The sequence below is a fragment of the Herpailurus yagouaroundi genome, unplaced genomic scaffold (genome assembly GCF_014898765.1).
Source record: "Herpailurus yagouaroundi ecotype Mexico unplaced genomic scaffold, PumYag 186, whole genome shotgun sequence".
Classification (NCBI taxonomy): Eukaryota; Metazoa; Chordata; class Mammalia; order Carnivora; family Felidae; genus Herpailurus; species Herpailurus yagouaroundi.
The window spans coordinates 18811475-18955653 of NW_024412417.1; the positions used below are offsets into that span (position 1 = coordinate 18811475).

Consider the following 144179-nt stretch of genomic DNA (forward strand, 5'->3'; position numbering starts at 1 on the left):
TGCTGTTAATTTTTATCAGAAATTGTTGTTGAATTTTTTTCAAGTGCTTTTTCTGCATCTACTAAGAGGACTGTGTGGTTTTTCTTCTTCAATCTGTTAATATCATGAATTATATTGGTTGATTATTCCATGTTGACTTGCCTTACATTCCTGGGATAATTCCACTTGGTCATGATATATAATCCTTTTATACGTTGCTGAATTTAATTTGATAACATACTGTTGAGGATTTTTATGTTTGTGTTCATGAGATATATTGGTCTGTTGTGTTGTTTTCTTATATGCCTTTGTCCACTTTGGGTATCAGAATAATGCCAACCTCATAAAAAGAGTTAGGAAGTGTCTTTTCCTCTTCTATCTTCTGAAATAGTTTGTGTAGAATTCATATGACTTCCTCCTTAAGTGTTTTGGATAATTTGCCAGTGGAACCAGTTTGTTGTTGTTGTTGTCATTGTTGGAAGATAATTTAACATATAAATTTAATTTCTTTAATAGATATAGGGTAGTTCAGGCTATTTCTTTTTGAATGAGTTTTGGTGATTTGTGTTTTTTGAGTAATTTGTCAATTTAATCTGTTACAGAATTTATAAGCAGAGAGATATTCATAGTTTTTTTTTTTAATCTTTCTAATTTCTTTAGGGTCTCTAGAGGTACCTCTCCTTTCACTCCTAATATAGGCAATTTGGGTTTTCTCTCTTTTCTTGGTAAGTTTTGCTAAAGATTGTCAATTGGAATGATGAGATCAAACTGAATGCATTTAAAGCAAGAATCCCCAAAGTTTCTGATATTAATGATGCTACAGAAACCCCACTGTATGGCATACAAGACACTATCAGTAAAACTTAGCAAATTCAAAGTAATATTTATGTTTGAATAGAGGTCTTGTGATTTTCTTAACTCTAACCTGTCTCATCATGTCTCACATCATTTCACTATGTTAATTTAAAAATCATGTAATTATTAGAACAAACTTTATCTGGAAAACTCAACAACCATTTCAAATGAGTAAATGGTAGGTTTTCATTTCCCCAAACAAATATTTCCAAATGTCTCTTTATATTTCAAATAGTTATTGACATTTTTAGAGTAACATATTAAATATCTTAATTATTAATTTTTCTTAATCAAAAGAAGTTACTATGCTTCATGTGATCCTGAGTTTAAAATAAAATTATTTCAGGAGATAACAGATGCTTTCCAGATGTCCTCTAAAATTTCTGATTGATTTATATACTCATGTTGACTTACAAAAAAACAAAATAGGGCTTAAGAAATGATTCAACCATCTAACCTATTAACATTTAGATGCCTAGATAAATGAGTTGAAAATGTACAATGCCCATCTTCTTTCTGGAGATCCCAAAATTTAGGACTAAGTTATTTCTATAAGTCTAGAACCAATTAGTGCTGTTTCCATAATGTTTAAAGCAATTCTTCCACTGTACTGGATTCAAGTGGATTAATCTGTATTTTAAGCTATGGCTATAATTATCAAAATCTGACTTAATAAAATAGAGATGGTGGAATAAAAGAGACTTTATGAATATTTGTTAATTTTCTACTTTTTTAAAATAATATTTTTTCACAAATAGAAATTTACCTTGAGGTCCTCTAAAATCAGATTAATTTTTCTATCCTCTAATCCCATTTCAAATATCCTCAAAGTACCTATATGCTGTCCTGTAAAACTACTTCTTTAATACACTAAATAAAGTTAGGGTAATCATATATTCCATCTTAGATAATAAATTATAATGTTACCCTACCTAAAATGAGTTTGAATCAAAGCTATCAATATAAAATGAAACATTCATTAGAGCAAGTACTAACTGATCAACACTAAATGCATAGCAATTTAAAGATAAAAAGAATTAATGCCTTCTGCTTTTAATGAAACAACACACTATAATTTGGTGTATATAAGTACTAAGTATTAAATAACAAGATAGAGTTTTTTAAAGTACAATTACTAATATGCTTAAAAGAGTATATCTGAAGGAAGAATATTGAGTATAAGCTAGACTCAGCAGCATAAGAACCAGAAGCACGTCTGTTTGGACCCCTACTCTATTCTTGGCACCTAGCACCATACCCATAATAACTTTTGTCTGCTGACTGTAAGTCTAGTGGTTAAGTACATGGGTTTGGAGGTCAGACAGATATAAGTCGAAATCCTACTTTATCTAGGCAGATATATATTAAAACTTTCATTAAAAACAATATTATCCAGTTTATTTTTCTAAATCATGAGATATGAATTTTAAAAAACCTAGTTCTAAGAATCAAATCTGTTCTCAAAAGTTAGGATTACCACATGAAAATCACTAAAAAGTTACGCTTTAGGCTTTGAAGGCAACTCATAAAGAGGAGTTTCAGAATTTGTAGCATGTTACATAAGCAATTATCTGTGCAGAATGTCCACTTTAAGGGGGATGATACTTTGGGATATATAAGCTTTCATATATTTGTTTAAATTCAATCTCAGATATTGATGGCAGAATAAATTTAATAAAAAGTGGAATTACATATTATTATAACTGTTTGTATATTTTGACTCATTAATTCTACTTTGAGAATCTACCATAAATCAAAATACAGAGTACTTCATTGAAACATTACTTGAAACAATTACAACAAAAGGAACAACCTAATACCCAACAATGGAAAAATAGAACCAACATCAACTATGAGAAGATTTTTGACAAGGAATCTTTTGCCACATTGCAAAATCAGAAGTGCATAAAAAAAATTATGTATGTAGCATGCATTCAACTACATAAAAATATACATAGAACTAGCACTAAAACTATCTCAATTTAAAGATAAAGAGTGTCAAAAATAAAAATAAAGATAAAGAGTGTCAGATCAGGTTAAAATAAAAGGCAAATATCTCAGATAAGAGGAGCAACTGAAAAATAACAGACTGGTTTAAAAGTAAAAGATACCATAGGCAACACAAATAGAACTGGGGTCAAACATTAATTTCATAAAAATGACAACTCAAAGAACAAAGCATTAAGTGGAATAAAAGATACACATACATGTGTATAATAATACGTTCTAAAAATGCATAATAACTATATAAAAACCTATGTATCAAATTACACAGCACCAAAATATAAAAAGAGTCATTAGAGTATATGTGAAATATTTAGAAATACACTTTACACAGAAAATTTTAACATGCTACTATAAATTTTGTCATATCAGATAGAAAAAAACAAGGGGCACCTGGGTGGTTCAGTAGGTTAAACGTCCACCTCTTTGTTTCGGTTCAGGTCATGGTCTCACAGTTTTGGGGTTCAAGCCCCATGTCGAGCTCTGCATTGGCAATGTAGAGCCTGCTTGGGATTCTTTCCCTCTCCCTCTCTCGCTCTCTCTCAAAATAAATAAATAAACATTTTAAAAAACAATTTTAAAAAGATAGAAAAAAACAGATAAGGACAGAGAGTTGAATAATTAATAAAATTAGTAATGCATATTGCAAATACTTCATATAATTTGAAAAGCACCTAAGTAAAATTAACATATTAACCTCCACTAAGCCAAATATATATATATAAATAAGTTCTATAAAAATAAATTATAACAGGCTAATTTTAAATTGCAAAGCAATAAATTTATAAAATAATGGAAATTTAAACAAAAACATCTCAACTACTTCAAAAATAACAGTTTCTCCTATTATATCAGTTTGTGGAATACAGTCAAAGTTGTCCAAACCTTTATTAATTTTTTTAAAACAAACAATGAATAGAGATAAATGAACTAAAATTTAATTTAAGAGGCTATAAAAATAATATGTTTCATCTTTACCTATTAAATTTTGGAGATTTCCAGGGCTAGACTCTGTTCTCATTCTGTTGCAAGGCAATTTCATCCATTCTTACAGTTTCATCTATCATTTATTTGGCAGTCAAGATAATTTAAAAAAAAAACAGAAGAATAGAAATTAACCCTCAAAAAGAAAGGCAAAGCAAAGCATAAAAGAAAATATTAGAAAGAAAAAAAACCTACAAAGTGATAAAAGGCATCCGAATTGGCAAGGAGGAAGTAAAACTTTCACTCTTCACAGACAACATGATACTCCATATGGAAAACCCAAAAGATTCCACCAAACAACTGCTAGACTGATCCATGATTTTGGCAAAGTTGCAGGATATAAAATCAATGTACAGAAATCGGTTGAATTTCTATACACCAACAATGAAGCAACAGAAAGAGAAATCAAGGAATTGATCCCATTTACAATTGCACAAAAACCATAAAACACCTAGGAATAAATCTAACCAAAATGGGGAAAAATCTATACACTGAAAACTATAGAAAGCTTATGACACAAATTGAAGAAGACCCCCCCCCAAAAAAAATGGAAAAAGATTCCATGCTCCTGGATAGGAGGAACAAATATTGTTAAAATGTCGATACTACCCAAAGCAATCTACACATTCAATGCAATCCCTATCAAAAAACACCAGCATTCTTCACGGAGCTAGAACAAACAATCCTAAAATCTGTATGGAACCAGAAAGGACCCCTAATAGCCAAAGCAATCCTGAAAAAGAAAAGTAAAGCTGGAGGCATCACAATCCCAGACTTCAAACTATATTACAAAGCTGTAATCATCAAGACAGTACGGTACTGGCACGAATGCAGACACTTAGATCAGTGGAACAGAATAGAGAACCAAGAAATGGACCCACAAACATATGACCAACTAATGTTTGACAAATCAGGAAAGAATATCCAAAGGAATAATGACAGTCTCTTCAGCAAATGGTGTTGGGAAAACTGGACAGAGACATGCAGAAGAATGAGCCTGGACCACTTTCTTACACCATACACAAAAATAAACTCAAAATGGATGAAAGGCCTAAATGTAAGACAGGAAGCCATCAAAATACTTGAGGAGAAGGCAGGCAAAAAACCTCTTTGACATCAGCTGCAGCATCTTCTTACTCAACACATCTATGGAGGCAAGGGAAACAAAAGCAAAAATGAACTATTTGGACCTCATCAAGACAAAAAGCTTCTGCAGAGCAAAGGAAACAATCAGCAAAACTAAAGGGCAACCAACAGAATGGGAGAAGATATTTGCAAATGACATATCAAATAAAGGGTTAGTATCCAAAATCTATAAAGAACTTATCAAACTCAACACCCAAAAAGCAAATAATTCAGTGAAGTGGGCAAAAGACATGAATAGACACTTTTCCAAAGAATACTGATGGAAATAGACCGATGGAAATAGCCAGATGGCTAATAGACACATGAGAAAATACTCAACATCATTCATCATCATGGAAATATAAATTAAAACTACAACTCACACAAACCAAAATGGCTAAAATCAACAATTCAGGCAACAACAGATGTTGGTGAGGATGCAGAGAAAGAGGATCTCTTTTGCACTGTGGGTGGGAATCCAAACTGGTGCAGCCACTCTGGAAAACAGTATGGAGGTTCCTCAAAAAGTTAAAAATAGAACTACCCTATGATCCACCAATTGCACTACTAGGTACATATCCAAGGGATACAGGTGTGCTGTTTTGAAGGGGCACATGCACCCAAATGTTTATAGCAGCACTATTGACAATAGCCAAAGTATGGAAAGAGCCCAAATGTCCATCTATGGATGAATGGATAAAGAAGATGTGAGATATATATATATATATATATATATATAGATATAGATATAGATATAGATATATATATATATATATATATATATATATATATATATATGAGTGGAGATAGGTAGGCTAAAATGTTACTGACAGTTCTCTGCTTTGTGGAGTTTGACTTTCCTTGTCTTGTTTTCTGCTTAAAAATTATTTTTCTATAATGAACATATATTAATTAAAATAACAAAGATAAACATTAATTTAGATAAAATGGTAGAGTAAAAAAAGAAAGGAAGAAACTATCAACAACTTGCTCAGAGGGAAAAGAAAAAGGTAAGAAAATTTACTACAGTTATGAAACAATTATTATATGCTACTAAAAATGATAAAGGAAAATAAGAAGAGATCTTAAAATCTAAAACAGAATGGATAGAATAAAAATTCCAAACAATAGTTTAAAAGACAAAGTCAGCACTTGCAGTTTCTGCTCTGACATGAAAAGAGCTTGAAAGTCATGTCTCCCTCCTTCATAAGAAGAAAAAATCTGAACAATGCCATGCCATGAGGACACACTCAAGTGGCCCTGTGGAGTAATCCATGTAGAGAAGAACTAAGTCTCCTAGCCTACAGTCAGCACCAATTTGCCACCCTCAAAATATATTTTCCAGCCCCCCTCAAGCTTTCAGATAACTATAGTCTCAACCGACATAAAACTTTAATATCATGAATGACCCTGAATAAGAACTAAGCCCTGAATGTGACCTACAGAGACTATGTGACAATAAATGATTATTGTTGTTTTAAGCAAAACAAATTTGTTTTAAGCAAAACAAAACAAAATTTTGGGCTGATTTATTATGCAGCATTAGGTTATTAATGCACTATTTTGATAGGCATGTGACAGAAATGTAGGAACACTTGGAAAAAAAAATCACATTAAGTATAGAGAAAAACAGAGATAATGGCAGAGAATTTTTCCAAAACTGATGAATGTCATCTTCTATTATCTTCTGGCTCAAATAGTTCAGTGACTTCTAAGTAAGATTAAAAGAAAAAAAATCACAACTAGACATCATAACAACACTACAGAACATCAAAGATAAAGAGATCTTAAGGGAAGCCTAACAGAAAAAGATAAAGGATCTTCAAAGGATCAAAACCTAGATGACAGCAGACTTTTTCATAGCAACAATGGAACCCAGAAGTCTGTGAAAAGATGTGTTCAATTTTGCCAAGGGAAGGGAACTATCAGAATTCTATACCCAGAAAGACTATACCCAAAAAGTCATTAAAAATGGAGATGCAATTAAAATGTCTTCAGAGAAGAAAAAACAGTGAGTTTGCTACCAATATAATATTACTAACTGGCACAAAAATAGGCACATAAAGTAGCCCAGAAATAAACCCATACTTAAATCATTGATTAATCTATGATAAAGAAGACAAGAATATTCAATGGGAAAATGACAGTCTCTTTAACGAATGGTGGTATTAAAACTGAACAGCTACATGTAAAAGAATGAAACTGGACTGTTTTTTTCACAGAATCACAAAAATAAACTCAAAATGGATTAAAGCCATAAATATGACCTGAAACCGTAAAACTACAAGAAAACATAGGCAGTAATTTATTTGACATCGGCCATCACAATAGTTTTCAAGCTATGTCTCTGCAGGCAAAGAAAACAAAAGTAAAAATAAACTATTGGGACTACACTAAAATAAAACAGCTTTTGTACAGTGAAGGAAACCATCAACAAGACAACCTACTGAATGGGAAAAGATATTTGCAAGTGATATACCCAATAGGGGGTTAATATCAAAAATATTTAAAGAATTTATAGAACTCAACACACACACACACACACAGAGAAACAAATAATCCAATTAAACATTTAAACAATAATCCAATTAATGTACAGAGGATATGAATAGACATTTTTCTAAATATGGCATACAGATGGTCAATAGACACATGAAAAAATGCTCAACATCTTTCATTATCAGGGAAATGCAAATCAAAACCACAATGAGATATCACACATGTCAGATTAACTAAAATCAGAGGTGCTTGTGTGACTCAGTCAGTTGAGCATCCAGCTTTTGATTTCAGCTTAGGTCATGATTCCAAGGCTGTGGGATCAAGCCCTGCTTCGGGTTCCATTCTGAGTGTAGAGCCTGCTTGGGATTCTCTATTTCCCTCTGCCCCTCTCCACTGCTTCTCTCTCTCTCTCTCTCTCTCTCTCTCTGTCTCTCTCAATTTAAAAAAAAAACTGAAATCAAAAACAAAAAAATAAGTGTTGGTGAGGATATAAAGAAGGAACCCTTGTGCACTGTTGATGCAAATTTATGCAGCCACTCTGGAAAACTGTATGGAGGTTCCTCGAAATATGAGAAATAGAATTACCATATGATCCAGTAACTCCACTATGGAGTAGTTGCCCAAAGAATTCAAAAACACTAATTCAAAAAGATATATGCACCCCTATGTTTATTGCAACATTATTTACAATAGCCAAGATATGGAAGCAACCCAAGTGTTCACCCACATACGAATGAATGAATGAATAGATGTGTGTGTGTGTGTGTGTGTGTGTGTGTGTGTGTGTGTGTGTGTGTATTTGGTGTGGTGTGTGTGATGGAATATTACTCAGCCATAAAAAAAGAATGAAATCTTGCTATTTGCAACAACATGGATAGACCTAGAAGGTATTATGCTAAATAAAATAAGAGAAAAACAAGTACCATTTTTTTCACTCATATTTGGAATTCAAGAAACAAAACACATGAACAAAGAAAAAAAGTGACAAGCCAAAACAAAAACCACTCTTTAAAAAAAAAGTATGTTTATTTATTTTAGAAAGAGAGAGACAGAGTGCAGACAGGGAGGGGCAGAGAGAAAGGGAAACACAGAATCTGAAGCAGGCTCCAGCCTCTGAGCTGTCAGCAAAGAGCCCAACATGGGGCTTGAACTTGTGAACTGGAAGATCATGACCTGAGCCAAAGTTGGACATTCAGCTGACTGAGCCATCCAGGCACCCGAAAACAGACTCTTAAATACAGAGGAGAGGTGGGCAGAAGGACACTTATCATGATGGGCAACAAGAAATGTATAGAATTGTTAAATCATTATATTGAACACCTGAAGCTAATGTAACACTGTATGTCAATTATAATTCACTAGAAAAAATATTACTAAGGAAATTCCAAAATATGTCTTTTTGTCACATGGAATGGGAGCTGTGGTGGAAAGTACAAGAGGAAAGGGTTTTATGGACAAATTTGATGAAATCTTGATGGTATAAAACAACAAAACTAATGTCTTTCTGGATTGAAATAAAAACAAAAATAAGTTAGGATTAAAATACATGACAATAAAAGGATACAAATGAGGAGCAGGTGACTGGAATCAATTGTGCTAAGGTTTCAGGAGGGGAGTAAAGATTTTTTATTAAATTTAGATCTTGATAATGCACATTCATGCTACAATTTCTAAGAAAATCCTGAGAATAAAATCTCTTTTATTACTTGATAGATACGACAGCTACCAGTGAGACTAATCCAAAATAACAGAGAAAAATACCATTTGGAAAATAAAAGCCCAAGAAAAGAGAGAGAGAAATATAGAAAAAATAGAATAATGAGGAAAAACAAAATAAATGTTAGAAAAAAATATCCAAATATGTGTGTGTAGTAATTTAGAATATATATATTTTTATGAACAGATATTTATATATAAAACATATATTTATATATCATATATATTTATACACACATATATATGGTAATTATATCTACATATAGTAATTTTTTTTTAAATCAGGTACACATGAAGCATTTACCAAAGGTGACCACATACATAAAACAATTCTCAACCAACTTGAAAGGACTGTACTCAAAGACCTTCTTCTCTGACTATAATATGATTAAGTCAGAAATCAATACTAGAATGATAAGAGAATAAAGACCTTAGAAACAAATACTCTCCTATGGTCATTTGCTATATGATAAGGGTAGTGTTGCAGAGCATTTATTCCTCACATCATACACAAAACTCATCCCAGGTGGATTTACAGCCACATGTGAAAAGCAACACTATTCTTCTATACTATTTTCTATAAAATTTTTAGAAAACAGTATAGAAGAATATTTTATGATCTCAAAGCACAAAAGGATCCTTTCTTTCTCTTTCTTTCTTTCTTTCTTTCTTTCTTTCTTTCTTTCTTTCTTTCTTTCTGAGAGAGAGTGAGCATGAGTGGGGGAGGGGCAGAGGGAGAGACAGAATCTTAAGCAGGCTCCATCCCCAGTGCAGAGCCTCACGCAGGGCTCGATACTGTGACCGTGAGATCAAGACCTGAGCTGAAATCAAGAGTTGGTCACTCAACCAACTAAGCCACCCAGGCACTCAAAAGAATTTCTTAAACAAAACACAGAGAGCACAAACCAGAGGAACAGATTAATTAATATGACTGTTAAAATTAAGAACTTGTGTATCAAAAGACTCCATATATTAAGTGAAAGTAGATATCTGCAAAATATATAACCAACAAAGGGTAATATATCAATAATATATAAAGAATATTGTACTTCAATTTTAAAATGAACCTAGTAGAAAAATGGAGGGAAAAAATGAATTCCATAGGCGCAGAAATGAAAATACACATACAACAAAAGATATCAATCTATTGATAAATCAGGAAAATGCAAACTAAAATCACACTGAGGTACTGTTGATACCCACTAGACTGGTACAAATTTAAATTTCTGACAATACCAAGTGCTAATGAGAATGTAGAACAAAAACAACTTTCATCTAATGCTGGTAGAATTAAAAATTAATACAATCACTTAGGAAAATTATGTTATAAATGAGAACATACACAGACTATAAGCCCACTGGATGCTTTATACAGTGCACCAGAAGACATGCATAAAAACATTTATAATGACATTGTAGTAATAAAAACTTGAAAATGATTTAAATGTCTATCATTGTTGAAATAAATAAGTTGTGATCATGATGGAGCATGGAATGAGTTAGGTAAAGCTAAGTGTATCCACATGGACAAATCTCAACAATATAGTGTTGAGAAACAGGAAAGCAGTCATAGAAAAATATATATAGTATGATTCATTCATATTAATTTCACCAAAGAGCACAACCTAACAATGTATTCTTTAGTGGTCCATATACTGGTGTAAAAACATTAAAGAAATCCAAAGGGATGTGGTTAATACAAATGTCTGAATAAGGAGAGGTGCAGACAGCCAGGAACATGGAAAGCATCTGTTCTATTTCTTAGCCTGGGTGATGAGCACATAGAAATCTGTTTTATTATTGTTCTAAATCTGCACACATGCAATTTTTTATCCTTTTTCTTGGTTGGATATTCACTATATTTTACAAAACACACACCATGAAATCCTTCTTTCTTTTCTTTTCTTTCTTTCTTTCTTTCTTTCTTTCTTTCTTTCTTTCTTTCCTTTCTTTCTTTTCCTTCCTTCTCTTCTCTTCTCTTCCTAAAAAACAAAAACCCTGAATAAACTAATGTACCTTTTGTTTGTAGATGCAAATAAAAAATTCACTCCAAAGAGCTCAAGCAAAAATTAATTTGTAAATTATATTATGTGGTCACTGAATTTCTTATATGAGCAACCACCCCAATTTGGAGACTATGCAGACAAATGATGCTTCTGTTACTCTGCTAAATGGTTCTTGTGGAGCTGCTACTTCAGCAGCCACAGAACAGGGTAGACACTATAACTGGTCAGACTGGGCAGTGGACATTGTCACAATATTCTGTCTCTGGAGGTTTGACAGTTCTGTTCCCAAGAGCATTGGAATAGATTTCTGGAACACCTGCTTCTGTGTGACAGTAGTTTCAAAGTGACAGGAAATAATGAACCTAAGTCATATGCTAGAGAAATTGAACACAGCAAAACTCTGCAAGGAATCATTCTCATCAGAGTTGATGTGAATGCCATCTTCCAAAGTTGTACAACATAACTGTAGGCATCTGCAGAAGCCCTGGAACATGTTTGAAAGTGAGTTTCTGGATTCTAGCTTTTAAAAGTGTGGACACCTAAAGTACAAAATTCTCCAAATACAAGAAAGGTGTTAGAAATTGTCAGATGGCTGCCTGGGACTGGATGGTAGTCTCCACAAAATTCTATGTTTAAGTCTTAACCCCAACCAAGTACTTCAGAATATGACTGTATTAACAGATACAGTCTTTAAAGAGGTAATCAAGTTAAAATAAAGCCCTTGGGGTGGGCCCTAATCCGATCTGACTTGTGTCCTTATAAGAAGAAGAAATTTGGACACACAAAGAGACATCAGGGATGTGTACCCATAGAGGAAAGATCATGTGAAGACATAGTGAGAAGGCAGCCACTTCAAGCAAAGGAAAGAAGCCTTTGAAGGAACTAAACCTGCCTATGTCTTGATTCCAGCCTCCGGAGTGGTGAGAAAATAAATTTCTGTTGCTTAAGCCACCCAGTCTGTGGTATTTTGTTATGGCAGCCTTAGAAAACTAATACAAAAAGAAGGACAAGTGTTTGCTGAGACTACTCCCAAGAGAAAAAAAAGGAAATAAAAATTATTTTCAAGGCAGAATAGTGATTAGCTTTGAAGGGGTTTTCACTGAGATGTTGGAAATATTTATATTTTGATTTGGGTAGTGGTTACAGAGATATGTATGTGTGTGTCTGTATATGTATAAAATTTCAGTGGGCTATACATTTTAGGTCTGTGCATTTTACCAAATGTATAATTTACCTCAAATAAAATGTTCATTTTTTACAAACTACCACAAAAATGCTTGGCACCAGTTTTACTGGTAGGTCTTTCATAGTTTTTAAAACTATGTATTTCTTAGGCTATAAAAACTGTCGCAGAATTTGTAAGCAAATAATTGAATTAATTTCATAAAATTAGCATAGCTCTGAAACTGACACCAAATAAAAAACTGGGTCAATTTTATATAGAAATGAAAATTTTTTAAAATAATAAATTATTAGTAATACATTCATCAGTACATTAAAAAGTAAATCCTTTACAGGGACAATGTGGAATTTATTCATTGCAGATATTTCACTTTTGAGAAATTTATTAATATATTCTACCACATGTCAATAGAGGTCAAATGACATTCCACACAAATTCCTGATTTTATTTTCATTTATTTTTTTTTAATGTTTATTTATATTTGAGAGAGAAGCAGAGACACAGAATCTGAAGCAGGCTCCAGGCTCTGAGCTGTCAGCACAGAGCCCAACACAGGGCTCAAACCAACAAGCTGTGACATCATGACCTGAGCCAAAGTCGGATGCTCAACTGGCTGAGCCACCCAGGCACCCCACAAATTCCTGATTTTAGAAATGAAGAAATCAGCAAAAATAGAAGTAGTTGTTCAAGATTAAAAATATACGTGGTGAAATTAGGAAACTAAAAGAATACTCACCATCAATCAGGGATTCCAGAACAATAAGAAGGCAAATAAAAATTGAGTTAGCATTGGTAAATGTTATTGTTTGTAGATAATACAATTATATGCTTAGAAAACTGGTGAATATCAACTTTACAAAGTTCCAAAATTAGTAGGCTTTCAGCAAAGCATGAGAAAATATAAATATGCTAAAATCATTTTCTTTTAAATTAGCTGAAAAGATAATTGAAAAGATTCCATTTGCTCTAGAAATGAGAAACATAAAATAATTCTACTAGAAATTACCTAGGGCTCACATGACAAAATTATAGCACTTGCAATACATAAAATCAGATTTAAATGTAGAAATATACCATGATCCTGAATGGACAGGCTAAATTTTGCAAAGGTATCATTTCTTCCCAAGTTAACTTATACTGGGAAAAAATATTGGTGTGTGGCAGTTTTGTAATGTGCCAACTTTCCTTTCTATTTCTCACAGAAGTGGACAAGAGAGATTCTTTCAGGACATTTGGAGAGTAGACATGAAGCAGCAGCCATTTTGTAGCTTCGACACATTGTCACTGATCCAGTTTCATCTCTGGGTGTGATGAGTGGCTGGGCAGACATTACTCAGCCTTCCCCTGTATCCTCCTTCAACTGCTCTGACTCCTGGGACAGATGTGTGTTTGGCCTCATGACCAAAGGCAGATACTCACACCATACCACCAAGGGCAGAGGCAGTATGAACAGGCACTGGTATCACTCCATCCTCCAGGGGCTTAGCTCCTGTGATTGCGGCTGCACACTGTCTTTGCTCTTTCCATTGTACCCCCATCTTGCCTTCCCACTTGGCTTGCCCTGTGGACTTCAAGCTCCAGGATCAGACACGAAGACAGCAGCCTTATAGACCACTGCTTACCAACTCTTACAATCACATAAGATCATATCTGCATGTGTATACCTCCTAATGCTTTTGCTTCACAAAAACTGAAAAGTATGATTACGCACAAATTAAAACTTCAGAATGTTAAAAATAAATACATTAAAGGCAAAACAAAAATCATAAGAAAGGTTTTAAGTCTTTAATACATAGTTTCCTATGAGTCAATTAATAAAATACTAACTATACATCTGAAAAATGAGAGAAAAGAGAAATAGGTATCTTAAAGAAATATTGTATTTGGCCATTAGACATATAAAATCAATATGAAATATCAATTGTATTTAAAGAAATACAAATTGAAATAAAAACTGCCATCATAACTACCAACTATAATTCACTAAACTGTTAAAAATGCAAGTTTAATCTCACTAATAATCAGAAAGTAAATTGACATAAGGTTTTCAGAGGTCAGTTTGGTTTGTTCTATCAAGAGCTTTGGGGCGATTCTTTTTTTTTTTTTTTCAACGTTTATTTATTTTTGGGACAGAGAGAGACAGAGCATGAACGGGCGAGGGGCAGAGAAAGAGGGAGACACAGAATCGGAAACAGGCTCCAGGCTCTGAGCCATCAGCCCAGAGCCCGACGCGGGGCTCGAACTCACGGACCGCGAGATCATGACCTGGCTGAAGTCGGACGCTTAACCGACTGCGCCACCCAGGCGCCCCTTTGGGGCAATTCTTAATTCCACCTCTAGAAATCTAACCTAAGAACACAATTAGCATTTGAATAACTAATAATACACAAAGATGTTCACTGCAGTGTTATGCTAACAAACTGCATACAAAATTATTTATAAATAGGAAACTGGCTAAATATATCATGGTACACTCATAAGATGGAGCCATAGTCCTCATTAAAAACTTGTACTTGAAATATTAAAATAATAGTATAATGTCCATATATAAGGTTATGTGAAAAGAATGGCCTTTACAAAACTTTGTACAGTATAAGTTTTGTTACAAATTATAAATTAAATTAGATATAAAAATAGTAAAAGTAAAGAACTAAATGAAAAATATATCAAAATGGAAGTGGTGATTATGTGGAAAATTAAGGAATTTTTTTAACTTTTGTCTCTTACTTTTCTGATACTTTTCTCTTTATACTTTGCTGTATTTACACCTTTTATAATCATAAAAAATAGATGTTACTAATATATCAAATTATTGTCCTTGGATGGTGGGATTAGGAGCAGCTTTCTGGTTTTATGGAGTCCCATTTTTTTATGATTAAGTTTATAACCTGACTTTTTAGAAAAATCATCCTTTTCACATCAACTCAGGGGCCAAGTGAGCACAACTGAAGGTCTCAGATATCAGTTTTTGCAAAAAAAAAAAAAAAAAAAAAAAAAAAAAGCAGCTACCTTCCCTTTCCCTGAAAGTGTGAGATCTCTGAGCTAGAGTTAGGTAAGTACAAATAGTTAAATCGTGATTGGTGAAGGTCTTGCCATTATTTTTCAGAACGTGATTTTCCATGGTGCAACAGTTCTAATTGTTAGAAAGCTCTCATCTAACTGAGTCCAACAAATGGTTTTAACTCTATCCTCTTGGGCACAGAGTATATCTAATCCTTCCTTCACATACAAGCCCTCCAAATATTTGAAAAGTTTTCATTCCCCGCCCCCCTCCCCCCAGGTCTTCTCAAGGCTAAATATCTCCAGATCCTTCAGCTATTTTTCATAGGGTCATGATTTTGTCTCTTCAGTTCACATGTCATCCTTCAGACACATTTCCTTTTTTCAGACAATTAACAAATGAGAAAACCTTATTGACTAGCCACAAAAAAAGATGAAAAGTCAATGGTAAGATTTATTTTCAGACTTAGTTTTCAGTACTTATTAGAAAATAATTTACTTTTCCTTTTAAAAGGTGAATTTCCAGAAATTGTTCTTCATTTTAACTCAAGTGCTCAGAAAATTCTAAGTAAAGGACACACTTGGCTAAATTATTTAATTATTCCTAGAAGCAGGGGGGCAGTATAAACTAGTGTTTAGGAGCACAGTCTTTGGAATCAGACCATCTAGGTTCAAAGTCTTCTCTACTATTTATAGCTGTATGACCTTGAGCATAACTCTCGGTTTGATTTCTTCTTTGTAAAATAGGTGGTAATAATATTAAACATCTCATAGGTTACTGAGAATTAAATAGGATAATGTATGCAAAGCACTTAAGTCATATTGCCTGGTACATAGTAGTCTTCTTAAGCAAAACAGTCTATATATGTTCTCAAAGTAATTTTAAAATCTTCAAAACAAGTCTATATGAAGACAGTGACTATAGGAAGCATCTATATGAAGACAAATACAATCAGAAAGCAAAAGCATAATAGTTACTAACAGTGGTTTTTACAATATTTCACTTTCTAATCCTAAATACATGATTTGATTTAAAAACTATACTTTCACAAATTCAAATTAAAGATATACAACTTTTCTGTGAAGGATATATAAATAGGGAATGAGGGCAAATGAACTAAATTCAGTTTTCCAGGGGAGAAATGATGAAGGCTTGATTCATGGAGACAACAATGAAGACTATCATTTTATTGAGTGCTTACCCTGTGCTAAGCATTCACTCAAAGAGGAGGAAGAAAGGCAGAGGGATGTAGGGAAGCAGAAGAAAGGAGGATGGGGAGAGGAGGCAAGGGAGGGTAAGGAAAGGAAGGGACAAGAGGGGAAGAGTAGGGGGTGGCTGGGTGGCTCAGTTGGTTAAACCTCCAACTTTTTATTTTGACTCAGGTCATGATCACAGGGCAGAACCTGCTTGAGATTCTCTCTTTCCCTCTCTGCCCCTCCTGTGCATTCTTGCATGCTGTCTCAAAATAACAAATAATTAATTAACTAATTTTTTAAAAAGAGGGGAAGAGTGAGTGGTAGCTAACACGTATTGAGTGCAGGCACTGTGTTGTTTACATGAATTTGTTTCATTTAATCCCATAAACCTACAAAATAAGTACTAAAAAAAGTCTTTAGAGAGGTTAAGTAACTTGCCCAAGGCCACAAAAATTTATTAACTGGCAAAGGACTCAAACCTAGTGCTTAACCACTAAGTTATTATTAAGAGGGAAATTGTTTCGATTAGGGGAGCAAAAGGACAGGGAAGAAAATATGAAGGTTTGGGGCCTAAGTTACAGAATCAGTAGTGATAAGAAGTATGGATTTGAGTGGGGATGGGAGGTGGAATAAACAGGACAGTAATTCTTTGATTTTTGCATTTCTGAAGGCAATATCCAAGACACTCTAAGTAAAGAAAATTGGAACATTTCAATTACACTAAATCAATTTCACATGATAAAGGAATTGAACACTAAGGTCAATAACAACATTTCAAAGACTAGCCAACATTCTCAATCATTCCTTTTATTTAAATCTGATTTCTGTTTCATTTTACTTAAAAATGCAACATGAAAGAGAAAAAAAAAACCTTCCTTGTTTTCCATCAAGGTGATTTTTTTAATTTGGTAACTTTAGAAAGGTCCATATTTTCCTCAATTTGATAACATAAAGTTTAGCAATGGGGAATGGCTTTAACCAATACCTTCTTAAATATATATACCAAAGGAAGCCTTTCAGGACTCAGCAGAATGTTTTAGTCTTGCCATGTTCACCTTAGAGAGCTGTGGAGAGTCTGGCTGGTGATATTGCTATGCCGATGCTTTCTTCTAGACACACACCTGATTAAAGCCTGCAGGATCAAAGAGTAAACCACTTACAGCAAAGTGCTACAGACCCAAAAGCTCATCTGTGATTGGAATCACTTAAAACTATTTTAAAGGGTCATCACAAAGAGGGTGCTTATTTTTAGAAATGAGTTTTCTTTTGATACAAAGAAAAATGTTGGCCATTTCCCTTATGTTTATAACAACATTCCAATTTAATCTTCAGTTTAAAAATTCTCTAATTATTGCACAACAGTGTTTTGTTGATTGCATAACATTCACATCTATTTGATACTAAAATCTAGGCTTCCTCTATGTGTGTGTGTGTGTGTGTGTGTGTGAGCATGCACATTCTTTTCCTTTATGGTAATGATATATGCTAAAACTATGGTTTATAGGTTTAAGTCCACTCTCAGGAGCAAGCTATAAACATGAATGATGGGAAAAAAATCTGTTATAAAAACATTATATTTTTACTTATTTCATTCTTACTTTACCCAAATTTTTTTTCTGTTAGCAGCCATGGAGCTGGAAAAAAGCATTATATTATGCGGGTATCTGTTCCAAAAGTTTATTCCTCTGAATTCCACATCCCTATTCTCCACCACTTAAAGCTACTGACATATGGGGTGCCTGGGTGGTTCAGCTGGGTAAGCGTCTGACTCATGATTTCTGCTCAGGTCATGATTCACGGTTCCTGGGATTGAGCTCCTTGTTGGGCTCCGCACTGACAGTGTGGAGCCTGCTTGGTATTCTCTCTCTGGCCCCCCCTCAAAAAAAAAAAACTTAAAAAAAATAAAGTCATTGATATGTATATATACATAAGGTCTTCAAGTAAAAGTAACCAATAGGTGTTGGAATTATTCTTTGGTGATGATTAGAATATTGTACAGAGAAAGAACTTTCAAAGTAAATTCTCTTTGTTGGTTATCATGTCAATCACTGAAAAAGCTGGAAGAACATATGCCAAAACACACAACCACATGTTTTTTTTTTTTTTCTGTCCAGTCATACATCAGAATCCAGCATAATTATTCTTGAATTAAAATCAAAAGCAAGTTTGTAAGAAGAGATCTATGTTCTTTTAAATGCCAAGATTTCATCTGGTATTCAGTTGATAACAACCATTGTATTTACTTCACTTTTGTTTATAGTGAAATTAAAAGTTGAAAGGCAAAAAAAAAAAAAAGTCCTACCAATTTAAATAAATTATGTGAAAGAAAACACTGCATATCACATACACCTTTATGAGCCTTTGGCATTTCTATGTTGAGCAAAATATATTGTTCTAATGTAGTATAACTTTTTAATTGTCCTTGTCTTATACTGTTCTATAAAATTGAAGTGACCTTTTAAAAACAAACAAGCAAACAAACAAAAAAACAAAAGAAGTTTGTCTGCTCCTAGAAGACAGAACCAAAAAAACATTGGACAAATTTAAACACACACACACATAGTTTTGCTTCTCTACAATTTAGTCATTATAGTAGAATATAAGTTTCAAACACACAAAACCTCGAGTCTCCTGGTGCATCTTGTGTTACCATCTCTTATTCCACTGGCATTCCTATGTTGGAGCAGAGTGTTCTTAGGATAATTTAGCTTAAAAAAAAAAAAACAAAACAAAACTACAGTTCTTCCTTGTTGTCTGTTCAAATATCCAGAGATGTCAAAGAGAGTTCTTTCACTTTTATTTTCTTTCGATGCTCTCAAAGTGAACAAACTATTTCAGTAATTTTTTAAAATTTTGGTGAATGATATTTCACCTAAAAGTTGATTGTTTCCTAATAAGAGAATGTAGCATCTTATAAAAGTGATAATTTTGTCAGTATGGGATTATACTTTTTTTAGTCAATTTTTTATAGTAAACTATTCTTCCCTGAGTTCCATCAGTCACTAATGTCAGACAAGAAGAGTTTGCCAGGTGATCAGATGGTAAACCTGAAGAATAATGTTTAACTTACAAGGTTGTTTTGAGACTCACTTGAAACAATGTGCATGATTGTTAAGTAAAAGCAAAAATATGAAGCAAATAAGGACATTTTTGTTGATTATAGGTGAAACCTCATTTGAGTTCACAGATCTTCAAAGAACAAGGCCCCAAGCCCAGCGGCAAGGGAGTTATTACTAGATAACCAAGAATGTTGTCGAATCACGTCATCTATGAAATCATGAGGCATACTGGTCATGTAGAGCTCTGGGCAATTTCTGAACCAATGAGACCATCCACATTCTGCCCAATATTTTCTAGGACTAGTTATAGTAACTTGCAGCAGAAATTCAATTTTTTAAATAAAAAAGGATTATAAAAGTTCTAATACTTTTTTGTCACAGCTTCTTAAATTTTGTCCCTATCATGTAGTGTTTACACTGCAGCACATACGGCAGCTGACCTTTGAATATACCAAGACAAAACTTCTCGTCTACCATTATGGGATTCATGCTTCGTGCTTTGTTTTGTTTTTAAAAGCTGTGATGATTTTAAGCTGATCTATCTGTATTCTTTTCAGGTCCCCCTCACATCCAATGGCATGCACTTAGGAAACAGCTGGCAAAGGTTCAAGGTGCAATCTGTGGCTAAGAACAGAGAAACACTAACTGGCTTATGCACAGATGGACCAACAGCTCTGGCCCGATTAGCTAACTGAACAAAGATACAAAGCTAATCATGTGCTTCCTCTCTATGCAGACCATTTGTCTTTAAAATGAAGTGAAAAGCTGCATAGTCCCTAAGTATAGCAACCAGAGAGACTCAGAGCAATGCCCCCTCGGCTAGACTGCTGCTTCAGTATTTCCTAAACATCACCTGTGTACCTGAATGAATGAATGGGTAGTGAAGGAATAAATCTCTACAGTATTATCATGCCTACTGTTTGGGGAATACAAAGATGAACATATATCATGGTTATTATGCTTAAAGGGCAATGTAGAAGGCAAGAAAAAATGCCCACAAATAAGTGTAATCCAATAGTATTTTATTCCCCTAGGAGAACTGCCAGATTTCAAGTCCTGTTTAAATAAGAATGTCTTTCTGTGATCCAATTTTCCTTCCATGCCACTCTGAATAAACCATGCCTCTGGTCCTCAAACAGCTGCAGTCTAGCACTGATCAATATGGAATCTTAGATGTATACCTTTAGGCAATCAGGCTTACATATAGGCACACTTAGTTTATTCACCTGGAGTTGTGCATAAGTGCCCAAGCTGCTTCCCAGTTCAAAATAGTAACTTCTCCTTACCCCTCAATTGTCCTCACAACACTTAAAAACAAATGGATCAGTCTGACATTGTTCTCCCAATCCCAACAGACTAAATGACTAAAAGTCAGAGTTTCAGAACCAAAATAGGAGATGCCTTAGGTTAATGTTATTTCTTGCAGATTCTAAGAGTCAAACAGTTTATTAAATACATGAGATGAAAAATTAACAAAACATAACAGTGTTTGTGCTACCTCTCCAGAAAATTAACACTTTTCCAGAGAATGGCTTGATCTCTAAGATAATTTAAAATGCATGGGAGTAAATTATTCATGGAAGACACACAAAAGTTTCAAAGCAGGCTATTTTCTAAGAATCTAATTAAAGTCTCATTGAAAGTTTTAAACATTTCACTCTAGCAGATTGTTTGGCTCTGGCCTTGATTACTTTTCTTACTGATGGTCATTATGCTTAGTATTTTACTTCTGACCTTTTTACTGCAGAGGTGAATCCGATTTGGGATTGCTCCTGTGTTAGCAGTGGTACTGGAAGCAGATTTACTTCCCACATGACCTCTTTAGGATACTCGAAAGATACCTGTACCTCTTCCTTTGTCCACACATCTACCAGCTAGAAAAGAAAACAGGGGTCATATATGAAGATCAACAATAGGCTGGCAAACAACATGAGTTCACAATATTGTGAATTTGGAAATCAACAGTTTTATATGCTGTCCAGCTATTTTCCTAACCAATGGGTAGTAGAGAGGAAGCAAAACATCTGAGATCATTAGTATATCTCTCTCTCTTTTTATTTCCATCATTGCCAAGAAAGAGCCAAGACCAAGAGAAAGATAAGTTTTGAAACATTTCAGAAATTGTAGTTAATGGTGACTTTTACAAGTCTTCAGTTGACCTTAACCATTTAAAAAAGTATCTTATAGCCATACTTCCTGAGTGTAACCTGTTTTCACACACAACTGCACTTACCATATAGTATTATGTTTGTGTGTCTGTCTCAGACATCAACTGTATATTCATGTAAAAAAAAAAAAAAAAAAAAAAGGATGTGGGAGTCTTTTTATCTCCAGTAACCAGCCACACAAAGCAGCTAATATTGCCATTAGAACGACTAGGAAATCAGTGAATAAGAAATCCATGATTTTGTTTAAGCTCACCCAATAGAATGAAAATTAAAGATTTTTGATAGGTATGTTTATTTTTAAGTCCACATTATTTTTTTCCATTATGCCATTCCAAACACGATTCATTCATTCATTTGTTCCATTTATTCAATAACTTATCAAAGGTTTAACATGAGCCAGGCATTGGGGATTCAGTAATGAGTAAGACAGATATCATCCATAAACAAATGAAAATGACAGTCTAAGACTATTAATCAACTAATTATAAAATTTATAAAGTAATAACAGTGTAATTTCAAGTCGGATAACTATCTAGCCTAGTCTAGGGGTAAGAAAAAGTTTCCTACAGAAAAGAAATGTCAAGTTTTCCTTGATATTTGAGTTCTGGAGGATAAATAAAATACAAACTAGAAATAACATGTGTGCATGGGAAGTGGGGGTTAGAGGAAGAGAAAATTCATTCCCAGGCAGAGAGAACAATATTACAAAAGTCAAACCATAGGAAGGATTTTTTGCTCTTTAGAGCAGTATTCTTCAAATGTCCATAATCCAACTGGTAGATAATGAAATTAATTTATGGGACATAGTAACTATTACAAAAACAATAAAAAAATAGAGATCATTACATATACTAAGGATGGGTATTGTTTATAAAACTTCCATCAGTCAAATGTATGTATTATTTTTATAGTAAAGAATCATGATGTAAAGTATTTTTCTTATTCTGCAGTAGTCAAAATAGCTTGAAGGCCTGAGAGGCCAGTGTAGCTGGAGGGTGGCATAACATGAGGTTGATACAAGAAGAAGATAGCAGATAATTACAGCCATGTTAAGAATTCAGTCTTTACTCTAAGAACAATAGGGAGCCATGGACAGGTTTTAAGTAGGGGAGAAAAATGATCAGATTTCAACTTGAAAAGATTTCTCTGTAATTTGGAAAACAGGTGGGAATGTGGGTCAAGCATAGTTATAGGGAGAATAATTCAGAAGATACTATATTCACTAAATGATGGATACTAACCTGGGCAAGAATGGTGGTGGCACAGAAGTAGATGGATTCAAAATAGAATATAAAATAAGTTTAAAGAATACAAGTTGGCATTGAAAAATGGTAAAAGAAAAATAAACCATCAAAGATGAAAAGAAAAATAATTGAAAGAAGAAACTCAATGGAGGTTTAAGAGCAAATTAGACACAGTTGACCAGATCATTAACAAACTGGAAGAAAGATCTGAGGAAATTAGGCAAAATGCAATGCAGCACAGGTGGCAGAGATCAAAACTATGAAAGGGAGGGAGGTTTTCTTGGGAAACTAAAAAAAAAAAAAAAAAAAAAAAAAAACACAAAAAACCAACCAACAACAACCAATGAACCAGGAAGAATTATCCAAAAAGATAATTTTCTAGAACTAATGCAAGACAAAAGCCATTTCAGAATCAGAAGGCCAATGAATCTCAACCAGTATAAATAAAATTCACACTTAGACACATCATAGTGAAACTGTAGAACACTAATGAAAGATCCTAAAAGCAACCTGATGAAAGTCTCATTACAAAAGGAATGAACAAGAAAAAGGGCATTATTGTATAAAATAATGTCTGATTTGTAAAGTACAATAAAAAGAACAGAATATGGGCAAAGGTAAGTGGGGAGGAAGATCACTGGCATAATATCTTCCTTATATTGTTGGGGAGGAACAGAGATAATTTTAGGACATAAGTTAAAAAACATGGGGAGCCTGGGTGGCTCAGTCGGTTGGGCGTCCGACTTTGGCTCAGGTCGTATCTCACAGTACGTGAGTTCGAGCCCCATGTCGGGCTCTGTGCCGACGGCTCAGAGCCTGGAGACTGCTTCGGATTCTGTGTCTCTTCTCTCTGACCCTTCCATGCTCATGCTGTGTCTCTCTCTGTCTCTCAATAATAAATAAACATTTTAAAAAATTAAAAGAAAAAAGATGGTAGCAATAAACCCACATAGATTAGTAATCATAACAAAAGGAAATGGATTTAACTCACCAGTTAAAAGACACAATTTTCAGACTGGTTCTGAATACTCTAGCTAAAACAAGAACCTGGAAATGCAATGTGTTCAACACTGGGATGAATTAAATATGGTATATTCGACAATAGAATACTATAAAGCAGTGACAAAGAATGAATTATAGCTGAATACACCAACGTGAATATATCCACATAGATGAATTTCAGTGCTGGGAAAAGCAAGCAATAGATTATGAAGTATGATTTCAATTAAGTACATGTCAAAAACATGCAAAAACATTTTGTTAGGAATGTGTGTGTGTGTGTCTGTGTGTGTATGATAAAACCATGCAGAAAAACAAAGGAATTATTAACACAAAAGTCATGGTAGTGGTTGCTTCTCCAGGGCAAAGAGGAAAATACAATTAATGAGGGGCCCACAAGCTCTTCAAAGTTACTAGGACCGTTCTATTTTTTAAGCTGAGTACCAAGTAGGAGGTATTGTGTAAATGAGCATTGATTTTATTTTTTTTAGCTTCTATATATATATTTTAAAAACCATAAACACATATGCTTGTGAATACATAGAAACTTTAAAAAAAAATACACAAGCAACTACTTACTTAATATAAGCTTCATGAACTCTTGTTCTTTAATGTGTTCCCAGTACCTGTAAAAGTTGCTGACACATAGGAAGGTCTACTAAGTGGAAACAAATGAAAGTACAGGGCACAAAAAAGAAAGTTAATCAGTACATTATTTGTGCTCACCATCTTTACTGGTACAGTTTACCTGTTATTAAACGTTAAGGTTAAATCCAGAACCAGGTAAGTTTTTTATGCAAGCTTCAAAAATGCATTTTAACAATGAACAAATGTTGGTAATGTGTAAAAATGGCCATTACAGGTTTTTTTTTTTTTTCCGATACTAGTAATCTATAGTGGCATCATCTTTCAAGTTCAAAGGGCAGCAATATGTGAAAAGCAAAAAGTGATAGGAAAAGTGAACATTAATTATTCATATAATGGATAACCTTGAAGGAGCAAACCATAAATAGAAAAAAATCAAAGGGATGTTCATCATCTGTCTGTTCATCACTTGTCTATTAGAAATAGATTTTTTTTGTGGGGTCACTAGAATTCAATGATTATACTGGTAGAAAAATAGAATATCCTTTGCTTTCATTTGAAGGTAATGGTGCCAAGAGACTTGAACAGTTTTGTGGGTCAAGATCCTCCTTTGCAACCTACTGAACATATACCCCTTAACCCTTTATAAATTTAAGGCAATAATGATATAAGAAAGGGCACTGGGGTATAACTGAAAAAGCTTTTCAATTAGTTGCTTTAACATTTAATAGGTGTGACTTTGAGTAACCATCTGTTTCCTCATCAATAATATACAAATATTAGCACCAAAATTTCAGTGTTTCCAGGCATTGTGAGGCACTCAAATGTTAGCTTTGCTTCTCTACATATGTGTGAAAATGCCTGATACATAGCAAAAAGCTTCCCATCTTTCCTCCCTGTGTTACTGGTCCACTAAAGCACATTAAACAACTTGCTTTTAGCTGCTAGGTAATCACCTAGAAATCCTTGCCATTAATCTGGTTTGGTTGAGCTATAGTCTTAAGATAAAAAGTCGTTAATGATATTTCTTTTTGCCCTTGAGTCACTTGTGAAGAGGGAAAGTCATCTTAACATCTAACTTGAGTAACATATGTAATTTTACATAGTTTTGTGTAACTATCTCTGGTTTTTAGCGATCTGTACTTCTGATTCATGGAATTAGCTCCTACACACAAGGTAAGGACCTGTTTCAATCTAGTTCCTGAAATGCCACTTTTTGGTACTTTATGAACTTTGCCCAGTTTGTACTAGAGATGATCCTTTAAAGTTGGCATTTTCAGAACACTAGCAAAAGATGAATAAAAAATTAGTATTAGTATTTGGGCTATCCTAACCAGCAATCCTCCCCCTCTCTTGAGCACCTTTGGGCTACAGTTTAGAAGAACCAATACCATAAACCTGAGGTCTAAACAATAGCACATGGGTCAAATCTGGCCCATATTCTTTAAACTTAACTGCAGGCTGAGGGTGACCTGATCAGAAGCCAAATAAAAAGCCAATATGCACGTATCTTTTATCCTTGTGTATGTTGAAGAACTCCATTTCTAGAATATTCTCATAATGATAAAATAACAGAGATGGAGGACAGATTAGTGGTTTCTAAGGGTAGAGCTGGCGGAGGTAGGTATAAACATGAAGGGAATAGCATGAGGGAGAAGTTCATGATGATAGTTCTTTATATTTTGTTTTTGTCTTTTTTTTTTTTTTTTCATATAAAAGAGTTCTCACCAACCCAGTGGTGCAAAAGCCTAGTAACAGAAAAATCATTTCCCCAATAAAGCATATCTATTGTTCAGGTAATAGTGATGTTTACAGAGTGATAGGATACAAGCACATGACCTTCATGCAGCATAAATATGTGTGCCATCCCATATACAATCCCTTATAGACCCAGCCTGGTTCTTCTCCAATGCCGCCTGTTGGGAGTTGTGCCTGATTTTATTACTAGTTTCCATCTGAATCCATTTGGGAATGGGGTGATTCTGCTTTTGTTTCTTAGCCAGGAACAGTCAACCCAACATACTATGATGGCAGAGAAAAGAAGATAGTACTTTATCTTGACTGCACTGAAGGCTATACAAATCTACAGAAGTGATGAAATGGCATAGAGCTATTTACACACATTGTACCTATGTCTATATCCTGGTTGCGGTAATGCATCATAGCAACATAAATGAAAAAATTGGGGTGAACTAGGTTTAGGCTACAAGAAACCTCTCTGTACTATTTTCACAATTTTCTGTGAATCTATAATTATTCCAAAATGAAAAGTTAAAAAAATACACACATCTATACACAAGGAAATTCACAAGATAAAATGAAACACAGCCAATTTTATTCAAATTCCCCCAAATTTATACACAATGTTGTTTCTAAAATGCATGTCATCCTTTTATATAATGATTTTATTATTTCACTTTTATAGTTTTTTCATCTTGTCTTTATACACTTCTTCAGTAGAAGCCAGAGTCCTGAGTTGCCCAGTTAGGAGCCTAAAACATGCAAAGGGAAATTGACAGAGTTAGAAGAAAGTACTTTCTGAAAAAGCTAACTTACAAAGTGATACTAGCATTTCCTTTCAGTACTCCTGCCCAAACCCCTCTCTAAGATTTTAATGACCTCTGCAATTTCTAAATTATGCCACTTACAACAATAAAAAACAAGTCAAAATATCATCTGAAACAGTTTTTGACCAATTATAAAGTATAACAATGACAGTATCACCAACATTATAACAAAAGTCAATACAAATTGATCTTTAAGCATACAGAAAATAACATCATATAAAAGTTATCTTTTTAGGTTGAGTTATTCTAGACGTGGCTGGAACAGTCATGAACAATAATTTCCCAATTCTTCCTTCTCTTCTTTGAAAAACTACTCAAAGGACACAAACCTCTGTTAAAATTTCAATCACATGAGGTCTCTGAATGTTCCATCTATTTTAGGAAGCAGTTGTACTTCCTAAAAATAATAACTTCCTACCCTTCAGTTACACATAATCGTAATAGCTAAGAAGCATTAAAGCTGGTTTGGGATTCCAAAATTACATGGCTGTTCAAGTTTAGTATCTAATATATAGGATCTTTACCAAAAGAAGGGATATATATATTTTTTGACATAGTTAAATGACAGATAAAATCAATTTTTTAAAGATCAATACTAAACCACACATGTAAGATGTAATAATGATGTTATATTCTTGCTAAATTCGAGACTGAATAGAAAATATGTGGTTCTTACCTCAGACCTACTATTCTGATTAAGTTTCTTCTCAATATTCATGGCCAACATCTGGCTTCTAAATGAAAGGCTTTTGGTCTTTTCAATCACTTGCTGATAGGGTGAGACTGCATTGTTACCCATAACCACATGACCCTAAAATAAGACAGAGGGAAATTGATCCTGTAATATTACAACCAAGTTTCCCAGTAAGTCATGAGCATGACATCACAACACTACCTGACTGTTGCACACATTTTTATGCACTGTACAGAGATGACAATATAACTCCAACAACAAAAAAAACAGGTGGTTGCTGTTGCCTTAAAACAAAGCAAAAATTCTAACAGAATAGAACAAAATGTCCTTAATGAAAAATTCCCAAAAAAGCATAAAATAATCAGCAACTTATATCAAGATGTAGCATAGCTAACATAATACTCACTAATTTAGAATCAATCTTGGCATCCAGTCTTGCATTTCTAATCAAATTTACAATCCACCTTTCAGCTTCTTCTGGAGTCATGTTCAGTTTGTCTGCCAACATGCTAAGGAAAAAAGTAAAAACAATGTTAATGGAGTCTAAAACCTTGGTTTCATGTCCATAGTCTTTGAACCACACTCTGCATAGAGACTTTCAGGTATTTATGGATCACCTCTCTTAAATACTGTGAGTTAATAACTGCACTATTCCAAGTTTGTGCAATTATCTAATACTGTGCATGACCTATCCCCATTCCACCAACCAGACTGTTAAGATCCTTGAGGGGAGAGGACCACATTTCACATTTATAGAAATCTTTCTGGCTTCTAGAATAGTACCTTAAACTTAGCAAGTGCTCAATTAATAATGCTCTAAGAGAGGAAAAGGTTTTATAATGTATAATGATTATACGAATTAAACCTACTACAAGGAACATCAGTGATAAGTATAATATAATGAAGTAACTAAAACTCAGGTCTGGTGTATATGTTTGCATTAAACTCCGAGGGCACTCTGGGAATTGTACACTATACAACCTAAATGTTAGCCAATGAATTTCAAAGGAAGGAGAAAGATACACATACATAAAATACGAGGAGGGTGGAGGAGGGAGGAAGACAAAGAGGAGAAAGAGGGAGGGAGGGAGGGAGGGAGGGAGAGAGAGAGACAGAGAGAGAGAGAGAGAGAGAGAGAGAGAGAGAGAGAAAGAGAGAAGGGAGCTAGGGAGATGACTGGGGTAAAAAAGATACCATTATAGAGATCAATTTATCAGGACTAATAAAAGCACCCCTTGGCAGTACATAAGTAAACCACTCAGCTGATGGAATAGTATGCATATATAGTATTAAAGAGTACAGAGTATAAATGTATTCACATATGCATGTTTAAACATTAACTGTTCTCTTTTCATCAGTCTTCATTGAAGACATTACACACTTGCCAGGCCCTCTAATGTTATCACTGGTTTGATGAAAAGAACTAGAGTACCAATAATACAATCTTTCCTTAGAATATTATAAACTAAAATTCCTGATCCGATGTCAAGACACTGACAATCATATCATTATGTAATTCCAGACTTTCCAACACAAATAACCTAATTTATAAAAATACCCTTATGAGAATAATATTATCTATGCTATCCCCATGTTACACATTTATTGAAAAAGAGTTAACAGAAGTTCGTTCAAAATGTAAAAATTAATGTGGCGCCTGGGTGGCTCAATGGGTTAAGCGTCCAACTTCAGCTCAGGTCACAATCTCGCTGTTCTGAGTTCAAGCTGACAGTTCAGAGCTTGGAGCTTGTTTCAGACTGTGTCTCCCCCTCTATCTGCCCCATCCCTGCCTGCGCGCGCTCTCTCTCTCTCTCTCTCTCTCTAAAAATTAACATAAAAAAAATCTTTAATGAAAAATTTAAGTTAGGTTATCAATAAAATAAGTACAAACTAAATCTATGCAGATATACAATTAAAATTTATCCATAAAGGTGAGCCTGGATACCTCCATCGGTTAAGCATCTCTTGGTTTCGGCTCAGGCCATGATCTCACAGTTTGGGAGTCTGAGCCTCGTGTAGGGCTCTGTGCTAACAGTGCAGAGTCTACTTGGGACTCTCTCTCTCCCTCCCTCTCTCTCCGTGTCCCTCCTCAGCTCGTTCTGTCTCTCTCAAAATAAATAAACTTAAAAAAAAAAAAAAAAAAACTTATCCTTAAAATATGCTTGGAGCTAATAACATCTTGATGAATACAAGCAAAAACACCACCATAAAACTCCCTGGATTTATGTGTCAAAATTTTGTTCTCTGTCTTTCTGTGATCGATTTTGCTCTAAATACAACATTCTCAGCAAGCAGAAAGAACAATTAATCCATGACTATTAATTCAATTTCATGGACTTCATTTTATTCTCTTTATCACTGTTCTCTAATAACCCTAATTTTATTTAAGCTACTAAAAATAGGGAACTACATCAACTTACTTAAACAAGCAGGTGTGTTTTTGACTAGTAAAAATTCCTGCAACTGGTGTTTCCTGTGGTTTCCCATAAACTCCTGTGTTTCCTGCTGGTGCTTGACTTATTTTAGAAATGTGTAAATTTCATTGTCTCTACACTTCTATAGTAAGCAAATGTCTGCTACTCTTACCTAAAACTCAACTCTAAATGTAAAGAACAGATTTTCCAAAACATACTGATTATTTTATCACCTCCTACAGCAATTTATCTTTCGTATGCCTCCTGCATCCCCCCAAATATAACTCATTAAAGTGAGGCCAAAGCATTTTACTCTGAAAAGCACAAAAGAAACTGTACTAAATATATTAAATTCCAATGTTTAAGATCACTATATTCTATTTTATTTTATTATTTTTTTTTTTAATTTTTTTTTTTTCAACGTTTATTTATTTTTGGGACAGAGAGAGACAGAGCATGAATGGGGGAAGGGCAGAGAGAGAAGGAGACACAGAATCGGAAACAGGCTCCAGGCTCTGAGCCATCAGCCCAGAGCCTGACGCGGGGCTCGAACTCACAGACCGCGAGATCGTGACCTGGCTGAAGTCGGACGCTTAACCGACTGCACCACCCAGGTGCCCCTATTTTATTTTTTTTAATATGAAATTTATTGTCAAATTGGTCCATACAACACCCAGTGCTCATCCCAGCAGGTGCCCTCCTCAATGACCATCACCCACCCTCCCCGAGCTCCCACCCCCCATCAACCTTCAGTTTATTCTGTTTTTAAGAGTCTCTTACGGTTTGGCCAAACCACTATATTCTATTTTAAAGAGCAGAAAAATTATTCTCAGTAAGCTATGAATTATGTAGAGTTGGTAGTGTAAAGATGCTTTAAAATTATAATATATAACCTATTTATGAGGCTGTTTAAATAACTAAAATTATAATGAAACATGGTCTTGAAGCCTAGGTTATCTATTAGATTCCTCTAGATGCTGTCACATCTAACTGAGAAGACCTAGAATTCTCTCTTTAACCACTGTCTTTTATCTAACCACTCTACTGTCATCTTGAAAGACTTTCCTCTCCACCCACCATACTAAACCTCTCTATTCATTACACTTGCCAGGTTTTTAATCACTTCAGGACCTTTGCATATACTGTGCCTTCTGCTTAAAAGGGTCATCCATCATCTTCACTTAACTGTTACACATGTCTCAGCTAAAACAGTAGCCTCATAAGCCTTCCACGACACCTCTGTAAACTGTAATATATCTTTGATTTCATAGCCCCTCTATATTCTTTGGAGCAGATATAATAGGTGTAACTTTCTGTTGTTGAGTATCTGCTTTCATGATACACTGTATATGGAGCCAAAGAGAATGTACCAAAGTTTCTTTGTTCACTGTTATCTACCTAGCAATTAGCACAATGCCCAGTTTACAGGAGACAATTAATAAAAATTTACTGTCTGACTCCTATACTAGTCACTTCCCTAGTTCAGGCTCTATTAGTGTTTCCTAGTTTTTTGTTTTTTTTTTTAATTTTTTTTTCAACGTTTATTTATTTTGGGGACAGAGAGAGACAGAGCATGAACGGGGGAGGGGCAGAGAGAGAGGGAGACACAGAATCGGAAACAGGCTCCAGGCTCTGAGCCATCAGCCCAGAACCCGACGCGGGGCTTGAACTCACGGACCGCGAGATCGTGACCTGGCTGAAGTCGGACGCTTAACCGACTGCGCCACCCAGGCGCCCCCTAGTTTTTTTTAACTCATCTACCTCTCCAGTCTCTCAATCTATTTTATATAATTGCTAACTAACCAGTTTTTTCCCAAATTCCTTTCAAAACTTTAACACAGTCCTTTTACCGAAACAATAAAATCCAAACTTCTAAATATCTCATTCATGGTTCTATACAATTCGGCTACAACCTCACTTTCAAATTCCCATTATTCTCTCCCATGAACACTACATGCCAGCCAAACCAAACCAATTATCTTTCTTCCTTGGCATTCACTCAACAAAATATGAACTGTTAGATGCTAACAAGAAAATACAGTCTGTTCCTCACTTTTATAAAGTTTAAGCCAGGGGTTGGGGAGTAGAGGACAATAACTTCATCCCCAAAATATATAAACTATTTTAAGTGTAAAGATGAATAAAGTAGAAAGAGCTATGTGAGATGCACAAGAGTTTACTATTCTAGTCTGGAGGTTTGGGGACTTCTTATTTAAGGAAATATTTAAGGTCAGATTTTAACATAAAAGACAGAAAAGTCTACTCTGTATAACTCCATAGAGAATTCTTCATCCTTTCTTTCTTTACATCCATATTCTATCTCATATTCCAACATGGCTGGGACAATATGGCAACATGCATCAAAACCCACAAATATCTGCAAAAGCTGACCCATAATCCTACGCTGGGGATTTACTGCTTTGCATTGTGCTTGTTGATCCTTTATGTATTAAATCAAGTCAAAGAAAAACCTGAATAATGTCCAAGAAGTATTAATAAATTATTGATGGCATCTCAGGTTATCTATGCTACCAATCACTCTGAGAGTGAATTAAAGAATGTGGCAACAGTCCAGTATCTTTTAAGTAACAGGAAAATATACAGGGTAAAAGAAATTAAATGACTGATAGAAAGAAATCCTCAAAACTTGACAATACTCTTATAGTCCAGTGATTTTATACAAAAATAGTTAAGTTTTAAAAATAAAACTATAAATCCTATTAAAGCTTAAAAAACAAAACGTTGGCTTAAGCTATCCTATACCATGCCTACCTTGTGTTATTTAAATTAACTCAGTTTATCAATACACTAAAAGACAAAATGTATCGAAATGCAGAATTTCTGAGAAAAGTATCTATTTGATCTGGATTTTAAACACAAAAATAATTTCCAGATTATTCAGATTTTATAAACTCTCAACCTCATCTGGCAGCTTAAAGCTGACATCTAAATATTTGTGTAAATGTCCCTTATATATATCTTTAAGTTGACTAGCACACCTTTCTCAAGTAATGCAACAACATATTGAATATGTTAAATGAGAAATACATATGGAACCACAAAAGACCCTAAGTAGCCAAAGTGATCTTGAGCAAGAATTACAAAGCTGGAAGCATAACACTTCCTAATTTCAAACTATTGTTACAAAGCTTTGCATAGATGTTCAACTAATTTATGACAAAGGAACTAAGAATATACAATGGAGAATTATATATTGTTTGATTATATATTCTTCAATAAATGATGCTGGGGAAAATGGACAACCACATGCAGATTGAAAATGGACCACCATCTTACACCATAAACAAAATTAACTCAAAATATATTAAAGACTGAATAAAGACCTGAACCTAAGACCTGAAACTATAAACTCCTCTAAGAACACACAGGTGGTAAGCTCCTTGACATCAGCCTTGGCAATGATCTTTTTTTTTTTTTTATGTTTATTTTTGAGACAGAGAGAGATACAGCATGAACGGGGGAGGGGCAGAGAGAGAGGGAGACACAGAATCGGAAGCAGGCTCCAGGCTCTGAGCCATCAGCCCAGAGCCCAACGCGGGGCTCAGATTCATGCACCGTGAGATCGTGACCTGAGCTGAAGTCGGACGCTTAACCGACTGAGCCACCCAGGCGCCCCGGCAATGATTTTTTGATCTGACACCAAAAGTAAAGACAACAGAAGCAAAAATAAACAAGTGGGACTATATCAAACTAAAAAGTCTGCATAGCAAAAGAACCCATCTACAAAATGCAAGAATAAGCTACCAAATGGTAGAAGATATTGCAAATGACATATCTATGGGGTTAATATCCAAAATATATAAGGAATTACTACCACTGAATAGCAAAAAACAAAAACAAACAAAAAACCAAATAATTTAACTAAAAAATGGGCAGAGGACCTAAATAGACATTTTCCCAAAGAAGACATACAGATGGCCAACAGGTACATGACATGCAAATCAAACCTACAATGAGATATCACCTCACACTTAGAATGGCTATTATCAAAGACAAGAAATAACAAGTGTTGGCAAGGATGTGGAAAAAAGAGAAGACTTGTACATTGTTGGTGGAAATGTAAACTGATACATCCTGGATGGAAAACAGCATAGACTTCTCAAACAATTAAAAATACAACTACCATATGAGCCAGTAATTCCACTTCTGGGTTTTAACAAAAGGAAACAAAACACTAACTCAAAAAGATTTATGTACACCCATGTTCACTACAGCTAATTTACAATAGCCAAGATATGGAAGCAAATTAAGTATCCATTGATGGGTGAGTGGATAAAGAAAGTGGGAGATATTATATGAATATTAGCCATAAAAAAGAATAAAATCTTGCCACTTGCAACAGCATGTATGACCTTGAGGGCATTATGCTAAGTGAAATAAGACAGAGAAAGACAAATACTATATGATCTCACTTTATATGTGGATTCCATATGTGGAAATTCTTTCTTTTCATTTATAATTTTTTTAACATAGAGAGAGAGAGAGAGAGAGAGAGAGAGAGAGAGAAAGATTGCAAACTGGGGAGAGAGGCAGAAGGAGAGAGAATCTTAAGCAGGCTCCACACTCAGCATGGAGCCCAATGCGGGGCTCAATCCCACAACCCTGGGAAGATGACCTGTGCCAAAATCAGGAGTCAGATGCTCAACTGACGGAGCTACCCAGGCACCCCTGGAATCTTAAACAAAACAAAACAAAACAAAGCAAAACAAAAACTAAAAAAACAGGCCTTGATACAGAGAACAGATTGGTGGTTGCCAGAGGTGGTGATGGGTGGAGGGACAGGTGAATTGGTTAAAGGGGTCAAATGGCACGAACTTCTAATAATAAAATAATTCACGAGATGTAATGTATAGCACAGTGATTACTGTTAATAATATTGTACTGTATATTTGAAAGTTTCCAAGAGAGCAAACCTTAAAAGTTCCCATCACCAAAAAAGATCTTTGCAACTATGAGTGGTGATGGATGGTAACTAGACTTACTGTGGTGACCATTTCACATCAAATCCTTATGTTATACATTATGTTGTCCATGATGTTGAAACTAATATGTTATATGTATCAATTATAGCTCAATAAAAACACTAAAATAAAAGGCTAGCAATATCCTTTGAAAAATTACAAACTGTTGTGATACTGCATCCATAAAATAAGAACTGAAAGATGTGACATCATGGATTTGTTTTTACCTACAGAAGGTTTGGAAAAAATGTTGAGAAAATCTCCCCAGAGTGTAGAACATAAAGACAAAGATATGGAAATTGGAGAGAAAAGGTAAAAAAATTAGAAGTCTAGTCCAGGAGATCCACTATCCAAACAACAGTAGTTTCAGAAAGAACAAACAGTGAAAATAAAAGAAAATAAATCATTGAAGAAATAATGCAAAAAAAAAAAAAAAAAAAAAGTTTCCCAGAACTGGGGCATGAGTTCCCAAATTAAAAGGGTCCAGTATGAAGAATTAAAATAAACCTACACTAAGATATATCACCGTGAAATTTCAGAGCAATGGGAGCAAAGAAAAATAATCCTTCAAATTGTTAGAGAGGGAAACAAAACACCTATATGTAAAAGATCAGAGATAAAAATAGCTTCTGACTTCTAGAGCAGAAAGCTTCTCGAAAGCGACAGAACAAAGTCTTCAAAATTCTGGAATAAAGTAGTTTTCTACCTAGAATACCATGCCTAATACCATTATTCAAATATGAGAGTAAAATGGACATTTTCAGATATGACTATTTTACCTCTAAACAACCTTCCTTATAAAGCTATTGAAGGACATGCTTTACCAAAATATGATAGTAAATCAAGAAAAAAAGGAATACAATAAAACTGGAGCTCTATTACAGGAGACAGACTAAAGGAATCCTTAGAACAAAGGACAAAGGGAGACAAATGTGCAACAGGCATAGAAAGCAACAAGTCCAGATCTTTTTCCCATGGATATAACTGATAGAGTAATTAGTCTTGAGAAGAGATTTATAAACTGGCAAGCAGTCTGAAGTGTAATTAGTGATAAAGACACTAAGAAAAACAACTAAGCAAATGGGAGGAAAATGGCAATTATCAACTCCACAGAGTATAGTGAATACTAAAACACATTACAAATCTTGTTTGAAACAACTTGGTGCTTGTTCAGGAACCCAGAGATAATTACAACAGATTAAAGCATTCAGAAAAAGTCCCATATACAAATGACAATTTAAAATGTGATATGGGTGTCATTTCAAATTAGTGAGAGAAAAGATAATTTTTCAATAAATCATGTTGACTGGCCATTTAGGGAAAAAAAAAGGTAGTGTCTTCCTAATTCTCTATTCCCAAGTATAAATCCTAGGTGAATTTAAATAGAAAAAATACAGCCATAAAAGTCCTAGGAAAAAACATAAATAGCATATAAACCTATTGTGAGAAAGAATTTAAAATAAAATACAAAATCCAGTATGACAAATTATTAGTAGTAACTCTGACTACAGCAAAATGTTAATAATTTTTCAGTGACCAAAAAAAAAAAGGAAATATATAGGATCCTAAGTGCTATTTCAAAAAGACAAAGTGAAAGTAAGTATTTCACCCTCAGTTCTGTTTCATTAAACACGTTCATGCCTCTAGCACAAAACCAGATACTTTCCTTGTTTCTGGGCAGTAATTAAGACCAGTGGTCCTATCTAGGAACATCAGTCTAAATCTAGAGAACCAATTAGGATTCCACCAACTCTAGGTCAATTTTCTTTCAGGTTTTTAATTACTAATTTTATGTATTTCAAAAACTATGAACTTAAGCATTTACCTATGGGGTCCTCTTGCCTGCTTTTCACTGAGGCCAACTATTTAGCATATCCAAAGTACTCCAGTCTTTTACAAAGGTAGGACAACTAATTTAAGAATGAGTATTAAGAATAAACTGCTGAACTGTAAAACTGGAAGGAAATAGGAGAAAGAAAAAAGGAGAAAACTGAGAAATGCTTAATGCTGTGTGACAACTAAAGATTCTCACTGAATTTTCCAATATCTCCTTAGTCAAAAATAAGAATATAGGCATACCTCTAATTGAATTTCATTTTAATGAGCTTCACAGGTACTACATTTTTTTAAAAATTGAAGGTCTGTGGCAACCCTGCAAAGAGCAAGTCTACTAGTTCCATTGTTCCAACAGTATTTGCTTTCTTCATGTCTTTGTGTCACATTTTGGTGCTTCTCACAGGATTTCAAACTTTTTCACTATTGTTATATTTGCTACGGTGATCTGTAATCAGTGATAATTGGTGTTACTACTGTTAACAGTTTTGAAGTACCATGAAACTCACGTAAGACAGCAAACTTAACCCATAAATGTGTGTGTTCTGACTGCTCTAGTGATGGCTGTTCCCCATTTCTCACTCCTTAGGCCTCCCTATTCCCTGAGACACAACAATACAGAAATTAGGCCAATTAATAACCCTACAATGGCCTCTAAGTGTTCAAGCGAAAGGAGGAGTCGCATGTCTCTTAGTTCAAATCAAAAGCTAGAAATGATTAAGTTTAGTGGGGACGGCATGTCAAAAGCTGACACAGCCTGAAAGGTAGGCCTCTTATGCCAGTTAGCCAAGTTGTGACTGCAAAGGGAAAAGTTCTTGCAGGACATTAAAAGTGCTACTCCAGTGAATACACGAATGATAAGAAGTCAACAGCCTTACTGCTGATAGAAAGTTTTAGTGGTCTGGAAAAAAGACCAAAACAGGCACAACATTCCCTGTCAGTTCTATGAAGGCTGAGAGAAGTAAGGCCAAGGAAAAAAAAATTGAAGTTCCTGGAGGCTGGCCATGAAATTTAAGAAAGGAAGCTATCTCCAGAACATAAAAGTACCCAAGGTGAAGCAGCAAGTTATCCAGAAGATCTAGCTAAGATAATTAATGAACGTGGCTACACCAAACAATAGATTTTCAATGTAGACCAAACAGCCTTATATTGGAAGAAGATGCCACCTTGGACTTACACAACTAGAGAGGAGGAGTCAATGCTTGGATTCAAAGCCTCAAAGGACAGACAGACTGACCCTCTTGTTAGGGGCTAATGCAGCTGGTGACTTTAAGTTGAAACCAATGGTTCATTTACCATCCCCCAAATCCTAGGGCTCTTAAGAATTATGCTAAATCTACTCTGCCTATGATCTGTAAATGAACAACAAAGCCTGGATGATAGCACATCTGTTTACAAAATAGTTTACTGAATATTTTAAACACACTGTTGAGATCTACTGCTCAGGAAAAAAAATTCCTTTCAAAATATTACTGCCCACTGACAATGCACCTCATCACCCCAAGAGCTCTGATGGAGACGTACAATGAGATTAATGTTGTTGTCGTGCCTGCTAATACATCATTCGTTCTGAAGCCCACGGATCAAGGAGTAATTTCAAGTGTTATTATTTAAGAAATTCCTAGGGCTATAACTGCCATACACAGTGATTCTTCTGTTGAATCTGGACAAAGTAAATTGAAAACCTCCTAAAGATTCACCATTAAGATGCCATTAACAGAGGCGCCTGGATGGCCTAGTCAGTTGAGCGTCTGACTTCAGCTAGTCAGTTGAGCGTCTGACTTCAGCTCAGGTTATGACCTCTCAGTTTGAGTTCAAGCCCTGCGTTAGGCTCTGTGCTGACAGCTCAGAGCCTGGAGCCTGCTTCGGATTTTGTGTCTCCCTCTCTCTGACCCTCCCCAGCTTCTGCTCTCTCTCTCTCTGCCTCTCAAAAATAAACAAACATTAAAACAATTAAAAAAAAAAGATGCCATTAAGATTATTTGTGATTCATGGGAAGAGGTCGAAATATCAACATTAACAGGGGTTTGGAAGAAGTTAATTCCAAGCCTCAGATGATTTTTAAAAATTCCAGACTTCAGTGAGGAAGTAACTGCAGATGTGGTAGAAATAGGAAGAGAACGAGAATGAGACGTGGAACTTGAGGATGTGACTGAATTGCTATACTTTCACGGTAAAACTTTAACAGATAAGGAGTTGCTTCTGATGCATGAGCAGAGAAAGTGGTTTCTTGAGATGGAATCTACTCTTGGTGAAGATTATTGAAAATGACAACAAAGGATTTAGAATATTACATAAACTTAGTTGATAGAGCAGGGACAGGGTATGAGAGAACAGACTCCCCATTTGGAAAGAAGTTCTACTGTGGGTAAAATACTATCAAACAGCATCACATGCTACAGAGAAATTGTTTGTGAAAGGAAGAGTCAGTATTATGTGGGAAACTTCATGGTCTTATTTTAAGAAATTGCAGCAGCTACCCCAATCTTCAGCAACCACCACCCTGTTCAGTCAGGGGCAATTAAAATCGAGGCAAGACCCTTCATTAGCAAAAAGATTATGATTCACTAAAAGCTCAGATGATGGTTAGCATTTTTTAGTAATATTTTTTAAAAATGTTTATTATTCATTCTGAGAGAGAGCGAGCATACATGTGAGCCAAGAAAGGGGCAGAGAGAGAGAGAGAGAGAGAGAGAGAGAAATCAAGAGTCGGACACTCAACTGACTGAGCCACCCAGGTGCTCCATTAGTAATATTTTTAAATTAAGGTATGTACCTTCTTTAGACATAATGCTACATTGCACACTTAACAGACTACAGACTATATATACTGGGAAACAAAAAAATTCATTCAACTAGCTTTTATCCCAAGTAAGCTCCACACTCAGTGATGAGCCTGACATAGGGCTTGATCTCATGACTCTGAGATCATGACCTAAGTCGGTATCAAGAGTCAGATGCTTAACCAACTGAGCCACCCAGATGCCCCCATTTGAACAGCTTTATTGTGATATTCACTTTATTACAGTGGCCTGGAACCAAACCCGCAGTATCTCCAAGGTATGTCATATATTACTTAACAGTTAACACAGAAATACAAAAATATTTTTGAAACGAGTTTATCTCCATCTGGAAATACACCTTTCTATATTTTTCTTTAATATCAGGAAATAAAATTATGAATAGTAACTGTAAGAAAGTTAATAAGAACTTTAAGAAAAATATTAAGATCTAAAATGTTATTTAACAAAGTAGAATGGCTTTAAGAGTAGTTGGCAAATATCTTCTTTTGTGAAAAGTCAAACTAACTCTCTAAAGGAAAATTACATTAATGTATGCTCCAACATGTTTATCACACACATTCAAAGTATTACTTCCATACTTTATTTTTATCTACAATTGAAAACTGGTCCAAGAATTACTCTAGAACAGCTTTTAAACTTCAGACAGACACCATATCTCATAAACTGTTCAACTATACTAAATTAAATCCCACCACAGTAATCTTTTATGACAGATGTTGCATACTTTATAGTAAACAGATTGGTAACTTATCCTACAAATCTATAAGGTTGTATGTAAACTGATAAAAACATTCTTTTTTTTTTTAATGTTTTTATTCATTTTTGAGAGAGAGAGAGAGAGAGAGAGAGAATGAGTGGGGGAGAGGCAGAGAGAGAGGGAGACAGAATCCAAAGCAGGCTAGAAGCTCTGAGCTGTCAGCACAGAGCCCAGTGCAGGGCTTGAACTCGTGAACCAGGAGATCATGACCTGAGCTGAAGTCAGACACTCAACCAACTGAGCCACCCAGGCACCCCTAAAAACATTCTTTATAAAGATATGCATTTTTATAAAGATATGACTATCACATGTGTTTAGTCAAGAAACCTATCAACTGAGAATGTTCCAAATCACTAATGGAAAAAGTTGTTTAATAAACAACCATTGGTTCTAGAATATGTACTATTCTCTTGAGCATTTAAAATGTGTCCACTTTTGGACAGAAAGGAGGCTGGAGACCAATCCTTCCCCTGGTCCCCCCAAAAAGGACAGAATATTAAATAATTTTAGATTAATTAGAAGCAGAGAAATAGGTCAGCACAAACTTGTGAATGGAATACTGTGTCATAATTAGTATTCAGTGGGGAAAAAAGTCTACTTTTCAGCTTAAACATATTCCATTTGCAGAGTTAACAGGGTTCACTAAAGCTTTAATCTAAATTACTTTGGGATTTTCCAACACACAATTTATAAATTATGTCCATGTCATTCTCATTACTCTATTTTTCTTCAAAACACCTATCATAAGTTATAATTTTGTCTTTATTTAATTTGCTTCTTCCTCTGGATTTAAAGTTCTGAGGGTGTGCTCACTACCTTCTAACCAGTGCTTGGCCACAAGAGGCACTCATTCACATCTGCAGTATTTTCTTCTTTGAAGACCTATACTAGTTATACTGCTGCTAATTACATCATAATCATGACACCTAGTGTGTCTATCCTCTCTGGAAAGTTGAACATTACCTTTTAAAAAAGTTTTTGCATATTCTTCAAGTAACAAAATTATAGAAATGGTTAACAGATGAGAATGTATCAATATCAATAACTGGTTGTAATATTTTACTACAGTTTGTGAGATATTATTGCGAGATGTTATCACTGGAAATGTGAACTGTGTAAATGGGAAACTGTGAAGAACAAAGGGGATTTATTATTTCCTACAACCTCATGTGAATCTATAATCATCACAAAATAAAAAGTGTAATTAAAAACGGGTTTTACATCAGAATTACTTAGAGAAGCTTTAAAAAAACATAGTCCTTCTTTATTTTTGTTTATTTCTTTTTAAAAGCTTCCCACTTGATGCTAATATGCTGTCAGGACTACAAATCACTAATTCAGAGCAATGTTTCCACCAAAGGCTGAGTGCACCTGGGAAGCTTTAAACCCAGATTCCCAAGCCTTGATCCCAGAGATTCGGAAATCTATACTTTTTAAAATTTAAGTTAATGTTGTTTTAAGTTCTCCAGATGATTTTGATGTACACCTGGGTTAAAAACCTGTATTACAGGGACATCTGAGTTGCTCAGTCGGTTAAGCATCTGACTTTGGCTCAGGGCATAACCTCCTGGTTCCTGAGTTTGAGCCCCACATCAGATGAGCTTGAGTCCAGCTTCAGGCTCTGCACTTTCTCCCCCTCTCTCATGGGATTCTCTCTCCCTCCCTCTCTCCCTCTGTCCCTTGCTCACTCACATACTGTGTGTGTCTCTTTCTATCTTAAACAAATAGAAACAGAAACATCTGGATTACAGAACAATGAGTTTTTTCTATGTACAATTTAAAGGTAAACATTAAGCTCTGTTGGTCATTACCATGGATTTCAAATCCTTAGAGTCTGCATTTTGATGTTTTCTGTATTTATAAAAGCCCAACTTAAATGTTTAACATTATTTTAAACCATATTCCAAACCCATTAAAGCAGCTTTAAAAAATGAAAAACCTAACCCCTAGACTAAGTCCTACTGTACACACCCTCCACCCTGCCAATGAACCTTACAGAGATCTCGTTGTTGCTATAAGACAACTATTTCTTTTTCACCCATAGCTATACTTTCTGCTCTGCCCCTATCTTAATTCCTTATATACTAAAAATACTAAATCACTGATTTTTCACTCCATTACTTTAACAGGATGTAAATGTGTGCCTAAAAAACTGGCAACTTGATGCAGTGGTTCTCAATCCTGGATGTGCTTTGGTGAATAACCACTTTGAAGGTATAGGGTAGTAGCTCTGTTAGACATCACAGCAGAACATATCCAGAAAATCTGATCCAAAAACTTTGAAATGGCTTCAGGAAATCTGTATTTGCAAAATAAAATAAAACTCTATAATGATTCTGAGACACAAAGTTAAATAGTGACTTACGGTTTCCATCTTTATCCTCTGGCTTTTAGTGAAAAGACTAATGATAAATTAGTCTTAATCTGATATTTCTAAAAATTTCAACTGTGCACAATGAAAAAAAAGAATTTATAGTGAGGTATAATACAATGAATGTCAGAGATCTATTAGTTCAGGCTCCGTCATTAAGTAAGAACTACACAGCTCAATGTCTCTGAGCATTAAGTTTCCTAGCTATAAATAAGGGGCTACAAAACCACTAGAAAACAAAGGAGTTGTACTGGATCTGGTTTTTTGTTTTTTGTGGGGTTTTTTGGTAAAACTGTGTTTCCAGAAGTCTTAGCGTCCACCAAAGTGCTTCGGTAGTCAGGAGGAAAGCTGAACAGAGGTACAAGCTAAGCAAGCATAAAGGGACTATAAATTTGACTTATATATACACAGAAATATATATATAATGTCACATTTGAAAACAAGTTCTAACACACACACACACACACACACACACACACACACACACACACACACACAGGATTTAAACCATGGTTCTATAATTTGAAACCTGAGCCACATGTAAAGTGTTCAAAAGCCACAAATGGGGATGCCTGGGTGGCTAAGTGATTTTGGCTCAGGTCATGATCTCAGAGTTGTGAAAACAAGCCCCACCATCAGCTCCGTGCTGGACGTGGAACCTGCTTGAGATTCTCTCTACCTTCTGCCCCTTCTCTGCTCTCTTAAAAAAAAAAAAAAAAAAAAGCCACAAATGGACTATTGGCTACTATACTAAACAATATAGATACATAACATTTCCATCAGTGCAGAAAAAAGCCCTACTGTTGATGATTCAGTAACTGCACTGTTGGATCAGAAGCTCCCCAAGATTTCTTCCAACTCTAAAATTCCTTAATAATTGAAGAAAATGCATTATAATGTAAGTATCCAAAATCACCTGAGTTATAGAACATTCCACACACAGCCAAAAGCATTTAAACAACTGAAATACAAAGGAAATACTATCATTATAAAAGAGAAAAGATTTCTGGACTTTAGAAAGCCACTAGAACTTTAGTCTGAACTACTGGGATCAAAGAGCTACAGCATTCAAAGAAAAACATCAAAACTACACTGATACCAACTTTAAAAAATTATTAGGTAATGATAAAGTCACATAAAAGCTTATAGATGATGTATTTCCACTATATTATATCCTCTGAGCTGCACTTTTCTCTTGAGTACAAAGGACAAATACTTTATTTCACTGTTAAGCATGGTAAACCAAATCTCAAAAAAGGAAAATAATGAATACAAAGTCCTCAAGTTAATAAAGGGAAGAAGCTAGAGCTGGAACAAACTTTACTCATGGTACCTCAGTGAAAAAGCATTATTGTGGACAAAAACACAAATTCGCTAATGCAAAGAAATCTATTCATTTAACAAGTATTTACTGAGCATCTCTAATGTACAGAGTCACCATACTAGGTACTAAAGATATAAAAAGGAGAATTTGCTTTCAAAAGGCTGATAACAAGGATAAATATAGTCCCAGACAAAGCAAAACACCCAAGTGACCATATTCTAATAAGAAATGGGGGAAAGTCTGCAAGAAAAAACAAAATATTAGCATCCCTCTTCATAAGACTGAATTATAAATCTCTAAAAAAAGAAAAAAAAGGGCATTGCAAGAATTGTTACCTATTGTAACTGCATCCCACATATGATTCATCTCTTTATTTCACAACCAATAACCAATAACATATTAGGAATATGCAAGTATTCTTCAAGAGAATTAGATATTTTAATGTCTGCTAGCTATAGTAAAGTACTAATAAAACTGGTCAAGGCTTTAATTCCCATAGGAGAAGCACCATGATTATATCATACTTCAAACTGAAAAACCACTTCAATAACCACCCAGTAAAATTAGGCAAACAAGTACGGATGCCTCAGCAAAAACAAATGGCACTAAAGAAAAACTTTGGTCTACACACAATTCCAAAGAGGCAAACATTAAAGTAATTTTTTAAACATTTATGGAACATATTTACTGTTTGACTTCATCTGTGGCCAAACAGCACTAGTTATTTTTCAAATTCTAATATGTACAATTAGTTTCTAATAGGTTATACAAGTTTCACAATTTTTCCCCCAATAATTTTCTCACACAACAAAGGAAATGTGAACTGAAATTCACCATACTTTCCATGTTTCAACATTTTAGGAGGTCATAGCTTACTATATGAGAATTCAAATATATAATTAAATAAAACAAACTCAATCAACTGAAATGATTACCAAATGTAGTCTTTCAACAGTATTTCTGAATCACTAAGGGCTAATCTCTTCCTTATTTGAACTCCTGTTGAAACCATTCTAAAATGTTATTTTCTCTTTTCTCCCTATATAAGAGTATAACAGTACTTTTTAAAAAGGTACCCAAAAATCAGAATACTGCCATGAAGATACCATTTTCAAAAATCATACTATGCCACACACATAGAAGCCAAAGAAGGTATTTCTGAATCTGTACCATCCCATAATAAAAACAAAAGTTAGGATTTTTAATAAATCACTATCAGACTGTTTTCTTTCTCTTCTAAAGCAAAGGGAAATAAAACAAAAATCCAATTAACTGGAATCCTATTAAGTATAATTTTACAGTAAATGGAAATTTCCAGGAATTTAAAAGTACAAAATACAAATCAAATCAGGGTGTTCTTACTTAATGCTGATACACTGGTGGATGCGACAGAAAGTCTCAAATATGAAGAGACGAGCATTTTCAATGAAATCCTCAAGACAAGCCACCAAGAAGAAGTCATTCACAAGTACCTATGTGTGTAAAGTGTAACAAAAAAAATTAACAGCACTGACAAGCAATTTTCAAAAATGTGACCCAAAATACTTCCCGTGTGCTTTACTGCAATTCTCTCACCTTATATCACAAGTTATATACCACAGCACTTTCTAGAATACTATGCACAAGCCTCTAACAATTTAACTAGAAGTAAATGAATGTTATATGAAAAAAAAAAAAAACAACCTAATTTAAGCACTGCAGTGTTTCCTTGTTCTATTGATGACTTTAGCAACCTTTTGACAAAGTAGTTTTGCCCTGCCCGTTATCCGAAATAAATGCTGTGTAGATAACATATCTCTTCTAGGTACTCAAAATCATTATGAACAGACTAAATATATGCATATTTGTGAAGTAAACAGACTTGGAAATCTACAAAGGAGAAAAATTCAAGGGGTGGCTCCTATTCCACAGAAGGTATCATAATTAGAAGAGGGTATTTTAACTTCACAGTAATAACCAAGTGCCCCTTGGCCTCAGCCAGGCCTAACCAGCTACTTAGTGTATTGGCATATACCAACACATAATACATAATAACACTACATATGACTACATGAATACAAATTATCACACTCGAGTCTATTTTATTTTGTCCAATGTGTGAAAATCACCCCTGAAGTTGTATTTACATGATAATTTTCTTGTCCTTAGGGAAATAAGATCTTAATCCTTCAACAAACTCTTTATATTTTGTGTTAACATTTGGGTTCAAAAATAAAACTGACAACTGATAACTTATGGATTTGGTAAATGCATTTAACAGGTAAGTTCTTAATTTCTTAAAACTCTACAAACTAACATTTAAAAAAGCTGATAAATCTAACTCAGCTGCTTGAAGGTACTTTAGTTTCTACCAATCAACAGAAGACATTGTGATAAAATTCACGCCCTTATAGCTTGACTGGTTTATAGTAAATGTTCAGTACAATCATGTGAAAAATTCTAAAGACAGGCCCACTTATGAAACAAATTTAGAATCTCAGAATGTGCAGTTCTATACAATCTTATACACACACAGGAAATACTTCACATATTCACTAATATAGAATAAGATATGGAATCATGGGCATACGTATGAATTTCTAATGCCACCAATGTTTTAACAAACTGTACTAACAAAAGCAAACACATATGGCAATATTAAAAATGTCTACACCTCGCACATTTCTAAAACATCAGTCATTTTAAGATTAATATATATTTCTGATATAATTACTTTAATAAAACACTGCAAAGTTAACTTTTACAATAACCAAACATTAAATATTAATTTATAAGTAAAAATTCATACTTACTGATTCACATTCCCTCAGCTTTTTCTGAGCCCCATCAAAGTCAAAGTTAACATATAAGCACTCAACAAATTCCGTGATTGGGTCTTTGTATGTGTAAGACTCCTGTAAAATTATGTCAAAGGTCAAGTTGGATTTGATTCAACACTGTTTGGTTGTAGACTGACCCTAGAATATCCCAATATTCCTGGTTTCTCCTCCTTTGTTATTAATTTCTAGCAAATTACCTAGTGTCATCGTCTCAAAGCAATTGCTCATATCCTGATTCTAGGCCCAACCGTAAGCATATAATGTCTTCCAGGCTGAGTTCTCTATATATTCTCATCCTAAAACCATTCCAAATGGTTTCAAGTTCCTCTATTGCCAAAAGTCTTCCTTACTCAATAACATCCCCAAGTATAAGGGCATTCATTCATAACCTGCTGAATTTGTCTCTTGGTATTTAATTTATCCTTAGGTCAAAACAGCATTTAAGTTCTTTTTCTAACCCATAGTGATTACTGAGAAACTCACTAAAAATCAACCAGTAGGGCTGCAGCTTTTGTACAACTTGGGGACTATTAATACCATATTCTATGTAGAGATCACTACTCTGCAATTAGGTAGGTAAGAGATCTCCCAGAAATGCCAGGCTTCAAATCTCCTTCACTCTGCAATAAAGGCAATGCTAATACACAATATATATTAAGTATCCACCTAGCAGAGAGCAGTATTCATTCCATACTACATCTGGCATAAGTATATACTGGAATTAAAGATAGTAAATGCCCATTTGAGTATCCTAGGTTCCTCTCTATGTATACTTCATGTAACTTTTCTCCTATTTTTAAAACATTTTACCTTAAGAACTAAGGGTCCTACTTTAGAAACAGATGTTAGATCTAGTTTAGAGTTTTAAAAGTTAATAAAGATTTTAGTTTTGGGGGACACCTGGGTGGCTCAGTCAGTTAAGTGTCTGACTCTTGATTTTGGCTAAAGTCATGAGCTCAGGTTGCGAGATCTAGCTCCACATTAGGCTCAGCAATGGGCATAAAGCCTGCTGGGGATTTTCTCCCCCAACTCCCTGCCCTTCCCCTGCTCGTGTGCGCACACACATGCATGGTCTCTTTTTTTCTCTTAAGATAAATAAACATTTTTTAAAAAAGATTTTAGTTTTTACCTGTTGGATAACTTTAACCAGATCTTTTAGTACCTGTCGGCGTTTTCGAACATCTTTGTTTGTTATGACGGCAGTAGTCAAATAGCGCAGAATATGTGGACACATTGTCTGTATTGCATTAAGATACCTAAGGTAAAAATATAAATAAATAACTTTAATATTTTTAAGAGTTAATTATTAATAACTTACCCAGTTTCTCTAGACCTAATTTACCATGTGATTAAAAAAAAACCACACACTTGAGCAGCCCATTGGATTGTGCTGTTTCAATAACCTAAGAATGTGACCAATTAACAATGATTATTATAAAGACCATCTCCTCCAAGAAATAAAAAAAAAAAAAAAAAGCCTGAGGAGAACACCAGCTTGTATTCCCTAGTTTGAAGGGAAACAGAAGACTCAATTCAGAGGTAAATAATCCTATTACTGTTGTTGAGTAAAAGGATTTTGGAAGCCCCCTATATACACTGTAAGTCTGTTTCAAAGATTGCTAAGCTATGACTCGCATTCACCTTTAAAAAAAAATGTATGAAAACTTTGTATGTTCAAATAAGTCCTCATAATCAGAAAATGAGGCACTTAAACAAATTAAAGATTCAAAGGATGAAAGTCTATAAACTACAGGGAGAAGGAAACTGTTATAGTATTATAAGGCTTTGGTTAAATTGGTAGCACTGGGAATTAGAAAGGAAGGATTAGATGTCAGACAAATGTCAGCAGGGCCTTGGCTAATATTTAACAAATCCTGCTATTCTGATGATCAGCAGCTGGCCACCCTCTGTCATTTGGCGTTTATCCTGTATTCCTCCTGCTCAATTTCCTTAAATAGCTCCCTAATTTTTACTCAAGAAGTACCTCTAAGTGTCAGGCACTATGCCAGGTTTGGAAATATTTGTCAATAAAGTCCATTCCTCTTGGCTATATATAAACCCCAAAGTACCCATCCAGCTCCACCTCCCACCAGACCATCATTGACCACTTCCTGGTTTTCTCACTTCTTAAAGTTCACTCCACATGGATTGCTCCCCCAAACACATCCCTCTGAAATCCTCAACTCTGGTGTCCTTCAAGATTCAGCTCAGATACCTTATCTTCCAAATTCTTCCAGACTATATTAATAAATCTTTGTATTTCACCACATTGTAGATTCTCCACAAAATGTTGTTTGAACTCCTTAGACGCCTCTAGAATCTGATAATAATAACCTAACAATAATATTTAGTCCCTTCTTATATTCCCTCAAGGTATAAAAACAATCAACACTCAAGAATAAAACAATTTCTAGGAAAAGATAACTAACATCAGTTAAAAGTTTCATCACCTGAAAAATTAAGCCTGAATTTTAGGCAGAAACTTTTTACATTGCAATCTGTTCAGAACAATTGTTTGTCTCAATACTCTCCTGCCAGAGATCTCATGCACAAGCACAAGGATGACTGTTTATCTCAGTATCAGTTTTGAAGTAAATAATTGTAGTAGACATTTCTGGAACTCACTCATAAACTTATCCATACAGCTTAAAAAACTGTAAGTTTATTGTCTAAGATGTTAAACATATTTATTTTTACCTATCCTAACTTTATATCACTGCACCATGTATATCTTCATTGTTTTTAATGAAGGGTAACTTCTTAGGAAATTGTATCTCACTTTTTTTGAGATGGTAGGGGCTAGCAAAACTTTTGTAAAAGTTTTGTAAAATATTTTAGGTTTTGCAGGCCAGGAGGCACAACTGAGAATACTGTACAGGTTCTTACATGAAAAGAAAACAAACTTCCAAAATATGTTAGTCAAAATATTAATTGTTGAGTATAATTTTTGTAATTCATCTACTCATGAGAACAGAAATTATCTATTGGGGATAATTTTGTTTAATTGCATTCAAAGTTACAAATCCCTAACATTAAAATTAGTTGCAAATGTGTATCTGTAACTGTTGTTCTGTAATGAAATTTTACATACTCAGTCTTTATAAATGTTTTTCATGAATCTAGTACTACCAAATGCTGGTATCAACTGACAGAAATGATTTTAATTTAGCATATTTATCACCTGAAAGGCATTATGGAATTCTGTTAAATTCTTCTTATGATATTGCCCTTTAGTGTATCATTACACTGCAGATAAATCATCTCCAATTCAATAGCACAGCCAAATGAATTTTGAAATGGAAATTTCCTCTGTACTTACAGTGAGGCCTAAAAGTCCATGGAATTGCAATTTGAGCTTGAAAAATATATCTGCTGCAAATTTGTGTGGGAATGAAGGTTTCCCTTCTTGTTTTAACATGTGAAAGAAAGGCAAACAGATAAAGCCACTGGACATTACCTTTTTTAAAATTTTGGACATTACTTGTTATTCATGCTATGTTAGTTGTCATCATTGTGACAATATACTGCAATATAGTTTTTCAAATAAATACTATATTTATAATATTTATAATATTTTATATTTTTATAATATATTATAAATAATATAATATTTACTATATAATATTTTAGGGTGAATTAAGAAACAATAACAAATTACAGTAAAAGTTACTTTCCAGAGCCACCCAAGGCTTGATAATAAAGATTGAGGGCAATTTTTCTTATTCAGAAAAATTTCAATCTTGCCCTGAGCAGGGGGAAAAAAAAAAAAAAAAATCACATTAAAACTTTGCCATTACTAAGCTATCTAAAGGTTAAGTAGAGAAAGTCAGGATATTCTGTTTCTGACAAAAGTTCATGGACTGATCACAGTTAAGTCCACATGAACAAATGAAGTTCACAGTTGACTAAAATGGCTCAAAATTACACCACAGATTCAACTATTTTCCACAAAGTATCTAGAGACGAACAATGTACTGAATAACCGTATTTTGAACACTTCCCTTTTTTCCCTCCACATATATTTGCAGATTCCACTTCAGGTTGTAATAAATTAGTGTTTTACCAACTTTGAAAATATTTTCACCTGTAGTTATCCACAGACGATTCATAAAGGCGTGTTCTTCAGTCACTTCAAATCCAGCAATGATTCTTCAAACCATACTGATAACATCTATTAACCCATCAAGAGCCAAGGAAAATCACTAAAAATCATATGCCTTGTTTTTTTAATTGATTATTGATGTTGCTCCAAATATCTTCAACTCGACTAACTGTTCTCACCAAAAAGCTAATATTTTTAGGGGCGCCTGGGTGGCGCAGTCGGTTAAGCGTCTGACTTCAGCCAGGTCACGATCTCGCGGTCCGGGAGTTCGAGCCCCGCATCGGGTTCTGGGCTGATGGCTCAGAGCCTGGAGCCTGTTTCCGATTCTGTGTCTCCCTCTCTCTGCCCCTCCCCCGTTCATGCTCTGTCTCTCTCTGTCGCAAAAATAAATAAACATTGAAAAAAAAAAAGCTAATATTTTTAAACACGTCTATTTTTTCTGGACATTATTTCTTTGGATGATGCAACTGAACATGATTTAGAATCACCACTGGTAAAATGGCTTTCCCTGCATGGCCATTCAGAAACTTACTTTGCTTGAAGCCTCATTTTCATTAATTGTGAGGAAATTCTACTATGAGGAGATTTCTGCTTTAAATTTCCTAATTAGTCTGATAGTTGCTTTGCTGTCAGTTGGAATGTCTTGCAATGTGAATTAAAATATATTCTTTCAGCATACCTATAGCGTCAGTTTAATGCTTTGCTTTCTAATTCAATACAAAGTAATCCCACTCCACTATGCCTTAAGAGTACCTCTGAAGTTGACTTTTCTTGTTTTGACATGAGTATGCATTGGGAATAAAATGTTGCAGTATGACAATATTCAGGGCCCTTGAAACACTGGCCAAGTGTAACTGCAGCATCATGGGGATTCATTGTGTACTGAGTAGCTGTGTGAGGCACCAAGAATGCAACAATGCACGATCTCTGTCACAATTCTCAACTCCCCCTTATAGTTCAAAAGCAGCCAAAGATGCTATGTATATCTATGAACCCAGCTATGTTCCAATAAAAATTTATGATGGACACTAAAACTGTAGTGTCATATAACTTGCAGGTCATAAAATATTCTTTTTTCAATCATTTAAAATGTAAAAGCCATTCTTAGATCACAGGCCATAAGGAAAAAAGCAATGGGCCAGATTTGGTCCATAGTCCAGACTTCCAGTATATAGCACTACCGTGGCTCTGGACTTCCCAACATAGCAGGGACTCCCTATCTTCTAGAACTGAAGCGATCCTTCCTATGTATGTATGTATGTATATGAATCTACACACATCAATACATAAAAAAGGGGAGTGCAGATTAAGAGAGTAACTCTTATGAAGTTAGTTTACCATCTTAAAAATTTGCAATCCTGTTGAATCAATGATGATATATTTTAGTTTAAATACAAGCAAAACCACAGATGTGGTTAACAGTCTACACATGACCACTGTGCTCTTTTGTTCTGTTTCTTTTTTTTTTTTTTTCAACGTTTTATTTTTATTTTTGGGACAGAGAAAGACAGAGCATGAACGGGGGAGGGGCAGAGAGAGAGGGAGACACAGAATCGGAAACAGGCTCCAGGCTCTGAGCCATCAGCCCAGAGCCTGACGCGGGGCTCGAACTCCCGGACCGCGAGATCGTGACCTGGCTGAAGTCGGACGCTTAACCAACTGCGCCACCCAGGCGCCCCTGTTCTGTTTCTTTTTACTATCTCCTTTTCTGTCAACTGAAATTTAAGGGTCAATTTTCATCTTCACCGCACTCTTCTAACTTTTCCAGATCTCACTGATAGCTGTGATACCTACAGTGTATTTATAATGCACAATACATCTGTACTTAGTTAAATGTTAAGCTGTTACTTATTATTATTTGTTTGGATTATAAACTATTTAAGAACAGAGGCTGTAACTCCATTATTTCTGAAATTTAACTTTATTATTTTTTAAAAATAAGAGCATCAATATTTATTGTGTTCTGAAGTATAATTTCATAATAGGTAATTAAAGATATTTTTGTATATTTTTTTCTCTAGTACAACCCTGTTCCAATTGTACAATTTTATGAAAGTTTTTTTAGTGTTTTCTAACTGCAAATTAGATCATTTAGTAATCAAAAGAAAAATTTCCCAAAATAAAAAAAAATTAAATATCTATCATGTGCCCATGCTACAAGAAATAAAGAATAAAAATTCTGCCCTCAAATATGCTTATACTATAGTAGGAAAATTAAAGCAATTATAAATTGTTTATTTTACAGGTATTAAATAATTAAACACCAAACATAGACACTATATACAGGACTTAATTAACGAAATAAAGCTGAGCTGGATTTTGAAAAAAGGCAGGCTTGAATACTTACAAACAAGAGAAGAAGGGCATTTCTGGAAAGACAGCAAGACAAAACAAAACAAAACAAAACAAAACAAAACAAAACAAAACAAAACAAAACAAACAAAACAGAACATGAAAAAAACAAGGCAGGGCACTTACTAGAACCTCAAAGGATGAAATTTTACGTTTGCTTTTTTATTTTTTAGATGGACACCTTAAAAGGTCATTATCCTGAGCTAGAATAGGTAAAATACCTACATGAAAAAGTGCTTTCTTAGCAGGAATGACTAGAAGTTGACAACTTCTGAATACCACCCAGTTGACTATAAAAGTAAACTTGCAATTTCTTAGGGTATTTATGTTATTTTTATGTTATATTTATTATGTTATTTCATGTTACTATTTTATATTTATTTTATTGAGTGTTAAACATTCAGAGGAGTGTTTAATTCAAACTGAACTTTGAATCTTTCTTTTTACAACTGGAGAGTAATAACTAGAGCATTGTATTACAAAAACATTCTTTAATAGCATCTACATTTGGTGGCAAAGCCTCATCTCTAATAGCCTATGAACACTTCTCTATCTTAAACCAGATACCTTATCTTATATATAATGTTACATTTAAAAGTTCAACATTTTTCAAATGTGTAAATCATCTCCATTATAGATTCAGAATAAATTATGCCAGAAATGGAAATATATATAATGCAAGATACTTTATTTAACCTGCACTGGCATCTAAACTTTCACTTCAAGAACAAATGTATTAATTATCAACAAAGTACTTTTATATTTTAAAAAAAGCCTAAAGTCCACAATCTATAAAAACTATCAATCTAACACAATTTTATCAATTAATATATCCAGCAAAACACAATGAGTTGTTATTACTGTGCTACTAGAAATGAAAAACAGGAATATACCTTCTCCACTAATTTCTATTTATCAAAGACAACTGAAAAGCACATTGAATATAGACATACAAATGACAGTAACACACTACTTACTAGCAGCTGTTCTACTTAAAGAATATAAAATCCAGAAAAATAACTGAACAATGAATGATCTGTCAAGCCAACTGAGTATATTCTCATTTGAAAAAAGTGAGAATCAAGTAAAACTCAAAACAAGCCAGGAAGACATTACTAATGAGGGAGAAAATATGATGATAACCTGATCTAATGGCAAGTGAAAAGAATAAGCACAGTATTTTAGTAAAAAAAAGAAAGTTGTAATATTACTGAAGTAGTTTATTTTCCACATTTTGCTAACAGGCTGTTTCTGTTTAAAAAAAAAAGTTTCACAGTCAGGAAGGTCTTACTGGGGAGTTGAAACTGTTCAAAAACTGATTAACAGTGACAGCTGCAACACTTGGTAAAGTCACTAAAATTCACTGAATTGGAAACAAACAAATAAATGAAATCTTTTTTGAGTATCTTAGGACAAATCAAGATAGTGGCATCATTCTATACCAGTAATCACTTTTTTTTCACTACCAGACTCTTACAGTTAAAAAACAAAAACAAAAAAGCCAGTTTCAACTATGTCCTTAATCACGTAGTACAGATTGTTAATTTAAAAAAATTCAATCCCTGTGTACTAATCTTCATAATATTCTGTATGACAAAAGGAAGTATGTGTAATGCTCGTCTGCTGCATACTGTAGTTGTCACAGTTATCTTAAGGACAACTATATGATTGAGCTGTATGCTTAACTGTGTTCCTCACAGAATACTATTTTTACTTGAAACAAAGAATGACAGGGGCGCCTGGGTGGCGCAGTCGGTTAAGCGTCCGACTTCAGCCAGGTCACGATCTCGCGGTCCGTGAGTTCGAGCCCCGCGTCAGGCTCTGGGCTGATGGCTCAGAGCCTGGAGCCTGTTTCCGATTCTGAGTCTCCCTCTCTCTGACCCTCTCCCGTTCATGCTCTGTCTCTCTCTGTCCCAAAAATAAATAAAAACGTTGAAAAAAAAAAAACTTTAAAAAAAAGAAAAAAAAGAAACAAAGAATGACAGATAAACCAAAGCTATTCAGAATTGGGTATTTGGTAGACATTTTCTAGAAAATAAAGTGAGCCTAAACTTTCAGAAAAATCAAAGATAAAATTAGAGCTTTCCCAAAAAGGTGGAATTTTGGAAAATACCTGTCACAAAGAGCTTGACTACTTTGCAATACTTTAAACCTTTTCTAATAGGTTTAGTGGTGATATTAATGAGTGATTTTTTTTTTTTTTTGGTATTGTATGTCAACATATCTGGAATACCTGCATAACTCAATGATCCAAGATTTCCCAAACAACCAATGCATGATGTTATAAAGTCAAGCATGAGTACAAGACCCATTAAAGAGCAAGATGGGCCACTAGAATTTAGAATACCAGTATAGTTTAGAATCCAAAAAACTGAGTAAGGTTTCGGATTCCACATTATAATAAACTTTAAAATATTACTACTTGTTGAGTTTTGTTAGATTAGCAAAAAAGAATATTCACAATTATCTGAAAAGGTTATTAAAACAGCTCTTGTCCAACTACATATATGTGACTCTAGATTTTCTTAACAAAATAACATCAAGGATTAAAGTAGATAGGAAAATCTAACATGCCAGCAAGTGAAAAGCCTGCAGAAATGTAAAACCGTGACATTCACAGTTCTCATTAAATTGTTTTTAAGTTATTTTTCAAAAAAAAAAATCAGTCAACCATAATCAATTTACTACTTGTCAATTATAAAATATATTTTTTAATTTCTCAGTTTTACGATCTCATACGGTATAGATATACATCAATACATTTAGCCAATAAAGACAAAATTACATTCAACAATTCTTCATGAAAAGGTTTCAAGACCAAAAAGTGTGTGATTCACTTGTAGTAATAACATTCCAAAGACAATTCTAATGTCAACTTTAAAAAAAAAATTTTTTTTTTACTATTTATTTTTAAGAGAGAGGGACAGAGAGAGGCAGAGTGCGAGTGGGGGAGGGACAGAGAGAGAGGGAGACACAGAATCCGAAGCAGGCTCCAGGCTCTAAGCTGTCAGCACAGAGCCTGATGCAGGGCTCAAACTCACGAGCTGTGATATCATAACCTGAGCTAAAGTAGAACACTTAACCGACTGAGCCACCCAGGTGCCCTGTCAACTTTCTTTTTTAATTAACATTGAATAGCTCCTCTGTATTTACATTAATTTGACTCTTTGAGGGGGGGTTGAAGCTCTTACTAGATATTCCAACAGAGTCCTATTTGCCTTACAAAGATAGATAACTATCTCCTTATATACACATACACTTTAAAATGTACCCAAATGGCCAATAATCCATCACAACCCACAGTCCTTTAGTACAATCACTGAAAGACAAAACAAAGCAAAACCACCTCAAAATTCCATCCTCATTTAACGGATGTGATAAGGTGTGTCACCTGGAGCATTTCAGGTTTTGGAAAGTATTGTGCAAGTATATATAGTATTCCTTATAATTTTTATTATATCATTTGACATACAAACCCATTTTCATTGCTAACTCTTTATTCTTGAAATGAAATTATCAGTTTTAACATTAATATAATAATAATTTCAACATTATATATTTGGTAATTTTATTTTCATCACCTTTATTGTGTTTTTCTGTACTTTCAATCAAGGTTTTAAAAGCTGAGTAAGTAATCAAAGCTATGAATTAATCTAAGTGTTTCTTTGACAGAGTTTCAGGATTAACATTTATTCTCTTCTTTGATTGTTATTTTTACAACTTGGAATAATTTCTAGTTTCACTGTATTCTGCCCAGAAACTACAATCTATAAAATGTATACTTTTTTAACCTTATTACATCTTAAATGGCAAAATGTATTCTTTTTTATATATGAAATATGGAAATATAAACGAAGAATTAAAACTATTTATCTAGAATAGCTTAAGGGTTTCTATAAACATGAACCTCTCTACCGTATCTTAAAATTTTTTACAAATCTACTTTTTTTTAGTGCTCGCTTTGGCAGCACTATACGGATCTACTTTTTAGGAGGGGTTCTGGGGAATTCCTACTCCTTTGGGAGTAGGAACATCCCAAGCTCACCTCATCCTACAGATACAACTAAGTAATACCCAAAACAGTGTATATAACCCAGAAAATGACCTAAGGACTGGCAGAACAGACTCTCCACAGCTCAATGTAGAAAAGAAGCCTCATCGAAATGGGTAAAAAAAAAAGCAGAGACGTGGGTGGGAGCTAAAGGGACCTAAGGGACTGTCCATAAAATGGAGGGATACCTTGGGCATGAAGAATGGAGAGAAAAGGACCCTCACACAAAGCACTCCAGGCACAGAAGCGTGAACAGGCAGGACAAACTCCCATAACATTTGGTTTTGAAAAACAGAAGCGTGGAATTTCATGAGCTGTTACACTGGCTCAACACCTGAAATTTTAAAATGCAGTGGTGTGGCTCTAGGAGAGCCAGAGGAGAGGGGAATCAGAGTCCCCACCCTTAAAAGACACCATAACAAACAGCTCCTAGGAGATACAGCATAAAAGCAGCAGTTTGAAAAACACCTGGGGTATGCAGGAGGAAGATTTGTTTACTAATCTCAGGGCCTATGCTGGAGGGCAGGGATCATGGGAGAATTCTCTAGGAACAAAGGAGCTGGCAGGGGCCATTTCCCTCCCTTGCCTCCCAGCCTAGGTACCTGGACACCTGCAAGGAACCAGTGCCGCTAACACTCTCCACCTAGCTGGCTAACATGGTGCCAAGCCCAGACATTCTCCTGTGGACACACCCTCTCCAGCCAGGTCCGGTCTCCTCCCACAGCAGATAATGCACAATGCTTCCTGACACTTGCATCCTCACCCATTCCACCCTCTTCTGAAAACCCACCTCCTCCAGCTCTGCCAGTCTCCCTCCCAGGAGGCTGTAGACCACCTCCCACAGCAGACCAGCTAGGACCTTGCAAGCAAGGAGTGCTTACTCCCTCCAGCAGGAGTTTTCTCAAGTGGCTGTAGGCTCCCACAAGAGACCCATGCAAACCTTATCAACTACCAGCACTGAAAATGAATCAGTAACCAAAAACTTCCCAACAATCAAAAATCCTAGAAGGCTGCATAGGTGAAAATTTTACCACATTTAAACAAGCTAATACCTATTTTTCTCAAATTATTCCAAAAAATACAACAGGAAGGACAGCTTCCAAATACATCCTTCGAGGCCAGCATTATCCTGATACCAAAATCAGATAAAGGCACTACTAAAAAAGAGAACTACTGGGGCGCCTGGGTGGCGCAGTCGGTTAAGTGTCCGACTTCAGCCAGGTCACGATCTCGCGGTCCGTGAGTTCGAGCCCCGCGTCAGGCTCTGGGCTGATGGCTCAGAGCCTGGAGCCTGTTTCGGATTCTGTGTCTCCCTCTCTCTCTGCCCCTCCCCCGTTCATGCTCTGTCTCTCTCTGTCCCAAAAATAAATAAAACGCTGAAAAAAAAAATTTAAAAAGAGAACTACAGGCCAAGTTCTGTGATGAAAATAGATGCAAAAATCCTCAACAAAATATTATCAAACCAAATCCAACAGTACAAAAAAATTACTCACCACAATCAAGTGGGTATTCCTGGAGGCAAGGGTGATTCAATATTTGCAAATAAATCAACATGATACATTACATCAATGAGAAAGGATAAAAACCATAATGATCATTTAAATACATGCAGGGAAAGCATCTGACAAAGTACAACATCCATTCACGTTGAAAACCCTCAACAAAATAGGTTTAGAGGAAATGTATCTCAACATAATAAAGACTATATATGAAAAACTCAAGGATAACATGAACATTACACTCATAGGTGAAAAACTGAAAGCTTTCCTCCTAAAGTCAAGGAATAAGACAAGGATTTCCATTCTCACTGCTTGTATTCAACACTGTACTAGAAGTTCTAGCCACAGCAATCAGACAAGAAAAAGAAATAAGACATACAAATTGGTAAGAAAGAAATAAAACTTTCACTATTTGCAGATGACATGATACTATATATAAAGTTTGAAAGACTCACCAAAACTACTAGAACTGATAAATGAATTCTATAAGGCCATAGGATACAAAAGCAATATACAGAAGTCCACTGCATTTGTATATATATTAATAATAAACTAGTAGAAAGAGAAATTAAAACAATCTCAGTTACATGTGCACCGAAAATAATAAAATACCTAGGAATAAACTTAACCAAAGAGGTGAAAGATCTGTACTCTGAAAACTGAAAAACACTGATGAAATTAAAGAAACTAATAAAAGATATTCCATACTCATGGACTAGGAGAACAAATATTGTTAAAATGTGCTCACTACCAAAGCAATCTGCAGATTTAATGTAATCCCTGTCCAAATACCACTAGCATTTTTCACAGAATTCTATATGGATCTATATGGATCTATATGGAACCACAAAAGATCCCAAATAGCCAAATCAATTTTGAAAAAGAACATAGCTAGAGATATCACAATCCCAGATATCAAGATATACTACAAAGCTTTAGTGATCAAAACAGTATGGTACTGGCACAAACACACACACAAAGATCAATGGAACATAACAGAGAGCCCAGAAAGAAACCCACGACTATACGGTCAAATTAACTTCAACTAAGGAGACAAGGATATGCAATGGGAAAAAGATGGTCTCTTTCAACAAGCAGTATTGGGAAAAACTGGCAAGCATGTGCAAAAAAAGGAAACTGAGCCACTCTCTTATACCATACACAAAAATAAACTCAAAATGGATTAAGGACCTAAATATGAGACCTGAAACCATAAAAATCCTGGAAGACAGCACAGGCAGTAATTTCTCTGACATCATCCATAGTAAAATTTTTCTAGATAGGTCCCTGAAGCAAGGGAAACAAAAGCAAAAGTAAACTATTGGCACTACATTGAAATAAAAAGCTTCTGAAGCAAAGAAAGCAATCAGAGAAGCTGAAAGACAACCTAGTGACTAGGAGAAGACATCTGAACAATGATATATCTGATAAAGGTCTTAGTATACAAAATCTACCAAAAATTTCTCAAACTCAAGACCAAATAGTAGTAGCAGTAGTAGTAATAATAATAGTAATAATTTTTAAACGGGTAAAAGATGGGCACCTGGGTGGCTCAGTTGGTTAAGCACCTGACTCTTGGTTTCAGCTCAGGTCATAATCTGCTTTGGGATCAAGTGCTGAGTGTGGAGCCTGCTTGGGATTGTCTCTCCCTCTCAGCCCCTCCCCCACCAGCGCAGCACGTAGGTGTGCACACACACTCTCAAAATAAATAAGTAAACATTAAAAAATAAGTAAAAATAAAATACAGATGGCCAACAGAACATGAAATGATGCTTAACATCTCTCATCAAGAAAAATGCAAATAAACAAAAGTAGGTATCACCTCACACCTGTCAGAATGGCTAAAATAAAAAACACAATAAACAACAGGCGTTTGCGAGGATGTAAGAACTATGCATTACTGATGGCAATACAAACTGCTGTAGCCACTCTGGAAAACAGTATGATGATTCCTCAAAAATTAAAAATATAATCACCATTTGATCCAATAATTTACCCAAATATTAAAAAGCTAATTTGAAAAAATATATGCACTCCTTGTTTACTGCAGCATTATTAACAATACCCAAGTTATGGAAACAGCCTAAGTTAAGTAGATAAAGAAAAAATATAGTACACACACACACACACACACACACACACACACACACACACACTGGAATATTACTCAGCCATAAAAAAGGACATCTTGGGGCGCCTGGGTGGCGCAGTCGGTTAAGCGTCCGACTTCAGCCAGGTCACGATCTCGCGGTCCGTGAGTTCGAGCCCCGCGTCGGGCTCTGGGCTGATGGCTCTGAGCCTGGAGCCTGTTTCCGATTCTGTGTCTCCCTCTCTCTCTGCCCCTCCCCCGTTCATGCTCGGTCTCTCTCTGTCCCAAAAATAAATAAACATTGAAAAAAAAAAAAAAAAGGACATCTTGCCATTTGCAACATAACAGTAAGTGAAGTAAATCATTCAGAGAAAGGAAATACCATGATTTCACTCGTGGAATTTGAGAAAAACAAAGAAAAAAGAGATAAACCAAAAAACAGACTCTTAACTATACAGAAGTGGTGGCTACCAGAGAGGTGGGTGGGGAGATGGGTGAAATGGGTGAATGGGATTAAGAGTACACTTATTGTGATGGGCACTTAGAAATGTATAGAATTGTTGAGTCAATATATTGTACACCTGAAATTAAAATAACCTTGTATGTTAACTACACTGGAGTTTTTTTAAATAATCTACATTTTTGCATTATTTGCCTTTTGAAAAGTTTGATTTTTATCTTAACACTTTCTGTAATCTCAACTGAACTACCTTTGTATTTCTAGTATCCATAACAAACGGTTCTACTAATGAATTAAACATATGCTTTTAAAATTTCATATGAGCCATAAAATTGTCAGGAATTAATCTGTATTGTTTCCCTCTTGTTTGTATTACATAATTTTCACAGTGGGTTTGAATACTTTTATTTTTCTTTTTTTTTTTTTAAGAATACTTTTTTTAATGTTTATTTTTGAGAGACAGAGAGAGAGAGAGAGAGAAAGAGAACAAGCGGGAGAGGGGAAGAGACAGAGGGACACACAGAATCTGAAGCAGGCGCCAGGCTCTGAGCTATTAGCAAAGAGCCTGATGCAGGGCTTGAACTCACGAACTGTGAGATCATGACCTGAGACAAAGTCAGACACTTAACCAACTGAGCCACCCAGGCGCCCCTGAATACTTTCATTTTTCTTGTTTGCATGCTTTTCATTACTTGGAAATATTCAAAAAGCCTACCTATTTAATATAATGTTCCTTTCTAAATACAGATGTAACTGCAAAAAACACAGAAGAGTGGGTCTACTAATAAGCAGTACCCTAGAAAGCCAATTCCTAATGATTCCAATGGCTTAATTCAGGAAGAGCTGCCCTTATCCTTAACCCATCCCCTAGGTGTCAGGATTATAGCCACATATTACAGGCCAAAGTGTGGGTTAAATTTGCTCTTCATGGCAGGTTCATCCGAGCACACCTGGTTTTGGGGATACCAATCAACTCTTAAGACAATCTTACAGGTTTTATTAATCAGGAAAGAGACAAAATATTAATGTTTGTGTTATTTTTAATCTCTTCTCATTTGAATGCATGTTTGCTTAAATCTCCATAAATAACGAGAAATATATCCTTAATTCTTGTGTGAAATTCTCAGAAAACATCTTTTCTAAAAGATGCATAGTTTAACATTAAAAACAGATATGTAGCTATTTTACCAATCAACATTCCCAAATTTCTTGCAATGATTTACTAGTCATTTTTCTGGATACTCCAGATTTGTCCACTATTGTTGTGTCTCAATCACTGCATGAGATAGATTGTAATTGTCAGTATCACAAATAAATAAGCCTTTTCTAAAATGTAATGATTGCACAAAAGTACTTCCCAAAAGGTACCTCTCAAGAATCACTGCCCTGAGAGGATTAAATAAACAATTCACCACAGCAGAGGGAGATTAATCAGTTTAATCTCTGGTTAAGAGAAAGCTACCAAATAAAACTTGAGAAGAACTTGATAAAAGACATTAACACACTTAAATCAGAATGGGGGGTGGGGGTAGGAGCACAGTGGGAAGTACTGATCTGAAATGGAATCAAGAAAAGAGAAATAAGGGGCGCCTGGGTGGCGCAGTCCGTTGGGCGTCCGACTTCAGCCAGGTCACGATCTCACGGTCCGTGAGTTCGAGCCCCGCGTCAGGCTCTGGGCTGATGGCTCAGAGCCTGGAGCCTGTTTCCGATTCTGTGTCTCCCCCTCTCTCTGCCCCTCCCCCGTTCATGCTCTGTCTCTCTCTGTCCCAAAAATAAAAAAAAAAAAAAAAGTTGAAAAAAAAATTAAAAAAAAAAGAAAAGAGAAATAAAAAAGCAAATCTAGGAAATGTCCATCCAAATGTTGAGAGTAACATATGTCAAAAATGTTCATGATCTGGTCCCAGTGCAATAGTCCTATTGTGAAGATAGATATACTAGGCCAGCTTAACCTGATGGTGCCATTAACAGTCCACCCACATAATTAAACTTTGCATTCTGATTCTAAGTACTCATAAAGCAATCTTATGTTTATTACACAGCTTCCTATGTGTTAAATCTATAGGGTGAGAACTCTTACCACTTACACTTCTCATTATAAATTACTGATGGTATTCTGGTTTTACACATCAGTCTTTCTGAGGATGGTTCAGCTTCTATCTTCATAAATCTACCTTTAAGACACTACCAAGTAAAGCTGCTGAGCTTTCTATGCTAAAAGCCAGAACAAGTATTACACCCTTGTAGAATCTTATTTTAGTTTACAGTTATTTTGGGCTTTGTCTTTTTAATCTTTTGCATTAGTCTTTTACTTAATTCAACATACAGACTATGATTTATATAACTTTCCAGATTATAAACAATTTATCAAGGCATCTAACAAACAGCAAATAATACTCAAATACAATTATAATTTTAAAACTATATATATAATGTTAATAATGAATTTCCCACAAATATGATTTCTTTAAGGTATAACAGCTAAGAATGAGGCTATTATGAACACATTAGTGAATAACGTGTATCTAGAAGGCATGCTTAAATACTATAAAATACTATAAAATATCTCAAATAGAAAAATAAATACAATGTTATAAAAAATAAATTTTCACCTCTTGTCATTTATATTTAAAATGGGATGCAGGCAAAGATCAAAAATTGTTTTTTACCTAATGCCATGTAGGTTTTTTTTTTTTCTTTTTTTCAAGGAAAGAAAAACATAATTTCCTGTTTCAAAAACTCCTCTGCCCATGTTTAAGTTTTAACATACTGGGTCACCATGTCATTTATACTGACTAAATACATTAAATTCAATTTACATTGCAATGCAAAATAAAACAGGTCTATTTCTGTTAAAAGTACTTTTTAAACCAAATCCAGGGGAACATTTAGCATCTAATGCAGAGAATAGAATATACACCATTTAAAATTGGCTTCCTAATTTTCCATAAAAATAATTACTGGCATTTCTCAGTTCGCTGAATATTATTTATCTGTATTACCATTAACAACTTAATTTCTCTTAAACTCAAAGTGCTACTGATTACGGTAACAATTTCACTGAGGGGGTCAAATATATTAGTCTGAAAAATCTTACTAAAATGAGTATTTGAAGTATACTTATTAATTAAAGTCACATTTATTAATGGGACTCAGTTTAGATTATCTTATCAATTTATCCAAATATATTGCCACAGATATTATTTTCAAGACTGAAAATTACAAAAATTAAAAAAGGGTTGCTCAATCTTCACTGATGTTTTGTATCAGAAGGGTATTACACCAACTATTTCTAAGGTATACTTTTATAAATTAAAATAAATATGCATTTTAGAGAAAAATGTTAAAATCTGATAATTTGACAGACAATAATGAACAAAAATCAAGTGAAATAGAACTACATCTTCATTTAGGGTAAGATATAACAAAACCTATGGCTCAAGTGTTTATATCAAGTTTAGCTAACAAGATAGTCAATATATGGCATACCATGAAACAAATGCTAAAGTGTTATTGCAATCTTGGGCTATATTTATATAAGCACATGTATAGGTCAAGAAGCTAATATTGCCCCAGTAACCTATAAAATTTAAGTAACAAACCTAGAATTCTGAAGATTCATATTTTAAGAAGGCTATGGATAAACTGGCATTGTTATCTAAGAAAGGCAACCAAAATACTAAAGAGTCTGAAAAATTAAATATTGATAAAACCATAGATATTTAGCCTGAAAGAAGAGATAAGGAAAAATTATCTTCAAATATCTGAAGTGTTTTCACAAAGCAGTCTTGTTTTCCGGTGTTCTAAGCAAATAAGAAGATTCAAAGGCACCTAAGCTCAAATGTAAAACTAAATTTAAAAAAATGATATAGCTAACAATGTTCATAAAGCAGTAAATTTCTCATCACCAAAAGCTGGATAATGGAGCAATAATGATATAAAGGATTCTAGGATGTATATATTTCTTCTAGTAATTTGGCATGGAGCCCTAATTCTAAAACTTTAATTAATATATTAATTACCTGGGATCTTGTTAAGATGCAGATTCTGATTTAGTTTTTCTGGGGTGAGGCCTAAGATTCTACATGATGCCTATGCTGCTGGCCCAGGAAGCACACTAAATAGCACTTCAATGATCTTAAAATATACTTTTTTCAAAAAATTTAGAGGTACGTGTAAACTTTAACAATAAGCAAATCTACCACATGAAGGGAAAAAAGGTTGACAACAAATTCAAATGTAGAAGTACATTTTTAAGTTTAAAAAAAAATCCATATTCTTTCCTATGACTAAAACTAAATTATATAGTAAAATAACTTACTGTGGCTGGTAAAGGAAGAGATCAATAATATTATCACGCCCTTTGGGGTGGTTGAAGAAAACAAAAAGAGACCAGTGGATGAGCCATGTTCGCTGCTGAAGAGACTGAAGTGGGGAACTCACAGACTATAGAGTTAAAAAATAAGTACATAGGAAATATTAATATGAGAAAGAAGCAAGAGAATAAAAGAATAAACACTGATCTCGGAATTTTAGTTAAAAATGAGAACCTTCTGAGGCATACCCTAGAGCCCTTATGATCAAAGTCCTAACCCCTGGACCCTCTACTATCTGCACAAATCTCGACATTAGAAATTATCTCCCTGTTCTGAGAGATAAATTCAATAATTCTGCTAAGCCAGAAGCTGTAAATTATACCCATTTCAGAAAACATTTTAAAAGCAGACTGAACTAAATACTCCATAATAAGTGCTTTTATCAGAAATAATTATAGATGAAAACTGTCTTATTGAGGACTTATTACTGAGGTGGCACTAATAGCATTACACCATTTTCACTGTACAAATAAAAAAGGCACAGTAGCTGTAAGAGAAATGAAAACAGTTCTTTTCTCTAAGAGCCAAAAGAAGTTTGATAGTTTCTCTCAAGGAGATTCAGTGAAACTAGTCAATCCACTAACCCACTGTGATTTGTATGTCAAGTCAAAAAAAGCTAATCTGAAAAGTTTCCTTCCTCTCCCCACCCTTCTGTTTTTTAAAGTACACAGTGTTTTCCTCATCAGAAAGTATGAAGGTCACACAGAAATTTCAGAGAATCACCATGGAAAAATGTAACTCACATTATTATCTATGGTCTCTTTTAACCGTGTAAGGTCTTCCATAGCTGCATCCCAGTTCTGCATTAAGATCTCAGAGGCCAGTTTCCCCCAGAGTGAACTCAAAGCGTTTCTATCGGTTGCTGGAACCTGTTTAGGCAATCATAATTAATTATATTCTGAATACTCTGGAAAAAAAAGATGCTGTACATTTTATACTTTACATATCTATCTTGCCTACTAAAAGACCTGTAGCTTTCTACCCCAAACTGTAATTATCTAAGTTCTTATTGGTTCACATTGGCTACACTGATTCAAACAGCTTCCATTTAACTTAATTTACAAAAAAACCTCAGCCATTTGATATTCAGTCTAAATCAGAAAGAGTGATTTAAAACTAGGGGGCACCTGGGTGGCGCAGTCGGTTAAGCGTCCGACTTCAGCCAGGTCACGATCTCGCGGTCCGTGAGTTCGAGCCCCGCGTCGGGCTCTGGGCTGATGGCTCAGAGCCTGGAGCCTGTTTCCGATTCTGTGTCTCCCTCTCTCTCTGCCCCTCCCCCGTTCATGCTCTGTCTCTCTCTGTCCCAAAAATAAATAAACGTTGAAAAAAAAAAATTTTTAAACTAGGACACAGCACCAGTGTTTTAGTTTAACCCATTTTTGGTAATTTATACACTAATCAAATTTTAGGCACCTAAAACTTTGGAAACCAGTTAGATTCAAAGGATATCTGTTGTTAAAATCACTGGAATAAATGTGTGGCAAATCCAGACTTGTGAATTTTATTCACAATTTAGAAAAATTATTTTTAGAGAAAAATATCCAAATTATGACACAAATGAAAAGGGTCAGAAAGAGACAGAGGGAAAAGCAGGTCTACTGGATAATAATAATAATAATAATAATAATCAAAGGTATACATACTAAGCAATAAATGTTAATTTTCATATATAATCCTAATAAAAACACTATAAAGGTTAATATTTTCCATTTTAATTAAAGAGGGGAACCTGACACATGGGAGACCGTAATTCCCCCAAAATTAAACTTTTTTTTTAAGTTTATCTGAGAGAGAGAGTGTGGACGCAAGCAGGGAGGAGCAGAGAGGGAGAGACAGAATCCCAAGCAGGCTCTATGCTGGTAAGTGCGGAGGCAGGCGCGGGTTCTATCTCACAAACTGCAAGATCATGACTTGAGCCGAAACCAAGAGCCTGAAGCTTAACCGACTAAACCACCTAGGCATCCCCAAAGTTATACTTCTAATCATGAAAGATATAAATTTATACCACAATCTAAACCTACAAAAAGGGTAGAGCACCCTACCTCTTCTTGTCACCGATGGAAAAGAGTCACAAGGCCAAAACACCTATTAAGGACTTTGACAGCAGTAATTAACTCAAATATACTGAATAACATTCAGCAAACTCTAATAACAGACACTAAATTCATAAATTAAAATTTGAAACATACCATGAAACCACTGATTCTTCTTATCATTAGAATATAGGTCCACAAAAAAACATACCACATGTACTTGAATATTCATGGCAATTTTATTTTTAAGATAACTGGAAGTAATCCAAATGATCATCAACAAATAAATTCTAGTATAGTCATAGAATGGAATACTATGCACCAATAAAAAGAATCAAACTTTTTTTTATTATTTATTTACTTATTTTTAGACAGAGAGACAAAGAGACACAGAGAGAGAGAGAGCACGTGCGTGTGAGTTGGGGAGAGAAGCAGATGGAAAAAAATCTTAAGTAGGCACCACACCCACCACAGAACCCAATGTGTGGCTAGATCCTGGGAAAATAACATGAGCTGAAATCAAGAGTCAGATGCTCAACTGACTGAGCCTCCCAGGCGCATCAAGAATCAACTCTGATGCACACAGTAACAGAAATGAAACTTAAAAACTTGCTGGTCAAAGCGAGCCAGGCACAAGCTTACATATTTCATCCCACTTATATACAATTCTAGAACAAACAAAACTAATCTATAGGGATGGACAACAGATCAGTGGATAAAATCAGGGTGAGGTGTGACTACAAGGGGGATAATGGGTCTTTCTGCATTAACAGAAATATTCTTTATCTTGATACGGTGATAGTTGTACAAGTATATGCATTTGTCAAAGCTCAGTGAAATTTAAAAATTGATTTACAGAAATCCATAAAATCACTGTTCAAATTATAAAGGATGAAATGTTTGATCCTTACTTTAAAATCTGAGGAATGTTTTATCAAATTTAAGACGCCATCAATCTTAAGATACACTATTATTTATGTTTCCAAAACACAACCAATTTAAGACACAACCCAGTTTGGTATTAAAATGTGATAATCTATGTATCTGCAAATCAATATGAAACAGATAACTTTTTAAAAAATGTTTATTTTTGAGAGACAGAGACCATGCAAGGGAGCAGGGGAGGGGCAGAAAGAGAAGGAGACTGAGAATCCTAAGCAGATTCCATGCTGTCAGTGCAGAGCCTGACACTGGGCTGAAACTCATGAACTAAAAACTGAGATCATGACCTGAGCCGAAATCAAGAGTCAGACACTTAACCAACCGAGCCACCCAGGTGCCCCAAACATCTTTTACACCAACATTATCAAACAGAGCACATCAGACCCAAAACATCACCTAAGATCCTAAAGCTTCTAAAAGTCATCATTACTTAAGCTTTCTTAAGTCAAGGAAAAGTACCTTTAAACCAAATGGCATGTACTTACAGGAGATAAATTTAAAATTCTGAGTGAAAACAACAAAAAACCATGCTAGTAAAACATGATCACAAATAGTTCTAGCATCTTAAAATCACTTTTATTTCAAATAGGTGCTGGATGAAGGGAGGGTTATATTTTAGAGTCAGAGGCCACAGAGAAGGCAGATTTTCACAAAATAATTAAAATACAGTGTTAATACCTTTTATTAATTTTTTAAAATAACTTTTAAAACAAAAACGTTCAAAAATTCCTACTAAATCTGCTCTACCATTTCATTCCAAATTAATGCATTTCTCAGAGTACAACCATATAGGGTGCATGTAAACACTGCTTGATGTATTCTAAAAACCATGAAACTTTTTAAAAATAAAGGTAGATTCCGAGGTCACACTGCTTTAATTTACACAACACTGACCTACAATAGGTCACCTGGAGAGTCAAATTCTAATCTCAGATCATAGTTACAATGGTTCTTTCATATCTTATGTTTCCCTAACTATAGATTTAAAAGAATACCCAACCACCAGACAAGAATTTAGAAATGAAAAAAAGAAGGCTATTACAAAAAAATAAAAGTAAATAACTAACATGTAAAACACTGACATTATTCATCCCAAATCAAAACCAGGATTTTTAATCTTTGCTATTAACAAGATTTCACATATACATAGATTTTATAGTAATGCCTATCCAAACAAAAGAAAAGGAGAAGTAAAATTATCCATTTTTTAAAACTTAGCTTTGTTAGCCTCTATCAATATGCCAACAGAAAGTAACCAACTCCCAGCTACTCAAATGTCTTGTCACACAGATGGGACATGAATTTAAAAATAAATTTCACCTAATTCCTAAGCACTATCTAATCACTCTAGTTTAACTGCTCTTAACGTAAAACATTGATTTTGTGCTCAAATCATGGTAATCAATCACCTAACAAATGTCATTTGAGTTCCAACACAAGACCTGTTAGGTAATGCAAAGGTTTAAAATTGAGGATTTTTTTAAGTTAGGAAACTAACTTAGATCTTCACATTTAAAAAAAAAAAAAGTAAGTATAAAAACTTCACGAGCATTTGTAGAAATTGTCAGACTAATTACAAAATATTACTACATATAATATACTATTAAGACTAGAATGTTATATTTGTTAGGATAAAAGCTTTTTGTAACAGCATAGAAAGTTTTTTAATCCCCCAAAGATTCATGCGTACTACTCTGGCTCAAGTCCATGTCATTACAGTTGGCTCTTCATACCGACCTGCTTTCAAGGATGGATATGCTAGAAGAGTTTCAATATCTGGATTTCCAGCAGTTACCTTAAGTTTCCATGTCTTAGCAAAATGGCACATTCACTCACTGACCAGCAACAATAAATTTACTGTGCTAGAACTCTAACATGACACTAAATCTTCATTCTCAAAATTCACTCCCAGCATTAACAAATGATATGAATAACCAACTCTTTTCATGTACCTGTAATCATATCAGGCTTCTGATTTTACAATCCTGGTCTAAGCTGTTTACATTTCCAAAGTAATCAACTTTTGCTCTCCTAAATCCTTCATAATATTCAAAGTAAAACTGATGGAATTTTCTGATAAGCCACTACAAGTTTAGCATCACTGATTACCTTCAATGCACTTGCAAGCTAACCACAGCTAATCTGCAAATTAAGAATATTCACAAACGGGAGCAAGAGAAAAATAATTTTTTTTCAAATCAAACTTGGAAATAAACTGAAAATCTTTATTTCTTTGAAAGATAGACGGTAGTTTTAAAAAATGAAGTTCTCTAAGTACTTTTTTAAGTGTAGGAATTATTTGAATTAATAACATATCAATCTCTTCCCTTTCCCTGCTCCCCCCCAAAAGAAAATTTAATTTCCTGGAAAACAACCAAAGATAGCAGCCCTACATCTTTTCTTTGTGACATATGAGGCTAAAAAAAAAAAAGAAAGGCACCAGAAAACAGAGACAGAAGAAACAGACTCTTCCAAGGTTAGAAAACAGTCAAGTCCCTGTCTTAAGAGATCATTTCCCAACATCTAGGATTAACTAGAGAAATCAGAGACTTAGGTACTTGCTTATTAACCCAGGGTGAGTAACAAATTGTAATTCTTCAAATGAGAAGTTAGTTAAAACAAGAGCATTTTGATAACTCCACAAGGCATTTATTAATACAATTACCTACACAGAAGGCAAAATGAGAAAGAGATCTTTTCATTTCAAATGCTGATTTTTTTCTGTGGCTTCATGGAACTCTCCTTCCTCCCAAATAAAAGCCCTAAATCTAGGGGCACCTGGGTGGCTCAGTTGGTTAAGAGTCCAACTCTTGATTTCAGCTCAGGTAATGGTCTCATGGTTCCTCAAGTCTCATGTTCCATGAGAGCATGGAGCATGCGTGGGAACATGCGTGGGATTCTCTCTCGCTCTGCCCCTCCCCGATCCCTCTCTCAAAATAAACATTGAAAAATTTTTAAAAAGGCAGTAATCTAGGAACATGTCAAATAGCCAAATGAAAATAACAAACAGGATTCTTTATGGTTAGAAATTTGCTCTAATAATACCATTTAAACTCACCTACCTCCTACATTAAACACTCTCTCTCTCTCTCTCTCTCTCTCTCTCTCTCACACACACACACACACACATACACACACACACACACACACACACACACACACACACACACACACAGTTTCATATTCTAAACTCAGCTGAGTACAGAAGTAAATGGAAAAAAGTTACTATTAAGGTGTAATTTTTTTTTCAAATATCCTAAGAATTCCATAGTGTTTAAAACAAACTCAAGGGAGATATACAGCATAAAATAATGAATTAAAGTTAGGAATAATGGATTTATGCAATAAATATTTATTAAGTACCCACAATGTGCTGCTCACTGTGCTGCACAGTAACATAACAAATTGATTATAAGATAGAATTTTGCTAATGTTAAAATCATACAATTATACACAAAATAACAAATTAGTGGCTCCTACTTTTGGATTTCAAGGACAAGTTAAATCTTTCTTCAAGTTTTGAGGTCCTGATATAAGCTTTCCTATTTCTATTTGTTCTTTGTTAGGAAAAGTTTTATTTTTTCCTTTCCCCAAGAATTCTTGAAAAGTTAATGTACAGACTCAAATCTATAGACATGTTTTGACAAAGCAAGTAAAACCTACAAAATCTGAAAGAAAAAAAAATTACTTACCAACACTCTAAAGAAGTAAAGATATTCTGCTGCTCCAGAGTAATTCCCACATTCATACTGGAATTTTGCATACCTGTAGAGTGTATCTAAATATTCCTGCCTAAACTAAAAAAAGAAAAGAAAAGAAAAAGCATCAGTTCTATTTCTAACTTTGAGTTTTAAAATTCAAACCATTCACTCCTTTAAATGTCCCTAGAAGTCAATTCTCTGTATGCCAAGTGTCACAAAAAACAAAAACAAAATCCATGATCAGAAATACATATGACTCTTAAAACATATGTTAGGAATTGGTGGATTTAGCATTCACAATTCTGGTCTCAAAGAGTTACAAATTCTACAATACCTAATTTGTTGCAATCCAAATCTGAATTGCAGTGGGAAGGTCTCCCAGCTGGTTAATGAGCTTAGATAACTACCAAATATATGCATCCCTATACAGTCTTGTGATTCTGTACAAATAATATGTACAGTAAACTTCAATTCTCTGTGAAAACTGGCCTCCAAATGACATGAAACATTAACATTAGCAATGCAAGCAAAGTGAAAGTGAAGAAATCTAAGAGAAGGACTCTGAACTAGAACATTATCAAATACACCAAACATTCTATATGGAAACCAGAAAGAATAATTTGCACAGTGGTCAGCATACCTCCTGCTAAAGTAATTGTTAAATGAGAGATAAAACTTGAACGCAAGTTAAAGAATTAATTATATGTAAATCCTTATGGTTTGAGTTAACACAAGGGAAGGGAGACTGGGAGATGACTAGAAAAGCCTACAATAAAATTCCCTTATTGGGTATTTATGAAGACCTTGATAATGTCAAGAGCTACTATATTCCACAAGGCAGCCAAAGTATTACTTAATTCTACTGCTCAAAAAAGCATTTCTAATTCAAATTTAGTTCTATCTTTATTTGTTAATCCATCAAAAATAAATGGTACCTATTACTTGAGTATTCTAGGAAAAATAAAAAGTTTTGAGAATTTCTATGATTTAAGGTAAGTTTAAGTGGGGCGCCTGGGTAGCTCAGTCAGTTAAGCATCTGACCCTTAATTCCTGATATTGGCTCAGGTCATGATCTCAGGGTCATGAGTTCCAGCCCCATGTTGGGCTCCATGATGACCTGGGTGTGGTATCTGCTTAGGATTCTCTCTCCTTACCTCTCTGCCCCACCTCACTCACACGCACACTTGCGCTCACACTCTCACTCAAAATAGTATTTATAAAAAAATAAAGGTAAGTATAAGCATCTCATTTTCTTATCAGCACCAATTTTAAAAACTGATGTTTTGAAAACATATATTTAATAAGTCAATCTGGAAATTGCATTCTTGTTAAGCCACAAACCTGTCTTTACAACACTATTCTTTAATTAACCTTATTGAAACAGGACAACTAAAGAAATTTTTTTTAAGTGTTATTTATTTATTTATTTTGAGAGAGAGAGAGAGAGAGAGAAAGAATCCCAAGTAGGCTCCCCCTTGTCAGCAGGGAGTCCGACACAGGGCTCAAACCCCCGAACCACTGAGATCATGACCTGAGCTGAAACCAAGAGTTGGACACTTAACCGACTAAACCACCCAGGTGCCCTAAAGAAATTTTTTTTTTAAAGATAATAAAGAGCCCCTTTATTGACCAATATATCACTTAAATATGTTTTGTCAGATTTGTGGAATCATTGCCAACATGAATACAACTGCCATCAAATGCATTCTTAATAATGATTTAAAGTAGAATGAATTATAAATGGGAAAATTAGAAAATTTTTAAAATACCACTTACACCATGCTTGTCCGCTAGGTAGTCAAACAGCATCCGACCATCTCTAAATTAGAAACAAAAATTACTGATTTGATAGGCCACAGAAAACAAAATGAGCATATCCAAACATTCCTATTACCCACATAAAGCCATCTAAATATCTTAATACTTAAACACTAGAAACAAAGTAAGTCTTCCAGAATCAAATAAACAGAACATTACAAGATTAATCAATTATGCTTAACTTATATATCTATGCTACAAACCCTGTATAATTATTATCCAACTAGTGTCAATCCAATCTAACTTTTCTTAAATTAGCTTTGCATAACTAAGATGTTGCCAGGCGGGTAAAAGACAAAATGATGACAAAGACACCAAGGAACAAGTGATAGATGGCACAGTGACCCACTTTCTGCGCATTTTCAAAAAAGGAAACATTTTCTTATGCTTACCATAAGAGGGAATGCTGTGGAATGCTTTTCTGGAATATAATTTTACTTGAGATTTAATGGGGAAGGAATATAATATCATCACCAAAATCAACATGGGTATATTATAATACTGAATATGAAACATGTATAACTTTTTAACATAAGATTTCAAAAAAAGCTTAACATTTCTTGTGGATCATAGTGAATAACTTGTGTTATACTCCTTGTACCTTTTAGTATGTAATCACTGTCCTTTGGTTGATTGGGTATTTCTGGGAAAGTATGAGAAATACAATATGTTGAACAAAATTTAAAAACAAATTGGCAGGAAGAGGTTATTACTTTGAAAATAAGTAGTTTAATCACAAGTTTTTAAAACAATTCCATTCTTTCATTTATCTCAATGCCATGCCTATTAAACTGCAAGGAGTGCTCTCTAATATTTGGTGAATAAATCTATATTCATCTTATTCAACCCAAATCTCATTACTTCCTCATATTTAAGTGACTAGAATAAATTCAGAATTTAAATTCTAAATTTTTGATTGTCTCCTAACAGCTGGATTATTTCAGCTGTTCCTTTGTGGGCATTTACATGTGACCTGAAGGTCTAAATCATTATAAGTGTATACATGTAGTGTGTGTGTGTGTATATATACATACATATATATACATACGTGTATGTGTATATATATATACACATGTGTATATATATACATATATACACACACAGATGGCTTTATCTTACTAAGCAATCATATATATCTTATGTACAGCTATCTGTGTGTGTATATAATCTGTGTACATATATGTAGTATAACACAGTGTATGTTAGTAATATAGCAGGCTACACTGTAATATGGTATATGGGCTCCTGGGTGATGTGCCAATTCTTGATTTCGGCTCAGGTCATGATCTCACCATGCGTGAGTTTGAGCTTCCGCGTCAGGCCCTGCGCTGACAGCTCAGAGCCCACTTGGGATTCTCTCTCCCTCACTCTCTGCCCCTCCCCAGCTTGAATGCACACACGTAGACGTGTGCTCTCTCTCTCAAAATAAATAAACTTGTAAGATGGGGTGCCTGGGTGGCTCAGTCAGTTGGGCGTCTGACTTCGGCTCAGGTCATGATCTCAAGGTTCATGAGTTCCAGCCCCACATTGGGCTCTGTGCTGACAGCTCTGAGCCCAGAGCCTGCTTCGGATTCTAGATCTCCCTCTCTCTCTCTGCCCCTCCTACGCTCACACTCTGTCTCTCTCTCTCAAAAATTAATAAATATTTAAAAAAAATTTTTAGTAAAAATAAAATTAAAAAATAAACTTAAAAGATAGTATAATAATCATGTAGTATTTGCTGTCTTGTTAAAAATTATCTAGTAACACTTCCCCAGATCACAAATGACAACTTAGAATTAATCTCTCTTAATATTTGGTTTGGCCATATATTGTATAAACTGAAGATACAACATGGCAAAATCTTCAGCAATTCTTCTAGTAAATATGTTGGTAGCTAAGATTTACCACAATGGCAATATTCAATTTTAGTAGGAGATTTTATTTTAAAAAGTTTCTAATAACTCAAAGGGCTTCAATTAATGATATATATTAAGACAGAGTAAGGCAATATACATTCTTTGGAAACCAAGCACTATGTTTATTTCTAATTAAGGAGAAGTTAAGAATAAAATAACTTCATTAGCTCCACACCACCCTCCCTCCGTGGGCTGGGCAATGAGGTTGGAAGGATATGAGAGAATGTAGCCAAATGATAAAGTGAGCTCAGGTTTCCCTCTAGGTATTGCCCAGGCACAGGTATGTCAACCTGAGTACTACTGACATTTTGGGGATGGATAATTCTTTATTGGAGGGTAGGGTACTGTCTAATGCATTGTAGGATATTTAGCAGCATTCCTGGCCTCTCCTTGCTAGGTGCCAGTAGCACCCCTCCAATTGTGACAATGAAAGATGTCACCAGACATTGCCAAATGTCCCCTAGGAAGAGGGGAGGAAGGGAGAACTGCTGTAGCATGATCAGATTTGGGGAACTGGTAAAGAAGTTAAAAAAAAATTAGTATTAATATTAATTAAGGAATTCCTGGTCCATACACAATAAGGATAAATGAAAATGAACAGATAAAGTTATCAATTAAACCCTGAACTTTTATGATGGGATATTAAATAAAATTTGAATTAACATTTGTATTAATCCAGAAAAGAATTTTTAGAATTCAAATTAAGGGAGGTTACCTGGTTGACTGCATCTGCCTTGTAGTTTCTGGATCTTCAAACATCTTCACAATTGGTTCCGTTTCTGCCTGAAGCTGTTTAAGTTGTGCAACAACTGTGGTTCTTTTTTCTCTCAAAGCTAATTAAAAATGCAAAGGAGTACTATAATGCTCAACTATACTGCTCACCATGAGAATATCTCTGGAAAAATTTCAATTTATTTCAGTTGTACATAGATTTATTTGCCCCTAGTATATTCACATGCCAGGAACCACCAACCCGGTAAGTCTCACAAATCCATTTTTTTTCTTTCTAGCAATGCAGAAGCACATAAAGAAGTCCTCTTCTTATTCTTAAGGAAAACTGAGGAATATACAAATACAGCTGGGGGAGGGGGGTGGCTGCTGAGAAATTATCTAATTCCACATTTCAAATACTTTACTCCTAGTGTTTCATTTGTTCTCAATGAATTTTCTCAGATGAGTATTATCCCGGAGTTCCTGAACAGAGACTCAGAGTGGTTTACACATTACTATAGGTTTTCAATTAGGTTGAATGGATTTTAAATCCAACCAATAATCTCTCTTTTCACTATAAACCTACTTTTGTAATCTATCAAACCCAATTCTAGTTTCTTTTTACTGCATTATGAAGAGCCACAGAAAACTTGAACATAACCTACCCTGCAGGCATGCTTTAAACTTTTACTCTGAAATAGTGAACTTTTGGGGCGCCTGGGTGGCTTCGGCTCAGCTCAGATTATGATTTTGCAGTTTGTGGGTTAGAGCCCCACTTCGAGCTCTGTGCTGGAAGCTCGGAGCCTGGAGCCTGCTTCGGGATTGTGTCTCCCTCTCTCTCTGCCCCTCCCCCGCGCGTGCACTTTCTCTCTCTCTCTCTAAAATAAATATTAAAAAAATTTTTTTAAAAAGTTAACTTTTTCATCACAAACTAAAATTTAAAGAGCTACTGTCATTTACTGTAATATAAGTAAAAAATGTGATTATGTTTAGTATAATAATTTCTGTGTTACACATTAAAAAGTATTACTAGAACAATGTTTCTCAAACATAGAAGGGGATATGTGCTTAAATTATGGAAAATGTCAATTTAAACTAAATAAATTTTATTTATGTACTGAAAGCATTCTTAGAATCTTTTAAAATACCATGCTCACAGAAGAAATAATACAGCATTTTTCAAACTTACGGGGAAACTTTTTTTTTTTAAAGGAACATCTATTACCATAGGAAACATGTGGAAAACACCATACCACAGCAGTTCTCCAATTTGAGTGCTGGGCCTCAGCCAACACTTTGTGATTAAGTAGATCTGGGGTATGACCTCAAAATTTGCATTTCTAACAAGCTCTCCCAGGTGAACTGACGATGCTGGGACTGGGGACATTATTTATGAGAACCGTGACTATACCCAGATGCCTCAAGATGGAAAAAAAAAAAAAAATCTCTAAGGCACACAGATGCTAACTGAAAAAGTTACTAGCAAACCAAAAACAGCCACATTCTCAGATAATTCCAAGGAGACAATTCATTCATAAGCACAATTTTGATGATACATACTATAAACTGAAAATATTTAAAGACCATGTTTTAAAGTAGTCTCACACTTCTTGTGGTGAGAAAATAATATACTTTAGATGACACGTAACCTTCACATTACCTTTCATCCAAAGAACTTTTAAACCATAATAACCTCAAATAGCATTAAAGGCTCTTGGCTAAAAGCTCTTTTATAAATCACAAAACTTTAACACACATATCCTCAGTTCACAAGACAAGCTGTAGTTCCAAATGACAAAACTTACCATGTGGAATATCATCAGAATAAAGATTTTTGTATACATCCATAGCAAAGTCTACCATGTTGGTATCACTAAGAAGATCCAATTTCCCTTGTAATAATTCTTTTTCATTATAGATCTGCAAGAGAAAATTGCTTTCTAATGACTATGTTTAAGTTCCCACAAATAAACTAATAAATATCCACACCAACTCTACTGATAAGCATATATAGTGGTTTCCTTGCCACACCAGGAACCAACTCAAATTTTTTACCTTCTTAGTTATCTCTCACATCCACATGATGCCTACCCATCTCTCCTTGAGGTGGGTTCTCCTCTACCCCCACATTTTTTTTGCTAAATCATTTGAATCCTTCATAATCCTTACCCATCCACACCACTAAAACAGAACTAGCACCCATTCTCTAGGTCAGCCATGTCATATCAGGTTTCTGCTTTGCAAGGAATTCAAGAAACAATTTAACCCATACTACAGGGATCAAACAGACACACAAGCAAACTCAGATAAATGTGAAGTTTAGTGCAATGAGCAACATGTAAGGATCCTATACAACAGTATTCAAGGAGACAGTAATCAAAATTTAAAAAAAAATTTTTAAGTAAACAGTCATCAAGATAAGGCTTCAGCAAAAGATCTGCATACTAAATTTAATTTTGTCAAGGAAAGAAAAAACACAAGAAGATTCCACATTTCACTGCCTGTGAAAAGATGAAGGTGATCAAATGGTACAGCTATGAGATCAAAACTGAAACTTCCAAACTGTATATAAGGAACTCCTACAGAATATAAGAAAAATAATCGAAAATGGCTAAAAATTTTAATACCCACTTTACAGGAGTATAACCAAATGGCCAACACCGAAAAAGGTTCTCAACTTCATTAATCACACAGAAAATGCAAGTTAAAGCCATATTTAAAAAAAAAAAAAAAAAAAAACATGCACACACACAAACAAAAAACTGGCAATACTGGTGTTGGTGTAGAAGTAGAGTAACTGAACACTTACTTTTCTGGCAGAAGTACAACCACTATGGAAAACTGTTTTTATCTCCTAAAATCAAACATACATTTTCACCCAGTAATTCTGATCCTTGATACCCAAGAGAAATGGGGGAATATATTCAAAGGGCATTTCCAAGAATGTTCATAGCAGTACTAGTTGTAATAGCCAAGTTTATCAACATTAGAATGGATAAACTGTAGTCTACTCATCTAACATATTAACACTCAGCACTGGGAACGAAAGAACTACAGTTACCCTAACATCCTGGATGACTCTCACAGTGAAGGAAATAAATCATACAAAGCACTACAATGCTTTATTTCAAAACCAGGCAAAACTATTCTAGGACTAATGCTTACCTTTGGGGGGTGTAATGACTAGGAAAGGTCAGAAGGAAGGTTTTTAGGATGTTCGTAATGTTTTATTTATTGATTTGGATGGTGGTCACACAAGTGGGTTCACTCTGAAAAAAGGCATTATTATTTGGCACTTTTCTGTATGAATGTTATACCTGATAAAAAGCTTACTTAAAAAAACAGGAGAACCTAATCTTCAGCGAAAACATCTTTCTCCAGCATGTCAACCTCTTCTTGCCACCCCATTAATAGCTTTTAATTTGCATCGTCTCTACTGTAGATTCAAAGCATTGCTCCTCTACCATTAAGACCTTACTAGCCTCTTAAATCTGCATTTGCTTATATCATCTTCTCTAAATTCTGCCTTATACCCACCCACACTTACTCTGTAAACGGTAGATAGGAAATATTTTAGACTTTTAAAACAAGAAGTAAAAATCTAGGATAGGCTTTATAAGTACTGTAAGAGTTTCCACAATTTCTTTTCTAAGTAAAAAATAATGGAGTAAAATTTTTTGTAAAAGAGATCTACTAATGAGAAGAATGCCATTCTTTTTGGGTGGGAACTGTTTCACTCAATTGGGGTATAAAGTCAGTGTTCTATAACTGAAAATGTTTGCAAATGTCCATCTGTTACAATTATTTTTAACTTACAGACCACACAAAACAGGCAAAGGGCTGTATGTGCTTCACGGGCTATAGTTTGCCAATCTGTGGTCTATCAATCTCTGGGAAACAGCTCCAACTTTTTAACAGATTGAAAATATTCTTTTGACATCTCTTCCTGCTGTCATCCTCCACAAATCCAACATCCACAATGAAGATCTTTAAAAACTCAAGGTTTGGAGCACCTGGGTGGCTCAGTCGCTTAAGCGTACAGCTTCACCTCAGGTCATGATTTCACAGATCCTGAATTCCAGCCCACATCAGGCTTTCTGCTGTCAGCACAGAGCCTGTTTCGGATCTTCTGTCCCTTGCCTCTCTGTCCCTTCCCTGCTTGCAGTCTCTCAAAAATAAACATTAAAAAAAAAAAAAAAAAACCTTCAAGCCTTAAAATTTCTTCATCTCACAACTTTCACTTAGTACCTCATCTCTAAGACTTCCAACTTAAATTCATCATCTTGGTCACCAATATCATTAAAATGCTTCATCATCCCATTGTACCCTCTGCTCTTTCTCATTTTTATATCACCCTTTTTCGTTGGCACCGCATTAGCTTAGATATCATTTTTTAGCTATTTCAAAGATTTCCTCATTAGTAGTAGTATCACTGATTCCATCCATTTTCTCAAACCAAATACAATTCAGTGTCAATCCCTAGTTCTGGGGAAAAAAATCATCTGTTTTCTATGTTCTGGCTAAGGATGACTATAAAATGTTTCAAGAGCAGGCAACAATGCTATTCAATTACATTTGTGCTTTTTCTCTGCTGATCAGCAATCCATCTCTAAATGACATATATTTACTTGTCTACCTCCAAACATGTTTACACTACTTCAATCATCTTCCAATGTTCCTTTCAATCTGAGAGTGACTGGCATGAGCTCTTATATGATTTTCAATCTCAGTTGGGTCATCCACACTTACCAATTCTTGTATTTGGTCAGTTTTCTCAGTCTCCACTTCTTGTCCTTACCTCACTCCTCAAAACCCCAACTGGTTGCCTCACTCCTCTCTCATACAGGATGGCCTACCCTCCGAATAGAAAATATTCACAAGTACTTACTTTGTCCTACAAGACTAAGTACTTTATATGCATTATCTCATGTAATTTGTCTAACAATCCCATAAGGGAACTTTGCTGTTCCCTAACATCACAACTTTGGAGTTGTGTTATTTATTTCGAAAAGGATCAGGTGAATGAGGAGTATACATATCTAATGAACCGTAACTACCAGGAAGATTTGAAAAGTTATCAGAACAATGTTATGTTTCTTTGAAGGGCTTTTTGGTCTTATTGCTTTTGGCACACACAAATCTACTCCCCAAATCTAGAATTCCCTAAGTAAACTTATGTTGTAATCTGCGTTCACATGCAGAATTCATTTACTTTTCTGGCTAATATTTGAATCCTTTCATCATAGTAATATTAGTTCATTATAATTAATAAAATGTTATCAATTTCCCAACAAATTCAAGGTATAACTAAGACCAGTATATCAAAACTTTTAGGGTTGAGATGTTTTGAAATGAGGTACCAAAACCACAGACTAATCTCACGATATTTTGAGTAGCTAAGAATGTTAACACTCAAATTACTCCAAGTCTGTATACACCGAAAAAAGCACTGTTAAGTAAAAACTGTCCAATTTTTGGCGGGGGCAGGAGGGCGTCCCCATTCGACAAAATATGCCACGCTTCTAGAAGTGGCAGGAAAGACCAGGAAAACTCTAAGGGAAAAATTCACAACTTTATGGAAATTAAAGTCTAGCTATTTCACATAAGGGTAGGAAAATTATTCCAAAGTTCCAGCAAACAAAAACAAAGCCAACCACATCCTTCCCACAGTTTCTGAAAGAAAAATCAAAATCTCTCACACACCAATTTGCTTTTGGAAGCCAGCATTACCCCAGCGAAGCTGGCGAATGATCAACTTCCGAGAGGAACCGACGCGGAAGTCCCTTCGGCACCGTCACGTCAAGAAGTGAAGCAAAGACCTCTTTCTCCCCCTAAGTTGCTTACTGTCACTTCACCTCTCTTCACAACCGAATTCTGCGGTGCTAATCAACTGAGAAGACGCTAAACTACCAGCAGATCCTTACTGCCCGATCCAGGACTAAACTGGCGGCCGCCTCACACGTGTCAGGCCTAGGGCTAGAGTCACCGCCTTTCGGCCTTCCCCAGTGTATCACGCGTTCCCACGCCTTCCTCGCGCTCAAAGCCCCCCTCACCTCTTTTACGGAGAGAAATTCGAGCAACGGAAAGACTAGATGCCGATCCAAAAAGTGCGCGATACGAGTAGTCAAGTCGTATTCCGCCATCTTGGCAAGGAAAAAGGGAGTCTGAGCTCACTAAAACTTTATTCATAGCGCCGACAAACGAACAGACAGGCCCCAGGTTGCGCATGAGCAGTAGTTCAACAAGCCAGGGGGAAAGGGGCGGGGTTCAGCCCGTAGCGCTCCGCGAACAGTGGCGCATGCGTGCCAAGGTAAGGTATTTCCTTCCTCTAGGCAACTCTGGGACTGGGCGGAGCGGCGGGCTCCAGATCTAACGTTTGAAAGTTTGTCAGTATCCAGCAGTGCATTTCGCTAATAAATATTGAAAATTGAGAATTGATTGCTGAGGGATTGTCGGTTACATTGGGATGCGGCAGAGGACAAGATAATGAGGCTCCTGTATTCCGAAAAGTTGCGTACAAGACAGAATAGACCTGAGGTTTCGTTTGATATATATTGATCATTTTGTAATCGTTTGTTAAATTATGGTGGGACGCGTTTCTAGACAGGAAACAAGTGAAATAATTTTAGTTTATAGTAAAAGCCATAATTTAGTGGGGGTGGTCGGGCTGGGCCTGTTTAATTGGGGGGTGGTCGGGCTGGGCCTGTTTAATTGGGAGTAAGAGAAAACTTAGGGTAACAATTTAAGTGAGAGTTTGTACTGACAGAAGGAAGCCACGAAAATTGGAGCCAGGGTAAAACTATGCTGGTGGAAAGCAAACACAAAGGCCGTAAGACAGGAAAGGACTTGGTATGTTCCAATAGCTAAATATACTGTGTGACTAGACAGTAAGGTAAACGACTCTGAAAGGGGCTAGGTCATGATTAAGATAAGGAGTGTGGATTTTATTCTGAAGTTTCCTTTGCTAGTCCGTTTTCATCTTTCAGGCCTCTTCATTTTGGAGTCCTTGTGGGTCTTGGAGCTTTTCTCTATCTACGTTAATGCCCTAGTTGATATAATTCAACCTAAGGGCTTTAAGTGCAATCTATACCTTGACAACTCCCAAAGTATAGCTCCAACACAGACTATTAGTTAGCCACAGACTCACATACATTTAGCTGGCTACTCAACATCTCACTATTAACATGTCCAGAACAAAACTCCCCCATGTAGCTCATCAAAACCTGCTCTGTTTGCACTCTTCCCCATCTCAATGAATGCCAGTTCCATCTGTTCAGTTATTCAGACCCCTCGGAATCACCTTTGACTTTGTTCTTTCTCTTACATTCTACATTGAATTTACTAACAAACTCTTTGGTTCAAACCTTTGAAGCATATCCAGATCCGATCAGTTCACACCACCTCCAAAGTCACATCCTTAGTCCAAACACCGTCAGTGTCTTGCTTTGATTTTTGGGGTAGCTTCTTCACTAATTAGCTTGCTCACCCTCTTTTCTACCTATGATTTATTCTGATACAGCAGCCAGAGTGACTTTAAATATGCTTAAAACTATCCAAGCCTTATTATCTTACACTGACCTCGTCTTCTTCATCTCTTCCTCTTGTTCGTTCTAACCCTGGCCTGAAGCTATAGTTTTCTAGTAGATTTCTCTATTTGGGACTTTCGTATGAATGGAATCATATAATAGGTAACGTTTTGTCACTTTGCATAATATTTTCAAAGTTCATCCAAGCTGTAGCATTACTCGTACTTCATTTTTTTCTATGGCCAAATAATATTCTATTATGCTGCTGTACCACATATGATTTACCTATTTATCCATTGATGGACATTTAGGTTGTTTCTACCTTTTGGCTACTATGAATAATGCTGCTATTAACATTCATGTGCAAGTTTTTGTGTGGACATATGTTTTCACTTTTTTTGTTATTTACCCAGAGATGGAATTGCTGGCATATCTGGTAACTATCTGTAGTCACTTGAGGAATTGCCAGACTGTACTATAATTTTGCAACATATTAACACTGGAGGAAACTGAGTAATGGATACACTGGATCTCCCTGTATTATTTCTTACAGTGCCTCTGAATCTACTATCTCAGAGTAAGGTTTCAATTAAAAAAAAAAAAAAGATTCCTAGGGGCACCTGGGTGGCTCAGTTGGTTAAGCCTCCGACTTCAGCTCAGGTCATGATCTCGCAGTTCGTGGGTTTGAGCCCCACATCAGGCTCTGTGCTGACAGTTTAGAGCCTGGAGCCTGCTTCAGATTCTGTGTCTCCCTCTCTCTCTCTTTCTGTCTGCCCCTCCCCAATTCCTGCTCTTTCTCAAAATTAAATAAACATTAAAAAAATTAATAAAAACATGATTCCTAGACTCTGGGCGTAAGAAACTGGGTACTCACTGATGACTATATGGGGGGAGAATGGTAAAGGAATAGGTATGGGTGCTAAAATCAGGAATTGTGTTTCAGACAGAATAAGATCCCTATTAGGTATCCAAGTGGTAATGTGTAGTATGCAAGTTGAGATACTATTCTGGATCAGTTGGTATAGTTGTTACTGCTTACCATGCGCGTACAGTGGATACGTGCCAGGGCTCCAAGTGGATGCCTGAAACCATGGATAGTACTGAACCCTATATATATTATGTTTTGTCCTGTACATATATATGTACGATAAAACTTAATTTATAAATTGGGTGCAAAGTTTTCTGGAAGCCCAGATACTAAAGTTGTAATAGAATATAGACAGGAAAAGAGGAAGTTAAAGAAATAGCAACCAAAGCTTCTAGCAGAAGTGGGCTGGGGGCAGAGAAAGGAAGCAATTACGTAGCAGTATGGAAATTTTCCAATAAGGAACATAGGGCATTTTTGAGAAGCAGAGAGAAATAAGATGCAATTCAGTTTGATTATCATTTTGAATTTTTACCATATGGTAGGCACTCAGCTAGATGTTAATGGGAATATATTATCAGTAAAGGCTATATAGGAGCTTTCAACCTAATAGGTGGCAATTACTTATCCATTCATTCTGTATAAATTGAATACTTAACAATGTGCTAAGCACTGTTCTAGGTCTTGGGAATATAAAAACTGACTATCTTCTCTAAAGAAGCATATATTCAAGGGAAAGGAGATGGATAAAAACAGATAAATATATATTTTGTCCAGTGGTGATGAATGCTGTGAAGAACAATATGCAAGGTAGAAGTTAGAGAATGGTGAGGAAAGGCTTCTAATTGATATAAAGTTGTTAGGAAAGACCTCTCTGACAAAGTAGAATGTGAAAAGACACCTGAAGGAAGTAGGGAACGTATGGTTTTCTAAAGGAAAATTCCAGGTAAAAGTATAAAGGTACTTAATCAAAACTGCAGTTGATGTCCTTGAGAAATAGCAAAGAGACTAGAAATTCAAGAGCTGATTGAGCAAAAGTAAGTATGATAGAAGATGTGTTCAGAGAGGGGCTATGGGACAGATGACAATGTCTGGAAAGCCACAGTCAAGGCTTTGGGTTGTATTCTGAATGAGATGGGAAACTATTGGAGAATTTTGAGCATAGAAATTACATAATCAGAGTTATGCTTTGAAAAGACCACTTCAGAGGTTGGGAGGTGGGGGCAACAAGCATATGCATAGAGAAGCCAATTAAGAGACTCCTGAAATGATTCAAGCAAAAGATGATGGCAGCTTAGTGATAGCATTGAAAAAGTTGTGCATAGTAACAAAATTCTGAATATATTTTAAACACAGAGCTATCAAAATTTTCTAATGGACTGTATGAGAAAGAAAAGGGTCAAAGATGACTCCAAGGTCTAGAAGGGTGTGATAGATACATGTTTTAGAGAGAAGGCAAGAGTTTAGCTTTGGACATATGCTTTAGATGCCTATTAGACATCTAAACTGAAACACTGATTAGGCAGTGGTGTATATGAATCTGGAATTCAGGAGACAGGTAAAAGCTGGAGACAGAAAACTAGATCTTGTCAACCTATTGATGAAATTTAGAAACATTTACTGAATGAGATCAGAGTGTGAGTACATTTGGAAAAGACATGAGGAAGACTAAATCTTAGGCACTTCAACGTGTAGAAGTTGGGACAACTTAGATAAAGTAAAGAAGCTGGAGAAAGATGAACCATGAGATGGCAAAAAGAAGAAGAGAAGTAAGGGAAAGTGGTGTCCCAGGCGCCAAAGAAGGAGAGTGGTCCATGCAGGAAAGAGCAGTATATCAAATGGTGCTGTTAGTTCAAGGAGACAACTGAGTATTGCCCTTTGGCTTTCAAAATATGCAGGTTATTGGGATGCCTGGGTGGATCACTCAGTTAAGCGTCTGACTCTTGATTTCATCTCAGGTCATGATCTCACAGTTGTGGTATCAAGCCCCACATTGGGCTCAAAAGATGGGAGAAGAAGTGAAACAAGATATATAAACATCTTTTGAGGAATTTTACTAGAAAGGGAAGCAGTGAAATAGAGCTATAGATGTGGAGTCTAGGGAGGGTGTTTTAAAACACATATGCTGATTGACATGATACGATATTTATGTATATGACTGTCATGGAAGGATAGAGTATTAATCCTAGACTGTAGGGAATATGAGAAGAGCATGGGTCCCAGTCAGGCTGGCCCCAGAGATTGATTCTCAGTGGGAGTAGAGAAAATGGGGAAATTTTGGTGGGTTGGATGTCTTTTTTATTGAGCAAAGAAGAGGAAGAGGGCTTTGCAGGTGGTTCAGGAACAATGTGAACAATGTAGAGACACAAAAACAGGAAAATGGAAGAAGCATTTGAGAAAGACAGCTTGGGAAGTTAGCTGAAGATCGAAGACTAAGGGAGGATACGCCAAAAAAGAAAGACGAGGGCCAAATAGTAGAAACCTTATATGAGGAATTTGAAATTATCTGAGGTCACGAGGAACCTTAAAATATTTTTGAATATGAGAGTGAGTAATCCTATCTGTGTTTCAGGAAGAGAATTCTGACAGTTGTATGCACAGTGGGTTGGATAGGTGAAATGCAGCCAGGCTGTGGAAGGTCTTCAAAACCAGACTGGGAAATTTGGATTTGATCAGAGAGGCAATGGGAGCCACTCATTAAGTTCTTAAATAAATAAATAAACAAACAAACATACAGTGGTTTGTTATCCTTTAAAATTAAACTAGAAGTGATTTACAAGTTGGATTAAAGTGGTGACAGATTGGAAACTCTACTGACTTGCCTGGCTTTTCCCTTGGAATTTTCCTTGCTGGTTTGTGAAAATATCTTGTTTCTTTTTATAAGAGAGATTTAGCTCCAAAGATGGAAAATCTGACTTTCTTGCTTTATTATCTTTCTAGTGTTTTAGTTAAAAACAGATACTACAGAAGAAGAACAAGCAAAGCCTCACCTAGTACTCAGTGGTATTTGATTCCCATTCATTTATTAGATATTGATTGAATGCTTTCCATTGGCTGATCACCATGTCAGGTTCTATGGAAACAAAGAAAGGAAACCAATCTCAGCCCACAGGAAGCTTATAGTTTATTGGTGGTAGCAAGCATGTAAAATGTAAAATAATTGTTGCACAGTGTGAGAGAGTCTATTCAGAGTGCACTTGGGAGTCCAGGGCAAGAAATGATTTGCTGTCAGAGGAAGTTGGGTCTTCATGGGGAAGGTAACATTTGACTACCTCTACCAGAATACATAGATGTTTAGCTGGCTAAGAAAAGAGGAAAGAATGAGGGATGAGCAGGCACACAGACTTGGCCTTGAGAAAAAGCATACTGTGATCAAAGACATTGAGAAAGTCTTTATGCCTAGAGGGTGCCATGTGTAATGTCGAGTGGCAAAACATTAGTCTGCTTTGAGGGATCAGGGCTAAAATGTCAAGGGTACTGAGGACTATGCTGGTAAGTTTAAATTCTATCATGCAGGCCAGTCTTCCTAACTCTTTTAACATCTCCCTTTGACACACCCTCTTCCTCTGTCTTTCTAGTTCAGGCTCTGATCATCTCTCACACAGACTACTGCCATAGTCTTTCAACAGCTCTCACTGTCCCTGGTCCTGCAACTCATCTAACCTGTCCTCCTTTCTGCTATCCAGATGACTTAAATATACAGCTAATTTTGTTATGAACTGAATTGTGCCCCCCAACTCCCAAAATTCATATGTGAAGTCCTAACCCATAGTACCTTAGAATGTCATTGTATTTGGAGATAGGGTCTTTTAAGGGGATGATTAAGTTAAAATGAGGTCATTAGGTGAGCCCTAATCAAATATGACTGGTGACCAAATATGAAGACAGATTAAGACACATGCATGTACAGAGGAAAGACCATGCGAAGACACAGGGAGAAGAGAGCCATCTACAAGCCAAAGAGAGAGGCCTTTAGAAGAAACAGCTCTGCTAACACCTTGATCTTAGACTTCTAGGCTGTTATTTAAGTCAACCGGTCTGTGGTACTTTGTTATGGCAGCCCTAGCAAACCAATAAATTCTGCACTTCCTATTTCATATAATAAAAGTCAAAACTTCTTAGCATATTATATATAAAGTTCTTTGGAAAGTTATCTCTCCAGAATCTTATACCTTTCCATGCTAGGCTCTGCTCAAACAAACCACCAAGTCTACTGTTTCTCTACATTAAGAAGAAGAAAGATCCCAAATAAACAACCTAACTCTACACCTTAAGGAACTAGAAAAAGAACAAATGGAGCCCAAAGTTAGTAGAATAAAGAAAATAATAAAGAGCAGAGCAGAAATAAATACAATAATAAAGAGCAGAGCAGAAATAAATACAATCAAGAACAGAAAAACAAAGATTAACCAAACTAAGAGTGGGTTCTATGAAAAGATAAACAAAATGGACAAATCTTTAGATAGCCGAACGAAGGAACAAAGACAGAGGATCCAAATAAAAGTCATTAATGAAAAGATAACCTGCAAGAAATGGAAAATTTCTTAGAAACATACAACTTACCAAGACTGAATCAAGAAGAAACTGAAAATCAGAATAGACCAATTACTCTCATAGGAAGATTGAATCAGTAATCAAAATTCTCCTAAGAGAAGCCCAGGACCAAGTGTCTTTACTGGTGGATTTTACTCTTTAGTCTTTAAATAAGAATTAATACCAACCCTTCTTAAACTCTTCCAAAATGTCAAAGAGAAAGGAACACTCCCAAATTCATTTTATGAGGATAGCATTATCCTGATAACAAAAGCAGAAAAGGATACTACTAGAAAGGAAAACTATAGGCCAATTTCCCAGGTAAATATGGATGCAAAAACTCTCAAAATTCTAGCAAACCTAATTCGGCAGCACATTAAAAGGATAATTCACTATGATCAGTGGGATTTATTCCTTGGTTGAAAGGATGGTCCAATGTATGCAAATCAGTCAATGTGATACATCATGCTAATAGAATGAAAGAAAAGAATTGTATGATCATCTCAACAGACAGAAAAAGTGTGTCTATTCTATATCTAGGTGTTTTTAAAGTTTTTTTTCCAAAATAATTATTTGACAAAATTCAACATCCATTTATGATAAAAGCGCTTAATAAATTAGGCATAGAAGGAGCATATCTCAACATAGTGAAAGCCATGTATAAGAAACCCACAGCTAACATCCTACTCAGAGATGAAAGGCTGAAAGCTTTTCCTCTAAGATCAGGAACAAGACAGTGTGTCTGCCTTCACCACTCCTATTCAACATAGTCCTGGAAGTCCTAACTAAAGCAATCAAGCAAGAAAAAGAAATAAAAGGTATGAGAATTATGGGGCGTCTGGGTGGCTCAGTTGGTTGAGTGTCCAACTCTTGATTTCGGCTCAGATCATGATCCCGGGGTTGTGGGATCAAGCCCCGCATGAGGCTCTGCACTGAGTATGGAACCTGCTTAAGATTCTCTCTCTCTCTCTGTGTCCTTCTCTCTCTCTTCCTCTGCTCCTCTCCCCTGCTCATGCTTTCTCTCCTGAATAAAAACTTTTTTAAAAAAGGTATCAGAGGGGCGCCTAGGTGGCGCAGTCGGTTAAGCGTCCGACTTCAGCCAGGTCACCATCTCGCGGTCCGTGAGTTTGAGCCCCGCGTCGGGCTCTGGGCTGATGGCTCAGAGCCTGGACCCTGTTTCCGATTTTGTGTCTCCCTCTCTCTCTGCTCCTCCCCCGTTCATGCTCTGTCTCTCTCTGTCCCAAAAATAAATAAACGTTGAAAAAAAAATTAAAAAAAAAAAAGTATCAGAATTGGAAAGGAAGAAGTAATATTGCCTCTATTTGCAGATGACATGGTTTTATACATAGAAAATCCTGCACACTTAACCACAAACTCTTAAGTCTAATCAGTGAATTCAGTAAAGTTGCAGAATACAAAATTAACATATAAAAGTCAGTAGTGTTTCTATACCCTAACAACAAATTTTCTGAAAAAGAAAGAAATCAATCCCATTTACAATAGCATCAAAAACAAAATACTCAAGAATAAATTTAAATAAGGAGTTGAGAAGTCACTATTCTGAAAACTACAAGACGCTGATGAAAAATTAAGGCACAAATAAATGGAAAAGTATTTCATGTTGATGGAGTAAAAGAATTAATATTGTTAAAGTAGCAATACTGCTGAAGCCATCTATAGATTCAATGCAATCCCTACCAAGATTCCAATGGCATTTTTTACAGAAGTAGGGAAAAAAAAAACTTCTAAAATATATGTGGAACCATGCATTTATTGCCTCTTCACTTGCTTTCCAGCAGGTCATTCAGACGAAAATGCCCTTCTGCCCCCTCCCACCCCACTGACCACCTTTTCACTTTTTAAGACTCAAATGAAGCATCATCTTCCATATACTGTGTTTTCCACTAGCAGAGCATATCTGAAGTAATTAATCCCTCTTTCTAACCCTCTTTACTGGCAGCAACATTTATCCCATCCTGTAACATTCTAGCCCACTTTTTCTTTTTTCTACATGTTTTTTTCCTCCTACTTTACTATACAGATCTTGAGTATAAGGACTATGATATCTGTCTTTATAGTCCCAATTCCTGTCTTAGTGCCTGGCACATAACAATTATTCAATACATACTATGGAAATGAGTAAGTGTGCACAGTGTCTGGATATCCAGACTTATGTGTTCTTCAAAGAAATCCAGCCATATTTTGGAATGGTTTAATGAAATCCTATCATTACGATAGGGGACACATGTTTTAGAATGCTCATGTCTCCTGATTTAATAGTTTTCTTACATATTTATAAATAACACTAAATAACATTATTTGTAATCCAGTTACCCTTTTATATACTGCATGCAGATGCCTATTGCATTTTAGTGTCTGCCTTCTTTAGTTATATTTCCAGTTCATTTACTCAGCACACATTTGTTCAGTTTCTATTTTGTGCTAGACACAGTGCTAGATTGTGAAGTTAAAAAAAAAAAGAGAGAGAGAGAGAGAGACTAAATGCTGTTTCACAGTTAGGTAAAAGGGACAGATACATAAACCAACAATTATACTTTAGTGTGGTAAGTGCAAAGATAGAAATGTACAGGAGGCATTAATGGAGTAATTTCATTAGACTGAAAGTGCAGACGTACCTTTCATCTAGGTGTTTTTTAAGTCTTTTTATTCTCCTCCCAAATAATTATTACTTCTTGGAGTGTGTCTTCAGAAGATGACTTTTTCCTGACCTTATTCTCTTGCACTGGAGGGACCTCTTGTAACTCCTTATGTGCTGATTCTACCTAATGCCTGAATGAGAATTTCCAGAAGCCTCAGTCCTGCTGTCATCCTCATTAAAGTATCACAGAGAGAGAAGGTGCCTTTGGAGGACTTAAATCCACTTCTTTCTTCACTTACCACCTCATATAAAGCTAGGATTGACAGCTAATTCTATTCTACTCTGAGACTTTGTAATAAGTGCAGTGAAGGATATTCGCCAAAGGGAACCATCACTGCTCTTTCTCATCTGTCTCCAACACCAGGACCTGGAATGTGGCTACCTCATTCTTGGGAAAGGAGCAATTACTGGTAGTTGGGAGTATCTCAGAGGAATCTGAAAGAATTGTGATGAATCTAAAAGAGCTGACAAGCCTATATAAACTGCTGGCCACTTCAGAACGTAATTAAAACACCTGTGTATCTGTTCAAATACTTCTAATTCGGTGTGTCTTTTATAGAATATTCTATGTCAGTATTATCTGTCTTTAAAAATTCTCGCAGTCTAAATAAGCCCTTACCGCCTGATTACCCGACCAGTGTGGTTGGTTAACATACTTACCAACAGAAATATGTGCTGAAATGCAATACAGGCTTCTGATAATGGCAGTTGTCATTTGAACACATTCTTTTATGTGATAACAACCATCTTCAATTATCTGGCTAAAAATCCTATTTAGCATTTATTTGAAAATTTTGCTGTAAAAAATACAGGCTCTTTAAGAAAATAATTTTTAAATCAAGTTTCCATATTACTTTAAGTTATATATCTCAAGCCAATGTTAGATCTACTGGCTATGAAGAAATTAAGCCAGTATTGCATGCACGTCCAGTTACTGCTGATCCAGCCAAAAAATAAAAATAAATGTTGAGATATTATAGGGAGCCAGGCAGAATTTTCAGCCTGGAACCCAAACAAGAAAACACAGTTTTCCAGGCACTCCAGAGCCCCAAGGCAGACGAGTTAAGTAGGAGAACAGTAACACTGTTCATACTTGTGGTATACCCTTTGTCATATCGTATTTACTTGATCTGTTTACATGTCTGTCCCTTCCACTAAACTATGAGTTCTACAAGGTCAGGAATGAGGCATATTTATGTCTATACCCATTTACCTTTTGGAAGAAATAAAGAAAAGAGGGAGGGGGAAAGGCCTGTAGGTAGCCCCAAAGGGGAATAACAAGTGGATTCATGGGAAGGCATTTAAATATTTTAATATTATCAAACTAACCAGACAGTAAGAGACTATGGATGTGGTTAGTGAAGTCTTACCTGACTTTGCTATTTAGAATAGCTTCCTCCAATATTTCAATACCTTGTTTATTTCCCCACCAATGCTTATCACCGTCTGTGTTTACTGATTTAAGTCTTTCTCACCTCAAGGTAATTTCATGAAGGCAGGAACCTAATCTGTGGTCTTTTTCATTACTGCCTGATAACTGTTTGTTGCTTATTAACTATTTGCTGAATGGATCTTTGAATGAATTAATATGTGTTATTTAGGCAGAACTACATGATAAGAAAAGGCTTACTTATATATCCTGGTTGTGTGTGTGTGTGTGTGTGTGTGTGTGTGTGTGTGTGTGTATACACATAAATATACATATAGACATGTATACATATATACATATAGAACTATTGAAAAAGGAAAGAATGTGGAGTGTCTGGGTGGTTCAGTCAGTTAAGCGTCCAGCTTTGGCTCAGGTCATGATCTCAGGGTTTGTGAATTCAAGCCAGCATCAGGCTTGCTGTCAGCACACAGCCCGCTTTGGATCCTCTGTCCCCATCTCTCTCTGCCCCTCCCTTGCTGGCGCTCTCTATCTCAAAAATAAATAAACATTAAAAAATAAAAAAGAAAGAATGTGAAAATTCCTTGATTCCTGGAATTTGATCTGTAAAAGGGAGATCTCTCCTTTTTATTCTCCTATGTGACAATGGGAAATTAACTCCATGTCACGGAAGGAGGGAACTAAGCTAGTGATACTCTTATTTTGAAGGCTTCTCTGAGTCCTGGAGATCAGGAATGGGGGAGTTGTTACAGGCATTAAGCTCCATTTATTTAACAAAAGTATTCTGTACCTGTTATGTGACAAGAACTGAGTGGGGCCACAAGATACAAAGATGGCTCAGAGGAAGGTTGTAAAGCAGCAACAGGTAAAAACAAGAGCTCCTGGTCTGTGAGCTGCTGGAAAAGATCTGTGTACTAGCTTCACGTCTTTTGTTTTGTTTTTTTAATCTCTTCATTTCGTTTTGATTTTTAAATAATTTGTTTTTTAAAATTAAAAAACTTTTACTTTATTTTAAGGCATTAACATAATATTTTTTAATTTATGTATTAATGGTTTAATTCTTTTCTAATTTCTGTCACCTCAGTGTTGAGCTTTTCTAATTCTGATTGACGATATTCTTTCACATCTTGAATCATTTTCTTAATGTCTTTTTTAGGCTTGTTTTGAAATGGTGGGTTACAGTTTTGAGCTGTTTTGTGAGCACATTTTCCTTGTCTGTAGGAATGTTAGTTTGCTCCTTAATTCCTTTTTCTTATAATATTTTTGTAAGGGATTTTCCCTCGATACTCTCCTCATGCTCACTTCTATGGGAAATTAAAAATCCCGCGCCCCCCCCCCCCCCCGAACATTTACGGTTAGGCTGGTGGAGAAAAGCTTTTCTGACTTCAGCATGCCCCCTCTTTGGCTGTTCTCGTATAGCGGTCAAAACCTTGGTGGCTAGCTGTCTGGAATTCTCTGGCCCCACTTCCTCCCCCTGCACCTTTTCTTTCTGAAAATCTCTGCTGAGATTTCTTCTCTGCGCAGCAGCTTTTCCTCAGTGTGGAACCCTACCCCAGATCAGCGCACTGGGGCAAGGCGCAGGTTTGGGAGTCCCAGGGAGCCCTCCTGCTCTGTTCCCTGCAGTTTCGCGGGCTGAAGCGCCCATCCGGCGGGAACGGACAAGGCGCCGGCTCCCACCCCGGCTGCGCGCTGCCGGCTGCTGAGCCTGGAGCTGCTGCGCGCTCGCGGCGGCGGTGGCACCTGCCGGCACCTGAGCTCACCTGCCTTGGGCTATCGCAGGGCTTCTGCTTTTTCAGGGCATCCGCCTGCTGGCTTCCTTCTTCTTCCCGCACTGACCCTGAGAATCTGACTATTGGGGATTTGGCTCTACCCGCTTGTATTTTGGGTGCCCTAGCTTTGCTGCCACGTTTACCGAGACGTTTTGGCTTCTCCACGTAGTTACTCTGTTTTTGTGGTTATTTGCTTGCTTTTGCTTGTTAGTTTTGTAGGAATTCAAAGACTTAAAACCTGGGCTTCCACCGTCTCCCCCGAATCCCTGTCAACCGCATCTAAAGCTGAGAGAAAGCTGAGACTAAGCAGATATGACCTTCCACACAGGCTCTTTGAACTAAAGAGCTGTCCTAAATGTATGCTTCCTCGTTATCCATATCACCACTGTCTACACATTTAGCAGCTTATTTCTTCCCTAGCCAGTCCTTCTGGGTTCACCTTTGTCTTCAATCTCCATGCTTGGTTTAAGTAATCTCCCTAACAATCACACAGGACCATGTCACTTCCCTGTTCCAACTCCTTGGCAGTGCATGCAAGACCCTCCATAACTGGGGACTTTCTCTTTCTCTTGTCTGATCTGGTGCACAACCTTCCAACCCTGTGGGTTAATGACTACTGGCCTGCTTGCGATCACACACATATTACATTGTCTCATGCTCAGTGCTTTTGGAAGGCCTTTCCCACCATTTCTCTTCTGGCTAATTCTTATTTGACTTTCCAGACTTCACTGCCCTCCTCTTGGATCTTACAGCATCTTGTACTTCTTGTCATTGACCAAGTGAGATACATATGATCTGCTTAAGTGTCTGTCACTTCCAGTTGGCAGTAAACTAAGGACATCTTACTCACCTTTGTGTGCCTCGCATCACATATAATGCTTTGCACATAATCTTAACATTTTAACTGCCACTTGTTTCTATCTGTCCTTTCTGAGTCGTTTTACAACTGCTACTTGGTACTAGCTTTGTCCTATTTACTGCCATGGTATGTTAAAAGAAAAAAAAAAATCAATTTTCTCTCCAGCTGAGATATGTCTTCTGAGCTTCAGAACATTTATTTGCTGCTTGAGTAACATCTTCACTTTGTATCTCCCAGGAATCCAAAATCAAGATCTGGCTCTCCACTGGAGTTCCCTTTCTTCATCAATGGCACCTTGTTGATCATGCCCGAAAATAGGAGTCATGCTAACTCACTATGTTTTCAAAGCTCCCCAGTCATCAAGTCTTACTGATTCCACCTTCCAAGCCTCTCTCAGCTCCATCCTTTTCTTATCCACTGTCACTGCACCATTTGAAGCCATATAATCTCTCACCTGAAGCCATTTAAAATAGATTGCTAACTATATTCCTGTATCTACACTTGACCTTCTCTAATCTGTTTTACATATAACAGACAAAAAATTACTCCTCGAAAATGAAAATCTGATCAGCTTGTCCTCTGCTTTAAAACCACTCACTGGCTAGGGCCCCTGGGTGGCTCAGTCACTTAAATGTCTGACTCTTGATTTTGGCACAGGTCATGATCTCACAGCTCTTGAGATCAAGCCCCACATCTGGCTCTGCACTGACAGCACAGAACCTGCTTGGGATTCTCTCTCCTCTCTCCTTCTCTCTTTTTGCCCCTCCCCACTTGCACTCACACATGATCTCTCTCCCTCTCTCAAAGTAAATAAACTTAAAAAAAAAGTTGCTTTTCATTGTTTTTAGCATGAAGTCTGAAAATCCTTAAAATGGCCTCTAAATTCCTGTTCCTTTTGCTCACTGATTTCCTTTAAGTTTCTCAAATTCAGCCAACTCCTTCCTATCACCCAGTCATCCTATTTCCTCTGCCTGGATCCTCCTTCCCCCTTACCAGGCCCAACTCATACTTTGGCTGTAATATGGTAAATACTTTTCTGCTCTTTATAATTATATTCAATAAATATAGCCCTAAAAATAGTTTACGTTTGCTTGTTTTTGAACTTTACATATGTGAAATCAAATTCTACAAATCTTTTTATGACTTGTATTTTATACTCAACGTTATGTTTGAAGGATCCATCCATATTGCTGATTGTATAATTTTTCCTTTTTCTTGCTCTACAATATTCTACATTTTCTTAAAATCTGTTCTAAAGTCAGTGAACTTTAGGTTTGTTTTCAGTCTGGGGCTGTAATGAACTATGAATAATGCTGCTACAAACCTTCTTATACACATATCCTGATCTACCAGTGCACCCATTTCTTCATAGTATATTCCTATGACCTTTGACAATTAATGCCAGATTGTTTTCTAGAGTAGGCATTCAAGATTATACCCATACCAGGAATATATGGGAGTTACTACTGATATACGTCCTTGCTGACACTTTTTAATTCATGCCAATCTGATGGAGGAGTGTTTTTTTTTTTTACACTTTTTTTTATAATAAATTGATGCTTTACAAAATAATAACATGGCAATATGTGGTCAATTGTTTTCAGAGCTGGCCACACAATACCTCTAATTTCACATGCCCTTCTGCAATGTCATTTTGTAGTTTCTCCATTAAAAATTTGGAGTTGATTTCTCTTCTCCCCAAATCTGGGCTGGTGTGATGACTTATCTTGACTTCTAGATTTAAGTCTTCAGAAGCCTGGTAATTTCCACTTTCACTTTCATGGAATCCAGCTGCCATGTAAGTTCAGGCCAGACAACTGAATGGCGAGAGATGATATACAAAGAGAGAGGACACGCCATCCCCCAGCTATTCCCACTATCCCAGTTAAGGTGCCAGACACAAGTGAGGTCATCTCATATATTGCCCCTTCACCTGAGCTTGCAGCTGAATGCAACCGCATGAGTGGTCCCAGCCAATATCATATACAGAAATAATAAACGCTTGTTACTTGAAGCCACCCACTTGTGGTTATTTTGTTATATAACAATAGATAATTGAATGAAAACATATATCAGAAATCTTTAAAAATGCCTATACCTTCCATATCAATTTCTTTCTTTTAATCATCTATCTTAAAGAAATGTTTTTAATTTTTTTTCAACGTTTTTTATTTATTTTTGGGACAGAGAGAGGCAGAGCATGAACAGGGGAGGGGCAGAGAGAGAGGGAGACACAGAATCGGAAACAGGCTCCAGGCTCCGAGCCACCAGCCCAGAGCCTGACGCGGGGCTCGAACTCACGGACCGCGAGATCGTGACCTGGCTGAAGTCGGATGCTTAACCCACTGCGCCACCCAGGCGCCCCAAAGAAATGTTTTAAAATATGTACAAAATTGTTAACCATAGTGATAGTTGCATTTTTTAAAAAAGTGGAAACAACCTGTGTGTTTAAAATGTTAATGTGGAGTAATAAAATAAATTATTATTCTTTTATAGCATAGAGCACTCTATAGACAAAATTACATTGAAAGGAATTTTGATGATATTGGAAGATGCTGAAGAAAAATACGAGGTGGTGGTAATGGCAGGATCAATATATATTTATACATATATTCTTGTTTAAAAATTGTACATAGAAAAATAATTGGAAAAAGCAAATCAATATATTAACAATAGTTTGGGTGGGTTCCCCTCCCACCCCCCAGTCTTTGAAAGTTTTCTATGGAGATCATATATTACTTATCTAATGAGAAAAAAGATACTAATGTCATTTTTTGGAGCAGTAGAACATTTCAGTCAAATTTGACACACTCTGGCAGAGAAAAATCCCCTACTTAGGTTTAAAGTTGTACAGGCTGTGGCACTCTGCTTCCCCTGGTGGCAATCATTTCAAATTTCAGAAGCAGACATAAAGGCTAGGTAGCCCACGTTTTTGAAATTTAGAGACAGTTTCTAACTCTTTTTCTAAATTCAAAATAAACTCTACTCTTTTACTGTTAGAATTATTTCATAAAAGAAATGGCATTTCAAAGCCCTGACTGTAAGAAGAATGCAATCTCAAAATAAAATAAAACCCTTTAAGCACATTTAACTTTATGAAAAACTCACTAAGGACTTTGAAATTTTCATTTTGCCATGGACTAGGGAGACTTTATTTGGGCAACTGGCTCCAAGAAAGAAAAAAAACGCTGAAAACTTAAGACTACACAGAGATATTGAAAGCCCTATATATTCTTACTCAGTAGAAAACCACCTAGATTTCCTAATAAAATTGTCTTTCAAGTTGAAAGCGATGAAACTTCTAAAGTTATAAATCCAGTTCAGCTTTCTTCAAGGGCAGAGTTTCTCCAAATGGAGGTGCTTATATAATGTTCAGCCTCAAGGGCGCTATCCCAGACTCATGGATATGAATCTCTGGGAGTGTGGCCTAGGAATCTACATTTTTAACAGCATTCACAGGGGAGGTTTATACACCTACGATTGAAGGAAACATTGTCTTTTAAGGCTTCTCTATATTGATCTGGTTGGCAGATCATGGCTGTAACATGTAAAAATTCACCAAGGTGTAAACTTAAAAAGGTAAAAAGAAACAAAAAATATTAGGAATTACATAATTTCCTTAGCAAAATAAACTTAGCAAGTTTTAATTGACACTAGCAGTCATAATTTATATTTCTGTTGCTCTGAAGCAGATTGTTTTGCATTTTGTTAGCAGACTTAGGCACTGGTCATTTTAAGAGTCTCATGCTCTACCGACTGAGCTAGCTGGGCACTGGCACTGGTCATTTTAGAAACAATATTTTATATAGTTTTGGTTAAATAGTCTTATTTTTTAATGGAAAATAATTCTGGTTTATAGCCAAATTTATGTGAAAAGACAAGCCATTATTTTGTTTTCTTTGATATAGAGAACATTCATTACCATAGATTGCTAAAATTTTGTATTTCTTTAGAAAGTTGATGTTTTAAGTAAATGGTACATTTAAACCCATGGAATTTTTGTTTTGTGAGTATGAAGAAATGAAAACTTCTACAAAAAGGAAAAAAGAAGGGTGGCTGGGTGGCTCAGTCAGTTGAGCATCCGACTCTTGATTTGGCCTCAAATCGAGCCCTCTGTCGGACTCTGCACTGAGCATGGAACCTGCTGAAGATTCTCTCTCCCTCTCTTGCCTCTCTCCACCCCAACTCATGCTCTCTCTCTAAATCAAAAAAAAAAAAAAAGGAAAAAAAAGAAGAAGAAGACAGGAAGGGAGGGAGGAAAGAAAGAAGAAAAAGAAAAAGCAAAGAAGAAAGAAAATGGAAAAAAACGGTGCCCTAATGACACAACATTTCTGCCCCTTCTACTCAAAATAAATCCCTTCAAATAACTTAAGACATTTCACATGTTTTGATCATCAGTTTTATCCTAACTGTTCTCTAATTCCCACTTATAAAAGCTTTCTGAACTGCATAATAGCTTATTATAACACTTTATGTTTGAACATATTTTGTAGTCATTTCTACTGATATGTATTTATAAGATTTATTATTATTTAAAATATATGACTATTTCTGTGTTGGAAAGAGAGAAGCAGAGACTCACTAAGGGGCAAGGGGCAGAGCACCTTAAAGAATTTGTGGACTCTCATTCTGATGTCTGATTTATCACACACCTTTACAATTTTACTAGTGTTAGAAGGAGGCCTGTTTTCTCTTGGAATGCTACATTCTTTGGGGGATGAAGTGTTCAGAGTCTTTAACACTGTATAAGAGTGTCCCTAGAGTATTTGGCATCTGGATATGGCCATCATCAGAATAATGAAAGATAGAGCAGACCAGAACTAACTCTGTCCAGGGGAAAAGCAGGATAACACCAAATCTTCCCAGTGTTGCAGAAATAATGGCTTATAGCATCTATATAAAATACTTCTTCAGTCGTGCATTTAAGTTGCATTATTGTCACCCAGCCTACATACAATTAGGAAATTAATAGTTAATGAGTTTACTATAAAAATTTAGGTGATTTTACACCATAATTTTCATAACAAGTATAGGTTGTAAATTGTTTTTGTCACACATATAATAGTATCCTTCTCTTTTTTCAATAATAAAGAGTGCTAAAAAATTTAAAAGGATTTCTGAAATATAATGAATATATTTCAGAATATTGAATAAAATGAAATATAGTGAAATGTAATGAAATGTAATGAATAGCCCACATTTGTTTAGAAATTATTTCCTTAGTATTACCAGGAGACACAAACTTCTAAACTAGATGGACTGTCTCATTTTGTCTTTATGAAACATATATATTTTTGCTTTTAATATAAAAATCATATGTACATAACAAAAAGGCTTAAAAATTCAGATGAGCTGAGAAGGCAATAATTAAAATCTATGGTAGAACAACCACTTAGAAATAATCTCTGTTAACATTTGTATGTAGGAATACATCAAGAATGAGACTGATAGGTCACTGCATTTATTTAGCACAATGTACCCAACCTTGCTTTATGAACATTAGCTCATCTAATTCAAATAAGAGTTGTACAAGAGGGTACTATTATAAATTCTATTTTACAGAAGAGAAAGCTACAGAATAGACTTAAAAATGACTTGCCCAAGATCAGGCCACTTGATTGACATTAAGCCACCCAGGCACTCCTTTCCTTCTTTACTTTTTAAGGCTGAATAATATTCCTGTGTATGTACCCTACCACATTTTGTTTATCCACTCATCTGTCAATGACATTTGGCCTGCTTTCCCCTCTTGGCTATTGTGAATAATACTGCTATGAACGCAGCTATGCAAATATCTTGTTGAGATACTACTTTCATTTCTTTTGGATATAAACCCAGAAGCAGGTTTCCTGGATCATATGGTAATTTTATTTTTAATTTTTTGAGAAACTATCATAATATTTTCCATGACAGCTGCACCATTTTACATTCCCACCAACAGTGCACAAAGATTCCATTTTCCCCATGTCCTTTTTAATACCTGTTATTTTCTGTGTTTTCTTTTTTTTCCCTATAGCAGACATTCTAATCGGTATGAGATGATATCTCATTGTGCTTTTGGTTTGCATTTCTCTAATTAGTAATGTGAGAATCTTTTCATGTTTCTTGGTCATTTGTATACATCTTTGGAGAAATATCTATTCTAGTCCTTTGCCCATTTTTAAATGGAGTTGTTTGGCTTTCTGTTGATGAAGATCTTTATATGTTCTGGATATTAATACCCAATATATATATTTAAATACATGTAGAATAACTACTTTGCTATGAAATCTATACTCTGGCATATGTATAGTGTAATTTTGAACAATCCTTCTATTGCAAACATGCTATTTTCATGTGATAAATTAAATTGCACTGATCATATTGATTTTATGATAGTTTCTGTATTAGTTTCTGGCGTCCATTGTAACAAATTACCACAAACTTGGTCGAAGAATTTATTCTCATAGTTCTAGGGGCTAAAAATCTGAAACCTGTCAGGACCACACTGACCCTCCAATTCTCTGGTGTACTGGTCCTCTCATTTCTGGCTTCTGGTGACTGTTGGCATTCTTTGACTGCATCATTCTAGTATCTGCCTCTGTGGTCACATTGCCTCCTCTTCCTGTGTAATCTCCCTCTACCTTAATCTTATAAAGACACTTGTCATTGGATTTAGGGCCCACCCAGATAATACAGAATGATTTTATCATCTCAAGATCCTTAACTAAATGACAACTGCAAAGACTCATTTTCCTTATAAAGTAACACTAACAACTTCTGGGGATTAGGACATGAATATACCCTGGGGGGCGGGAGGGGGCAATATTCAACCCACTACAGTTTCACTAAGATAAATTTGTAAAATTAGAAGTGTTAGTTCAGGGTATGATGGTTTTAGATAAATATTTTCAAACTGTGTTCTAGAATGACTTTGAATCGCATTTAAAAATTAAAAAAGAAAAGAGAAGAGACAATTAGAGGTGGGGAAAAAGTGAAAACAGAATAGTGGGGGTTATCAGAGCTGTCCTTGGTTATTTAAATTCTATTCATAGTTGTATAAGTAACACATACTTTACTGCTCTAAGCCTAGAGATGCGGCCAAACTTGTGTAGCTATAACTTATTTATTTGATTATCTCTTTTTGTTTCTGCTTAGAAATATGTTTTGCTTTCAAATCTTTGCATTTTTATGTAAATAATCTTCAATTTTGACACTTTCTATTGAATTTCTTTTCCTATTTTCTTCAATTGTCAAGTAATATTTACAATGTAGACTATAAATTTGGGGGCTTTTAAAATCATTTGATGAAAAATCTAAGAAAAGCTATGTATGTGTGTATGTATGTATTTTGTTGGGAGGTAGAAAACCATCAGGATTCTTTTCTGAAACATAGTTGAAAAGTTCACCAGAAAGGAACTATGTCTCAGGATAAAAGTCATTTTCAAGAAGATTTGGGTAATAAATCATGTGGAATTGTATTTTCAATACTTTATCATGAATAGCAATGAATCATTAGCGTCTTGATAGAAGGTGACTTTTTGTAACCAACTTGTAGAACTTCTACACTCCAGTTGAGTGTGATTTATCTTTAAAGTCAGGGGCAATATACTTTTTCCAGGGAAGGGACAATTGCTCAAAGTTGAGTTTTGAACTTCTCTCTTAAAACTAACTGGTTTTAACTTGTGGCTTAAGATTCTCAAAAATAAACCAGTTTCATTTATTTGGTAAACCCATCTTGTATTTTGTCCAAATTTTCTATTTATTTTTCAATTTGTCCATCCATTGGACTTGACTCTGAGTAACTTGTCTGGTTCCAAAAAAATCAAATCCATTTTCATGAAAAAATAATTTGCTACCAGAGAAGATATTCAGTATGTTGCTACATTTACCAAAAATGACTTAAGCAGCAGCATTATCATTAAAATAAGGAAATGGCCTCCTGAGGAGTATACTTTAAGAGAGGACACTTAGAAGTGTTATTTGTGGTATGTTTTCATTAACATCCTGACACATTGCTACAGAAGTAACACAATAGAGTCTGTTGGATTCTAGATTCTATGGGACAAAGGCAACTCTCAAGATTTTCTAGTCAAACCTCTTAATTTTAAGAATTAAGGAACAGTGAAATTAGGGCAACTTAAGTAGGAGAAGGTTAGCTACATCCTTAGTTGGTGATGGATTTAGGAAGATACAAGTATTTTAATTCGATTCTTAAAAAAGACAACTATATACGGTGTAGCTGATGCCTAACAAAGTTCAACCTGCAGATGCGTTTGCATTGGCTAGGAATTTTTAAGTAACTTTAGGAGGGGCAGTAACTCTACTTCAGATTAGAAACAGCTTTTAGTTATGTATGAAACATATGACCTTTAGGTAAAGTCAGACTTAAATAAAAATGTGAATTTCAGATAAATAATGCTTAATTTTTTACTATTAAGTATGTTCCAAATATTGCATGGGATATACTCATACTAAAAATATTCATTTATTTGGAATTATTTGGAAATTTAACTGGGTTTCTTGTATTTTATCGTGCAAATCTAGCTTTGGAGCATATGAGGCATAGATATTACCATTTCAAACCCAGCCTACCAGCCATGTATGGCAGAAATATTTACAATTCACTAAATAGCCTTATGTTCCTTCAATATTTTGTAGCTTTCTTGAAATTAGGCAGAGCCACATGACTAGTTCTGGCCAATGTGCTGTCGTTTGAAGTGATGTGTGTCAGTTGATTGACTTAGTTAAAAGCCAATGTGCAATGTGTAAACACCTAACCCCCCACACCGTCTTTGCTGCAGTGAACCAGGTGTGAAGCTGTGTGTTCAAGATGTTATAGATGGAAGACACAGTAACTCTTGTATGCCTTAAGAAAAGTTAACATGCAGGTACCCATAAAACCACTGGACCCACAGCAAACTTTGCTTGTGTAAGAAATAAACCTTTATCTGTTAAACCATTGAAATTTTTGGGTTTATTTGTTCCTGCAGCTTGGAGTAACTGACCCTGATGAGCCTACTGTGTCCCATTAGATAAATTAAATAAATTCTGTGAATCTTTGCTGTTGTTTGCCATTATTGTTTTCTAATCTTTAAGGAGTTGCCATCACCTCTGCGGAATTATTTGAAGAATTACAGGCGAAAAGCTTTAGCACTCCATAGGCTGCAACAAATGAGAGTGACATTTAACGATACCATGCCCATTATGATTATTGTCTTAAGTCTTACAACAATCTTCTGAAATTGGTGTTATTATCATTTTCATTTCATAACTAAAGGAAATGAGGCTTGAAGTGGTTGAGCAATTTTCCCAAGGTCGTTTCACAAAGCTCTTATATTAAATAGAGAGCTACGTCTCTATTCCAGTACAGTCTGATTCCAAAATCAGTATTTTCAAACCTATATCACATACACATTTACCCGTGACATACAGAAGCCTGTCTCTATGCTATTGGATCATTTTTAAAACATTTATCAATTGCCTATTGTATCAGATACCCATATTAGGATTAGAATCTAAAGATAAAAGACCAGACCAGACTTTCCCTTGAGGAAGTCTCAGTCTTGTTCAGGCATGTAAAGATATAATTACAGATTGTTATGGCAAGTTATATGATAGAGAAAAGTGCAGGCTTCTAAAGAAACACATGTTGGAATGGGATGAGGCTTCAAGGAGGTGGTGAAAACTGAATTGAGTCTTGGAGGATGAATGTGACGAAACAGCCTCGGACTCTGGGCGGGGAAAACATATAACAAGCATGCACAAATCCATTTGGTATGTTATAGAATTGTAGTTAGTTATATGCTGGGGTTGCAATGATCTAATGAGTTCAGAAATCAGGTATAACCAGTGGGAGCTAGAAACATGGCAGAGACTGCCCAATAGGAGTGAGAATATAGAGATGGAGTGGTCCAAAAGGACAAAGAAAATGTAAGTACCACATTTTAGAGAGAGGGGTAGAAATACCCCAACTTTTTCCTTCTGCTGTGTTATATCCTACCTCCGCCTCCCATTAAGCAAACTAACTAGAAGCCAATTGGCAAGAGAGCCAAGGAAATGTAGTTTCAGGAGCCAGCTTTCTGCCATACAGAACAGTATTAAGGGAAGAGTGAGAAATGGACCCTGGAACAAATAACACAAGAACATCAATTCCATCCCTTGCTCTGAGAGGAAAGTGTTCATATTCTTCAGACAACAGTATTAATATATCCTATTGCCTCTAATTGGGTTTCCTCAGCAGCAGATCCTGAGATGGAAATTAGGGTATAGGAAGTTTATTGAGGAATGCTTTCCAGATCAACACTTGTGGAAGAGAGGAAAATGAAGTGGGATTGGGCACAGATAAGAAGTTGAACTGCAATGCAGTTTCAACAAAGCCCCAGCTGACCCCATGTGTAGCTGTGCAGCCAGTACAGCCCTTTGAAGTTGTCTCCAGTTGAGGTACTGGGATTGACCTTTATACTCCCATGCTCTTTGGTTATCGGGTACCAGCTATTCTGGGAAGGAGGCATGACCTTGGGCCCAAGGAAATCCCTGTAGAAGGCTGACAGCCAAAAAGCATCTTCCAGCAGCAGTCCCAGAGGCTGGGGAAAGCTACCATAATACACCCCTTGTGCCCCTCAATCTCTGCATGGTTTCCACAAGCACTCCCCATGAGCCTTTCTTCCTAGGGGAGATTTGGAAAAGGAAGGTTAATGAGACAAGCTAGAGTTTTCACTGATGTAGCTGGTCACAAGGCCACAAATACTGGTCATCTCCCTCCTCTACTATGCATTCTAGATCTCCTCCCCTTCAGCTATCATCTCTAGTGGTTTACCTGGTGGCATAATCCAGACCCTTTTCTCTGAGGTATCTAAAGCACCAATTACCATACCCTTCTCTGGCCAGAGTTACTGCATTTGTCAATCTGCCATCAGAATTGGGCAAGGGAATAAAGGGTCACCCAAGTAGATCACCTGGGTTTTGCACATATTCCAACCAGTTCTACCCCCTCTTGATCCTCTTGGTGACTCTTTACCTTGCTGACTGGTCCCTGGACACAAGAGCCAGAAGTGTCCAGGCAGCAGCCATAGTTCATGGTTCAATTGGACTCTTGCTGTGTGCCCTGGAAGAAATGTTCTCTCTTTGGGATTCAGGATTTCTGGACCCATAGAGCCCAGAGTTCTATATAGACAGTAATAAAGAAATCTTAAACTTTTAGTGAAGAGCAATCTTAGGGGATCTTAAATTTTTAGAGGCTAAAAAGAATAAGAACACCTAGAGAAAAGGAAGTGGCCAGTTACATAGGAAGGAAAACAAGTGTGTGATGCTTCTGAAGCCCAAAGAAGAACGTTTTCAGGAAACAGGTTTGATCAACTATTGTCAAATGCTGCACTAGGAAAGGTAAAATATGATGAATGTTCAGGTTAGACCACTGGATTCAGTAAGAATTAATGACCTTGAAGAATGGGTTTTCAATGGAGGGGAAGAATGAAAGCCTGATTAGAGGGGGTTAAAAATAAGAATAGGAGACAAGAAAGTGAAGATGGTGAGTATAGATGCTTTTTATATATTTTTCTATAAAAAAAAAAAGAAGTAAAGAAAAAGAAGATAGCTTGAGGAAAAAGGCACAAATGATTTTTGTTTTTAAGGAGGAAGACATTATAGCATATTGATGGAAATGACCCAATGGTGAGACAATGAGAGGCCTAATTAGTCTTTGCCATAGATGCCTAACAAGAAGTGCTCAGTGAATGCTAGCTTCATAATTATAAAATGATCTTCATACTTCCTGGAGATTTTGATTGAAACTTTTATTTCTAGCAAGTTTCCAGGTAATGTCATCAATAAACCTAAACATTAAGGCCCATGAATGTTGCTGTGAAAAATAATAAATAAGTTTATGGTTTCTTATGACCATGTGAAAATAAAAGCATACTCATTGTTTTGAAAGGAGGGGTTTATATAGGCTAGTTTTGAAGGGAGGGATCTACATAGGCTAGCCCATGCATCTGAATCTAAACCTGTTATTTCCATGAAATAATTTAGAATTTTGGTAAGGTTTATTGTTTGAGTAGCTTTGGTCAACAGCCAATAACAGATGGCTTGTGGATGTGTAGGGTCACAAAAACAAAGAAATAAAAACAGACAACAGTACACAGAAGAAAGAATAAGGTCAATGGAATGGCTGCAGAGCATTTAGCACAATCTGCGCACTCAGATAAAAACTCTCTCTTTTTAAAAGTAACTATGGCGATTGGGAAACTAATCAGGGTGACTGGGATTAGACCTAATACTTTAGTGAATCTAGGACAGAGAAAAAAGGGAGCATATGATGTGTAGTCTTGTTATTTTGAACAAAGGAGAAAAGAATAAACCTCTTTATTTGTGAAACTGTTCAATTTTTGTGTGGAGAAAAAGCCATGACTATAACCAATCGTAGTCTTTGTCCAAGTGAAAGATTATGGAGAATTATTGTCAGATGCTGGATTTTTCCTTCCAGAGAAATGACAACCCTATACCTTGAAAATTTCAAGAGCAGTCTTCCAAAACCCCTATAAAATATTAAACTAATATACTTGCAATTTTAGTATGAACCAGGAAATGAAGAAATTACAGTACTCATAGTTATTTTAGGTTCACAGGGCACACATGTAAGACTTTTTATTCCAAAGCAGCCCAATTTGAAGAGTTAATATTTCTTTGGGGACTGAATACTTGTATTTTCCATCTTCTCTGAATTAAGATTAGAAAACGAGGGGCACCTGGGTGGCGCAGTCGGGTAAGCGTCCGACTTCAGCCAGGTCATCTCACGGTCCGTGAGTTCGAGCCCCGCGTTGGGCTCTGGGCTGGTGGCTCAGAGCCTGGAGCCTGTTTCCGATTCTGTGTCTCCCTCTCTCTCTGCCCCTCGCCCGTTCATGCTCTGTCTCTCTCTGTCCCAAAAATAAATAAACGTTGAAAAAAAAATTAAAAAAAAAAAGATTAGAAAACGAAAATAAGTGTTTGCATACTTCATTTAATGTATAATTTCTTAGTTTTGCCAAGATGTTTGGCTGACCTCTGATTTTGTATCAATATTTAAGGGAAGATATTAAATGAGAAATCATCTTGAGTCAAATTGAAAGACCAGTCATATACCAGGGCTCTTATACGTTTTATATTTATAATGCAGTAATTTTATTGTGACTATTTTCCATAACATGTTTCCATCATTAAAAAGAGAAAAGTATTTAATTTCTAACAGCAAATCTTTAGTTTTTCATTTCTTTATTCTAAAACATTGAACAGAAGAGAATCATGAAGACAGTTTAATATTTGATTTACTTATATTTCTCATTAAAATTTTTTCTCTTGCTGTGTTTATTTTTTTAATTTTCCAAATATTTTTTGATTGGTTTAAATATTCTGGAAAATTGATTTGGGAGCTGGTAAAATACTTCTGAAGTTCATGATGGCATGGCTACTTGTCAAAGTAAAAATGGACATAACCAAAATATCCCTAGTTCTACATTTTCCAATTAACAACAACAATAAAAAATACATTCCTTTTAAGAAATATTCCAAATCAACCAATATGATTTTATCTTATGGGGACAGTCTGAGGAGCTGTTGCAACACACCTCAGAATGGTCCACTCAGGGACTGGAAGGGGGGAATATTTCTCTACTGATTCTTGTTCTGCATTGTGTTAATACCTTCACACTTGCAAGTTTGTGTGTGAGTCAAAACTTAGCTCAACATATTCCCACAGGTACTACAGCCAGAAGTCCCTGATGTAGAAAGCAAGAAATTGCATTAGAGGCAAGGAGCTGTCCCGTTATATTTGTGTATGCCTGGTTGTCATAATAACACCTAGGCTAGCTAGAAGTACTTCTAGAGAAAGTGAGGTGGGACACAATAGGTGTCTAAACACTCTTTCATGGTTAATTTTGGAAAAATAACATGGTATAACAATCAATAGATGTAGTTATTTGCAAATTGATATTTAAGGTGATACAAGAATGCCGAAGATTTATCAAGATGACTGCAAGAAAGAATGTCTAAGTGTAATAAACCATGTTGTGTTTTAGTAAAGAAAAGACAGGCTATAGTTACAGAATATATCCCATGTTTTCGAGTCTGCACAGGGCCTATTAAGAGGAAGACAAGGGGCACCTGGGTGGCTCAGTCGGTTAAGCGTCTGGCTTTGGCTAAGGTTTGTGAATTTGGGCCCCACATCGGGCTCTGTGCTGACAGCTCAGAGCCTGGAGTCTGCTTTGGATTCTGTGTCTCCCTCTCTCTCTGCCCCTCCCCTGTTCACACTCTGTCTTTCTCTCTCTCTCAAAAATAAATAAACATTAAAAAAAAATTTTTTTTAAGTACTATGGAAGATTTGTGTGCCTTCAATATAGTTGCAAAGCATTGTCTCCTATAAACTAGTCAAATATCTAGTCTGTCTATCAACATGGTCTTTTGTGAAGGAGGCATCAGGCAACCATAACTTAAAGACATTAACTGGGAATCATCTAACTAATTTTATTTACTCTGCTTCTATATTTACCAAACAACCTCTGATTCTCCTGAGGCTTTCTCATAAACTGGTCTACAGTGATAAAATGGACTCATTTTCAACATGAGTAATTGTCTTCTCTTCAAAGTCACGTTTATCATTGTAAATTTACAAACTAAAAAACTGGAGGCATCTGGGTGGCTCAGTTGATTGAGCGTCTGACTTTGGCTCAGGCCATGATCTCATGGTATGTGAGTTTGAGCCCCACGTCGGGCTCCCTGCTGTCAGCACAGGGCCTGTTTCAGATCCTCTGTCTCCCCCCCCTCACCCCCACTCATGCTCTCTCTCTCAAAAATAAATAAAACAATTTAAAAAACCTAAAAAACTAAACTATGGTTTGTATGTCAATCCTTTGTGAATCTGGGTAGTGTGAGATGAAGAATACTGAGCATGATTGGGATATTGTTTAAAAATACATCAAGCATGGATGTGACAAGGAAACCATTATGATATAACAAGAAGAGGATCACTTTTCTAGTAAGAAAAGCAGTTGAGTAAAGGTTGAAAGAGTCGAGTGGCTTGGAAGAGTAGAAAGCACAGTGTGCTGATTCTTCTTACTGGCTCTGTGGACAAAGTGAAGGAGGTTTGGGAGATAATATAGTTTTCAACTATGGGAGACAGAGTGAGAAAAAGATTTAAGACTATAGCTTGGCTATTTTGATAGTAGAAGGACCTCTACAAAATATTGTAGACACAGTTATCCTCAATTTTCAATTAGAGTGAGGTGTAACGGAGCCTTTGACCTTAGCAAAATCGCATCTCCAAGTTAGTGGTTTGGTTTGATCCTTTATCCAAAAGTCTTTGGAGATGGGAAATAAAGGTGATTGCAAAGCATTTGGTAAACATAAATTAACACAAACTAAATATTAGCAACTTTTCAGCAAATGTCTCTGAAATAAATGGTGTATTTCACGAAAAAGTTCAAAGTGGTTTCTTGATACATTAAAATGTTTTTCTCTTATTAGTGATGCTTTCGTAGTTGGCTTGATTCACTTGATATCGATGATCTACACTATAATAAAATTTAAGCACAGAAACTTAATACAGTCTGAATTGGGAACCACAGCTTCATTGGGACTTAATGTATCATGTTGCAGCATAACATTCTAATATACATAATTTCCTAAATCAGGCATTGACTTCAGGGAGTACTTAAATATTCAGCTCAGTTCTCTCTTAAGTGTTCAGAATATAGTTAACAATATAATGTCCTGCATGCAGAAGGTAAAAAAGCTTCCCTCCACACCCAGAGCCACAAGCAGAGCCAGAAAATGAGGCAATAGCTGTATGAAAAACGCCCTGGCAGTTATTTTCAGCACATTTTGATAGGATTTAAAAGGAAGAAGAATCAACATTTCCTGAATGCCTGTGCACCGGGCCTTTCACTAGTATTTTAACACGGTGTAGCCATTAAAACAAATCTGAAAGTCGAGGTATTCATTATTCCTATTTCATTTTTAAGGAAATTAAGCTCAGAGCTGTGCTGAAATTAACACAGCTGTGGTGGAACTGAGACTGGAATAAAATCCTGTCTTCGTTCTGTTCACACGCATGACTGAGGATCTAGGTACAAATCAATGAATGTAAGAGAGTTCAGCCCAAGTAGCCCACCATGGGTATTCTAGCATCATTCCTTCTTCAGACAGTCTTTTCAGTGCTGACAATGTAGGCATGCATTTATGAAAAGAAAATCTCTGCTGCTTCCTTAAAGGCAAGAAGGGGGCTATCAGACCAGTTTTTGCCTTCTTAGTAACAATGGGTATGTTTTCAGGATCCAACCTCTAACATGTTCACCAACTGTAAACTCCTGCATGACAGAGACCATGACCTAGACTTCTAATTCCCAATTTATACCCGGCTTAAAAGAATCTTGCCCAGAGTCAAGCCATGGCAGCTTATGTTTTCGTTGTTGAATTCTTGCTTCCTCTAAACCCTGGAGACTGAAGTCCTGAATTATTTCAATTATTTATGAAATAAACCAGTGGTCACATGAATACAGTTATTTATTTATTTCATATAAGTAGATGAAGAAGATGCTTGGCAAATGCTCACTTTTACAATGAATTCGGTTTGGCTTATTGACTGAGTGGCAAAGGATTTGGATATGAATATTTTCAGTTGGCAGTAAGGAAGAGAAAGAATTCTCTCTATTTGTGTCTTGACATTGTGAGTTTAAGGAATGCTCTCTGCTTTTATCCCAACAGACTTACAAATCAAAATAAACAAGAAATGTGGGGTGCCTGGGTGGCTCAATTTGTTAAGCGTCTGACTTCAGCTCAGGTCGTGATCTCAAGACTCATGGGTTCAAGCCCTGCATTGGGCTCTGTGCTGACAGCTTGGAGCTTGGAGCCTGCAAAAAACAAACAAGAAATGGTAGCCTACAGCCTTCAGTGGAAGACAATATTGGCGAGAAAAGAGAAGTATGTTTTCATTATCAAAAAGGTAAAATCTGTCAGTAGGATAAAGGGGAACTCTAATTTTGAAGCTAATGTATAAAATGTTAATTTTTTATAACTTCATGAGCAAACACATTAAAATTCACTTTAACTCCATAGGAAGTTAATAAATATATGAGAAAACTAAGGTAAGTACTTCAAATGAAGAACTGAGAAGTCACCTTATAAAAGGGTTTAGTAGGTAGACTCTAGAACATGGTCCCTAACTCTTGGTATTCTCATCCTCATGTAGTCTCTTCCCGTGAAGTGTGGGCTAGACTTAGTGACTTGCTTTTAATGAGCAGAATGAGGTATAACTAACAATGTACCTCATAAAGGACAGTGTAGTGTCTCTTTTTCTCTCTCTCTCTCCCCTCCCTCCTTCCCTCTTTCTCTCTAAGATCATTCACTCTGGGGAGCTAGCCATAGTAGCATGAGCAACCCTATGGTGAGGCACATGTGGAGAGGAGCTAAGGCCTCTTGCCATGTGAATGAGCTTGGAAGTGGATATTCCAGCCCCATTCAAGCCTTTAGATGACTATAGCCCCAGCTGACAGTCTGACTGCAGCCTCATGGGAGACTGAACTGGAACTACTCAGCTAAGCAGCTCCTAGATTCCTGATCTTGAGAAACTTTACAAGATAATAGATGTTCATTGTTTTAAGTCACTAAAATTTGAGGTAATTTGTTGTGCAGCAACAGATAACTAGCACAAGGAAGCAGGAGTCATAACACACACTCTATCCTGGAAAGGATAGGGCCAGGCGTTCATTTCAGCAAGAGGACGAGATAGGAATACATCACATTTAAGTAGGTCAGTTAAAAGAAGAAAATATATGCCACAGGTCTTGATAGTCAGCATGTCAAGACTGAAGGATTGGAAGGCCAGCAAAATTGGCACACTTTGGAAAACTCGGTACATAAAGGTTTAACCTCAAAGATTAGTAAAGGATGCAGGTGAATGACCTTAATTGAGGGGGGCGGGCAGCTATAGAGAAGCTGGAATTACCCCATAGACTGGGAGACTATATGACATTTGATGTGGAAGTTGTCCTAGTTATCAGAGTTTAGTCAATTAAATAGGCATGATTGCTACCCTGTAGGAGCTTATATTTCTAAAGGGAAAAGTTGACCTGGGCAAGCATATAAAAGGGTATCACTCTAAATTGTAAATGAATGTTCTTCCTCCTCACCATTCTCTCTGCCTCCATCAGGCTCAGACTCTCAGCACCTCATGCCTAGCACTTAATTGCTACCAGGTTGTTTCTTGTTCTTGAGCCTTGTCTCCTCAGCTAGACTGTAAGTTGCTTAAGGAAAGGATCATGTCTCATAAAATAATCTTCCTCTAACCACAAGTTCTTACTTGAAATGTGAGTACGTGTGGACATATTTCTGTGTACCTTCTCTGAAACCACAAGAATTTTGGATCACTATATATGTATCATTTGAAATGCCACCATCTTGTCTCTAGTGACATTCAAATCTCTCTGGGTTATTTTGTTTTCCTACCCTCTTCTGCCTCTCTATGCTATTGGTTACATTCTCTCCAATTTTTGCAAAGGTGCATTTTACATTTTCTTTATATTATGGGCATTGTGATGTGGTACAAGTAATGGTGCTAGGTATTGGGAGACTATGCTGTCATTGATAAGATAGACATGTCATTTCTGTCATTTGCTACCCATGTCATCTGTACAGTATTATTAGGGAAAAATTAATTAAACAATAATACACATAAACAGTGACAGTTCCCAAGAACAATTAAAGATAGTACCCATGGTGTGTCATGCTATTTCCCAGTGAAGAATCCATTTTTTGATCTGACAATATACTGTGAGTGGTATCTTGTACCAAAGAAATTTCCATAAGATTTTTCAACACAGAATGCTCTTCAGAACAGAAATATGTACTCATATAAAGGATATAGATACATAACACAAATGCTGGAGACACAAAAATGCAGTATCTGAAAAGTAGTCAACTAACAGTTGTCAGAGCATATTGACGGGTAGTAAGACCTTGGAAAATAACCTCTTAAACCTTGATAGCTAAAAAATTTTCATTTGAGCAAGTGGACTTATAGTGTATTTTAAAAAGACCTTCACACATATATTAAATGATTCATTACAATTCTATAAAATGACTAATTCTTTCTAGTCTGTTAAGTGTCCATTCAAAGTTGTTTCTTCCAAGAGTCTATCCCATGTAGTTCAATAGTCCCTTGTACTCCAGCATAATTTAGAGTAATTTAATATTTAATTGTCCATTTTCATCCAATAAATCATGGGATTTTAATGACAGCACGGACCTGTCTTTCTTGATTAACTTTGTATCACTAGTCCCTAGCACAGTGCCTCACACATGGAAAGTGTAATGAATAAAGGAATAAATATATGGAAGTAAAAAGGGTTTTCCCAAAAAAAAAAAAAAAAAAAAAAAAAAGACCTGTTATCATATGCATTCTTTCTCTAAAAAGATAGAAAAAACATTGAAAAGAAATAAAATCACACTGTAGGGCTGTTTAAACATGTCTGGTGATAAATAATTCTCCTAGGAGCACAAGATCCATTAATTACTTTTCATTCATTTCTTCATTTATTTATTACCTTCTTCCTGCATACTCAGCAACGCCTTTTACCTCTCCTTTTTGGCTTCTGAAGCCTCTCTGGGGGCTGCTTTCCAGGTTGGCCCTAGCAGAAACCTGACATTCCTGGAACTCACTCTCTATCTTTTGCTTTGAAGGGCCTGATATTGAACAGTTCCAGCTTGTTCATTCATAACAGGCTGAAATATTTGAACTGCATTCTTCTAGAAACAGCAGTCATTAAAGTTGTGTGAACAAAGAAGCAACATTGCAAAGCAGGAAGATTCTTCTGTTAAAGTAGAATTGGTCTTTCTCTGGAAAGGTGGATGGTGAAGAGACATAGCTTTTAAGCAGAGGAAGGCCATACAATGTTAAAGGACAAGGAGCAATATGATATGTTGTATTTGGTACCAAATGGGTGTCACTGGTATGAGTTCAGTGAAAGAAGAGAGAATGTGGGATGGCAGGGTCAAGGATCCCTCAGTGATAAAGTGGGTCATAAGTTAACTTTGAAGATAGAAAGGCTTTGGATAAGTAATAGTGCATATGATTTGTTTACAGGAAAAAATTGAGAACAGTTTGATTGTGATAGTGGTTTGTGATCTCAACTTTGGATTCACTTGAGCTCAATAAAATGAGAATTCATGTGATCTGTCAGTGTCCTCCGAATTCATGTGATCTGTCAATATCCTCCAGCCAAAGACCACCAGGAACACACCTGCAGTTGAAGAAGGCTAGGTTTATTGCTTCATTGCAAAAAGGGAGAACTATCCAGTATCTTAGTAAGAGGGCGTTAGAAAAGACTTACTATAATATTTAGGCTAATGCTAGTAATTTGGGGTGGGTTCAAGGAAACAGGGCTTTGCTCTACGTTAGATGCTGTCAAGAAGCAGGGTAATTCCATGACTGGGGATCTTAATAAGTCTTACCTAGAAGATGGAAGACACAAAGTAATGCTACAACTGCAATTAGTAAAGAAGGAGCAATCAATCATACCATTCAGGATAGGGGGTATTTGGGCACTTTTGTGGTTTGGGCACTGCTCCTGTATTAGTCTGTGCTAACACGTGATTACAGATTGGTTATCATGGGTACCAAGTGGTCTTGTCTGATGTTGGTGTTCTGTGTAGTTGCCGGGGCTCAACAGAATACCATGGCCCTACCTGTGAAGGTCAGGGCAGCTCCTGGATGTTGGGATTGCTTTTCCAATTATTTATTTATTTATTTATTTATTTATTTATTTATTTATTTTTTCAATATATGAAGTTTATTGTCAAATTGGTTTCCATACAACACCCAGTGCTCATCCCAAAAGGTGCCCTCCTCAATACCCATCACCCACCCTCCCCTCCCTCCCACCCCCCCATCAACCCTCAGGTTGTTCTCAGTTTTTAAGAGTCTCTTATTCTTTGGCTCTCTTCCACTCTAACCTCTTTTTTTTTTTTCCTTCCCCTCCCCCATGGGTTTCTGTTAAGTTTCTCACTATCCACATAAGAGTGAAAACATATGGTATCTGTCTTTCTTTGTATGGCTTATTTCACTTAGCATCACACTCTCCAGTTCCATCCACGTTGCTACAAAGGGCCATATTTCATTCTTTCTCATTGCCACGTAGTACTCCATTGTGTATATAAACCACAATTTCTTTATCCATTCATCAGTTGATGGACATTTAGGCTCTTTCCATAATTTGGCTATTGTTGAGAGTGCTGCTATAAACATTGGGGTACAAGTGCCCCTATGCATCAGGACTCCTGTATCCCTTGGGTAAATACCCAGCAGTGCTATTGCTGGGTCATAGGGTAGGTCTATTTTTAATTTTTTGAGGAACTTCCACACTGTTTTCCAGAGTGGCTGCACCAATTTGCATTCCCACCAACAGTGCAAGAGGGTTCTAATTTCTCCACATCCTCTCCAGCATCTATAGTCTCCTGATTTGTTCATTTTGGCCACTCTGACTGGCATGAGGTGATATCTGAGTGTGGCTTTGATTTGTATTTCCCTGATGAGGAGAGACGTTGAGCATCTTTTCATGTGCCTGTTGGCCATCCGGATGTCTTCTTTAGAGAAGTGTCTATTCATGTTTTCTGCCCATTTCTTCACTGGGTTATTTGTTTTTCAGGTGTGGAGTTTGGTGAGCTCTTTATAGATTTTGGATACTAGCCCTTTGTCCGATATGTCATTTGCAAATATCTTTTCCCATTCCGTTGGGTGCCTTTTAGTTTTGTTGGTTGTTTCCTTTGCTGTGCAGAAGCTTTTTATCTTCATAAGGTCCCAGTAGTTCATTTTTGCTTTTAATTCCCTTGACTTTGGGGATGTGTCAAGTAAGAGATTGCTATGGCTGAGGTCAGAGAGGTCTTTTCCTGCTTTCTCCTCTAGGGTTTTGATGGTTTCCTGTCTCACATTCAGGTCCTTTATCCATTTTGAGTTTATTTTTGTGAATGGTGTGAGAAAGTGGTCTAGTTTCAAACTTCTACATGTTGCTGTCCAGTTCTCCCAGCACCGTTTGTTAAAGAGACTGTCTTTTTTCCATTGGATGTTCTTTCCTGCTTTGTCAAAGATTAGTTGGTCATACGTTTGTGGGTCTAGTTCTGGGGTTTCTATTCTATTCCATTGGTCTATGTGTCTGTTTTTGTGCCAATACCATGCTGTCTTGATGATTACAGCTTTGTAATAGAGGCTAAAGTCTGGGATTGTGATGTCTCCTGCTTTGGTCTTCTTCTTCAAAATTACTTTGGCTATTCAGGGCCTTTTGTGGTTCCACATGAATTTTAGGATTGCTTGTTCCAGCTTCGAGAAGAATGCTGGTGCAATTTTGATTGGGATTGCATTGAATGTGTAGATAGCTTTGGGTAGTATTGACATTTTGACAATATTTATTCTTCCAATCCATGAGCAGGGAATTCTTTATATCCATTTCTTTATATCTTCTTCAATTACCTTCATAAGCTTTCTATAGTTTTCAGCATGCAGATCTTTTACATCTTTGGTTAGATTTATTCCTAGGTATTTTATGCTTCTGGGTGCAATTGTGAATGGGATCAGTTTCTTTATTTGTCTTTCTGTTGCTTCATTATTAGTGTATAAGAATGCAACTGATTTCTGTACATTGATTTTGTATCCTGCAACTTTGCTAAATTCATGCTTTTCCAATTTTTTTTAAAAATTTTTTTTTCAACGTTTATTTATTTTTGGAACAGAGAGAGACAGAGCATGAACGGGGGAGGGGCAGAGAGAGAGGGAGACACAGAATCAGAAACAGGCTCCAGGCTCTGAGCCATCAGCCCAGAGCCCGACGCGGGGCTCGAACTCACGGACCGCGAGATCGTGACCTGGCTGAAGTCGGACGCTTAACCGACTGCGCCACCCAGGCGCCCCATGCTTTTCCAATTTTTTAGATGCAGCACAAGAAACTAATTCACTGGTGGACAAGAAATCTATATTTCTAATACAACGTCTATGTGATTCTGACTGAGGGAATCTGAGGATCAAGTTTTCCTATGATGGGAAATAAGGCTGAACAAGAGGAGTGGAGGATTACAGAGATCTTTGAAAAAAACAGGCTAATAGGTTTGAACATGATTCTGCCAGCAATAGCAGCCTTTAAAGACATATGAGCAAAGGAGCAACATTACAAAGCAGGGTTCAGGAAGATTTTTCTCTTGGTAGTGAATACGGTGGTTAGATAGAGCTTACCCCCCAGCAGGGAATAAGCAGGGAGAATAGAAGCAGACAGACAGCAGCTAGGAAACTCGTGCAAGGTCTGATCTTGACAAGATGATCAATTGGATTAAAATATTGGCAGTGGCAATGGAAAGAAATTGTTGGATATGAAAGTCATTAAATAAAAACTTCAAATTATTCACTGTGAGCCTAGGGGACAGGGACTTCCTGATATTCTTTGCTCCCAGGCCTGTGCCTGGAGCAGATTTTACCTCAGGGGGCACAAGTGTACACCCAGGAACTATTTAAGGACTGACTGAATTAAACAAGTAATAGGATTATATAACTGACAGGATGTGGGGGGGAAAGGAAGAAGGAAATTTCAAGAGTGATTTCAGGACAGTTTGGACGGGAAAATTATTTCAGTAAAAGAAGCATTCAGTTTGGATACTTTGGGTCTCTGTCTTGTCAAAATTAACAATATGGACTTGGAATTTGAATTCAAGGGATAGATTAAAATAGAGTTGCAGGATGAATAAATAGGAGGACTGAAATCTTTGGAGTACATGGAATTTTTTTAACTGTTTTTTGAAGCTTATTTATTTATTTTGAGAGCAAGAGAGCATGGGAGGGGCAGAGAGAGAGGGAAAGAGAGAATTCTAGGCAGGCTTTGCACTGTCAGCGCAGAGTCCGATGTGGGGCTTGAACTCACGAACTGTGAGATCATGACCTGACCCAAAATCAAGAGCCACAAATGCACATACATAAAATACATATATATATTTCCAGCGCATCCTTGTTTCAATCAAGCTGTGTGCTTTTTCATGTATTTAACTTACCTATTCTATAAAAAGAATATAGTAAATGTAAATCCAAACACTTAAAGATGGGCCTAGAAAGAAAATGAAAATACAAATCTCACATGGGAATGTGTGAGTGACAGTGTGCAGTAAGTATGGTGAAGCTTTAGTTGGCTGTTTAGGATATTTCGGCCTTCTCAAAACATGACCTCTTGAGTAAGAGTCGCCATCTTCAATGACTGCCTTTCATATCACAGGACAACGATCAAGAATTTAAATGAACCCATTGCTGCCAAAATGGTGGAATTTTGAGAGCACCCTCTAGAGACTAAGTAAATATAAAATAAGAGAGGAAAATCCTTTGACTTGACAATTAATACTACATCCAACCACCAATGGAGTTGTTAGATAGAAGTAAATGTATTTGAGATGGCTCTTGCCTAGCCCATTCTGGATTTTGTAAAAACCTGTTTCCAGACAGCTCACTGGCATCTTTCTTGTTAAAGTTTAACCAAAAGGTGGCGGTATTCTATACAAATGCTTACTTGTCCTCTACTATTACTGATATGTTTTGTAAAATAGATGTCTCAACATTATACATTATGAGAATCAAGTCATTAAGAATCAGGAAAAAAAAAATACCAGGCTTCATAGAGAAAATGTGAAATTTATAAGAAAACATCTTTAAGTAATGTGGAACATGACACAGTGTGTTAGAGTGTTTGTGTTTCTACCAGGAATCTTATGATACGTTCAGTATTGGAGACACAAAAATCTGAAGCAGCATTTCCATACTTGATTTGTACGTGGTCTTCTTATCATACTGCCCATCTAAACATTCTAAAATTGATTAACATTTCTTTTTTTCTTATATAAACCTTTATTCCCCAGCCTTCTCAGGGAGGCCCTCCAGTTTACCACAGCAATTGGTGTAATCTGTGGGAAAAGAACACTGTCCTACATTCTAAGATACCCAGGTTTTAATTCAGATTCTATCCTAATCATAAAAATGGAAGAAACAAGCATTAATTGAACACACTAAGCCAAGATATATGTAATCTTGCTTAAATGGTAAAGGTGACCCAATAAGGTAATTATCATTAGCCCCATTTTACAAATAGGGAAAGTGGAGGCTCAGGAAAGATATATAATCTAACCAAGGTCATTGACTAGCAGCTAGGATATAAATATTTTTTATTTTTTTTTGAGACAGAGAGAGACAGAGCATGAACGAGGAGGGTCAGAATCCGAAACAGGCTCCAGGCTCTGAGCTGTCAGCACAGAGCCCGATGTGGGGCTTGAACTCACGGACCTCGAGATCATGACCTGAGCTGAAGTCGGCCGCCCAACCGACTGAGCCACCCAGGTGCCCCTAGGATATAAATATTTAAACTGACTTTGAAATCCCCAGTTCTTTCCATTATGTTAACTCCTATGACTACAAACCACTCATGTTTTTTGGTTGTTATTTGATACTATAGTTAGGGAAAAGCTACTAACAAGTTAAGAACTTTCTTCAGGATGTCGGGAAATATTTTTGTAGAAATCATTTTATTAGTTCACAGCATGAATTAGATGTGAAGTGTAGAGATCTGGAAGTGTATGTTCTCAGTGAGTACATTTTAATAATATTGGAATAAAGCTACATTGTGACATTGTTCAATGTTATACTTAAAGCTTAATATGAGGAAAGAAAGACTGAGTTACAACATATGATCCGTATCTGTAACTTATTTTTGTGCATTACCCGCCATTATTTTTCCTACAGGCTGCATTTCCAATGCTCTATAAGAATTTTAGTTTCCCCAATATTGTGTTTTCTCAGCCCAAATCTTTGACAGTCTCAGTCAAAATTCAATTGATATTGTGGGCTGATTTTTTCCCCCTAACTTTTTATTGAAACAGTCTATTTCTCTGGAATGGTTTAAGGCTGTTCTTACCATTTCCTGCTGGGTGGGACTTTTTCTTTTTCTTTTTCTTTTCTTTTTTTTTTTTTTTTTGCTATGCTGTTTGCTTAAACTATGAAACCATTTCAAGTAGACGTGTTTTATCATCCTTTTCCCCCTTTAGAGGAACCTCCCTATAATTTAAGGTTGTTAATAACCTCACCAAAGTGACATTTCTAATATTTACTTGTTTATTTTTGTCATTAGAAACACAGAATGAGGGACAGTGGTTTGTCATCAGTACTTCTAATTCCAACCTACAATGAGTTGTTGATAGTGTGTCCCTTCAATAAAATTGTGTGTCATAAAAAGGGTATTTTAAGCATAAAAGTAAATAAGGCTAATAATTTTAAAAATACATGAGAGAAATAGCTAATATGAAATAAGGCTACTAATGTCTTAAAATATAGGTCATCCATTTAGGAGTTGAAAAACCAAACATATTTCCTAAAGTTGGTTTTGGAAAGCAGAAGGCATTAGGGTTAAATTAATGACATGAGTATTTAGGACATGTATGTTATTATCTTCCTCATCACTGTTATTATCAAGGTACGTTAGCCACAGTAAGAATGTGGCATGTGTATCCATTTACACTTCATCATTAATTAAAGCAAGTGACATGCTCTTTGGGAACTTATCAATGAAACAGAACAAAAATGACAGGGACTCTATTAAGCCAACAAATACATTAGATCTTTGAAGATGAAGGAAAGAATGGACATCCATTCCCTTTCACATGCTGTTTTAGAAAATCATTCCAGTATTTTTCCTGCTTCATTACAGGGAGTTTCTTACTTTGAAATTCCCCTGCATGGGTATCCTGGCTTGTTCTTAGTAAGTTACCATTACACTAGTCCCCCCACCTCCCCATCTGTGGTTTTGGCTTTTCTCTGTTTCAGTTGCCCACGGTTACCTGGAAGCAGATGATCTTCCTTCTGACATACCATCAGAAGACCAATGTCACAACCATACATCATTCACCTCAGTTCATCTTATGAAAGTAGGCATTTTTGTCATCTCACATTATCACAGAAAGAAGGGTGAATACAGTATGAGATATTTTGAGAGAGACCATATTGCATTCATGTTACTTTTATGACAGTACATTGTTATAATTGTTCTATTTTATTATTAGTTATTGTTGTTAATCTCTTACTGTGCTTAATTTATAAATGGAACTTTACCATAGGCATGTATGTATAGGAAAGAACATAGAATATATATACGATTCCATACTACCTGTGGTTTCAGGCATCCATCGGGGGTCTTGGAACATATCGCCTTCAGAAAAGAGGGACTACTTCAGCTGCATTCCTATATGAAAGCAGATTAAATCTTCCTCCATACCTCGTAATCTAACCAGCTGTCCTTATAATGTTTTCACGTTCTAGACTTGCTGGGTCAAAGAGTGTGAGAGGATCGGGCACCCTGGAAAAACAATTCACGATGCAGGTTATACTGATGTGAGAGACTACCCTCTTCTCACATCATGTAACATATAATCACCCCTTATTTACAGAAATTGTACAGAAAGTACTGAACTGGTAGTCATTAAACTAAGGTTCTAGTTCTAAGCCCATTTCTAACTTAAGAGGCCACTCTTGGAAGTCACTTGGTCTCTCTGGGTCTCAGTTCCCAACCAGTAAAATAAGGGACTGTAGCGTATATTGTCTCTAAGATGTCCTCCAGATGTAAGACTTTAACAAGACCTATAAAATCTGTATTTAATGCCAGAATCCAATTGGAATAACTTTAAATTTACTAAATAAATAGCACTAGCAAGGGGTCTGCAATACACCTGTTGAGCACCATTTTGAAACTCTCTAAACCATGTGACCTTTACTAAAAATCAGGGCATTGTACAATTTTCTTTATCCTACTAGCAAAGAAGCCATGAGAATGAGTAAAATTCCTAGTTACAAAACTGCTGAGAATTTTTTGGAAATCATCTTCAGTAAATATGCAGTATAGCTACCTATTAGAATGATTAATATACATCCTAAATAAACATGCTAAGAGAGCTACTACTTTGAAGGAAGAAAGTAAGTCAAGTGAAAAACCATTTGTCCATTGTGCATATATACCACATCTTCTTTATCTATTCATCAATGGATGAATATTTGAGCTCTTTCCATAATTTGGCTATTGTTGATAGTGCTAAACATGGGGGTGCATGTGACACTTTGAATAAGCATTTTTGTATCCTCTGGATAAATTCTTAGTGGTGCAATTGCTGTATTGTAGGGCAATGAAAAAGAATGAAATCTTGCCATTTGCAACAATATGGATGGAACTAGAGTATATTATATTAAGCAAAATAAGTCCGAGAAAGACAGATATCATATGATTTCACTCGTATGTGGAATTTGAAAAACTCAACAGATGAACATAGGGGGAGGGAAAAACAAAATAAAAACAGAGAGGGAGGCAAACCGTAAGAGACTCTTAAACACAGAGAACAAACTGAGGGTTGCTGGAGGGGATGGGTTAAATGGGTGATGGGCATTCAGGAGGGCACTTTTTGGGATGAGCACTGGGTGTCATACATAAGAGATGAATCACTGGGTTCTATTCCTGAAGCCAAGATGACACTGTATGTTATCTAACTTGAATTAAAAAAAATTTTTTTGATGGATGTTTAAGTAGACTTGTGGCGTTCGTTTTGCAATACATACAGATACCGAGTCATTATGTTGTACACCCAAAACTAACATAATGTTTTATGTTATACCTCAATTTAAAAAAGGAAAAAAAGCACGAGAAACCATTTTATTTTCTTTTAGACAAGCCCCAAATATTTTTCTCATCTATTTTTAAAATTAAGAATAGGGAATACTGCCTAGTTGTCAATACATTTAAAAACTAGTAAAGAGAGGCAGAGATTAGAAAGGAAATGAAAAATGAACATGGAGGGAAAAAATGAGAAAAATAAAAAAAGGGATTCACAGACTGACAGAGAAATAGACAAGCCAGAAGATAAGGACCAACAAAAGGGGGACTTTTACAGACATTAAGTGGACAGGCAAAGACAGACAGACACTCAACAAATGGAACATTAGTCATCTACAAGGAAGGTTTTCATGGAGAAATAGCTTAATCAATGGCTTTTAACAAAGCAGATTTCATAAACATAGTAGTTTTAAGCAATCATGGGCATATGGGGAATGATAACCTCTTTGGCACCAATTTCTGGGCTGACGGAAGAGGAATTGAAGACTGCATCAGAGATTTCCCAATGTTATTTCAATTAAAATGAACTTCTTCAATGGGCACTCCCTACACTATTGTAAAATGAGAGTAACCAAGTAGAAATTGGTGCCTCATCTAGAAAGAGGAGGAGGAAAATTTAGGACAGAATAAAAGACAATTTTAAAAAAGTATTTTGTTCTTCGTGGGAAAACAATTTATAATTTTTCATGAAAGTTATTTATTTACAAATCCTTTAAATAATGTGTGACAACTGCTAACATCCATCTCTTTTCATATTATTATTATTCATTCAAAATAAAATATTTCTGAAATTAAGGAATTAATTGCTTTTTTTAAAGGTGTTATAGATGAGAGCATAATTGTTATTTTTAAAATATCCTCATCACTTGGAGATATAGTAGACATATATGAGCGAAATGACATGATTTCCTCCAATATAATCTGTCAAAAATGTGGGGGGGTTAAAGACAAAACAAGTGGCAGAATCTTGCTAATAACTGAATCTGGGAGATGTGTACGTACAGGATCATGCATTTTCTATTTTTGTATATATTTGAGATTTTCTACAATAAAAAAATAAAGTCTCTTTTTTTTTTTTTTTTGAAACTGAGTCAACTATTGCACTGTGTTTGGAAAAAGTAGCTAGATGAATACACGATATCTCACCTTTAGGGCGTCATGAAAGACTCAAGGATTTTTTGTTACCAAAATTTCTTTGGCTCCTACTTCTGTTTCAGTGATTTCTGCAACTTTATTCTTCATCATTATCTAAGTTTTATTTTCAGAACAGCTGAACTGTATTTTTTATGAATTTCCACTTCAGAAATACAGGAAGTCTTAAGAAATGGATGAGAACCAGGTACTTGGTGTACAGTTTTCCATTGTGTTTTATTTAACCCAAGTCCCAGATTCTAAAAGCAGAAGTGGAAGTGTCTTAATGCCTTGGGTAAAGATGTCTCAATTGTTCCATGAGAAAGCTGGAGAAAGAGTTGCGTTTGGAAGCCTTGCTTTGGCTATCACCTGAGACTGGTATCCTAGAAGTACAGTGTGCTCAGCCTCTTGGAGGAGAGGAATGCTTGCCTCTTACTCACACACGGCTTTATTTGCAAGTTGAAGTCTCAGAGGAGACTGCCTGTCTACCCAGCTGCAGAATGTGTATGTGATGATTGCATCTGTTGCCATGGAAACTGAAATATAACCGATAAACTACACACCCCAAACAGATTAACATTGACTTAGAAAAACTATGTAGGGTTATTACAAAATGTATGATAAAACATCTCTTTACTGTACCTCCCTCTTTAAAATGATAGCTTATGAAGTAGGATTTTCAGAGAAATCATTCTCCCTAGCTGAGTTTGTGGTGGTAGCAAGATTATTGCTGAATAAATCCTTAAAGTAGTATAAAATAACTGCACATGAGAGCAGATGGATGAATGGTTTAAATACATAACGGTAATGATAGAGTTATGAACTACTATGAGTCCCAGAAATCCAGGCCCAAATGTGTTTGAACATGATAAAAATATAATTGATTTTTATTTTAACATGATTTACTGTTTCAAAGATGTATTATCTATTGTCTTGTTGTTGAATTTATATTAACCTAAACTTAATAATAGCTACCACTTATTCAGCAGTTACTCATGATAAAAAATGGTAGATACAGAGAACTAATAATTGATGTCTTAAGAACATTATTTGGTTGAAATGGGGATTATTTTCCCCTGGAATGTGGCTATCATACCTAAATTGCTGAGATTGGTCATTTGGGGAAACTGAAAAATTATGAAATGATAATTATTTAGATATCATACAATTAGCAAAACTTATTTTGGGGGGATCAAGGGAATTACAATCATTTGATAATAACAATAAATTGTAAAAAAAATTTCCTAACAAAAATAATCAATGGTATTATATACTAAGGGAAAAAAGCAAACACTGGAATTGCACTTGACCATTTTTGGATTTTCATTGCGTAATGAATTTGTTCTGGATTAGGAATTTTAAAAAACAATCTTGCAAGTTACACAGAGCAAGAGGACAACTTACAGAGGATGGGTCTGTTTCCTGGAAATTTTGAAGTTTGTTTTGCCATCTTTTAAGTCAAAGGAAGACTGGAAGATTTGTCTCCCCATTTGTTGCTCTGAATATTTATTGGAAAGGGAAGGTTCTTTTGGAGACAACTGAAACAAAGTTCCAATGTTCTAAATTTTGTCTTTGGAAATGATTCATAGCTTCTAACATAGGACCTTGTAATGATTTGTATGTGGATGTATAGAATGTTCATCGCCTAGGAATGGTGATAGCTGGATCCTCATCTATTCTCTGTCCTGCCATTACTTGGCTATGGATCTCAGACATTTCTGGCCCACAGTTTTCTCATCTGTCAGACCTCAGTAGGAGGTGCCAAATAATCTGTAACATTCCTTTTAATTCTAATTAGAATCAAAATTCATGCTAATGTTTCTGGCTGACTCAACCCTAATCTATAATTCCTTTCTCCCTAATCATTTTCTGGTATTGAGCCAGGGGTAAGCATGTACCCAGTTCTAACCAATGAAGTGTTAATGGCTGAGATTTCAGGAAAGCTCTTTAAAAGGATATATTGGGCTGGAATGATCATTTGGGCCTTTTGAACCTGTCCCCTTTTTGACTGAAAAAAATGCAATGCATAGGGTGTAGCAGCCATCATAATGACCATGTGGTGACAAGCAAAACTGCAGGGATGACAGAAGTGGAGAGATGAAAAGAATGTGTATCCCTAATGAGAAGCTGTGCCAGCCTTGGAGTGCCTGTATCTGGATTTTTTGCTATATGAGGAGAATAAACCCACTGTTTAAGCCACTGTGGTACGATTTACCATTATTTGCAGAATTTATGCCTAAATGATATAGCTTAATGCAACAAATAAAATGAAAATGCCCAAATTGAAGTTTCCTTGTGAAGGATACAGAGATCACTACCATGATTGCCTCTCTCAAAGAGCTTCTAAGTAGAAGGCAAAAGACGAACACTCAACTGGCCGCGATACCAGTCAGAATGCATTAAGAAGAGATACAGTACCAACATTTTCAGCAAGATGATTTGATTTTAGGGAACCATGTGGGGAAATCAGGCATAGAGCCTTAAAAAGATATATTTTAGTATTCTTAGAAGTTTATGCTGCTTCCTAATTACATTAATAATTAAATTATTAATATAGAAGTAATAACTGCACATTAAGCTATGATCACTTTTTTTATGCCAAGCTAACAATTCTGTGTCATATGGTTTGGCTTGACTTTCAATGGAACATTTTATGATCAGGTAACCCATTTCCTTCTCTTTGATCAGCTACTGGTTTATGCAACTGTTCCCAGTGTCCTAATAATTTGCTGTTTGAAAAAGTATGGACTAAAGCCAATGCCTGTCTTCCTTCTTCTTATACACATTTCTCTACTACTCTGATGCTACCCTGACCCTACCCTACTGTCCCAAATCTTTTCCCAGCCTGTGTAACCTGATAAGTGATTCAACACAGATGAGTTAACCAATAAAAATGGCTTAAGATGCTACTAGTGTTCCCTCATGTTAGTGCTTTTATAGCATCTAGTGCATAATTCCTGATCACATTTTAGAGTCATCAGGGAAACTTTTAAAAAGACCAAATGCAGGGGTGCCTAGGTGGCTCAGTGGGTTAAGCAGTCAACTTTGGCTCAGGTCATGATCTCGCAGTTGGTGAGTTCTAGCCCTGCATTGGGCTTTGTGCTGACAGCTCAGAGCCTGGAACCTGCTTCAGATTCTGTGTCTCCTTCTCTCTCTGTCCCTCTACTGCTCATGCTCTCTCTCTCCCATTCTCTCTCTCTCTCAAAAATAAATAAACTTAAAACAATTTTTTAAAATACCAAATGCATGAGCCCTCCCATCCAAGCCAATTTGAATCTAATTAGTCTGCAGTGATACAGGAATTGGTAGGTTTAAAAGCACTTCAGTTGCTTTTAATGGATGATTGAGTTTAAGAACCAGGAGTCTAAACTACATCCAAGACATGTATCCACCAGGTGCCTTACATTGCAAGTTTCTCTAAAAAGCTACTCTCAGCCTTGTGGGATTAGATGACCAAAACACAAGTCATTTTGTCCAGGGGTTAAAAAAGAGTTTGTTGAAAGAATCCTGCATTTTCTCAGCAAAACCACAGGGAGTGGGATCTCTTTAGGGCCTGCACCCAGTATCAGAAAAGCTGACAGGAACCAGGCAGTGGTTCCCCCGCCCCTTCCTCTCTTACTGCCTCTCTCTCTCTTTTTCTCACAAACTGCTGCTTCTCTGCAGATTTTGGTTTATTCTTATCTCCCTCTGGCCATCCCCAGACATTTGGGCCATTCTGCTCTTTCTGCAGCCCAGCTCTCTCTGCCTTCCCAGCTATGAAGGAAAATACTATGGCTACTCAAGGTCACTACATAGATTTGTGCCCTGCACCTGAAACTGCCTTTACCTAGAAGGCTGCGCTTTTCTTATATGAACAAAATAGTCCCTCCGGAGGGACATGGCCTCAAGGTACATCACTACGGGTGGCCCCAGCTTCTCCCTTTAAAAGACAGAGGCTCCTTTCTTACAAGTACCTGGTCTCTGAGATGCTCTGGCCCAGCATAGTTAAGTGCCCATTCTGATCTACTCACCTATGCTCTGAGACACAGGCTATTATGGCAGAAACATAGCTACAGAGGATTCATCCCTATATGGGGGAAAGGGGAACTTATTCAAAAAGGAACCATTTACGAGGTGGGAAGTTAACTGAAAAGGTCTACCTAATCCCTCAAAGAGCTACCTTCAGAATATGAGAGATGTCTAAAATGTTAAATGTCTCTCAGAAGCCCTCTGTCAGTGGAATAAGCACGTAGGAAAAAACCAGAGGTCTTTCCTGACTGGTGTGTTCCGGGAAAGCATTATGGAAGGGATGTAATTTTTATACACAATGTAGGGAAAGAGGCAGCCCAGACAGGCAGACAGAGTATATTGAACAAAGGCATGAGGTGAGGATGGCAACCATTTCAGACTGATTGGACTGTAGGATTTAAAGTGTAGTGTGTGATGAAGTTAAGGCCAGATTGTGGAGATTTTTGAAAGTCAGGGTAGGGAGAAAGGATATCTTCTAGAAAATGTAAGATTTTTGAGCAAGGGAAATAAATAATCAGATGAGTATTTTAGGAAAGTTGATGTTTTCTAAAGTGCCTGTAATAACTAAAGAGGAGAAGATATGCAAGTAGATGAGTGGATCAAATAAGAGGCAAGATGGGGTCTAATCTAGGTTGGTGGCAGTAAGAATAAAAAATAAAGACAGGACATTCTTGAGGACCATGGGGATTTCAGGCAGCATGCCAGGGGCAAGGAGAGAGATATTTGGATTAGGAAGCATATTCCAGTGCTGTGGCCACATACATGTATGGTAAAGCCAGATCCAACAAGTTACTTTTTAAGGAACCCTACTGTATTTATTTATTTCACTTCACTCATTCCATCATTCACTCACTCAACAAACATTTACTGAGTACCTGATTTGATCAGACATTATAAGAGAAGGTGGCTCAGATAAGATGAATAAGGCTGGTCTCTTCTGATGAGGATGTGGACATGAAAACAATGAATGAGAAGACACTGTGAGAAGTGCCACATTACCTCATAGGGCTGCTGGGAAGATTAAATGAGATCACGTCTGTAAAATGCTTAGTTAGGCACAGTGCCTGGTACCTAGTAAGCACTCAACAAATAGTAACTTAACTATTATTCCACATAAAATCCCCTGAGAGCAAAAAGAAGGAGTGATGAACTGCTTCAGGATATTGAGGACAGCTTCTGAGAGGAGGTGAGATCATTGACCAGGCAGAGGCAAAGTTGGGCATTCTAGATGAAAGGGCCCACATGAGAAAAAGTATGGTGTGTTCTGAGAAGATGGATACGGGATTTGTATTTATTTATTTTTTAACAGTTTTTCTAATGTTTATTTTTCATTATTTTGAGAGACAGAGAGAGAGCAAGCATGTGAGCAAGTTGGGGAGGGCCAGAGAGGGGGAGAGAGGATCTGAAGTGGGCTCCGTGCTGACAGCAGAGAGCCTGATGTGAGGCTTGAACTCACAAACCATGAGATCATGACCTGAACCAAAGTCAGACACTTAACCAACTGAGCCACTCAGGCGCCCCACAGGATTTGTATTCAGTAGTGGCAGGTTAGCTGGGCCTTGCTTTTAGGTGGCCTTGATGCCCAGCAAAGTCTAGATTTTCTATTTTAGGCAATCAGAAGCAAAGATTGGATTTCAAGCAGACAGAAAGGGTAAGCAGACTCCTTATTAGAAAGATCACTATAGGGGCAGTTAGGGAGATGGACAAGGGGTAGGAAGTGAGAGTAGGTCAGAGAAAAGAAATTAGTAGGCTACTTAAATTGTTCAGGCAAGTCATTTGAAGTAAGAGGCAAGATGGTCACAGTAGAAATGGAGTAGCTGAAAAAAATGGTAACCTTTCTTTTACATTAACAATTTTGTTTTGATAAAGCATTTTATGAAACATTTTTAACAATCCATAGATTTCTAAAGCTCTAAAAGTTTATGACATTATGTTTGAAAATTTATCTAATTCAAAATGTATTACATTTTTATCAGCTATTCCAATGTTGATCTCTTCTAAAACAGAAAGACCATGCTTTAGGGAAAACACAATAAAACTTTCACAGTTGTAATATCCATGATAACATCATAGGTTGGATTACTTGCAAATATACTGTTCAAAAATAACCTCATGCAAACATTTAAAAACAATTTATTTTGAGAGAGCATGTGCATGTGCAAGTGAGCATGAGCAGGAGAGGGGCAGCGGGAGAAGCAGAGACTCTTAATCTCTGTGCTGGGCATGGAGCATGAAGCCGGGCTCATGTCACAACAGTGAGATCATGACCTGAGCCGAAATCAAGAGTTGGATGCTAAACCAAATGAGCTACCCAGGTGCTCTGAGAACATCCTTTTCTTACTGCATTACCTGAGAACCAATCAGGTGCATAGACCTCGGTCATGCCTAGGGGCATCAGTGACTTTCCAGGTTGATAAATTGCTTAAGGCTTATCTTCCTGACAACTGGAAAAGGTTACAGAACTCTCTGAGGTCTTATTCCTGCACTTCTTGTGTCCAGTCAATGCCCACTCATTGAAAATCAAATTAACCAAAAATTTCAAATGATTTGTTTTTTCTAGTCTTTATATGTGATTACTCATCTTTATAATAAATGCCACCAAGAAGTTTAAACCCTGTATTTCATTTTAAAACAAAAAAAATTCCTCCATTCCATTTGCTATTATTTTACTATCTTTTTACTTTTTAAATTAGAGAGAGAGAGAGAGAGAGCCTGAATGAGTGGGGGAGAGGGACAGAGGGAGTGAGAGAGAATCTTAAGCAGTCTCCACACTCAGCACGGAGCTCTATGTGGGGCTCAATCCCACAACCCTGGGATCATGACCCGAGCTAAAATCAAGAGTTGGACGGTCAACCAACTGACCACCCAGGCACCCTTTACCGTCGTTTTAAACTAAACTTCTAATTTTGAGGTAATTGTAGATTCACATGCCCTTGTGAGAAATAATATAAGAAAATCCCTTGTACCCTTCCCCAGTTCCACCAGTGGTAACATCTTGCAAAACTATAGTACAATATGACAAGCAGGATCTTGACATTGATAGAGTGTAAGTATCTTCCTGGACTCTCTGTTCTATTCCATTGATCTATCCATCTTTTTCTCCAACAATACCCTATTGCCTTGATTACTATAGCTATATAATGACCCCAATATCAGGAACCGTGATTCCTCATACTTTATTCTTCTTTTTCAAGATTGTTTTAGGTATTCTAGGGCTTCATTTTAGTATATTTCATAATAACATATTTCTTTAAAAAATAGAAATCCAGGTATACTACATACAGCAAATTCTATTAACAAGAATATGAAGTTAGTTATTAATATGTCATCCATCACAATTCTGAATAAGCAAGAATTTACTTTAAGTCCTGGCTTTAAGGTGAAGTTACCACAACATAGATTATAAAAGCAAAGTTGTGGAATATTCTCTGTGGGCATTTAAAAACCATCTATTCCTATCTATATGGATATACCATGAATATTTCAGGTCTAATACTTCTAATCTATTCATTCTTTAAAATAATTTTAAATGCTACAAGTTCTAATATGTTAAGCCAATGGGGTGTTATGTAAAATGTTCTGTTTCATCGACCTTTAGTTATATTTACCTACCTATAACCTTTATAAAGCAATAAATAACTGCAAGCACAGGATGTGGACAAATCCCCAAACTAGCTTGTTGAAATGCAACTTTGTCTCTAAAGGTTCTGCTGTGCCATTTACCTTTAGAGAAGAAAGCAAAAGACAAACAAAAGCTTCAGCAAATTGATGCACAGAAATTAAATGTACTTAAGGGTGGTGGATTTATTTTTAGTCATGAGAATGGATAGTCTCACCGGGGGTGTGCTCTCATAATTGCCTGTTATCAAATGGGTCAGGATACAGGAGATAAATCTGCAAACTACTGAATACGCTTTCCAACTTTTGAATTTCAGAAGCAATCATATTGTAAAATTTTATACAACATTCTCTAATCCATAGTACTCCTAATTTCTTTTTGAGGTAGAAGGAATTTTTCATTTTCTTCTAGACAATTGATTAAAATATTTGTGCTGTCTTCAAACAAGAAAACAGGCTTTTAAAAAGGTAATCTTTTATTATTGAAAAATGAAGTCTAACCCTATCAGAAATCACTGTAGCATGTAATCAAAAGAAACAAATATAAAGTAAAAATATCACCATCATATGTAATGCATTGCTATTTAGCTAATGAGTTCTTTAAGCAAGAAGAGAAAATGGGGCGCCTGGGTGGCTCAGTCGGTTAAGCGTCCAACTGCGGCTTAGGTAATAATCTAGCCATTCTGAGTTCTGAGCTAACAGCTCAGAGCCTGGAGCCTGTTTCAGGTTCTGTGTCTCCCTCTTTCTCTCTGCCCCTTCCCCCCTCACACTGTCTCTCTCTCTCTCTCTCTCTCTCTGTCTCTCTCAAAAAATAAATGAATAAATAAATATACATTAAAAAAATTTTAAACAAGAAGAGCTTTTTTGAAAATTTGCATATTCAATGAATTTATTGAAATACAATTGATATAAAAAACTACACATTTTCAAAGTATATTAAAACAATGTAAGTTTTGACATGTGCATACCCTTTTGAAACCACACCACAAGCACTGTAATAAACATATTTGTTACCCCCGAAAGTTTTCTTGTGTCTTTTTCTAATCCCTCCTACCTCCCTTACCCCAGTCTAGGTAACCACTGGTCTGCTTTTTGTCACTATATATTAGTTTGCATTTTCTACAATTTTATATAAATGGAATCATACAGCATGTATTTGGTTTTCTCTTGGCTGCTTTTACCCAGCATAATTATTCTGAGGTTTATCCATGCTGCACGTATAACAGTTTGTTACTTTTTATTTGTTGAAAAGATTACTTTATCTCCGGTGAATTGCCTTTGCACTTTTGTCAAAAATCAGTTGTCTGGACACGTGTGGGCCTATATCTGGGCTCTCTATTCTCTTTCATTATCTATCTTTATGCCAATATATCACTTAATTACTGTAGTTTTATAATAAGTCTTGAAATCAGACAGTATTTGTCCTCTTTGTTTTTTTTTCTTCAGTTGGAGACTCAGACAACCGAGGTGTCATAACAGAGAATAGCTGTGTTCTTGTCTTTTTCTTTCTTTCTTTCTTTCTTTCTTTCTTTCTTTCTTTCTTTCATCTCTCAGTTCTACTCTGTTTTGAGAAGCTGAGATAAAAAAAAAAATCTAGTTCAAGATGGTTCTGTGAAGGATATGTTCTGTGAAGGAAATATGGTAATGCTTTAATTACCACTCCACTTGTATCTTGGACTTTGTTGAATACAGACCATGTTTCAATTATTGTGGCTGAGATTTACATCAATCCAGTTCTTGATAAATGCTAGCTATTGTAGTATAGGTAAGTGAAAAGTATGTGCTGACTATAACTTCCAAAAGACATCTTGGTCTTTTGAGTCCTTGATCCATTTAGAAGGAATCTGGAGTGAGTTTTCGTGAAAAACGCTATTTAAAAATTCGACAGAACTGGGCGCCTGGGTGGCTGAGTTGGTTGAGTGGCTGACTTCGGCTCATTTCATGATCTCACAGTTTGTGAGTTCGAGCCCCATGTTGGGCTCTGTGCTGACAGCTCAGAGCCTGGAGCCTGCTTCGGATTCTGTGTCTCCCTCTCTCTCTGACCCTACCTCGCTCACACTCTGTCTCTCTCTCTTTCGCAAAAAATAAGTAAACTAAAAAAAATATAAAAATTCGGGGCGCCTGGGTGGCGCAGTCGGTTAAGCGTCCGACTTCAGCCAGGTCACGATCTCGCGGTCCGTGAGTTCGAGCCCCGCGTCAGGCTCTGGGCTGATGGCTCAGAGCCTGGAGCCTGTTTCCGATTCTGTGTCTCCCTCTCTCTCTGCCCCTCCCCCGTTCATGCTCTGTCTCTCTCTATCCCAAAAATAAATAAACGTTGGAAAAAAAAAATTAAAAAAAATATATAAAAATTCAACAGAACTAAGAACTATTGTCTACCATGGAATGATATGTCTATAGATGAGAAACATATCTAATCTTATTATCCAATTTCCTGCAACAATCCTCATGCTTTCAGCCTGACCATCTGCTTGAGACCATACTGAGATATGATAAATCAGCTGTTTGTATGATTTTTTCAGTATTTACTCACAATTCTGGAGGATTTTTCTTTCTATTTTTTTCTTTCTTTTCTTCCTCCCAAAACTGAGATTCTCAACATGTCATACCTCAGTTGGGTTGGGAAAGTTATGCATAGGAAATTTGTTTGAAGTGAGATAACATTACAACCAAGGGCTCAGCTTTGGATTCAGGGAAACTGGGTTTAAATATTGATTATACTTTGTGATAATTACTTGCCCTTGATTATGTTATCAAATATCTCTCCAGTTTATCATCTGGAAATGGAGGATAATATGGCATTTGGATTTTTACAAATATTATGTTAGATAATTATAAAACACTTAGGTCATGTGTACCTGAGTCAGGTATTGCCGTAAACTAGGTCAGTGGTTCTAAAACTTGTCTGTACATTAGGATCCTCTAGAGACCTTTAAAAAATTTCCAAGCTCAGGCCGCACGTCTGACCCATTAAATCACAATGTTTTGGGATGGAACACTAACCCGTAGGTCGTTTTGTAGCTCACCAGGAGAATCCAGTGTGTATACAACTTGGGAACCACTGCACTAGGTGATTTACATAAACTATCATATTTAATTTTACAACTCTCTGAGTTGTGCTTTCATTTCTTTTTTTTATAGGTAAGAAAACTGAGGTTCACGATGACTGTTATGACTGTTGATGAAGGTTATCCAGCAAATACAGCTTGAGGGATTCAAACCCAGATCTGTCTAACTTCACAATCTCTACTTTTAACTACTTCACTATATTTATGCAAGCAAGGTTCTTGAAGAATCCTAAATTTAACTAAGGAAAAAAAATCCACACACACAGCAGAGATTGATTGCAAATATCTGGCCCGGACTTAGGAATAAAGCAATGGGGGAATTGGGAACAACATTTCATTGCCATTTGTGAAGGAGTCTACCATAACCACTAATATAATCTTAAAAAAACCAGTGAGGATTCCTGAAGAAGGTTTCACCATCATATATCATGGACTTAACCTGTAGATTATACACCAGAGCTTGATACATGCTTTACTTTTTTCCAGTCTTTGTAGTAGTCAAAGTCAAAGCCACTAGTTAGAGCTTCTACCCAATGTTTCCCTGAGAATAATTCCCAGATGTACTTCATTTACAATGGCCAAGATAACCTGATGACTAGTTTCTGGAACAACACTCTGCTTGCTATAAAATGCATTCTGACAGGCATGTATTTTTTTTCTCTACACACCTCATTTAGGACATAGATGAATCAACATCACAGTTCTAATGGGAACACTACAAAAGGTTTTGGTATCTAAGTGGCAGATGGCTCTGGCCATCACCATTAGCTATTGGCTCTTCCATGCTTATAAACAAGTTACAAGAACTGAGCAAAAACGACACTTCTGCATACATGATGACATAATTATGGGTGTAGACTTAATCTTAGAGAAGAATCCCAAAAGAGTTTATGTCAGTACAAACTAAAGACACTACCATAAGGGATATTTTTAATATTTCTTTACTCCCAAAATAATTGCAAAGAACTCAATGACATTTGACAGTAATTTTATAATTGTGAGAACTTTCTGCTTAACTACAGTATTCTTCAGTCCTACCTGGCACGTTAGGCTAAGGACTCTCCAGAATTCATCAATTGAAACAACAGTAGTTTGTATTCAGTGTAATATGGTGATTGAAACCAAGAAGTAAATAGTACTTTGACATTCTGAAAAGTGTTTTCCCACCAGAAAGCTCCAATACCGCCAGATGTTATTTTCTTATGGGCAATAAAGTACTTCAACAGATTGATTTTTTTCAAGTTGAGATTTTTCTGTTTTTTTTTTTCCAAAGGGAAACTAGCTTTATTTTCATGTTATAATTACAAAACTAGTGTCATATGATACAGACAGGTGTAATGAGGAAAGAAATCATTAGTGATAGAATTCATTAGTGATAACCTCTAGGTATGTGGATTTCTCTCCCTCCCTCTGTCTCCTATAATCTATTAATCTGTCAAAAAACAATGCACTAAATGCACATGTATGGAAAAAATTAGATATTAGAGAATGGACATAAAATGAAAAGCAGAATTCCCTCCTCCACCCCTAAATCAGTTTTCCCCAGGTTAAATGTTTATGTTTTACTGCTAGTTTTTGAGTTTTCAACTTTGGATATTCTCTGTTGATTCCCAGCTATAAAGGGTGAGTATTTAGTCTACTTAGGTTATTTGCTACTTGTTTTTCCTTCATACCAGTTTTAATAATCTTATTGTTACTTTGATTTGTATTGGTTACTGAGTGACTTTAAATATTATACTGAAATTCTTATTGCCTATTCCATTTGACTATCAAGTCTTTCTCTTCACTCTTCATGTTAGTAAGATGATACCAACACCACTATTTAAACTTCTATCTCTGCCACCATTTTTTTTTTTTGAGTAGATTTCATACCCAGTGCAGAGCTCAACATGGGGCTTGAATTCTTAGATCAAGACCTGAGCTGAGATCAAGAATTGGGTGCTTAACCAGCTGAGCCACCCATCCAGGTGCCCCTCTGCTGCCCATTTTTAAAACTCAACTTCTGTACTTTTGCAGTGTCAACATTTATGATATTTATATTTCTGCATGACAAAATGCAACTAAAATTAAAAGGTCTGTGTTAAAAATCATATTGCCATTGCATGTGAGCTGTGTAATACAGTTCCACTAGGCTTTGATAGTGACTATGTGATTTACATTTTCCATTTTCTTAAAGGCGTCTTTGGATGAACAGAAATTTCTAATCTTGATAAAGTCCAATATGTCTTTACTTTCTTTTATGGTTACTGCTTTTTTATGTAAAAAGAAATTCTTGCCTACTGCATTATTGAAAAGATATTCTTTATGTTTCCTTCCAAGGATTTTATGGTTTGGTTTTTATTTTTAGGTTTATAATCCACCTCAGGTTATTTTTTTCATATGTTGTGATGTGCAAGTCAGGATATATAGATATCCAGTTGTTCTAGCATCGTTTGTTGAAAATATTTTCTTTTCCCCATTGAATTTCTGACATTTCGGTCAATTGACTGAATATATATGGGGGGAGGTCTATTTATAGATTCTCTACTCAGTTCAATCAATCCATTTGTCTTTTTTTATGCCAATAACACATTGTCTTAATTGCTACAGCTTTATAATAAGTCTTAGAATCAGGTAGTTCTAAGTCCTCCAACTTCTCTTTTCTTTTTCAGGATTAATTTGGCTGTTTTGGTCCTTTGTATTTCCATATAACAGTTAATATTAGACTATCAATTTCCATCAAAAAAGCATTCTAAGTTGGAAGTATATTGATTCTATGGATCATTTTTAGGTGGAATGACATCTTTACAATATCATCCTGCAATGATGTACACAAAGTATTTCTCTACTTATTAGGCTTTTTTCCCCTGCAGACTTGTAGTTTTCTAACTAGAGAGCTTTTATACCTTTTTAAAAAATTTATTCTTAGGTATTTAATGTTTTTTATACTATTATGAGGGGTATTTATTTTTAAATGTTATTTCCAATTGTTTATTGAAATAGTATAGAAATACTGACTTTATATCCTAGAAACTTGCTGAATTCACTTACTGGACTTAATAGATGTTTGGAGAATCATGTGGAATCATGTTGTCTGTGAATAAGGCAGTTTCATTTCTGCTTTTCTAATCTTTATCCCCCATTACCCATTTCTTTATATGTTATATTCATCTTTTCTTGTAGACTTTTAAACGTATTTATCAGAGTTATTTTAAAATCTCTCTCTGCCAACTCTAACACCTAGGTCCTTTGTTGGTCTCTTTCTATCGACTATAAAGTCACATTTTCCCATTTCTAATAATTTTTTTATTGTTATGCTGTGGGTAATATATTGGAGACTCTGGATCTTCCTCTGAAAAGTATTGAGTTTTGCTCTAGCAGGTAGTTAAATTATAGACAGATCAACTTTAACTTGGGGAAGCTTGGTTTTCACTTCTTTAGGACAGATTTATACTTTAGTTTTGGTGATGCAATCTTTATTCCTAACTTCATGGAAAGCCCAAGGTGTTTACCAAGGCCGCACACCCAGTTGGATTTCAGCATCTAAAATCTTACTAGCGGTGAGCAGCAGCTAAAATCTCTGCTCAGCTCTTAGAGCTTTCCCCAGCCTCCTTCTGCGAGGCTCCTTAGATTGTCAATGGCTCATTTACAGGCAGTCAGCCAACAATTTGAGGGGAGTTTATATGTAGATTTCAGGGCTTCTCACTCAGTAGCACCTACTTTTAGGGGATTTCACCCTAGATTTAGCTGCTCAGACAGACCTAAACTCAGTTCTCTAAATTCTTAGGCCAATAAGATTGGCTTTCTTCCAGAGTTCTGTCTTCCCATGCTACACATACTGAAGAGGGAGAAGGGCCATTTTTATAGATATGTTATTTAGGGTTAAATAGATACAGGAAATCTGACTGGGGCATACTGCCAACCTACAGTCTTACCAAAATTTTCCCATTTTCCTTAATAAATCTGTTCCAACTCTGATTGAATAATTTGTAAAAGTTCTTTTCATCCTATTATCATCAAAACAAAATTATGCTTTAAAAATTTTTTTTTCATTTAAATTCATAATTACCAAAAATTGGGTTTCTTATACAACTGGTGATACAGAAGTTGAATGAGATTGAGGATCAGGAGATCAAGTGTGTGTGGTTTTGTTTTGTTTTGTTTTGTTTTGTTTTGTTTTGTTTTGTTTTTTTGCTGCTTTTCCACCAATCAGCTGTGTATATTAGCATTAGGGAACCACTAAACCATTCTGTTCTTCAGTTTTGTGTTTCGACAAAAGCTAAGAGTGGACTAAGTACTGTTTAAGGATGATTCTAATTAGATCCTATATACATATGTACATACACACACATATATAGACAAATTACTTAAGAATCTGAGTTTCGAAAAAGCCTCTAAGATAAATTTTTGTACTAATCAGTATATCATGTCACCAAATATAAGTGACAGCTATGACAAGAGAATTGCAAGAATATAAGAGCATTTATTGTATTTTTCCTCCTGGATCTTTTTAGGCTAGAGCTGGCAAAACAATCTTCCCTTTTAATTGATAAAAGTATTAGATAATTTCTTAAAATGATTATATACATGATATTCTTAATTTACAATTAAAAACTAAAACTATTTCATTTTTAATGGAAAGTATTTAATCATTAAGATTTTGAAAAATGTGGGAGTTGCTGGGCTGGCTCAGTCAGTTTACATATCTGACTTTGGCTCAGGTCATGATCTCACGGTTTGAGAGTTGAGCCCCCTGTCCGGCTCTGTGCCGACAGCTCAGAGCCTGCAGCCTGCCTTAGATTCTGAGTCTTTCTATCTCTCAATCTCTCTCTCCCTCTGTCTGCCTCTCCCCCACTTGTGCTCTCCCTCTCTCTCAAAAATAAATAAACATTAAAAAAATGTTAAAAAAAAGATTTTGAAAAATGTGACATAAAAGCCGAGTGTTGTCTTCAATATGAAGCTCTGTTATTAAACATCTATAAACTTCTTTTTGGAAATTGTATGATTTTAGTGGAAAACCATTAAAACATCAAAAATCTGTAAACCTAAGAGTTTTACTTCTAACTACTGTCCTTTCTCTGTGTGATCCAACAATATAATGGGACTCACATGTTTTCTTTGACACTTCACTAAATTCAATTCAATTCAACCTAAATATCAGAGAAGTATGTGGGATTGTAAACTTAAAAATTAATATTGAACAGTGTTTCTATGAACTCTGCAGATTATTTAATATTAACATTAAATATTACCTCACTCTGTGTCTAAAGTTAACCTATTTCATCAGAAATTATTGATAGGAATAATGTACTTTTAGTTACACAGTCTATATTCCTAGGGTCAGTGCCCTTCCTTCCCAAACATAGAGGCAGACAGCTTCAATGAGCCTACACTTCTATCAATCTTTACGTTTTTACACCATTCACATTGTTTGTTCAAACGGTCACCTCCTTGTAAAAGCCAACTGCCTTCTTCTTACTCCTCATCAAAAGTATTACTATAAGGAAACTTAAGCTGGCTTGCTAGCTGTTTGTTTTTCCATTTTAAATTTCTGCATATTTTGAGTTTTTATCCAAGATATGCATGCACATAGTTAACTTAAATCATTCTATAAAACAAGACTTTCCCTCTCCCTTAGTGCTCCTCCATTTTTTAATTTCCAGAGGCAACCATTTGATATTTTTGCTGTTTTTAACTTATCTGCATATTTGTAAACAACATGGCTTTACTGCTACATCTTAGTCTATCAAGTTTAGGTATTATTTCATGTCCTCCTCCTTGAAATGAGGATTTAGCATTCATTTTCGTTTGAAACAATTCATCCTACTGCCTGTCTCTATCCCCCCACCCCCAAGTATATTTCCCCTCCCCCAAATATAGTTATATCATGTTTAGTTATGTCAATATTCAATGATTGAATAAGTAGTTAAACAACATTTCCTGCTGAGCCACATACTATATTGGGATTATTTTTACTTTCCTTTTATTACTAACCAAAGGATTATACTACTATAATAAGGTTACTACTAACCAAAGGATTATATATGTAAAATCACTAATTAAAGAAAAAGAAAAGAAGACAATGTACGCTAATAAAAAGAAAGTAAAAATAATATGTATGTACATATATGTGTGTGTGTATGTATATATAATTTAATATATTCTTAAATTTCAACCACTTTTAGTTGTTTATATCCCTCTAAATACATTCAGACATATTAGGTATTCTACCAATTTCATTTTTCTTGAAAAAATCTCCCCCAGAGTTATTTGACTTTTCCCAATTTCCTATATTTTCCTAATCCTGTATCTTTTCTTTCTTGGTTTATGCTCTTATTTGGTATGACACATCTTCTAACAGTTTACTGAGAGATTCACATAAGCTCAATTTTCATAACTTTAGATGGCTGAAATGTCTTTATTTTCTCTCACAGTCAATTAGTGGTCAGAGTATAGAATTCTAGGTTAGAAATCTCAGTATTTTAAAAGTCATGGCTTCAATGTCTCATAGATTCCAGGGCTGCTGTTGAGAAGTCCAAAGTCATTCTAATACCCGACTCTCTTTGGTGTTCAGATAATGTATGATAATTGACATTAGTATGAATCAATTTTTTCCAGTGTGCTGAGGCAGGACCCTCCACCTGCAAACTCGTGTCATTCGGTTCTGGGAACATGTTATGGATTATTCTTTGTTGACTTCCTCTACTCCATTGTGTACATTCCCTCTCTGGAAATCCTTTTATTTACGTCTTGGACTTCCTGAATTGGTTCTCCTATCTTACCTAGTTTCTGTTTGTCTTTTTACTGTATTCTCTAAAAAGGTTTCTCTGAAAGTGTTTCTATTGAGCTTTTGATTCCTGCATTTTTTTTAATTCCAAAAGTTCCTCAAAAAAATATGAATACTTCCCCTTCCTTT

At 35.9% G+C, this 144179-nt stretch overlaps 1 protein-coding gene across 2 annotated transcripts; it reads right to left on the reverse strand.

The window, feature by feature from the left end:
• Positions 1 to 26916: 26916 nt before the first annotated feature.
• Positions 26917 to 83387, reverse strand: EIF3E (eukaryotic translation initiation factor 3 subunit E). Of its 2 annotated transcripts, XM_040494259.1 has the most exons (14): positions 83251 to 83357; positions 80363 to 80466; positions 79003 to 79117; positions 77202 to 77319; positions 74547 to 74589; positions 72762 to 72866; positions 66838 to 66963; positions 66040 to 66164; positions 48298 to 48424; positions 47142 to 47243; positions 45712 to 45821; positions 28271 to 28373; positions 27847 to 27981; positions 26917 to 27095 (listed from the first exon to the last, which is right to left on the reverse strand). In XM_040494259.1, exons 3-14 carry the CDS (start codon positions 79058 to 79060, stop codon positions 27057 to 27059), a joined length of 1191 nt encoding a protein of 396 aa, XP_040350193.1. In that variant the 5' UTR covers positions 79061 to 79117; positions 80363 to 80466; positions 83251 to 83357; the 3' UTR covers positions 26917 to 27056. The 2 variants fall into 2 exon arrangements, with proteins under 2 accessions (XP_040350193.1, XP_040350192.1); XM_040494258.1 differs by lacking the exon at positions 80363 to 80466 and having other exon boundaries at positions 83251 to 83387.
• Positions 83388 to 144179: the final 60792 nt, after the last annotated feature.

Excerpts from the sequence above, each read along its gene's own strand:
- EIF3E (XM_040494258.1), bottom strand. The coding sequence starts at position 83,340 with ATGGCGGAATACGACTTGACTACTCGTATCGCGCACTTTTTGGATCGG. Across the intron at positions 66,165-66,837 it reads AAGAGACCATAGATAATAAT|TCTGTGAGTTCCCCACTTCA; the intron begins GTGAGTTACATT and ends TTAACTCTATAG. Across the intron at positions 27,096-27,846 it reads ATCAGAATAGTAGGTCTGAG|GCTCCTAACTGGGCAACTCA; the intron begins GTAAGAACCACA and ends TGCATGTTTTAG.